The sequence below is a fragment of the Gossypium hirsutum genome, chromosome D05 (genome assembly GCF_007990345.1).
Source record: "Gossypium hirsutum isolate 1008001.06 chromosome D05, Gossypium_hirsutum_v2.1, whole genome shotgun sequence".
Lineage (NCBI taxonomy): Eukaryota > Viridiplantae > Streptophyta > Magnoliopsida > Malvales > Malvaceae > Gossypium > Gossypium hirsutum.
In genome coordinates this window covers 58048935-58193113 of record NC_053441.1, presented here as the reverse complement: position 1 = coordinate 58193113, position 144179 = coordinate 58048935, and the positions used below count along the sequence as shown (strand labels likewise).

Here is a 144179-nt window from a genome sequence, read left to right as displayed (position 1 = left end):
AGACATAAAAAAGAAAAAAAGATTATTCAATAGAATCCAATAACAAATTTAAAACAAAATAGGACAATAAAAAATCTTTTTTCAAACTCCATTAATAAAATTTAATTCATTTAAATGATTTTTTGTTGATCTAAAATAGTTGCTAAGTAACAAGCAATGTATGAGCAGTAGTGACTACAAAAGTGTGTACTTCTGCAAGCACCGTGACTATATTTGGTAGGCTTGATGTAAAAGAGGAGTGTTATGTTAAATAACACTCAACTTTTAAATGATGGATAAAAGATAGATGCTACTACATCAAATTGTATGGTTGTTGAAATTTGGATATATATCACTCTTCTTACCAAGCGTTTTTCGATACAATATTAGGGGTAGGAGATAGGATAACCCGGTTTACACTTGTGCCAAATAGTTAATCTTCTTATCATGTATTTTCTATGAGTTAAAACACAAGTGTTATTTACTAATTTATCATCTTACCCTTAACATCTTTTTTTATATAGTTGAAAATAAAATATAAAATATTAGTATTTAAAAAATATTTACACTAAAATATAATAAAATAACAAAATAAAATATTATAATATTTAATTTTTATGAAATATTAAAACAATAAATAAAATTATTATTTTTTAAAATAACATATTAATATTATTAATTTTTTAAAAATAATAAAATAATAAAATATTAATGTATGTAAATAAAAATATTAAAATATATGTTTTTGTATTAATATATTAATTTAAATATTAAAATGCATAATTTTAATATTAGTTTAATAAAGCTGAACATGAACCGATGGGGTTTCTAATTTTCTTTATAAAAGTTTTTATTAAATATATAAAATAATAAAACATTACTTTAAAAAAAAAGAACTAGATTTTTTAAAAGGAAAAATAACTAGTTTTAACCGACGGGGTTTCTAATTTTCTTCATAAAAGTTTAGTAAGTTAATTGTAAATTAAATTTTATTAATTATAAAAATTAAAATTTTCTCAGATAAGGTATAAATATAAGTTAATGCGTGAGTTAACTTGTAGATCAATCACTTTAAATAAATTATTTAAATATAAAAATTTAAATGTAAACTAATTTAGAAGAGTTTGTACTCCATTTTGATATTCGTTACTTACCGTTAACAAATCCATCCAAGTCTTATTCATTTCGTAGTTCTTGAAGTCTAAAGTTGAAAATAAATTACGGTTACTTAAGTGTTCTAAATAGATATAAGTCAAGTTTAAGGGTGTAAATAAATAGTTTATGAGTTGGATCTTTGTTTATTTATATTCGTTCGTTAGGTTAAATAAATCAACATTAATAAAAATGTAAAATTTATTTATTAAATTAACGTAATATAATTGAAACATATCCAAACTAATTATCTTCATGCTAGTTTAAAACTAGTTTAGTAAATCATTTAAAATCAACTATTGTTTAATTATATAATTAATACTATTATTGTTTATGTGTTTCTTTTATTTATTTATAATTTGTTTATTACTATTTATGTTTGTTCATTTATATCTTAAAAAAATAAGAAACGTGTTACTTAAGTGAATACATTTAACCTAAAATAGTAATATCACAATGAGATATGTTAGATATTATGCCTTAATTCAAATCACTAACATGGATTTTATCTCAAAAAAATGTTGTATTAAATTAAAACATGTAAGTAAGACGAGCTACTTACAAATGCAATTAAGGAGAACTTAAAATGGAGTTGTTTGAGTAACAATTCAAATGAGCCTACTGAATACTTCTTTTGTAGGGATCCAATTCACTGTTTCAATAAAAAACATAATAAATAAATGATAAGATAAATTATTGTATTTATCTATGTGTATTTCATGTTATTTTTTAATTTTTAAATTATTTATTGACGTGATATATAAGATAAATATTGTCATATAAACATGAAGTATACATGGAGCTTAAAAATAATTTAAGTTTTTTTTAAAAAAATTAATAACTAAATTTAGTTTTTAAAAAATAAAAGTCAAATTAATATATAAATACTAATAACTAAATCTAATATTATATTAAAAGTTGAGATGGTTATTTTGAGAAACACTTTGAATACAATGCCATTGTAATGTGATTATGTAATACTTAATTTGTATTCATTCTTAAATAAAATCAAATATATCTTTACCTAAATAAATTAAAGATATGCATTAAAAGTTCATACTTCAGGGATTTTAATTTTTATACTTAAAAAATATAAATGGTTATACTTATTATATTAACACTTTGTTACATCGTCATTTTAGCCTCCAAAGTTTGAAGATTATTGAAACAGAGAGTTACAATAATTTGAAATATATCTTCCTAATGTCTGTTGCTATAGCCTTGGGCAATTGCATACTTTGGAGATGAAGAATTACCGGAGCTTGGAAGGTATAATCGAAGACTCACAAGTGCCATATATAAGCCTCCAGAGTTTAAGGGAAATAGAAGTTGAAAATTGCGATAACTTAAAGTATCTCTTCCCACTGTCTGTTGCTACTACCCTTGGGCAATTGTATACTTTGACGATAAAGAGTTGCTCGCAGTTGAAACAAATAATCCAAGATCCACAAGTGCGAGTCTAAGGGAAGTGTGTGTATCTCATTGCAATAACTTGACATCTCTTTTCCTTATTGTCCTATGGTCAAAGATTGGGAAATTTTATTATGCTTTTCATTTTAGGTTTCGTTGATTGATTTGCCTCAATTGAAAGGAAAGGATATGGACGACATTTTGCACACACAATCGTATTTGCAGAAGTTAGAAGTGCACAATTGTCCTCAATTGACACATTTTAAAAGATATATTTTACTTTTTAATTTATTGAAATCTTCACCTTTTCATAATTTGTTGTCTAAAATAAGTAAATGTTTGTATAACACTTTAAAAGATAGTTTTCAATTTAGAATTTTAGTTTAAAAACTAACTTCAATAAACCTTTTAAGTAGTTTAGTTAATTACAATACCAATTAGTAACATACTTGTCGAAACCGTTTTTTTTTTTGAAAAACAGGAATTGACTTTGAAAATGAAAATGGAGTCGCCACCGATCCTTTATTAAGGTGTGATCGGATCACCTAAAAATAAATTTGGTCTACGAATTAAAACAATGGGTTCGGGAGTCGGTTACGTATGAGGAAGGGTTAGCACCCTCATAACGCCCAAAATTGGTACCTAATTAATTAACAGATGTCTTATAGTCGAATAATGAAAATCCAAGATTTTTAAAAAATGATTCCCCTTTGATTAATACCATAAATTTTAGAAAAACATTTGAATAAATTTGATCGAGGGTAAAAGTCTTTCCCACCTCAAGCCAACAAAATGTCGTACCCCGTAAGTTAGATACAACATTCAAATTCTCAAGAAAAAGCTTAACCTTTAAAAAATTTATTGAAATTTAACGACTTTGAAAGATAAAAAATATTTAGCCGTTTTAGCTCAGCGAGAAAATCGAAACCCCGTAAACGATTCTTCACAGTTCCAAAGATGATATGTAACTTGCTTTTAATTTTATCAAAAAGCATACATTTTTGAAAATAAAGGGACATTTCAAATTAACAAGAAAATCGAGACCCCGTAAGTTAGGGTACGATTTCTCGAAACTTTGAAACGCATTATAAAGCCGACTCAAAATATATTTAATTGATTAGCTTGACATAAAGAAAAGAAGAAAATCAGTAATGATCACATACATTAAAATTTGGCTCACAATGCAATAATGAGAAATAAGAGTGTAATTGTATGCATGGCATAATAATACATATCAAGAATATAAAATAATATAAAAATGCAAAAGAGCAAATTGATATATACATATATAACCATAGCCACACATCATATATTATGCTCATATTCAAAGACTGATGCATTAAAAGTCAATCCAAGCATTAAACAAATTAACACTCGTGGATTTATAAAAATTTAAAAGAATATTGACAAAAGGAGATTTAAAAACATCCATACAAAATAATATACATATTCATTGATCTTAACGAAATAATGCTTGAAAACTTTATAAAAATGATAATGCCTACATATAGCTATAAAAGTTTAAATCAACAAAACATATAATAAAATGGGGTCTTGAGAAATGGATTTTTATTAAAACCAAAGACATTTTTAAGTGGAAACTTATAGTTACTAAATATAAAAATATGAAATCAAGATGAAAAGGAAAAAAAATATAACCCTCGTGTGTATTAAAAATATTATACAAGAATATTATCATATAAAATCCTTTAAAGCATAAAAAAAGAGTGAATTTATGAAAAATAAAAATCATTAAAAGTATTATATAGATTTTTTTAAAAAAATAAAATAGTACATTATAAAATTTAATAGTAACACTTGATAAAAAACTAGAATAATAATACATAGTAGAATAAAAATAAATAAATAAATTGCCATGTGAAAAGGGGTACTTACACTAATAATAATAATAATAGACAATAATAATTATAATAATAATAAATAATAATAATTATAATTACAAAATTACAAAAAGGACTAAATAGTCAATAAAACTAAAACAACAGGAAATAAATGAAATTTCAGCAAAATGGAGGAGTAAATTGCAACACGTGAATTACGTGGGGGGCCAAATCAGAAATAATCCACCTCCCCAAAACGCTGCGCAGCGACCTGATTAAAATGTCATGAAGGTAAAATATTTGGGCCAAATTAAAAGAGGAACAACGGGTTTGATTAAAGCGCGCCGCAAAAAGAGAGGCCTAATTTCGAAAATTTCCCATTCAAGGCCTGAACGCGAGGACCCTGCTTGCGGGTCGGGTCGACGCGCGGATCTGCCTTAGTAAAACGACACCGTTTTGGTGTCTTTATTAATTTTTTTTTTGGCAGAAAAATCATTTGCAGCCAAAAAAAAAAACCCTAAACTCTTTTTTTTTGTTTTCTGTAGGGTTTTTATACCCTGTCTCTGCTAAGTACAACCCGATCCAAAAGTACTCACTTTTATAATTGAGATTAAAAACAGTGAGATTTATGGAGTTCAAATCTAAAGTTAAAACCCTTTGATTCAGAATTCAACAAATTGATTCTTCTTTAAAATTTTACTACAGAAACTTGAATACAATCACCAATCAGCTCCCTAAACTCATCACCACACACCAATTCAGCCAGCTCGGAGTTGAATTTGACTTCAAATCTCCTTCAGGTTGCAGTTCTTTACATTGCTATGGACTGTGAAAACTCCTTGGACCTGGTGATTTTCGAAACTTGTTTCCAACTATTAGGAATTTGGTCTATTTCTGATTGGAGAAAACCATTCAAATCCTTAGAAACAACTCTTATTGTTTTAGGACAATCAGAGACGGCTTCAGTAATGGAAACCAAAGCTCGTAAAAGCTTTAAAACTCTGTTTCGCATCAGTTTTCTCTGCAAAATACAGAAGTGATAGCCGATCATAAATCAAGTACAATGCCAGGAATTTTAAGGTCTGGAACTCATAATTCCACCTTCAAAGGACAAGTATAAGCAATAACATATTAATATAATTGTTGCTAACGTCATTGCTGCAAATTGAGGATGGGAAGTTATTTGCACTAGATAAATTTTTTTGAAAAAAAAAAACCATAGATTTTCACCAAGGAAAACAAAAAATAGATTGATCTCTTCACTCTTCATCCATGTTTGAACAGTCTTGGTTTCGAAGTAAATAATATCTTAACAATAACCGTCTATTGAATATAAAGTGGCTTTCCATTAAGCCTACATTTCCCTTAAATAAATGATAACAATCATAGAAGTAAATGAAATCTGTGTCCTTAATCTTTACACTTTAAACTAGTAGAGCAAATGTAATATTGGAGCAAATTACAACCACAAAATATTGTCATGCGCCTAGAACTTTATAGTCTTGCAAATCGCGTGGTATTAGGCGATTCTTTTGCTTCAAAGTCGCCTAAGTCAATCTTACTCTCGAAAGTGGGCACCGAAAAAATAAAGAAGAAACGAGAGAACAAAACAAGTTGCAAAAAAGCAATAGCATACTAAGTGTTTGAGTAAATACTTGTAAAAGTGTGATATTAATCAAGAATGAGCTACAATGGGATGCTTACAAATGGGAAGGTCTCTATTTATAGTTTAGCTCCTTCTGATTCAATAGTACAATTTAATTTATATCAGAAGTCAAGATCAAAATCAATCTATAATTTGATATTCTTAAAAAATTTATATGAGCCTCTAAGATTATAAATTTTCCAAGATTATTTTCTGTATTTACTATAGTAACGTGCCAAAATTTTTATGTTTCTAACACGTTACTCTACTGGCACAAATCAAATGTAAGTTATATTCATGTTTTCAGTCATTCAATCATATCTCTAATTTAGCACTTAATTTATTGTATAGAAGTTACGTGCATTTTAATTTTTTCCATGATATTTAAATACAAATATTTTAAATTATTTTATATTAACTTTTTTTTTATAATTACATGCAATAAATCTATACATTGCACAAAATTAAGGGTAAACTATAAAAATAGTCACTTTTGTTTGCCTCAGATTATATTTTAGTCACTTATGTTTGAAATGTTACGTTTTAGTCACTTACGTTATTATTTTGTTACAAAGTGGTCACTCTACCATTGAACTCCATTACCTCCCTAACGGTAATCCTACGTGGCAGTCCAAATGGGTTTTAAATGCCAACTTGGATGTCCAGTTGCTGGAATGAAAATAGGTTTTTAATTAAATAAATTCAATTTGGATTGCCACGTAGGACATCTAAGTTGGCATTTAAAACCCGTTTGGACTGCCACGTAGGACCGCCATTAGGGAGGTAACAGAGCTTAAAGATAGAGTGACCACTTTGTAACAAAACGATAACGTAAGTGACTAAAACTTAACATTTCAAACATAAATGATTAAAATGTAATCTAAGACAAACAAAAGTGACTAATTTTAAAGTTTACCCGAAAATTAATTAAAGAATATATAAGAAGGTCGGTTGCTCGCAAGATACTTTAATCAAATATTAAAATGTTTGACTTTAACTTAATCGATAATTTAAATTGTTTGAATTTGAGTTCGATTGATAATTATTAAATCGAATTTCTTTCAAACTTAAATAACTTACAAATTCAAGTATTACACTTTTAATTCACGACGAATATCTAAATATAAATGTAGATATACAACTCTCTAACACCCTTCATAATCTATAAGAATATTGAAAGAAAAGTGAACGATACTACATTTACAACCATACCATGTAACAAAGACATTCATTTATTCCTCTGCATGATATTTATAGTCAAATTTTTTTGGAGGTTCAAATATGGCAAAAGCTCTTTAATTTTTTTTTAAAATTTTAAATAGTAAAGGTAAAATTAAACTTTGGTCCCTCTTAAAAATGATAAAAAATTGATTTAATCTTTTAAAATTTATAAAGATATAAACTATTAAAATTACGGAATTACATTTTTACTATCATAAAAATTACAATTTAATTTTATCCCCTAAATTTTCTTTTTGCTTCTCCCCAACACTCACAGACTTCATCTACTAATAGTTCACCTTTCAATAATGTTGTTTACTTATAATTGTATTTAGTGTTGTAATTGAGGAGTGGAAAAATTAATATGGTGGCAATCGCAACAACTAGAGAAGTGATGTTTACGAAGTTGCTACATAGGGAGAGTTTTAGCTTCACAGGCATCAAGTTTTCTATTTATGCTATCTTCTGGCTCAACCAAATATTTACTTCTTTTTGTTTTGGATGGAATAGCTTTGTAATGTAATTATAGAATTGCATAGGTGAAAGAAAAATAATTAATTAAAAGTATAATAACAATTTTAGCCCTCAACGTTGATATATTTTTATTAAATTTGACTCTTGTTTTTTAATCTAAATTTGGTTATTAAACTTTAATTTTAAAACATTAATTTTAATGAATTATTTATTAGTTTATAATAATAAATTGTATATTATATGTTTACATTTTATTTTTAATATTTAGATGTAATGTTTAAAGATTATATTTTGTTAAGTCGAGCTTTAATTTGATAAGAGTTTTGATATAACAAATATAATGTTTTTGAGGAAAACTTGTTTTTGAAATAAAACTTGATAAATTTGAAAGTAAAAATTTGTTTCAAAATATTTTGAGAGAGAAATTTTAAATCTAATCTTTCAAATACTTGAAAATTATTTTGGAAGTTTTTTAAAACAATAAACAATTTTTCTAACATTTTTAAACAAGTTAAAATACTCACAGGGATCAAAGTATTGATACCCTAAACAAGGTATTGATACCTTAACCCCAAGTATTGATACCGAATTGAGCTTCGAAATTCAAAAAAGGAGCACGAATAAAAGAGAATCGATATCTTGACCAAAGTATTGATACTCTTTCATAGTATCGATACCAAATTGAGCTTCTGTTTCTAAAAAAATATTGAGGACAAATACAAAGTATCTATACCTTACCAAATATTTTGATACCTCCTCCTAGTAATGATACTGTTTTAAGGTTCAATGTTTTGAAAATTAAAACAATAAATTATCCGAGTATCGATACCTCATAGCAAGTATCAATACATACCCTATTGTATCGATACTACAGGCTTTAATGATCACTAAATTGAGGCATTAAATGCCCAAAGTATCGATAGCCCTCCAAAGGTATTGATACTTGTTGTTGTAGGTGACATTAATGCATTGGTTTTTACATCCCAATGATTCTATTCAATTCCACAACAATCACAATGGGTGGAAATCAATTTGGGACTATAAATACCAGCTTTCAAATGTTCAACAACAACAAAAAGATTACAAAAGATTAAGAGTTATCAAGAAAGATCAACAACTCTTTTTTTCAACCTCTGTGCTTCAATTCTTTATCTTTTTGTATACACTTGTGAGCATGTATTGTTTTCTATCAGTTCAAGTATTTTCTTTGTGTTAGTGCTTAATTGAAAAACATCCTTGTAATGATTCAAAAGTCAATGGTGTCGAAAAGTGAGGTTTTGGGACTCCGTTTCCATGAACCAGACTCATAAATATTTTTATTAAATATTTATAGAGTTTTATTAGAAGCGAGTTGAATTTTGGTTAAGAAATTTAATTGAATTAAGGCTTAATTTTAGTATAGGGACTAAATCGCGTAAGTGGTAAACATATGAGTTACTAAAGAATTCTAATTAGAATTTATTTAAGGGGACTTAAAAGGTAATTATACCTATGGTTTATAAGTGGATGGCATCATGGTTTTAAATGTTAAAAATGTTGTAAATTTTTACTTAAAATAAATAAATTAATGACATAAAACATAATATAATAAAATAACTTAAAACAAGTTAGTGGAACATAAAATAAAAACATTTTCATTCTTTCTTGATGCAAGCCGAAATTAAAGGGAGAAGAAGAAGTATTCGGCATTAGAGGTTTAAGCATTCAAGCTTCAATTTATTTTCTTGTAATTTTTATGTTTTCGAAATTCTGATGTCTTATTTTTTCATTCAACCCATGCCTTCTTTTTTAGTATTTTTTAAGATTTTAGATGTTACGATTATTGAGTAGTTAAAGCCATAGAGACTAATTTGATAGATTTTTAGGTTAGAAGTGAAAATGGGTTAAATGTGAAGTTAATGGTTGATTTTGAGTAATATGGACCAAATTGTAAAAAACTCAAAATTAGGGGATGACATTGAGAAATAGGGAATTAAATTAGGCTTGTAGTGAAATTAGTATAAAAATTTAGGGTTTAATGTGAAAGTTAGGCTAGTCCCAATTTTAGGGACTAAATTGAATAAAGTACAAAAGTTACGTAATTTGATAATTAAATGTGAAATTGTTTGTGTATTGATGAGATGTGTGGTTTGTTTTATTCCATAGCTAATATCGTTTCGGAATCCTCGAGTAAGAAAGGGAAAAATAAAGTCGATGTTGAATAGCTTGAAATCTATTGTTGGTGTTTTTATCATCTAAACTTTTGTATTTACTCCTATTACACATTGTATTATTAGGTAAGTATATAAGGTAAGTTAATTGCTAGAGTAATGTTGCAAAATGATAAATTCGAATTGAATTGTTATGATCAAATAATTATTGGTGATAAATGATTAAATTGTATAGCTATAATAATAGCATATATTGTATGTGAGATTACATTCCGAAATGAGATGCATGTGAGATTATATTCTATATGGAAATGAGATGTTTTGTTATGTTGGTAAATGAATGATTGAATTGATAATTGGTGATGTATGATTATGTAATTTGTTATAAATTAAATTGAGAAAATTTTTACCCTATTAACAGTTTGTGTAGGATAGGAAGAGTTTAAGGTTTTACAACTATGTGTCAGGGAGTGTTGGGCATCCCATTCGTCAGTTATACTGACCAGTGATGGGCACATATATTTTTTTATCTTACTGGCTAGCGCAAGGTGCAATCAATTTCTATGGTTTATCTATTAGGCACTTGGTGACAAACTTTGATGTGTTGGTTGGATCCGCATATCCGAGTTTGAGTCATGTTAATAGGGGAAGTAATTGATAAAACTGAAATCATGACTTGAGATGATAATAGTTTTGAAATGAAAATTTTATTAAATAGCAAATGCGATATAATGGAATGAATTATATAACGAAATGTGATTTGGAAATTAAAGTAGTGAATGGTTTTGTAATGAAGGAATAATATTAAATTACGTATGATATGAATCAAACTATGAATGTGATAATATCGCATAGTATTGGCATATAATTGTTGTAATTTTATTTTTATGTTCGATTTATAGAAATACCACATGGCTTTCGTCATCTGGCGTCGACTGGCCACTTTTTTAACTTTTGTCGAACCTCGTTTTCTCGTGTTTTTATTACACATCTAATTCGGATTTGATGTGAACGCTCCCATGAGATAACCAGAACCTACAATTAACCAATAAATCACTGAATTAGTCGATTAAATTGATACTAAAATTGAAACCAAAACGATCCATTCAACCCATTATTCAACTAAACCCTTACCTTTAATCGAATGATGGTAGTTACGTACAACTAAGTCACCGACGGACAATCCCGAACCCCTTGGTCTTCCCCTACATGGCATTAACAAAAACACTAGCAATAAAGAAACACCAACCAAAAGTAATAACTACACCTACCCAAACTTGCTAAATAGAATTACAATCAGAATTTGAGACAAAAGAGAGTGATAAACAAACTACAATACCGGTCAAATAACAATGGCACATGGTTTAGTTGGAACGAAAGACTGTAGAGTGGAAAGGGAGGAATTTTTTTTCAATGAAAGAGAAAAAAATAGAGAGAAGAAAGGAAAGGAAAAAAATGAGAGAAGGAGGAGGAGTTTTAGGAAAATCAAAAATAAAATTTAAAAATTAAAATTAAATAAAAACTAAATCAAAGGTAACATAAAATCTTAACTCCCCCACTAATTACCTTATCCCTTAGAATTCTACCAACTAACCACATCCAACTACCTTAAAGTTTCAATTTCATCGAATCTCTATCTGACAACCGAAGCAAAAATTATCACTCCAATTCTCACAAGAACTCAAACACAAGACCTCAAGGCAAGCTAACTCCTTACCACTCGAACCAACAAGCTCATTCTGATATGAGTTTACTGAAGATAAGACGTAAACCCAATCGCCAATGAATAGGCTAGGATAAAAAATAACTTATTTTCCCAAAAGTGGGGCTTAAACCCAAGACCTCAAACACACACCCAAAACACTTAGCCACTGAATTAGATACACATTTATGATAAAATTCACATAAATAAAGTAAAATTAGTCAGGGCATTAGAACTCTACCCCTTAAAAGAAATTTTAGCCTCGAAATTTACCTGATCCGAACAAATGAGGATATTACTGAAGCATCAAGTCCTCAAGTTCCCACGTGGCTTCCTTAATGCCATGATTCTGCCACAGAACCTTAACTAATGGAATAGACTTCCTTCTCAAAGCATTTACATGGCGATCTAAAATTTAAATCGGTTCATCCTTAAATGTCAAATTCGGTCTAACTTCGATCTCCTCAACAGAAACAACATGAGATGGGTCAAATCGATACCTCCTTAACATAGAGACGTGAAATACGTTATGAATACGGTCTAACTTTGGAGGTAACTCTAACTGATAAGCGACCGGTCTCACACGCTTTAGAATCTGATATGGCCCAATGAACTTAGTGCTCAACTTGCCCTTACGTCCAAACCCAGAACTTTCTTCCACAAAGATATCTTACGGAAAATGGAGTCACCCCCAGAGTAATCGATATCCCTCCTTTTCAAATCTGCATATGACTTCTGTCTATCAAAAGCTGCCTTAAGACGATCCTGAATTAATTTGACCTTGCCCTCAATCTTGGAAACCAACTCAGGACCCAAAACCCGTCGCTCCCCCAACTCAGTCCAACATAGTGGGGTACGACACTTACAACTATACAGAGCTTTGTAAGGTGCCATCTGGATGCTAGTGTAATGACCCAAAATTCACGGGCATCGAAAAAGTGTACTATTGGGCATCCATCTTAGTAAATCGAGTTCAAAAATAATTATTAAAAATATTTATGAGTCTAGTAGTGTGTCTAATTAAATTTTAATTAGGTGAATTTAGCTTAATTAAGAGTAATTGCAAAAAAGGATTAAATTGAATAAAGGGTAAAAGTTTAATTATAGATTAAAAAATAGAAAGAGGCCAAAATGGCAATTATGCCAATTAACATAAGTGAGGTGGGGGCATAAGCCGTTAAAATCTAAGATTTTTATATGATTTTTTTAAAAATCTTAATATTAACTATTATTAATGTTTTATATTAAATTATAAATTATATTAATTATTATATTATGAAATAAATAAATTAAGACATGACAAATGTAGGGTGATAAGTGGTACGTGTGTAATATGTGAATATATATACACTTGTATTAAATTATTTATTTACTTAAAATTTAAGTAAAAAGATAAATATATATTATATTATATTATATTTATCCCAAATGTATGATGATTAAATAGTACATGTATAAAAAGATAAATATATACTGTTGTAATATTTATATTTGTATATTAAGTAGATATTTATTATTTAAAAGATATTTATTAGATAAATAATTAAATTATAATATTTTTATGTGATTAATAAATTAATTTGTGACAAGTGTAGGGTATAGATCAAGTACAAGTGTAAAAGAATATATGTATACATTTGTAATATACGTATTAGTTAAAAATTAGATATTTATTATTATTAATTAGTATATATATATATAAAAGAAATGAAAGAAATGAAAAGGAAAAAAAGAATAGCAGAACCATTTCGAAACAGAGCAAGGGAAAGGAGAAAAAGAAAAGAAAAGGAAAAAATAGGGTTTAAGGTTTTAAAGCTTTAAAAGCTAGTAAAGAACACGGGGCATCAGTACCGAAAGGAAAGGAAAAAGTCATCGAGGAGTAACTACGAAATTCAGGTTTGTATTACTATAATTCAAATTATTTATTTATTCATTAAATGTTAAATTAATTTATGTATATGGTAAGTAAATTATAAGGTAAGTGTTTTTGTTGAATTAAATGAAAATTGAGTTGAACAATGAATATGAATTGAAATTGAATTGTATGTGGATTGAAATGGAAAAGTATATTGAATTGAGTTGTAATTAAATTGAGAATGAAATTGAAATTCAAAAGTAATACGGAATACCCTATGAACTAGTTGGGCTAAGTTGGATATAGTTGGCATGCCATAGGATTTGGAAGAGTACGGGATTTATTGACTTTGCCGATCAGACACTTTATATGTAGTATATCAGACACTTTATGTGTCGCATTTTAAGCACCTCGTGTGTCGTTTTATTTGCTTATGTGTTGTATACTGATCAGATACTATGTATCGTTTTAGGCCCAATGTGCCATACTGGTGTGTTTGGGTTGGAATCCTTGTATCCGTCAAAGTCCGGATTGTTAATAGGGTGAAAAATTAAAATGAGAAAATCAAATGAATTTGATCAATTGTAGTATTGAATATGAGAAAATTTAAAATTATGGATTGAAACTGAGATTGAAAATGAAAGGCATGAACTTAATGTTCATGTAGTGATTGAAAATATTATATGTGAAATGTGGTTGAAATTGAAGAATAGCTAAAAATTGTACTGTTATTGGTAATTAATGAAAGTTTAAGAATGAATTGATATTTGAAAAATTAGATAGTTAAATGCTTGATAATTATATTTTATTATTATTATTATTATTATAATAATAATACCACTGAGTATGGAATACTCAGCATACGGTTGTTTATGTCTGCAGGTTGATAGGAGCATAGTGCCCCAGTCCAGCATCCAAATGATCCCGACTCCAGCATAAAGATTTTAGTGATGTTTTCTTCCTTTAAATGAAAGTGACATGTACATAGGGATTATAATGGTTATTTTGGTATGTTATATGATTTTGTTGTAAAGAAAGATATTTGGTGTTTTGATGATTAAATTAGTGAGATGGTAGAAATTGTTTATGACATTAGTATTGAATTGAAATGGTTTGAATAGTTTTATGAGCTAATTAGAAACGATAATAGGGTTTTCATTAATTAAGTTGTTAAGTCAAATATCTCAAGTATTATTTAAGTATATTTGAGTATATAAATGCATTGGTTGAAATACTGGAATTGGTTTGGTTGGGATTTGAAATTAGCAAGGAAGGTTAAATATTTATAAATGGGTTATATTGAATTTTTTTTTAAAAATGAAAAATGAATGAAGTCAATTAGTAAAACTTTATATGAATTTATGATTATATTATAATATATTTTATATTTATTTAGGAATTATTTGTAGATCGTCTGATAGGTCCAGTAATGCCTCGTAATCTTGTTTCGACGACTGTTTAGGGTTAGAGGGTGTTACAACTAGACTAAAAACTATTGTTATAGGCGAACTCAGGCAAAGGTAGGAAATCCTCTCAACTACCTCGAAAATCAATTACACAACTTCAAAGCATACCCTCCAGTATCTGAATCACCCTCTCAGGTTGACCATCGGCCTAAGGATAGAATGCAGTACTGAAGTTCAATCTCGATCCCAAAGCCTCATAAAGTTTTTTTTCAAAATCGAGACGTGAATTGAGGATCTCTATCTGAAATTATCAAAATCAGAACTCCATGAAGTCTCACAATCTTAGAAATATAGAGCTTGGCTAACTTCTGCAAAGAATAATCTGTCCAAACTAGAATAAAATGGGCAGACTTGGTCAACCGATCCACGATGACCCATACAGAATCGTTTTTAGTAGGTGTTGAAGGCAACCCACTAACGAAGCCCATCAGTACAAAGGGAATCTTAACTTGCTGGCACGTCAGACAACAAGCAACAAAATTGGTTATAGTGGAAGAATCTGCTACAACTCAAGAAATTGCATGGTCAATTGGTAGTGATATAAAATGGTGGGTCAAAGAGGAATTTTAAAATGAATGGAACAGTAAATGAAGTTATTTCTATTTAAGGAGTTAATTTGGAAAACTACATGCCATTTATTCGTTATTATGTACCACTTACTTTTTTTGTTCTTATGAGCGAAGAAAGATTTATTAAGCTATAAGAAAAAAAACAAAGTATGTGAATTCAGCTCATTAATCAAAGATTAAAAAAGAAAACTAAGATTTTGACAAAACTTACAATTATTTGTCTTGGTCTAATGTTAGGCACATTAAAAGCATTCTTCATTGTTAAATTCAATTGAATCTCATTTCTTAAGCATTCTTCATTACCAACTTGCCCTTATGTCCAAACCGTAGAACTTTCTGCCACAGAGATACCATCCTCTCACTCTCTCCCTCCCTCTTCACTTTCTCGTTAGTTTCTTTCTTTATGGTTGGTTTTTCAGTTTTTCATGTTTTTTTTCTCTCTTCTTGTTTTTTATTCTTTTGTTAATTTGTGTATCATTTGTCCTTTGTGCTATCAGTTTTAGTCATTAATGGTAAGGTTGCTCCATCCTCCATTTTTTCAGCCATGTATTGAAATTACTTCATTGGGCGTTCAGGGTTTCAGAGCTTTAGTAGTGTGGTATTAATGTGTATTTTGTATGCTTAATGAGTTTGGTGCATTTTTAGGAGAAGAACGAGAAGTGTTGGGCGTTCCTTCGACAACTTAGATATTATTGTTGTTGTTTTCTTTGTGCTAGGTCTTTAATGTTATGTTAGTGAGTCAATCTTGATTTAGTGTTGCATTTTGTTACTAATTTGATACGTTTGGAATATTGATTTTAGGTTCTAGTGTGTTCTTTCGTGAATCTACATCAAAATCAGCAATCTGACGTGTGATCTAACTCGAAAAACTCATCAAAAATTTAGAAATTATGCAAAACAAAGTTGTCCAGTGACACATAACCGTGTGGTAGACCATGAGGGGAACACAACCGTGTGTGATTTTGTAGCCTGTGTGGGGCACACGACGATGTGTGTTTTTACAACCCATGTGGCTTGTCATGTAGGCTGTGTTCCCACACTGCTGTGTAAGATCATGCAAATCGTATGGATAGACTATGTGGACCACGCAGGCTAGCTTTTTGGGTTGAGTGGGTCTTTTGGGCCAATTAGGGGTCGACTAAAGGACTCAGAATTTGGGTTTGGGTGCATTATGTAGGCCTAGAAAGCATAAATTTAAGGAAAACAAACATGGGTAAGTGTAGGAAGCATGTTAAATAAATTTTGATAAATATAATAATGTGATATTATTTGCTATAAGTAGGTACGTGAGTTAAGCATAACTATTTTGTAAATCATGTGTGTTATACATATTTTGTTATCCGTTCTGATAAGTTATCTGATTCGACCATGAATATGATATGCTATGATCTATATAAATTATGTGTAAGTTACATGTAATACCTCGAAAATTACTACAGTAAAAAAAAGTAAGATAATATTCCTGATATAGTAAAATAAGGAAATAAAGTGATAAAAAGGATAATTTTGAGTTATGTCAACATTGAGAAGTATATTATGACATATTAGTTCAAGAAATGATTAAATCGCAAAAGTGAGAAAAGTTTTGTTGCCCAAGGGTAAATACTCAAAATTTGAGGGGTTAAAGTGTAAATAAAAAAGTTGAAGGACCAATAGTACAAATATTTTAAGGGTGGAATAATCTAAAAACTAAGGAAAATGGATGAATTAGGACCAAATCGAATAGGTGAAGAATTATGAGGGACTAAATCGTAATTTTCCCAAATTAAATAATGACTCAAGGATGGATTTTTAAAAGATCATAAAGGGCAAAATGGTCATTTAGAAGAGATAAAAATCTAGAAGATAATGATGATGTTGGAGATATTTTAGATTAAATAAATAAATAAATAATAGTTTATTAATATTTTAATTTGATTTTTTAAATGATATTTTATTATTTTATTATTTAGTAAATATATGTGGAAAGAAAGATGAAAAGCAACCCACCCACCATCTTTTCCATGCAATTCACGTTAGAAGAGAAGAGAAGAAAGAAATTTTTGCTTTCTTTACAATTTGGTCCTTCCACCAAAAAAATTCACCATTTTCACTTAGAAATCAAAAGAATTTCCATAGTCATCAAGAGAGAAAGATAGCAAGGAGACTATGGGGCAAGGTTAAAGGTTGAAATCAATAGGGCAAGGTAAGAACATTGAGATTTCAATATATTTTTAAGTTTGATATTATTGAAATAGCATGGAAAAGATGTTATAGTGGAGTTTTCTTATATAAATTCTTATGTTCTTGATATATTAGTGAAGAGAAATAAGTGAAAGTGATGAGAAATATTATAGAGAAAGGGAATAAGGAAGTTATAAACTTAGTAATCAACATCTTGAACTAAAACAGTTTTGGATAGCAGCAGTAGGTTAAATTTGAAAAATTATCATAAATTGTGAAAATGAAATAAAAGGATGAAAAAAATATGTAATTAAAGCTTAATGAGTCTAGTTTTTTATAGAAGAAATGGTGTAAGTAATGAAATTGTAAATCATGAGATATAATAGATTTTGTGAGACAATGTCAGAATGATTTCGGGTTCTCTTGTTCTGGATTTGGAAAATCATAAAAAAATGTACACAAATAATTATGGGTTAGAATTTATATGTTTAAAAGCCTTAAAGAATTTATTTTAAATAGAAACAAACAGAGATATCATCCAAATTCTGTACAAGGAGATAATTAAGTTTTAGTGAAGAAGGGTCGGAACTGTCAGACAGCAGAACAGAGGTGACTTTAAAGAATAAACTGTACTTATTGGCTAAACCAAAAATTCTGAAAATTTTATGGTAAGAAGATATGTGAATCTAGTTTCAGGGAAAATTAGCTGATCCTAATTTAGAGTTTTTTAGCTCAATATAAAATTAATTTAGTGGCTATGACTCAAATGGACAGTTTTGAATATATTTAAAGTAAATAGTGAATTCATAGATAATGTTACTTATAAGCATATTATATAAATTAAGGATGTGGAAAGGAGAGGAGGAGGAATATATATATATATATATATGAATATTCAGCTAGCATGGATAATTTGCACGTTTTAGGCTCATGGACTAAATTGAATAAAAGTAAAACTTTAAGGGTAAATTTGTAAAAATGTCAAAAAGTGACCAAATTGCATGAAATGAATTGTTTTATTATTTAAATTATTAAATTGAATGAAATATTAATTTAGATCAAGATTGGGTGGAAATTTGAGAAAAATAGAAAATTTTTAAAATGTCTCTGAATTTTGTTATTTCTGTAATTTAGCCTGGTAAGTTCGTATGAACTATATCTGTATAATTTTAATTGAAGTGAATTCTATTTGGTAATGAATATTATATATATGTGTGTTTCATTATTGGAATTGAATTATTATTGGTAATACGTATAATTATTTGATGCATTGAAATGATTATCGGAAGCTCGATTGAGTTGGAAGCTTGTTGGAGATATATCACATTATCCATTGGTTCTATCGATAATTTTTGGATGATTTGATTTTGGTTATAATGGCATGTACAAGTTAAATTGGTTAACGTTAGCTTATTAATGTTTTGATTTTAATTGGTTATAAATATGAATGCTTGATGAAATTAAAAGTTCGAAAATTAATTAGTAAACTCTGGTAGTGCTCTATAACCCTATTCTGGCGATGGATACGGGTTAGGGGTGTTACATTACATTCCGTATGATATCTGTTTATGTACGTGCATAAAAACTATGTGGTATGTATGTCAACGTGATTTAGCATATGCATTGGGGTGGTTCTGTTTTGTTGGAGGAAGTGTTTTTTAATAGCATTATTGCATTTTCGGCGGTTAAACCACTCTATATGTTTGGCAACTGAGTTGCTCTATTATGAGTGGCATACCACCACGATCCGGTGTGATTTGGATGGATGGACTCTTGAAGTCCTAATTGGTGTCATTCGTTGGACAGAGTTGGTGTGTAGCAGATGAAGGTAGGATTTGTGTATGCATTTGTTCTAGTCTGGTATGACATATGCACTTCTGAAAACATGACATTCTAGTATGATATATTTTTCTATGAAATTATGATATTCCAAACCAAAATATGTTCCGGTTATATGATATTATGATCTAAAATATATATGTTTCTGGTAATACAACATTCTGATATGTTATTGATACATTAAAGTAAAATTTTGTGATCACATTTACGTATGTGCTAGTTAAATAAAAATTATGCTTGTGGGTTGAGACACACACTAGGCTCCTAGCTTATTTGTTTGTTCAATATATTTCAGGTTAACTTCTGACTTAGGACCGGACAACTTACAGGAGCTCAGATTGGTTACCAGATAAAATATTTTTGGGTTTACAATTTAATTATTCTTGGACTGTAATGTGTTTTTGGTCCTAGTTTTGGTTTTTGTTTTATTCGTCGGCATTTAATATTTTTGAGCATTAAACTACAAATCACACGAGCTGACAAGTTAGATTTCAGTTTTCAAACTAAAACAAACTTTGAAAAATTTTTGCTACAAGGTTAAGTAATCATTTAAGTATTTTTTGAAAATAAAATATATGGTTTGTAACAAATGGTTGTTTTAATACTGGAAATGATTTGCTCACATTAGTAGTTTTAAAACGCGCAATTTTGAATGTGAATTATGGGTTTTAAATAAGTGTTTTCGAACTCGGCTTTTCTAACCATCTATGGGTGTTTTGCCAAAATTTTATGTTTTCAAAGCATGCATTGAGTTTGATTTGAACTGAAGCTTTGAACGAGTTGATTTAATCCTTGAATATTTAGTCATAACTTCTAGGCCAAGTTTTAGGGTGTTACAACCCAAGCGTGTTGTTCTTTTAGACTTCAGCTGAATCTTCATTAAGCCCACCAAAATTTCTTCTTAACCAACTCATATCTATCTAGGCTCCAAAAATGATTTTTAGAACCCTCCTTAAAAGTTCATTGCATACGTCTCCCTAATCGGCTGCTTGAACTGACCTAGTCACTTTCAGTCCATCCACCGATAACCTACGCTATAGTTGCACTTCCTCTAAAGTGATTGTACACATGCCTCACAGAAGATGAAATGTGTGCGTCTCAAGTCTCCATTTTTCCACTAACGCGTTTACGAGTGTCGAGTCCAACTTACACCCTTTACCTACAAGGGCCATATGCAAAAATTAACATCTCTCAAGTAGGGTTCGATCAAGGGTGATGGAGGAGCGAATAGATTATGAATATACATCTTCAAAATTTGAGATTCTTCTTATTTAGGTAAAAAATATACAAAATATTAAGTATAAAAATGAATAAAGAAAAACCATTTTCATTTCTAATAACAAATGGAAATTAAGAAAAAGAAACTGAAGAAAGGTAGATATTTTAAATGTATTGAAAATCATATAAATAATTAACACAAAGACTTTCACTTTCTTCCAAGTCGTCCTCTACCATTTCATGTCATGTGGGCGTCATTGGCAAACCAATCAGTACCAACTTGTTGCAAAGGAAGATTCCTCTTTCCTTTTCAATCCACTAAAATACAATTGAGAAAAACAAATCCTCATAATTTAGATCCAATCCTTTGGCTACTAAACCAACAAAACCCAGTTGTGTTAGAGTTTATGCTTTCCGAGTTGTTGACTTTTCGAGGCAGATCAACTTCAATTTCTTTCTGAAAGTTTCTCCTTTTTTCAGTTCAACCTTGATTTCTACTTTGTTGTTTTTTCTTTTTATTTCCCTTCCTTCAAGTTCCTTTCTTTTTGTATTCAGTTTTACTTACTTTTGCTAAAAAAAAAAAAACCCAACCTTCAAATCCCTTTTGATTGTATTGAAGTAGTAAGAATCTTCTCAACACTAAGTGTTATATATAAATTAAATTTGTTATATATTTTTTTGATCTCATCTGATCTTTTTATATTCTTTCCCCCCCCCTTTCTTCAAGTTCCTTTCTTTCTGTATTCAATTTTACTTACTTTTGCTAAAAAAAAAAAAAAACAACCTTCAAATCGCTCGCCCTTTTGATTGTTTTGAAGTAAGAACCTTCTGAGCACTAAGTGTAGTTTGATTTTAAAAGTTCCCAAGTGAGGTAAATCTATTTATATATGCTTCATTTCTGTTTTTTTTTATATAAATTGAAGTTGTTCTATATTTCTTTGATCTCATCTCATCTTTTTATGTTTTTCTTGAAGCAAGTAAGAGATAAAAGACTGTTTGGATTTTGAAATGGTAAGTGGATATGTTTATTATATTTTCCAGCATTATATCTATAATATTATAAAAGACTGTTTGGATTTTGAATTTTTATTTTTATGAGTAATTAACTGTCTTTTTTAGTTATAATTATATGACATTACACTCGTATATGATGTGATTTGTTTATTAAATTTCTCGTTGTATTTTCAGCTGGACTCAGTTGAAAGAACAGCACATTGATTCTCATAGGTTGAGTTGTCTTTCACCATCCTTGGTATGTATGAGAAGTAGTGTCTTAATCTTCAAAACACTTTTTGATTCTTTAAATTTTATTTTTTTAAGATAATTACTTATGATTCACTGCAGTGTTTGAACTTGGAACATCATATTCTTCAATTTGAGCTTGTCAAGCATGGGTTGCGGATTTTGTGAGGCTGCTCTTTCTAACACAGTTGGAACACTGGTTGTAGACTGTGTGGTGAAGCCGGTAGGACGTCAACTTGATTATGTCCGTCGCTTTCATGACAATGTTGAAAAGCTCCGAGAGAAAAAGCGTGAACTTGCAGATGCACGAAAGCGTCTACTACTTAAGATTGAGGAAGCTAAAAACCGGCTTCTACTAATTGAAGATGATGTACAGAACTTGCAATCAAGGGCAGACGAAACACTGTCTGATATGGGAACTCTGGAGGAGGAAATCCAACTGAATAAGAGGTGTCTCAATTGGTGTCCTAATTGGAGTTGGCGATATCAATTAAGCAAGAAAGCAATGAAGAAAATCCAGGATATCTCTGAGCTTTTGGACAAATTTGGTCAACTTGGACCAGTCGGTTACCCTGCTCCTACTGCCCTTCCCACTATAGATTTCCTATGTTCTAAAGAATTTGTGTTTTCGAAATCTTCAGAGACTGCATTCTATCAAATCATTGAAGCCTTAAAAGATGAGAATATCAACATGATTGGGTTGTGGGGGATGGGAGGGGTGGGCAAGACCACCCTGGCTCGTGAAGTTGGAAGTCAAGCTCAAAAACTGAACTTGTTTGACAAAGTTGTGATTACGACTGTGTCTCAAAAGCCAAATCTTGAGAGAATTCAAGATCAAATTGCACAATACATAGGCTTTGATATGAAGAATGAACAAGGAAGAAGATCCGAGCAAGAATTATGGTTAAGGCTGAAGAATGAACCGAGGATTCTTATCATCCTTGATGATATTTGGGAATCTATCAACTTAAAGGAGAAGATAGGAATTCCAATTGGGGATGATCATAAAGGCTGCAAAGTTCTTTTAACAACACGCCGTCAACAAGTATGTCGAGCTATGGATTGTCAAAACGTGGTACAACTTGACTGTTTGGATGATGATGAAGCTTGGACTCTGTTTGAAAAGAAAGCAGGTCTAGATGACTTTTCTGATGATTCTATTAAAATCCTAGCAAATCAAATTGTCAAAAAATGCAAGGGTTTGCCTATAGCTATAGTTCCTCTGGGAAGTGCCTTGAAAGGTAAAACCCATCACGAGTGGCAAGCTGCATACCGGAGACTCAAAGATCGTAGGTTGACTGAAATTGAGGATGTTAATGAAGAAAATGCCTATGTATGTCTTGAGGCGAGCTTCGACTACTTGAAGACTATGGAGACCAAGACATGTTTCTTGTTGTGCTCTTTATTTCCTGAAGATGATGAGATTTATGTGGAGAACTTGGTAGGATATGCATGGGGACTGGAGTTGTATAAAGGCATGGACTCAATTAAAGATGTTAGCAGTGAAGTGCTTGCATCAATTGAGACCCTCAAGAACTCCGGTTTGTTGCTAGATTGCGAAGAAAGGCATGTCAAAATGCATGACGTGGTTCGCCAATTTGCTTTGTGGATAGCATCTTCAAGAAAGGAGATTTCTTTTGGGACTGTTGAAACACTCCCGATGGATGAAAGTTCCAAGCATTACAGGGCAATCTCCTTTGAAACTGGTCAAACGGATGAACTTCCTAAAGGAGTGGTTTTTCCATACCTCAAACTTCTTTTACTTGGTGGCAATCGTTTAATGGAAACTTCAAGCGAATTCTTTGAGGGTATGAAGGCATTACAAGTTTGTGCTTTGAAAGATCAATTGATATCTCTAGCTGCATTTAAGTTTCATATGAACCTTCGAACTTTGTGTTTGATTGATTGTCAACTCTCTGACATCTCGATGCTTGGGAAGCTGAAGTCACTTCATATTCTCTCTTTAAGTGGATCTGATATCATTGAATTGCCGACTGAAGCTGGTGATCTAGAAAATCTAAGACTGTTGGTTTTATCGTATTGCTATAAACTACGAAGTATCCCTCCTAATTTAATACGAAGATTGTCCAATTTAGAAGAACTATACTTGCATGGTTGTAGTTCATTAAAATGGGCGACTGATAATTCAACTAAAAGGGAAAGCTATTCCAGCCTATCAGAGTTGAATTCATTGCCAAAGTTGGTTGTAATATCATTGGATATTTCTTCTGAACATCTTCCAGATGGCTTTGTGTTTCGAAGATTATGGAGCTTTGATTTTTGCATTGGCATAGAAAGAAAAATGTGGTACCAAAAGAGGGATATGTGGTTTCAAAAGAGGGAAACTTATCCAATCTCAAGATCTTTGAGAATCGATAACTCTGTAGATGCATGCAAGCAACTATTTGAAGATGTAGAATCTCTTCAATTGAATCATGTGGAGGGTCACCGAAACCTTGTTCCAAGCTTGGACTTGGGATTTAGTAAGTTGACTTCTCTAGATCTTCGTTGTTGCGACTCTATGCAATGCCTAATTGATGCATCAAAGCAGCAAGTGCCAATCACTACACTCTCTAATTTGAGAAAGTTATCATTAAATGATTTATCCTTTTTGGAAGAGTTGTGCAATGGTCCCCAACCGCAAGGGTTTTTACAAAAGCTTGAAGAGTTTAAAGTTGAAAGTTGCCATAGTATGAAAGTGTTATTCCCGATTGCTGAATTAAGGAGCATAGAACAAGAAGGGCCCGGTCGTCATTTAAGCCTCCAAAGTCTGAAGATTGTTGAAATAGAGGGATGCAATAATTTGAAATATATCTTCCCAATGTCAGTTGCTAATAGCCTTGGCCAATTGCATACTTTGAAGATAAAGAGTTGCTTGCAATTGGAAGACATAATCCAAGATCCACAAGTGGCATACGTATGTCTACTCCAAAGTCTAAGGGAAGTATGTGTATCTCATTGCAATAACTTGACATTTCTTTTCCTTATTGTCCTATGGTCAAAGATTGAGAAATTTGATTATGCTTTTCATTTTAGGTTTCGTTGATTGATTTGCCTCAATTGAAAGGAAGGGATGTGAACGACATTATGCTCACACAATCGTCTTTGCAAAAGTTAAAAGTGCACAACTGTCCTCAATTGACACATTTTATTATTTCGACTACGATACAAGTAAGATTTTTCTTTTTGTTTTATATTATTTATTTATTTGTTTCTTTTTTTTTCTTTATAGTTCGTTGTTTGAATTGTTGTTTATTTTATAATTTTGGTCTAAAACTAATCTAAATAACCTTTTAAACAAATTAGTTGATTATAATACCATATAATAAGATTAATAAAAGATTCAAAAAAAAAATCCAAACTTTATGTTTTAGATATGTTGCAAACTATTTATCTAATACTAAATTATATTATACCTATTATGTGGGTAAACAAAAATAAGCTATATAAAATTATATATAAGTTTTAGTTTGGTTGGTATCGATATTGTTGTCTAAATAAGAGAATGTTGGTTCAAGTGCCCTCAATCACTTTTATCTTTTTTTTTTAATGTGAGAAGGAATTATTGGATGATTTTAGAATTTGTATTAAAAATAAACTAGAAAAAAATATATTTAATTTTTTTAAAATGTAGCCTTTTACGCAGGTGGTTTTTTATTTTTGTGTTAATAAATGAAAATGAGTTTAAGTAATTCCCAATAATTTATATGTACAGATTATGTGATATTATTTATGACTGTTTTTGTACCACAGTTTTGGAGTATAATATTGATTTAAGGTAAAATAAATTTTTTGTAAGGAAATTAATTGATGAAATGTTAAGTTAATTGTTGACATCTTTGAACAGTTTGAAATTGAAAATTGATGATATGTTTATAGGAATTGGTGTTTGGGAAGATGACAAATGAACAATTGAGCAATTTGCATTTATGTAAATATGAGGAATTGGAGCAAGATCAAACGTCATCACAACAGCATACCTTACCTATTTGCTTTCCAAATCTGATTCTAATTGATATCTTGGAATGTGAAAGCTTGAAATCTCTCTTTCCAATTATTGTTGATAAAGGTAGCTCTAAAAAACTAAATGTGCCCAATTTGCAAACTCTGAAGATAGAGAGGTGCTTTGTAATGGAAGAAATAATCCAAGACTCACGAGTATCAACCATAAGCTTTCAATGCCTGAGGGAAATACAAGTCACAGAAAGTAATGATTTGAAATTTCTCTTCCCAATGTGTATTGCTAATAGTCTTGGGAAATTGCAAACCCTAAAGATAGAGAGATGCTTTGGAATGAAAGAAATAATTCAAGACTCACAAGTATCATCAACCATAAGCTTCCAATGCCTAAGGGAAGTACAAGTCACAGAATGTAATAAGTTGAAATTTCTCTTGCCAATGTGTGTTGCTAATAGTCTTGGGCAATTGCAAACTCTGAGGATAAAGAACTGTTTCCAATTGCAAGAAATAATTCAAGGACCAGAAGTGTTAATCTCAATGTCTCAAGGTCTTGCAAGATTGAATGAAGTTGAGTTGATTAATTTGCCTCAATTGAAAGGAAGGGATAGAAACAACATCGTGCTAACATCGCCATCTTTACGCGTGTTAAAAGTGAGAGATTGTCCTCAATTGACACCTTTTATCGTTCCAACTAATATACAAGTAAGACCTTCTTATATATATTATTTATTAAAATTTTCACCTTTTGATTTTTTTGTTTTTTGTGGTCTAAAATAAGTAAATGCATGTATAAATCTTTAAAAAATAGTTTTCATTTTAGTCTAAAAACTAATCTAAATAAACCTTTAAGTAGTTTAGTTAATTACAATACCAATTAGTAACATAAATAACATTTCAACTGAATACTTTTATAATTGTTAAGACATTTTAGTTTCTTATATATATATTGCAAACACTATCTAGTACTACGTAATATTATTTCTGTTGTGTCTTTGCACCATATTTTTGGAGATTTTTTTTTGGGTAATTTATGATTATATGAGTTGAGCAGTAAACTTTTTAAAAATTTGAATTCTTTGACTATAAAAGATTGAAAAGGAAATCTTGTGCTTATTCTTAAATTGATGATATGTTTATAGAAATTGGAGTTATCGGAGATGACAGAAAAGAAGCAAATAAGCAACGTGACAGTCCCTGAAAGAAGAGGAGGAACATCAACATGTACGGAATATTTAACAATTTCTAATTTTGAAGAGTTATTTGAATATTCTGGATATAATCTTTCAACTCTATACTTCCTACGGTTGTACAAACTGACTGAATTGCGGGTGATTTGGAGTGGTCCCATCCAAGTTGAACACTTTCAAAATCTCGCTCAATTGACAGTCCAAGATTGCAGAAGGTTAAGATACATCTTCTCACCTACCATCGCTCGAAATTTGCCACAATTGTGGACTTTGGTTATATCTAACTGTGAGGAATTGGAGCAAATGATTGAGAAGGATCAAACTTCATCACAACATCATCTCCAACCCATTTGCTTCCCTAATTTGAGTTATATTTCAATAAGGAATTGTGAAAACTTGAAATGTCTCTTCCCCATTACTCTTGCTCATGGCGGCCTTCCAAACCTATTGAGATTATGCCTTAAATGGGTCTCCAAATTAGAGCAGGTGTTTGAAGGAGATGAGTCAAATCTGAATAAGGAAGAAGAGAAAGTGATACGCCTACCTCAGCTTTGCTCCTTAGAGCTTATTGAGCTATCAAACCTCGTGAGCTTCAGCCCTGTGGGTTATCATTTTATTTTCCCATCTTTGACGGATTTACGAGTAAAAGGTTGTCCCAACATAACCACAAGATTTAGTGTTGATTCAGAGAAATCAGTGCATGCCAAAACACAGGTACACCACTCTTCCAAACTCAACAATAAGCTTTAAAACAGAAATTCATCCATTCAATTATTTTCTTTATGTATTCTCCCTATTTTTATTTTGGTTGTCTGAGAGAAATTCTTTTTTTTAATGCTTTAAATGACTAAATGAAATTGCATCAACTGCATATGGTTTCTGCCGCTGTCAATATTCTTTCTAAATATCCTTGTTGCATTATTATTTTCAATTCACAGTTCTTGTTCTTAATATGTCATCCTTTGTCCAATTTTGGAAAACAAGCTTTGCTTTCTTCATCATCAATCATCAAAAGCAAACAGTAACAAGTGAAGGTTTAATTTGCTTTGCAGGCAAGCCAATCAGTTGAAGAAATTATAGTGGAAGATTCTGTTACAGCTCAAGAAACTGCATGGCCAATTGGTAGTGATATATATATGCGGACAATTGAAGATAGTGATTTTTGAATTGAAGATAGTGATTTTCGATTGAAGATTAATCATTGTAAATGTTTAAATTGAATGCCATTTATTCGTTATTATGTACCTTTAATAGCTCAATATTTGCCTGGCCCCGTGTATAAATAAACAAAACCAATAAACAATAAAATGTCCAATTAAACAGTCCAGATTACAAAACCAAAAAAATAAAATCTAAAGGCCCAATCCAAAATACTAAACCCAATCCCTGAATCAGCCCAAAACAAAATTAAAAAATTAGAAAACCTTAGCCAGCTAATGACTCAGCCGCTGCATGCCCCAGCAAGCTGTTCGCGCGCTGCTCCTCCCTCGCACAGCAGCCACGTGCGCCACCACGTCAGCACAACAGCCTCCACTCTAGGCTAGAGGTGCTCATGAGCCGGGCCGATTTTGAGCCAGGCCCATAAAAATTTCAGCCCATTTCTTAGTCCCCCAGGCCCGGCCCGAAATACGGGCCTGGAATTTTGCCCAGGACCGGCCCGTGAAAAACATATGAAGCCTGGGCCAGGCCCGGCCCATTTTTTTTGACTTAAAAGGTTGTTATTGAATTTATATCAAATATCAAATTGCATTTTTTTTTGTATATAACATTTTAAAGTTTATCATTTCATTACATTTTTATGTTTTTAAAGGAGAACAATATCAAAATTGATCCATACTATTACTCTCATGGATCTTTGATCCATAGTTCCATACTCAATTTAATAAGACAAAAGTAGTCAAAAATTACTTATTACATAAATTTTAAAATATGGAGTCAGTCTCAGTTCTTATTCTGTAATCTGCACTCTATACTTAAAATGGTAAAGCTCAACTTTTTTTCTTTTTTAAAAGTTTTAATCCAAAGATCAAAGTTACTAGATGAAAATGAGATCAACTAGAATGTATCAAATGAATGTCCAAATCTAGCATAGCATATCAAGAAAGAATATGATAACCAATCAGAATAAATCTAAAAAAATTTGAATGCCAGTGTTTAAATGTTAGTACAAAGTTTTAGCCATATGTTTGTTGTTAATCATAATAATCACAACAAAATCAAGCATTGAAAAGTGCAGAATTAATTAATCAAGCATTGAAAAGTACAGAAACAAATTGATGATCAAGGCTCCAGTGAATGAATGCACGTATACTGTTGTTAAGGGGTAATATCACGATAAGGAGGCAAATCATTAGAGTTAAATGCTAGGGTGTGAACTGTGAAGGTGTTTCCGAGTATTCTTTCCCAGTAGTGAAAAAATAAAGTTGACATGGAATTGAAATCATTGCCCAAGTATTCTTTCCCAGTAGTGAAAAAAGTTCTGTGACAAAACAAACAAAAAAACAAAAAAATACTCAAAAACATGAGTTTTAGTTAGATCTTCAAATAGATTTCACATCCAAATAAAGCAAAACTTATGCGTCAAATGGAAGAGAAAAAAGGGTTTGCAAGGGAGATTTAAGTAACTCAATCTCTCAGCAGTATTCCAACTAAATAAAGATCTAAAATGAATCTTCAAGTAAAGGATCAAAGTCAAAATCAAGCACTATCCCGGTTCTTAAAAATATATGCTTTTTAGGAGCTAAAATCAATTCAGTGATTCAGAAAGTAAAATAATCCCAGAATTGAAAGTACCTATAAATCCAAAACCAAAAAATAACAATAATAAAAAAATCGAAATTGAAGTTTTAGCATCTGGGCTTTCAACAAATATCTGAAATTATACATCAAATGAAAAATAATCCAACCAAAAGAAATTATACATCAAATGAAATTATACATCTACTGTTTGTGTTAGTCTGTTAGACCTTCCTATTCCTCTGTAATTGAAAGAGAATGAGGGAACTGATTCGAATAAAAATAAAAATCAAAAAGCACAAAGCAAAAAACTAATTCAAAGGTTAACAACAAACTCACCTTTGAGAAGACGAAGAAGGCTAGAAGCACCGTTGAGTCGTGGAGTCGTGGAGTCGTGGTCGTGGAGTCGTGGATCGGTGGAGGTGGAGGTGGAGGTGGATTTCCAATTTGGGGGAAAAAAAAGGAAGGGAAGGGGTCAGGGATTTATCTGGGGTCGGGGAAATGGGGAAGGGAAGGGAAAGGAAATGGGAAATGTATTAATGAAAACTGACACTAATAAGTTATTACTAATAACTAATAATCAATTTTAAAAATAAAAAGATATATTAATTAAATTCGGGCGGCCAAAAAAATTTTATCCGAGGCCCGGCCCGTTTTTAAAATGGGCCTCATTTCTTGCCCAAACCCATATTTCGGGCCTATATTTTTACCCGAACCCTCCCATTTTTCGGGCGGGCCGTCGGGCCGGGTCGAACCGCCCGGCCCATGAGCACCTTTACTCCAGGCTGGTCGAACCTGCAACGAACGCAAATCACAACAAACAGTGACAGCAAATAGTAGAGAAAATATAAAAGAAAAAATAAATAATTTTTGTATTTTCATTCGGCTATATAAAGCCGATTTTTGCATCTGTAAAGGGATTCACGAAGGAAATAAAAAAAAAAGCAGAAGAATATTTATCACAAGTAGAAAATTTCAAATACGAAAATAGAGAGAAGGTAGTATTCTGTTTTTTTTCTTTTTGTTTTTTCCTTTTAGTTTCGATTTGCTTTTTTTTTTAAATACAAAAAAAAAAGAATAATAGAGAGGGGAAGAGAGGGGACTTACCAAGGGTCCGTGATCTCCTCGCCGGCATAGATCGCCGTCCTTGGCGGAGCCATGGCGAAGGAGCGGCGGATATGGTGGCACCATAGGGGCTGTGGGCGAAACCCTAGAGGAGGAAGAAAACAGTAGTTTTTAAAAAACAAATGGGCTACAAAATGTTTTTTAAATAATAATACAATACGGCGCCGTTTCATTAGGACCCCCAGATGCCCAAAACGACGTCGTTTTGGGGGCCAACCTGCGACCCGATCCGGACCTACGATCCGCGTGTATTCTAATGGAGGGGCTAGTTGCACCTTTAGCCCTTCCTCTTTTTTGTGTGTTTGCAATCAAGTCTTTCTTATCTTTAATTTGTACCCCATTATTTATTTTTATTTCAATTAGGTCCAAAATCGAACGACGTCGTTTTGGAAGGCAAGGATTAATTTCCCTTTTGGCCCTTCGCTTTTATTCGCGCGTTCATTGTGGTTCTTTCCTTTTTATTTATTTCAGATTTTCCCCTACATTTCTGTTTTAATTCCAAATTAGTCCTTTGTCTTGTTATTTTTGCTATTAAATTAATTAGTTTAATTTTAATTTATTATTAATTTTATTATTATTTATATTATTATTATATTTGGTTATATTTTCCTTTACTTATTATATATATATATTATCCTATTAAGTACTATTATTTTAAATTTTTTATATTATTATCATTCATTATTATTTAATTTTATAATGAATTATTTTATTTTCTTCCTATTAATCCAATATAATATATATTTTTAATAACTTTTATTTTATAATATACTTTTAAAATCCACTTTTATATATTTCATCTTTAAAGATTTATACAATAATATTCTTATACAATACTATTTTTTATATATGTACACAATTTATATTAAATTATTTTTATTATACATACATACATACACAATATATTGTGATTTCATATTACTATACATCTTTTTTTTTATCTGTCTCTATATCTATGATTTATTTTCATTTAAAAAATATTATTTTATTATATTTTGCCCATTCTAACCTTTTACATATACTACTATATACTATTATTTATATGAAGTTTTTCATTCTATATGTATTACTTATTTCATGTTATTTGTTTTTTTAGTTATTATAAAATTTTTATTTTAATATATAATTTCCCTACTTTCATGTTATTTGTTTTTTTTAGTTATTTTAATAACTTGTTACATTTTATTTGTGTTAATTTGCTTGGTACTTCTTTTAAGATTAGCTTTTAGTTCATTAGCTTTTAAATGTTGATATTTACATGTGATGTGAGATTATTGCTCTTATATGTATGGTGTTGTTTATTCGTATTTATTGATTCTTTGCCGCTCATTAGCGTACATTTTAGTTTACTATCATTTCGCGTTATACATTGTCATCCCATTGCGTTTCATTTGTCAAAAAGATTACGATTCATTAAAGCATTAAAATCGTTTTATTCAAAAGTTTTCAAAATAAAGCAATACTCGGTATCCAAGATTTTCGAGAAGATTGTGCCCTAACTTACTGGGCTTCAATTTTCCTCGTTGAATTTAAGTAACTGAGTATCCCTTTTTCAATTCAAATGTAAAAATTTCAAATCAAAACTTATCTCGGGAATTCGAAACGTTGTGTCCTAACTCATTGGATATGACATTTCAATATCTCGAGATGAGGTTTTTCTTAATAAAGGCAAACTTATATGTCGTCTTTGGAACTTCAAGGAACTGTGCCCTAACTTACAGGGTTTCGATTTCCTCATTGAACCAAGATGGTCAAATATTTTTAGTTTTCAAATACATAAAGTTTCAATAAAGGTTTTTAAAGGTTAGCTTATGCTTGAGTATTCAAATGTTGCATCCTAACTTACGAGATACGATATTTTATTGCCTCGAGATGAGAGGGTCTTTCTACATATGTTCAAATTTATACAAATATTGTTTAAAAAATATGTTATTAATAAGAGGGGGATCATTTTTAATCTTTTCAAATTTTTGACATTCGACTTTAAGATATTAATTAATCAATTCGGTACCAATTTTGGGTGTTACAAGAGTGCTAATCCTTCCTCGTGCGTAACTGGCTCCCGAACCCATTTTTATTCGTAGACCAAAATTATTTTAAGGTGATCTGATCACACCTCAAAAAAATATCGGTGGCGACTAGAGGTGCTCATGGGCCGGGCCGGGCCCATAAAAAATTTTAGCCCTTGTCCTAGGCCCGGGCTCGGCCCGGCCCGAAATATGGGTCTAAAATTTTGTCCAGGCCCGGCCCGGGAAAAATTCCTAAGCCTGGGCCCGGCCCGACCCATTTTTTAAATAAACACCAAAAAAAATTAAAAATTAAAAAAAGTATTTTAAAAATATTTTAAAAATAAAAAAAGTTTAAAAAAAGTATTTTAAAAATATTTTTAAAAATAAAAAATAAAAAATATATTTATTATATTCGGGCCAGGCCGGGCCTGGGCCAAAAAAGTGGTACTTGAGGCTCGGCCCGTTTTCTAAACTGGCCTAATTTTTTTGTCCAAGCCCATATTTCGGGCCATATTTTTACCCAAACCCTCCCATATTTTTTTTTTGTAATTTATGATTATTTGAGTTGAACAGTAAACTTTTTAAAAATTTGAATTCTTTGACTATAAAAGATTGAAAAAGAAATCTTGTGCTTATTCTTAAATTGATGATATGTTTATAGGAATTGGAGTTGTCAGAGATGACAGAAAAGAAGCAAATAAGCAACGTGACAGTCCCTGAAAGGAGAGGAGGAACATCAACATGTACGGAATATTTAACAATTTCCAATTTTGAAGAGTTATTTGAATATTCTGGATATAATCTTTCAACTCTAAAGATCCTAATGTTGTCCAAACTAACTGAATCGCGGGTGATATGGAGTGGTCCCATCCAAGTTGAACACTTTCAAAATCTCACTCATTGACAGTCCATGATTGCAGAAGGCTAAGATACATCTTCTCACCTACCACCGCTCGAAATTTTCCACAATTGTGGACTTTGGATATATCTGAGTGTGAGGAATTTGGAGCAAATAATTGAGAAGGATCAAACTTCATCACAACATCATCTCCATCCTATTTGCTTCCCTAATTTGAATTTGATTAGAATCATTAACTGTGAAAACTTGAAATGTCTCTTCCCCCTTACTCTTGCTCATGGTGGCCTTCCAAACCTAGGTCGATTATACCTTAGAAGGGTCTCCAAATTAAAGCAGGTGTTTGAAGGAGATGAGCCAAATGTGAGTAAGGACGAAGAGAAAGTGATGCACCTACCTCGATTAACTTACTTACGGCTTGATGAGCTACCAAACCTCGTGAGCTTCAGCCCTGTGGGTTATCATTTTGTTTTCCCATTTTTGATTGATTTACAAGTAGAAGGTTGTCCCAACATAACCACAAGATTTAGTGTTGATTCAGAGAAATCAGTGCATGCCAAAACAAAGGTACACTACTCTTCCAAACTCACAATAAGCTTTTTTCATCATCAATCATCAAAAGCAAACAGTAATAAGTGAAGGTTTAATTTGCTTTGCAGGCAAGCTAATCAGTTGATGAAATTTTAGTGGAAGATGAAACTGCATGGCCAATTGGTAGTGATATAGAATGGTGGAAGATGAAAGTCATTTTGAATTAAGATAATGATTTTTCAATTGAAGATTAATCATTGTGAATGTTTAAATTGAATGCTATTTATTCGTTATTATGTACCACTTACTTTTTGTTTTTCTTGTGAACTCTGCTTATTAATCAAAAAAAGAAAACTAAGAATTTTGACAAAACTTACAATTATTTGTATTGGTCTAATGTTGGGAACATTAAAAGCATTCTTCATTATTAACTTCAATTGAATCTCATATCTTACCTAGATGAATTTCTTTGGCTAATATATTAAAAATTCCGTTAAATTATTACATTTTGTTTAAACAAGTTTTTAAATTATTTTTGTAATTAAATAAGCACTTATCTTATAATTTTAACTCATCAAAATTCTTAGACTTAAAAATTAAAATAAAATTATTTTAAAATTTTAAATTAGTTTACATTTTATTTTATACTGACGTGAATTTAAGGGGAATAGTTTAACCATAAACTTTCCATCCCATCCATAGCCTGTGTCTGCAAAACAATTGGCTCCTTGTTGGACAGGACCGCAGCAATCACCGCAAACTGATTTGTCGATCTCTACACGCTTCCCAGATCATAGAATTATTGCATAAGTTGGACCCAGAATCTGAGATCCTATTCACAATTCTGTCATCTACCCATTTCTGATTTGCCTTCATCCTCTTGAGTTGCAGTCTTCTTACCTTCTCCTTTGCTCTCCCAACACTGCCGACAGCAACTTCTCATCTTCCATCCTATGCTGATGACTAAAATTTGATTCCTCTCCAGAATCTGACGACTCTTCAACTAACTCTAACATTACAGAAGGTAAATTTAGAAACATCAATAATGTTAATATGAAAAACATTACAGAACGTAAATATAAAAAATTGTTTCTTTACAAGTCCTTCCAAAAGATGACAAAGTCTTTGCCGATTTTCTCAACGAATATGGACTCTTCCTGGAGTTAGAAAAAGTAAAGGCTTGGTTAATGATGATTTCAACCTTTTGTCTAGCTTTCGTTTATTGCTTTTGGATTCTTCTAAGCTACCTTCATGTTTCTCCATTTTTTTTTTCTCTAGGTCATGCCGAAGCAACTCAAGGTTTTGTGATGTGTATTCAAACATAAATACATGTGATGATATTTCAACCATATAAAAAAAATCTGACACACGCGGGAAAGGACTCGTGATATGTGTTCGATCAAGTGGTAGAGCCAAGGGTGTTGATTAATGGAAAATTTTTCACTTATGTCCTTTATAATTTATAAAATTTTAAATTAATAATAGTAAAATTACACTTTAATCTCAAAAATGATAAAAAATTGATTTAACCCTTTAAAAATGATAAAGATATCATAAAATAGTGAAATTGCATTCTTGCTATCATAAAAATATACAATTTAATTTTAGCCCCAAAATATTTTCTAGCTCCACCGCTACTTAAATTCATATGTGAATTAATAACACATTCCAAATAAATGTGAATTAATCCATATGTTTAAAAAAGATAAGGTTAAATTACACTATTAATCCCTCAATTATGTGTCTTTTAATTAAAAGAGTTACAATTTGGCCACTAACGTTTTTGAAATTATTTTTTTACCCAACTATTAAATAGCTAACAACCACACTTTTTTAGTTAGTATAATGACAATTTTAACCCTTAACTTTTATACTTTCTCTCCATTTAACCCTAATTCTATATAAAATTAATTTTAAAAACTAAATATTATTTTTTAAAAATAGAAAATTCTATATAAAAATTATGATTTCTGCAACAAAATATTCAACATTGCAATAAATCATGAAAATGGATAAAAGAAATAGATCAATTTCAATATTTTAGTATAATATTCATTTTGCACAAAGCTTAAATGTGATTAGAAACTAATGTTCTTGTATTGTAATAAAGCTCAAGATTGTTCAATACTGAGACATAAGAAAGAAAAAGATTATTCAATAGAATCCAATAACAAATTTAAAACAAAATAGGACAAATTTAGTAATACCTTCCGGTCAAGTTCCATGCTATTGAAGAATTTCTTTCAAACTAATCTCACTAAGACTTGTGAAATTGAATCTGATCCCATTCTTTTAGTAAAAAAATACAAAATATACAAGAAAATATTATTTTTCAAACTCTATTAATAAAATTTAATTCATTTAAATGGTTTTTTGTTGATCTAAAATAGTTGCTAAGTAACAAGCAATGTATGAGCAGTAGTGACTACAAAAGTGTGCACTTCTGCAAGCACCATGATAAGCAAAAACAAAATAGGAAACATTAAAGTTTGTTTATGTAGTTCAGTTTCCATACATTTGTGAAGCCTTGGTCAATGAGAAGAATCACTATATTTAAACAATTACAACTAGTGAACCTAAATGTACCACACCTCAATGATGATTCCTCACTCTTATACCTTTGAAGACTAGATCACTCACCACTAAATAATACAATCACAAATAATGTTCCTCACAAATGCACAACACAATACAGAATTTTACAATCACAAATGCACTCTTGCAAAGTAATGTTCCTCACTTGAACATATAAATGCTCTTAATAATTTGTGCATCAACCTATACAAGTCTCTGAATTACATAGAGATTTCGAGACTTGCTAACATAATGAAGATCTATCACAATCCTTACTAAACAACAACTAAAATAGCTAAATACAATATAATATTAACAACCACAATAAACATTGACAATTGGCAGCTAACTCTTCACTTTTTCGATCCGATTCAACTTCCTTTATCCGTAGGATTTGATATAAGCAATCCAATCCAACCTGATCCAATCTTCTAAATAAGTTTCTCCAAGTGATATGATCTTTATTGATGAGCTTGATTCACTCTACAATATCAGCTCAACCCAAAGATACAGACCAATAAATTGCCAATCTTCCAAATATGGCAAGTTGTTTTGTCATAGTGGTTGGGGTAGTGGGCAATTCCCATAACACCCTACGACAACTTCAAAATTTTCAACATTATTCAAAATCCAAACTGAAAAAAACAAATCTAATCTTTTTTCTCATTCTTTTCTCATAATGAAAAATAAGTTTCCCTAATTTTCTCTCACTTATCTATATATTTTTTAAATTTTATCTATTTTATTTAATTTTCAAATTTATGTATTTTCAAGATTTTCTAATTTAAAAAAAACTCAATTTTTTTTATCGTTTTATATAGAATCATAGCCAAATTGATAGTCTGGTCACATTTGGTAGGCTTGATGTAAAAGAGGAGTGTTATGTTAAATAACACTCAACTTTCAAATGATGGATAAAAGATAGACGCTACTACATCAAATTGTTTGGTTGTTGAAAATTGGATATATATCACTCTTCTTACCAACCGTTTTTCGATACAATATTAGGGGCAGGGGATAGGGTAACACGGCTTACACATGTGCCAAACAGTTAATCTTCCTACCATGTATTTTCTATGAGTTAAAACATAAGTGTTATTTATTAATTTATCATCTTACCCTTAACATCTTTTTTTATATAGTTTAAAATAAAATATAAAATATTATTAATTACAAAATATTTACATTAAAATATAATAAAATAACAAAATAAAAATATTATAACATTTAATTTTTATAAAATATTAAAAATAAAATAAAATTATTTTTTTAAAAATATGTTAATATTATTAATTTTTTAAAAATAATAAAATATTTATATATTAATGTATATAAATAAAAAAATTAAAATATATGTTTTTATTTTAAATTAATATATTAATATAAATATTAAAATGCATATTTTTAATATTAGTTTAATAAACCCGAACATGAACATAAAACGGATGTAGAGAATAACGGAAAATAAAATAAAATATTTATATAATTTTATATTAAATATATAAAATAATAAAACATTACTTTTTTTAAAAAAAAACTAGATTTTTTAAAAGGAAAAATAGCTAGTTTTTAACCGATGGGGTTTCTAATTTTCTTTATAAAAGTTTAGTTAGTTACTGTAAAAATTAATTGTAAATTAAAATTTATTAATTATAAAAATTAAAATATTCTCAGATAAAGTATAAATATAAGTTAATGCGTGAGTTAACTTGTAGATCAATCACTTCAAATAAATTATTTAAATATAAGAATTTAAATGCAAACTAATTTAGAAAAGTTTGTACTCCATTTTAATATTCGTTGCTTACCGTTGACAAATCCATCCAACTCTTATCTATTTCGTAGTTCTTGAAGTCTAAAGTTGACAATAAATTACATTTACTTAAGTATTCTAAATAAATATAAGTCAAGTTTAAAGCTGTAACTAAATAGTTTATGAGTTGGATCTTTGTTTATTTATATTCGTTCGTTAAGTTAAAAAAATCAACATTAATAAAGATTTAAAATTTATTTATTAAATTAACTGAATATAAATGAAACATATCCAAACTAATTACCTTCATGCTAGTTTAAAACTGGTTTAGTAAATCAATTAAAATAAACTATTGTTTAATTATATAATTAATACTATTATTGTTTATGTGTTTCTTTTATTTATTTATAATCTGTTTATTACTATTTATATATGTTTATTTATATCTTAAAGAAATAAGAAACATGTTACTTATATAATTAAATGAATACATTTAACCTAAAATAGTAATATCACAATGAGATATGTCAGATATTATGCCTTAATTCAAATCACTAACATGAATTTTATCTCAAAAAAATGTTGTATTAAATTAAAACATGTAAGTAATACAAATGCAATTAAGGAGAGCTTAAAATGGAGTTGTTTGAGTAACAATTCAAATGAGCCTATCGAATACTTCTTTTGTAGGGATCCATTTCACTATTTCAATAAAAAAACATAATAAATAAATGATAAGATAAATTATTGTATTTATCTACGTGCATTTTATGTTATTTTTTAAAATTTTAAATTATTTATTGACATGATATATAAAACAAATATTGTCATATTAACATAAAGTATACATGGAGCTTAAAAATAATTTAAGTCTTTTTTTTAAATTAATAGCTAAATTTAGTTTTTAAAAAAGAAAGGTGAAATTGATAAGAGAATATAAATATAAATAATTAAATCTGATATTATATTAAAAGTTGAGATGGTTAGTTTGAGAAACACTTTGAATACAGTGCCATTGTGTGATTATGTAATAGTTAATTTGTATTCCTTGATTTCTTTTATTCATTCTTAAACAAAGGTTATACATTGTAATGAGACTATGTAATATTAATAAATAAAAAAATGCATTAAAAGGTTCATACTTTAGGGATTTTAATTTTTATACTTAAAAGATATAAATGGTTATACTTATTATATTAATACTTCATTCCATCGTTAATACTAATTAAAACTCAACCATCTCTATTTTAGAAGCAAATTATTATAAGTTTAATAAACATATGGTATATATTAAGCAATTTTTTCGGACAAACAAAATATTTAACAAATTTTGATAAAAATAATAATTTTAAAAAAAGTATTTAACCTTTATTTTTTTCCAATTACGGAAACAAATCTCAAAATTTGTGAAAATAGAAGAATGATTTCAGAAGCACTTTATATATGGAAGCATTAGTCTCCCAATAAAACGAGATTTACGTACTAATGGAACAATATTGATTTGTAACTTTAGAGAAGACCCCCTCGCCAAAGAAAAACAATACTTAATAAGGAAGGCCATCAGATCTTAAACAAATTTCCTAAGAAGACCAGCACAAGTGTTCATCATTTGCCAATACCAACTCCTCGACACAAAAACTATGCCTTGACTAGTTACATTAAATCAACTTAAACACCCATAAATTTAATCAACCATGATCCTATTTTAAATTTAACCTCAACACAAAACTATACCTTGTACAGGGTCTACAATGAGAATTAATCTGTATATGAAAATTTAATTAGTTAAAAATGCTTTGTAGGAGAATGAATACCAAAATGAAACTAAGCTACTTGTAGTCCTCCTCTAGGTGAGATATTTAGAATTAGAACCCCAACTCTTGCTCCAATCTATTAAATTTAAATATATTAATCAATAAATACGCAAAAAATGCATTTATAAAAAGATAGAATAAAAGAAAACAACAAAAACAAAGAGTACAGAGATAAGAGCATAAATATGAGGGTAAACTATTAAAATAGTCACTTTTGTTTACCTCAGGTTACATTTTAGTCACTGAGCCGTTAATTGTTGTTAACAGGATAACAGTAAGCTGACGTGGCATGTTAAATCATCATTTTAAATGAAAATTTTAGGTTAAATTATACAATTGATCCCTATATTTATTTCATTTTGAGCACTTTAATTTTTTCTTTTATGTTTTTAAACTTTTTTTTCTTCCTTATTTTCCATTCTCTTTTGTTTCTCCCTCTATTTTCCTCCCTTTTCCATTTTTTCAACATAACTTTTTTATGTTTTTCATTTGTTAAAACTAGTCCCTATACTTTTATTTTTTTTGAACAATTTAATTTTTTCCTTTTTATTTTTATTCACAATTGTCTATAATAAGCAAAAAATTAAAAAAAATCTTTATTCTGTGTTTTCATTGAAGATCAATACAAAATTTTTTAACTTTCCTTTTTTTTCTTTATTTTCCATTGTCTTCTGTTTCTCCCTATGTTTTCCTCCCTTCTCTGTTTGTTTTAACATAGTTTTTCTATATTTTTCGTTTGTTAAAACTAGTCTCTATACTTTTATTTTGGTATTGGGTATTTCTTGTACGTTCTGTTTAATCTTCCTTTTGATTAGTTTTTGATATTTTTTGAACTTAGGGTAACAATTTTGTATTGATCTTCAATGAAAACTCAGAATAAAGATTTTTTAAAATTTTTTTTGCTTATTGTAAACAACTGTGAATTGGGGTTTTTGATATTTTACACTTATTGTTGATGCTATACAAAGGATCCAAAAATGGATTGTTATGGTGATTTTATAGAATTGCTTGGACCTGAGTTTTCAATGAAGATTCTCATGATACTGGTTAACCCTTCTGATCCCATTAGAGTTAACTTGATTTCTAGTTTTTGGCACCAATTTGGTAAACAAATTAATTTCTTTGGTAGAATTTAGCTAGGTGTTCTATTATATATTGAAGAAGAATCGATGTTGATTAATTCAATAAAATCGATTTTATTCATCTTGCAATGATCAAAAATGGTCTTTGGGTTTACACACAGAGTATGTAATCAAAGATGAGTATGTAATCAAAGATAATTTTCTTTAACAAATAAAGATATAAAAAAAATTAAATTGTTCAAAAAAAATAAAAGTATAGGGACTAGTTTTAACAAATAGAAAATATAAAAAAAACTACATTAAAAGAAATGGAGAAGGGAGGAAAACAAAAGGAGAAGTAGAAAAGAATGGAAAAAAAAAGGAAAAAAAGTTAAAAGAATATAAAAGAAAAGAATTAAATTGCTCAAAATGAAAAAATATAGGGACCAATTTTATAATTTAACCTAAAATTTTTATTTGAAATGATGATTTAATGTGTCACATCAGCTTACTGTTACATTGTTAACGGAAATTAATGGCTTAGTGACTAAAATGTTACAAAACGATAACGTAAGTGACTAAAACGTAACATTTCAAACATAAGTAACTAAAATGTAACCTAAGACAAACAAAAGTGACTATTTTGATAGTTTACCCTAAATATAAACAGTATCTTTAAATTTCTCATCGAAATCAAGGAATTGAAGTATAAGGAGCACAAGTTCTCTGCTAAGTACAGCCCAATCCAAAAGTACTCACTTTTATAATTGAGATTAAAAACAGTGAGATTTATGGAGTTCAAATCCAAAGTTAAAACCCTTAGATTCAGAATTCAACATATTGATTCTTCTTTAAAATTTTACTACAGAAACTTGAATACAATCACCAATCAGCTCCCTAAACTCATCACCACACACCCAATTCAGCCAGCTCGGAGTCGAATTTGGCTTCAAAACTCCTTCAGGTTGCAGTTCTTTACATTGCTATGGACTGTGAAAACTCATTGGACCTGGTGATTTTCGAAACCTGTTTCAAACTATTAGGAATTTGGTCTAATTCTGATTGGAGAAAACCATTCAAATCACTAGAAACAACTCTTATTGCTTTAGGACGATCAGAGACGGCTTCAGTAATGGAAACCAAAGCTCGTAAAAGCTTTAAAACTCTGTTTCGCTTTTGAGCTATAATAGGAAAGTGATAAAATCTATAGAAACCATAACTGGTTTATAACTGCTTAAACCAAAAGCCGCCATTAAAGCAACCCATTTCTTCTTCTTCTGGGCAAATTCCAAACCCTTTAAAGCCAACTGCAGCTCCATTAGTTTCTAAGACAGAACGCTTCGAAAAAAGCCAAGAAAACTCACCCAATCTCAAATGGAGTCTCCCTCTTCCTTCAATTAATGAAGTCTTCTAGCCCACATATATAAAAGAAAATAAGCAAAGTTTTTTTTTTTTTTGAATCTAGGGTAAATGGTTATTACAAGTACAAAGAACATGAAAAGGAAGAGATAAAAATAGAAACAAGATCAAACTTAAACTATATTGTACAAGGCAAAGACGTCAAAGCAGTTGCAGCATAATAGAGCAGTCTGGCGCAGGGATAAATTTATGTATGCAAAAAAAAAAAAAAAGAAGGAAGAAGGAAGAAGAAGAAAGAGAGGAATGATGAGAAACTAAATGGCAGGTGGTTTTACTGGAGAAAGCGAAGCGAAGAGAAACAGAGCGAAAAACGATGCAGCAAAGTATTGTCGATGACTATGCAACACAAATTTCAACAATAAACAATTTGTTTAGCACAGTTTTTTTTCAAAAATACTTTTAGAATCAAAAATACTTTTTTTAAGTAATACTAAATAAGCCCTTAATTGAGTTGATCCCCAACAGAAAATGAATAGAGTAATAAATGAAGTCATTTCTATTTAAAGAGTTGATTTCAAAATTCATCGTTGCGAGTTTTTAAATTAAGTGTCTGTTTGTTTGCAGCAAAATGTTTTCCAGATTTTCCAAGACACGAGTAAAATAAATGGGTTTTAGGGGAAAATGTCTTATGGATTTCATTTCTGTAAGACATTTTCCGGTTCCTCCTTCATTCAGGTAAGGTTCTTTCTCGTTCTTCCGTTCTTCGTTCATTTTCCTTCTTCCGTTCTTCATCTTCTCTTCCAGGTAAAAGTTCGTCGTATATCTTCTCTTCTCAGCATATTCTGTTTCGTTTCCTCTCTTTCTCTCTTTCTCAGGCAAATCTGCCATGAATTCTATTGTTTCAATCCCTTCTCCTAGTGTTTGGCCTCTGCTTTTTTATTGGGTTTTAGGGGAATACACTAAAGAAGAAGAAGCAGAAAGATAAGATGACATGAGGGACGATGGAAGCAGTGCCAGGGGCGTTGGGAACAAGCGCCAGCTTGGCTCTTCGTTTGGGACAAACTGTTTTCTCCGCTGCTTCACTTCTCTTTATGTGTTTGGATGTTGAATTCTATAGCTATACTTCTTTCAGGTAACTGAAAACGTTTTAAGATTCTTCCATTTATTTGGTCATATTTTATCTTTCTTCCTCTCTTTGGCTTTTAATCTTCAATACCCATGCCTCTTTGTTTCTGATATTTGCTCGGAATTCAATTCGTTGTCAACTTTTAAAAGCTGGTTCTGATGTTTCTTTGGGAACCTCCAGGGAAAAACTATCACAATCGTGATCATTTTAGTGATTGGTTTTTAAGGAATTGGATGCTTCGTATGTCTTTTTGCCATGTAAAATAGCAGCTTTACCATGTTGGAGAGAGCAAAAGTAATTCTGGTTCCTACTGGTATCTTCATGGAAATTGTTTGAAGGGATGGGCTTTGGGCTTGGGCAGAAAGTGAATTAGGTGAATTTTTTTTATGAAAACAAAAGGATTTAAGGTTTTAAAAAAAAGCCATTTTTAGGAAATCTTGCTTCTTGCTTACGGATGACTGCAGGGAAAGCTGCCATTTAATGATTGAAAGGGTAAAGTTATCTGAGAGTCTATTTTGATTCAGGGATATGCAAAGATCAATTGCTTTTTTTTTTTTTATGGATGACTGAATTTGGACTTTCAACAATTAGAGTTATCAAAACCATTCTCAATGTACATGACCTGTTACTTGGCTAGTTGTTGAACTAGACCATAGAATATAACTTATTTGCTGATGATATTTGTTATCCAAGGCTGGATTTCCAGACTTCTTATTTTCGATTCTGTTCAGATTGAAATTATTTGTTATTTTTCTTCCTCTGTTAAAAGTTTTCACCAGGTGAATGGAAATGGAAAAAATGCGTCTTTTTTTGTGTATAAAATGCACAATGTTGGGAGCATTTGTACAAGTAAAAGGCCTTAATTTAAGCAATTAACAAAATGGCCAGAGTCAAGTAGCTCATCAAGTGCTAATATCAAGGATGATTAAGCTAGATGTCAAGGGAATCAAGATAGTTAACAAGGTGAATTGTAAAAGTAGATAGTGGTCTTGTATGGCTTTTGCATTTGAACTTTATTCCTTGACTTGGGTCCTCCTGTTTTGCATGTTTCTGGAAAGATGAAACTAGATAATGAGGCACTGTCTGTATCTGCTATCTAACTTCTATAGATTAGCACAAACCATCTGGATCAATCTTAAGACAATGAATATAACCACTTTATTCTGTACTTCAGAAAAATTGTTATTTGAAACTTCTTATCTCCAATTTTCTTCGATGGAGATGCTATGTGCTTAGGACATAAGACCGTAAGTACCAATCTGCTATGACTGGCATGGCCGTCTTACCTTATCTGTTCTTGCAATTTCAAAGCCCTTTCACTAGTAACAGAAGCTATTGAATGATAAAAAATTGCCATAGGATAAGGTCTTCTATTGTCTAAACTTGCCTTGTCTATGGTGTTGTTCGATCAATTGCAGGTACAAACTATAATTTTCAATTGCTCATTAGATATAATGATATAGAAGATAATGTTTGTGTTTTCATTGTTGCTCACCAATTGTTGGGTGATAAATCAATCTCCAATTTTCCTTTAAATTTTTTCGTAGCTACTTGGTGACAGTCATGGGTTTAGTGACTCCATGGAGTGTGTCATTAGCATTGGTTGATGCATATTTCGTGTTCGTTAAAGGCTTACCACGACAACCAAGGGTACTGTTAGTTGTCATTGTTGGAGACTGGGTATGTTACGAGGCTTATTATGCATATCATCACCATGGTGTTATCCCTTATCATAATTTGATGTAAAAACATGTGTTTTATCTGATTGCAGGCCTTGTCATTTCTCTCACTAGCCATGGCTTGCTCAACTGCTAGTGTGACAAGTCTCTTGGTCAATGTCAGCTCGACATATTGCTCATCAAAGATATGCAGTAGATATCAGTTGTCTGCAGCTATGGCTTTCATGTCGTGGTTTCTATCCTTTGCTTCAACTCTCTTCAATCTTTGGCTCCTTCCATCTTTGTAGCGACTCGCCACTTCCAAGTTCCAACCCTTTCTTCATACACAAAAAGTTCAGCAGGCAGATCCTGACAGTTCCATAGATGTTCAAATTAAGAAGTGTACATTGACAGTATTATATACAAACATCAAAATCTTGAACGATAAAATTGAATTTCAATGTTTTTGAATAAAGTTTGCTGTCAATTTACGATTCAATGGTTCATTTATCTAGTTCATACAGTTTATTAAAAATATAACATTCAGCAAATTCTTGCAGGTGGTGAAAGAAAAACTGCAGCTACAACTGCAAAGAGTCCCTTGCGGTTGTACCAAAATGACAAATTAGGGCCATTTCTTAATTACCCCTTAAAAATCCACCAATTTCAGCCAAACATTCCAAAGCCCTCAAATCACCCCTCCATTATTATCTCGACAATTGTTTCTCCTAGGGAATTTGCTTGTTTTGTTTCTCCTAGGAGGTATCTTTGCAAGGGTCACACTTGACTGGTTATGGCTCATAGGCAAGGGATGGTAAAGCTTAGGTTCAAAGCTGGTTTTAACAATGAAAAATCAGGTTTATTGAGTTGAAATTGGAAATAATGATCCCTTGCATTTTGATTTGAACAAAGTAACTGATGAAATTGTTCCATAGTCGTAGGCTACACGCACCAATGCTGAGATTTCATATTCATTAAAATTCCTTTGTATTCATCAACACCATGCTTTAAGATTACTGAATGTGTCATTGTCTTCTATTCTATCTGTCATATATCATATATCAAATTCCTAACCACCCTACTAATCAAATAGTTAAGTCTTTAATCCTTAAAAAATTGCAGCCAGAGGTAGATGGGTTTCAATTGCAACATGATAAATCTTTTTAATAAAGTAATTTAAATCTAAAATAATGAATTTTAAACTTAAAACATCGGAGTTTTGATTGTTAAACTTAGTTTAATTTGTGTAATTTTATATATATTTTCAGATATTTTTCACTCTTCCAAAATTATCTGTCTAAATATTTTAGCACAAATATTACAAATAATTTATTTGACTTTGGTTGTTTTCAATTTATGATGGTTAATATTCTAACTTAATAATTAAGTATTATTATATATTTAATTAGATTTATTTATAAATAAATCATTACTATATATGTAAAAACAATTTAATATATATAAATATATTAATATATGTAAAAACAATTTTTCTGGAAAATATTTTCAGCAAATCTGTCAAACAACAAAAATATTTTACAGATTCATCAAAACACTAGAATTTGGGAACCAGTTAGGGACTAATTTGTGTAATTTCTAAAATTTTTAGGTTAAAATTGTAAAGTTGTGTTACAGGGGACACACAATTGTGTGGGAGGGTCTAGGCCATGTGGGTCACATGGTCGTGTGGTCTGGGTTGGGTTCGATTTTGCCTCAATTTTCTAGCAAAAGAACACACATATAACTTATGGGGTCTCGTATGATGATCTTTATGTCCAAAATTGATCTGGGATACTTACAATAGGTCTTTTAATCGATGAAAATGTAATAATTACTATTGATGTTTAAGATTTATCGAGTTTTAACAAGATTTCAAGAAAACCCATTAAATATTTAGAATTAATTTTAGAAAATTTATCAAGAACGATATTATATTAGATTTTTAGAGTTCTACAAAATTAAAAAAAGGAATCCTTACCGATCTTGGCACATTAGAAACAGATTTTGACGACATTACGCTAAAACATTATGAAGAATAGATTGAACGAGGTTGATGTTGGGTACGAGATTTGAATATAACATTTTCAACAAAAGATGATGAACATTTTTATGAAAAAGAGAAGTAATAAAAATGTATTTAAAAAGGAGGGAGAAATAAATTCTAATTAGGTTTGAAAAAATAATCAAAATCCTAATATAATTAGGAAATGAGTTAAAAGGCCAAGTTGTGCAAATTTTGGGGTTGTTTTGGCAAATAAACCTTCTTGTTGAGATTTAAAACAAAAGGAAGGGAATTGGCATGGATAGAACTTAAGACTATAAGGAGAATGGGGTGATGCTTGGCTATTGGTCTATTACACATTTCTTAATTATTTCCTACCACATTTATTTATTATACTAACTTAGTTTTCATCCTTAATTGTTGAAAAATAAAAAGGAAAAATGCAAAAAGTAGGTTAGTGAAACCTAGAGAGGTCATATTGTGATTTTTTTAGTTAAGATTTTGAAATTATGTTAAGTAATTTGTTCTAGTTAAGTGGTTAAGGGTTGTGCTTGTGTGAGAAAGGTTTTAGGTTCGAATCCTTTCGCTTCTGTTTTTGCAAATTTTGTCTAAATCCCTAGTTTTTGGCATTTGGTTTAAGAAATATTTGAGTGCATTTATTGACAAGAATGAGCCTGTTGGTTTGATGGTAAGGTATCAACTTACCCTTTGGTCTTATGTTCAAATCCTTACATATGCAAAGTGGAAAAAAAATATTAACTTTGGGAAAAATCTTATGTGGATACGACTAGGAGTTAGTTGGGTAGTTTTAAAAGTAGTGAAGAGAGATTTTCTTCCAAATTTTCTTTTTATTATTACCATCCCCTTTCCCTCCCCCTTCATTTTCTCGTTAGTTTTTTTCTTTATGGTAGGTTTTCCAATTTTTCATGCTTTTTTCTCTCTTCTTCTTTTTTATTCTTTTGTTAATTTGTGTATCATCCGTCCTTTGTGCTATAAGTTTGTCATTAAGGGTAAGGTTGCTTCATCCTTTATTTTTTCAGCCATGTATTAAAATTACTTTATTGGGCGTTTAGGGTTTCAGAGCTTTAGTAGTATTGTATTAATATGTATTTTTTGTACTTAACGAGTTCGAAGCGTTTTTAAGAAAAGAACAATAGGTGTTGGGCATTCCTTCGACGACTTAGATATTGTTGTTGTTTTCTTTGTGGTAGGTTCTTTAATGTTATGTTAGTGAGTCAATCTTGATTTAGTGTTGCATTTTGTTACTAATACGTTTGGAATATTGATTTTAGGTTCTTGTGTGTTCTTTCGCGAATCTACATCAAAATCAACAATCAAGCGTGTGATTTAACTCAAAAAACTCATCGAAAATTCAAAAAATATGTAAAACAAAGTTGTTTTCTAAAACTGCCCAGTGACACATAATCGTGTGATAGGCCGTGAGGGACACAGGACCGTGTGTGATTTTGTAGCCCATGTAGGGCACACGACCATGTGTGTTTTTACAACCCATGTGGCTTGTCATGCAGGCTATGTTCCCACACACTACTGTGTGAGACCATGTTGATCGTGTGGATAGACCATATGGACCACACGACTAGCTTTTTGGGCTGAGTAGGTCTTTTGGGCCAATAAAGGGTCGATTAAAGGACTCGAAATTTAGGTCCGATGGCATTAGGTAGGCCTAGAAAGCATAAATTTTAGTAAAACAAACATGGGTAAGTGTAGGAAGTATGTTAAATAAATTATGATAAATATAATAATGCAATATTATTTGCTATAAGTAGGTACGTGAGTTAAGCATGACTATTTTGTAAACCATGTGTTATACATATTTTGTTATCTGTTCTGATAAGCTATCCGATTCGACCATGAATATGATATGCTATGATATATATAAATTATGTGTAAGTTACGGTCCGTATAATATCTGTTTATGTATGCATGCATACAACTTATGTGATAAATATGTATGTCAATGTGATTTAGCATATGCATTGGGGTGGTTCTGATTTGCTGGAGGAAGTGTTTTCTAGTAGCTGTGTAAGCCCAATTTTACCCGGGCCTGGCAACCAACCTAAACAGTCCATTTTACAAAAAAATAAATAAACCCAAAACCCATTTACAAAAATAGGCCCAAACATGGCCCAAACCCAATGAAAACTAGGGTTTCAGAACCCTAGTCTCTGCCACCGCCCTTGCGCCGCACGCCTCACACGCTTCCATCACATCACTCCTCTGGCAGCCACCAACTTTGCTACTTGCTTCAATCACCGCAACTTACACCTGCAAACAAGTCAAGATCAGTACCAACAGCAAGAACAAGGGCTACAAAAGCTGAAATACATTGTAAAAATAGGGGGGATTTTTCTTTTAGGTTTTTTCTTCTTTTCTTTCGGCAAAAGCCAAATACACTGTAAAAGGGGGGCCCTTTTCTTTTCACGAGATTGAGTAATAAAAAACAAAAAGGTGATTTTTTTATCTCAGATTCGCGTTTCTTTTTCGTTTTATTTTTTTATATTAAATAGAAAATAACAAAGGCAAAGGGGACTCACCGGTGAACTTTCGTGATCACATCATCGAAGAGAGGGGAGTCTCCATCGCAGTTAGGATCGGGTTTGAAAGGAGGCCGGGGTTCTCCTCTGTTTTGGCCGTCTAGAGGGTTTGACCCTCAAACGGCACTGCGAGATAAGGGCCAAAAGCCCATTTCTTTTCCTCGTCGGCCGCAACCATGGCAGTTGCACAGTGGACGGAGGGCGGAACCCTAGGTCGAATTCGAATGGCTGAGGGGAAAGGCAGAGAGTGTTTGTCTGTTTTTATTTATTTATTTTTGAAGCTGATTAGAATGAAATTTAAGTTTTTTTTTAGTTTTTATAGCATTTAAAACGGCACCGTTTCACCTAGGGGTCTCAGCGCCAAAATGGCACCGTTTTGCGTGACCCAACCCATTACCAGGAGGATCCGCGTGTTTTGTGACTAGGGTATAATTACTACCCTAGTCCTTCCGCTTTGTTAACATTTTTTAATCAAGTTTTATATTTCTTTAAATTTACCCCATAATTTTCTGCGATTTCAGTTCAGTCGCTATTCGAACGACGTCGTTTTGGAGGAGAAGGGAAAATTTCCCTTTCAGTCCCTCCATGTTATTCGCGCGTTCAGGGTAGTCCTTCCTTTTATTTATTATTACTAATTTGCCCCAAAATTTCATCCTTAAGTTCAATTTAATCCTTCTTTTTGTTATTTTAGTTATTTTATTGTTAAATTAATTGATTTCATATTATTCTTGCTATCTTTATTATTTTACCCTTTTATTATTGTTTTCACATTGCTAATTAATCAATTTTACATCACTTCTATTGCATCTTTTACTCATACATTTAAATACTTTAATATATTTTATTTTATTATCTATTTCATTTATAATTATAAAACCTTAGCTTATTAACTGTCATTATTCTTTTATTCATTGTTACATTAATTACGTTTGCATTGGTATTTGTTTACTTATGTGGATTTTTAATATTATTATCTTATAATATCATTTCATTATTTATTTATACCCATTTATATTTTCAAAATATTATTATTATTACTATCATTATTATTATTATTCTGTTTTAAAATCATAAGGTTTTATTATCAGCGTTATAAATTTATTATGCATTATTATATTAAGTTTCTTCATATATTAATATTTAATTTCATCATAAATCTTCTTATGTGTTTTCTATGTAAATCTAATATAATACACATATATATATATTATAATTCATACACACCTACATTTTTCTTACATATATTTTGTAACTTAAAACTACGTATACATACATATATTCTTCCATATATTTTATAGTCTTAAAATATATGCATACATCTATACATTTTTATAATACTTATATGTACATATATTTTATAATTTACATATATACACATATATTTTTGTTATATTGTATAATTTTAAAACGTATATATATATCCACATACATATTTTGTACTTCATAATTTTGATACCTATATATATACTTTATATTTCTATAAATTTTATTCATATCTTTTATTTATTTATTTTTATTTTAAAAGAACATTTTAATTTTATTTGCTTATGCTTGCTATTTTACATGTTATTAAATTGTCCCTTTTATTCGTTCATTTTTATTACTTGTATTACTTTTATGCTATCGTATTCAGTATTGCTTTGTACGCATATTAACCTTGTGTTTCATTTCTACTATTTCAAGTTAGATTAATTTATCTCGACGCATAAATTTCGACTTTCAAACAAGTAAAATTTTATGTTTAGATTCGAGAAAATTGATCCTTAACGCATTTGGTTCCAATTTCTTTGGATCTAAATAATCGAAAACGCTTTTTGTTACGGGCCCATTACAAATAAAAGGCCCAAGAAGCCCAATTCCCCAGACCCAACAAGGAGTCAGACTAGGGTTTCAGTCTCTGAAACCCTAGTGCCCCACTTGACTGCAGCCTCCACTTGACTGCTGCCACCAACCCACCGCCTCTGTCACGTCCTCTGCCACCACCGCCTCTCCACTGGCGCCATCGAGTGCCTGCAAACAATTAAGAAGAAACGACAGTACTAGCAAATAAATGTATAAAAGCCGAATTTGGATATCGGTTTTAGGGGTTCTGCTTCCCCGATTTTCCTTTGTAAAACGTCACTTAGAAATACAAAGAAAAAGAGATAGATTCAAGCAGAAAAAGCGAAAGCAGAAGCAGATCCAAGGTTTCCTTCTTTTATATTTCGAAAACACTAACCTATTTACAAGTTTTTTATACACGGCATATACATATATATATAAATAGAGTAAAAAAGAAAGGAAAAAAATACCTGCTTTTAGATCGGCCGAAGAAGGGAATTTTTTTAACTCTCCGGCCGCCGCATATGGCGGCGATGGCGCCGGCTACCGGCGGAGGTGCGATGGAGACACGGCGGCCCTTTGGCCGGTATCTGGATTTGCCCAGAGAATATAAGGCCCCCTCCTTTTTTTTTCTTTACAAAATGTTTGAAATGAATTTTTTTTCCTGAAAATGCTGCTTTTATAGTTCAGAAAAACGACGCCGTTTTGGTCGGCGTCCTTAAGCCCCAAAACGACGTCGTTTTGGCCCTGACCCGCGCGGTGACCCGACCCGAGGGGAGGATCCGCGTGTTTTCACCAAATGGGTTATTTATGCACGTAGTCCCTCCTATTTTACAGAACATTACAATCTGGTCCTATTTCGTTGTTTTCACTCTTTTTGATTTAGCCCTAAAATTTTATTTTTGATTTATTTTAGTCCCATCGAAGCGCAGCGTTTTGGGAATTTGGAGTATTTACCATTTTGGTCCTCCCTCTTTCGGCGCCCGTCACAATTTAATCCTTTTTTCGTTTTTTATTTCGATTTCGCCCAATACTTTAGTTTTTATTTCGATTCAGTCCATATTTGAGCAATTTTATTATTCAGTTATTATTATTATTATCTTTACTATTATTATTATTATATTCATTAACATTATTATTAGTATTATGTTTTCTTATATTCACTTATGAAATTCTTAGATATATTTGTTTTAATATATTACTATTATACAATCGTTTTCGTATACATATACGTGTGTATATATATATGTATTTATTTATTTTTCTTTTCTAATGTATTTATTTATTTTTCTTTTCTAACCTATTTAATATACTTACTCAATTTTATATGCATATGTATATATATGTTTTTTTATATATATTAAAATATGTATATTGTTTATATATATTATGTCATTTTATTTTATTTTATTTTCCACATATGCATATATTTTCATCTATATACATATATTCTTATGTTTTGTAATATTTATGTATACCTTTCTTATAATATATATATGTATGCATTTTAACCTTTGTAAATACATGTACATATACACACATATTTTAACTTATGCTTATATATATCTCTTTACATTTAATTGTATTTACTATTTATTGATTTCTTTTTATTATATGTTTGCCATCTTATTTATTTATCTTTTCTTATTTCATTTGTATTATTTTTTTATGTTGCATTATTATTGTTATTTTACACCTACTTCTACTTGGATTTATCAAAAAACGGAAAATTCAAAAATAAAAGTAACAATCGGTATTTGAGATCCTCGAAAGAATCGAGCCCTAACGTATTGGGTTCTAATTTTCTTCGTTGAATCTAAATAATCGAAGTTACTTTTTTTTAAAAAAGGACATAAATAAAACTCATTATTGAGAATTCAGTACGTCGTGTCCTAATGCATTGGACATGATACGTTGATTCCTCGAGACGAGAATTTTTCGAAATAAATGTAATATTTAATGTTTAACATTTGAAGAAATTGTATCTTAACATGATTGGGTTGCAATTTTTTTATGACTTAAACAATCAAACATCCTTTTAAATTTTCCTATGCGAGTTTAGACTGGCTCATTTCTGAAGAGGTAAGATATCGCACCCTAACGTATTGGGTGTGACATTTTCTCTTTCTGAAATGCTAAAGTCTTAATGAGCAAATCCTTTTTTATAACTTTTCTTTCAAAATAAGGATCGTATTTTTGAAATTCTTCAATGTTTTAAATTTTCGACACTAAAGATATTAAGTAATCAACTAGGTACCAATTTTGGGCGTATCGAGGGTGCTAATCCTTCCTTGTGCGTAACCGACTCCCGAACCTATTTTTCTAAATTTCGTGGACCAAAACCGTTGTTTTAATAAAATCAAATGGTTTATTAAAAACAACCACTTTTCGAGGTGATCCAATCACACCTCATAAAAAAGGATTGGTGGCGACTCCCGTTTTCATTTTTCAAAACCCAAGTCGACCCCGTTTTTATCAAAAAATGGCGTCAACACTTTTAATAAAAATAAATAAATAAAAAGCTCATCATCGGGAATTCAACACATTGTGTCCTAACGTATTGGATATGACACGTTGTTTTCTCGAGATGAGGATTTTCCTAAATAATAAATAAAGGCAATATTCAATGTTTTGTATTTTGAGAAATTGTGCCCTAACGTATTGGGTTGCAATTTTTATACGACTTAAACAATTGAATATCCTTTTAACTTTTATTGTGCGAGCTCTTAGATAAGCTCATTTTCGAAGAGACGAAATATCGTGTCCTAACTCATTGGGTGTGACATTTTCCTTTCCGAAATGAGAAGATCTTAACGAGTATCTCGTTCCATATAAGTTTTAAAATATAGAGTCGTATTTTAAATCTCTTTAAAGTTTTTAATTTTCGACATTAAGACATTAACTAATCAACTAGGTACCAATTTTTGGGCATTACGAGGGTGCTAATCCTTCCTCGTACGTAACTGACTCCCGAACCTTTTTTTTTGAATTTCGTGGACCAAAATCGTTGTTTTAATAAAATTAAATTGTTTATTAAAAACAACCACTTTTTAAGGTGATCCGATCACACCTTATCAAAAAGGATTGGTGGAGACTCCAGTTATCATTTTTGTTTTTCAAAACCCAAGTCGACCTCGTTTTATCCGTAAAATGGTGTCAACAGTAGCATTACTGCATTTTCGGCGGTTAAACTATGATATATGTTTGGCAACTGAGGTGCACTATTATGAGTGGCATGCCACCACGACCCGGTGTGATTTGGATGGATGGACTCTTGAAGTCCTAATTGGTGTGATTCGTTGGACGGAGGTGGTGTGTAGCAGATGAATGTAGGATTTGTATCTTCATTTGTTCTGGTCTGGTATGGCATATGTACTTCTAAAAACATGACATTCTGGTATGATATATTTGTATATGAAATTATGATATTCCACAATCGAAATATGTTTCGGCTATATGATATTATGATCTGAAATACATATGTTTCTAGTAATATAACATTCTGATATGTTATTGATACATTAAAGTAAAATTTTGTGATCACATTTACACATGTGCTTGTTAAATAAAAATTATGCTTGTTGGTTGAGATACACACTGGGCTCCTAGCTCATTTGTTTGTTTAATATGTTTTAGGTTAACTTCTAACTTAGGACCGGACGACATGCGGGAGCTTAGATTGGTTACCAGATAAAATATTTATGGGTTTACAATTTAATTATTTTTGGACTGTAATATGTTTTTGGTCCTAGTTTTGGTTTTTGTTATATTTGTTAACATTTAATATTTTTGAGCATTAAACTGCAAATCACACGAGCTAATAAGTTAGATTTCGCTTTTCAGACTAAAACAAACTTTGAAAATTTTTCGCTACAAGATTAAATAATCATTTAAGTATTTTTTGAAAATAAAATATATGGTTTGTAACGAATGATTGTTTTAATACTAGAAATGATCTGCTCACATTAGTACTTTCAAAACGCGCGATTTTGAATGTGAATTATGGATTTTAAGTAAGTGTTTTCGAACTCGGCTTTTCTAACCATCAATGGGTGTTTTGCCAAAATTTTATGTTTTCGAAGCATGCATTGAGTTTGATTTGAACCGAAGCTTTGAATGAGTTGATTTAATCACTTAGTATCTAGTCATAACTTCTAGGCCGAGTTTTGGGGTGTTACAACCCAAGCGTGTTGTTCTTTTTAGACTTCAGTTGAATCCTTCTCAAGCCCACCAAAATTTCTTCTTAACAAACTCATATCTATCTGGGCTCCAAAAATCATCTCTGGAACCTTCTTTAAAAGTTTTCCAATCGGCTGCTTGAACTGACCCAGTCACTTCCAGTCCATCCACCGGTAACCTAAGCTATAGTTGCATGTCCTCCAAAGTGATAGTACACACGCCGCATGGAAGATGAAATGTGTGTGTCTTGAGTCTCCACTTTTTCACTAACGCGCTTACGAGTGTCGGGTCCAACTTACACCCCTTACCTACAAGGGCCACATGGAAAAATCGACATCTCTCATGTAGGGTTCGATCAAGGGTGATGGAGAAGTGGATAGATTATGAATATACGTCTCAAAAATTTGAAATTCTTCCTATTTAGGTAAAAATATACAAAAGATTAAATTCAAATATAACAAGGAAATAGTAAAATTAAACAACATTGAAATATAATTAAAAATATTCCTACCATTTGCAATTGGTCAACGGAAATGTGGTTGTCATCAAAATGAGTTAGAGATTTTGTCATTGCTAATTTTGAAAAACACCGAATAATTTGTAATAGAAAAAATAATTTATGAAAATGTTGAGATAATTTTAATAAAAAAATAAAGTTGAGAGAGAAATAAATTTTGAGTGGGATTTAAAAGGGAATTTAGAGAAATTTGAGAGAGATTTGAGATTGAATTGGAAGAAAAATGAAATGGGGAAGGGTTATATAATAAAATGGGACCGTAGAGAGTGGGTGGAGGGTCCAATGGCTAATTAAATAATCGTTGGAGAAAGTAGTCATTGGAGTTATCGTTGGAGGAAAATGCTTTTGGCTGATTTGGTAGAAAGCGCTTTCAGCTAGAAGCATTTTTTTTGGCAACATATTGAAAATGCTTCAAACTGGAAGTGTTTTTCTGCAAATTAGCTAAAAAAGTTTATAACTAGAAGTGTTTTTGTAAAATTGACCTACTTCTATAATTTTTACAAAAGATTGCCTATTCTGGTAATTTTGTTTTTCGACATTTTTAAATAATTTAATCCAAATTCATAATTTTAACATTGGAATTTTTGAAAGTCTCTCGTATGAGTTTGAAATTTCAAAAACTCTATATTGTTATTTATAGTTAATTTTGAGGAAAAGAGTTTTCTATATAATAAAAATAAATAAATGTTAACAAGTATACTTACGTTTGTCTCTAAAATTTGCAAACAAAAAAATAATAGAAAATACACATTAAATGTATACAAATGAATAAAGAAAAATCATTTTCATTTCTAATAACAAATGAAAATTAAGAAAAAGAAACTGAAGAAAAGTAGATATTTTAAATGTATTGAAAATCATATAAATAATTAACACAAAGACTTCACTTTTTTCTAAGTCATCCTCTACCATTTCATGTCATGTGGCAAACCAATCAGTACCAATCAAAAAAAAAAATCCTCATAATTTAAATCCAATACTGCACTAATCTCATAACACAGATCCTTTGGCTACTAAACCAAGAAAACCCAGTTGTGTTAGAGTTTATGCTTTCCGAGTGGTTGACTTTTCCAGGCAGATCAATTTCAATTTCTTTCTGAAAGTTTCTCCTTTTTTTTTTAGTTCAACCTTGATTTCTACTTTGTTTCCCTTCTTTCAAGTTCCTTTCTTTTTGTATTCAGTTTTACTTACTTTTGCTAAAAAAAAAAACCCAACCTTCAAATCCCTTTTGATTGTATTGAAGTAGTAAGAATCTTCTCAATACTAAGTGCAGTATTAGCAACCATCTTGACTTTTCAAAGATGAATGGTGTCAGAAATTTGACACCGAAAATCTAAGCATTTAAGGCATAGATTTTTGGGTTGAAATTTGGCTTGGGATAATTACAATTTTGGTCCCTAATTTTATAGGGACTTTACAAGTTGATCCTTGAGCTTCAACTATAAATAGGCCTAGCTATTTCTCATTTTCTACATCCCACAAATGCCATTCTCTACTTAAGGCATTGTTCTCTCTCCTTATTTGTAAATTTTCACTTGTATTTTGGAGTGAAATATATTTGGTAATGCCCGAGGACGTAGGCAAAATTTGCTGAACCTCGTTAAAATTCTAGTGTTCTTTATGGTTTATTTTGCATATTTTGTGAGTGTGATTGTAGTGATTTATTGTGCTATTAAATTACGACAGAGGGATATTCTGGCTAGGAAAGACCTGGTACTTAAGCGATCCTCGTGATCCACCTCTCTTTCCTGGGAATTGAACTTAGTGTGATTTTTTAGTACAATAATTTTACTCTTTTACACACTTCCGTGTAACAATTGGTATCAGAGCTAGATTCGTACTTGGGGAATACTACTGTTTACGATACTATTTATGTATACAGTATTGTTCATCCACGGTACTATTCATATAGATGGTACTATTCACATATACAGTAGTTGGGATTGAGGAGAAAAATGGCAGAGACATCGTCATCAACAAAGACTACCGTGACCAATGCAAAATTTGAAGTAGAGAAATTTGATGATACCAATAATTTTGGTATGTGGCAATGTGAAATCTTGGATGTCTTATGTCAGCAAGAGTTGGATATAGCCCTTGAAGAAAAACCTAACAAGATGGATGACAAGGAGTGGACCAAGATCAATAGATAGGCGTATGATACAGTCCGCCTATGTTTGGCCAAAGAGCAGAAGTACTCTGTCATGAGGGAGACATCAGCGAAGAAGTTGTGGGATACACTGGAAGAAAAGTTTCTAACAAAAAGTCTTGAAAATAGGCTTTATATGAAAAAGAAACTTTTTCGATTCACTTATGCACCCGGTATGTCGATGAATGACCATGTGAACTCATTCAATAAAATTTTAGCAGACTTACTAAATTTGGATGAGAAATTTGAAGATGAAGACAAGGCATTATTGTTTTTGAATTCTCTTCCTGATGAATATGATCATCTTACCACTACATTGCTTCATGGAAAGGATGCGATCACATTTGATGCAGTCTGCAGTGCGTTGTACAGATCTGAGACTCAAAAGAAAGATAAAAGAGATCACAGAGATACAATTGCAGAAGTCTTAACAGTAAGAGGTCGTTCACACAGCAACAAACCTGGTAGAAGGGGCAAGTCTAAAGGGAGACCCGCCAAAGATGAATGTGCTTTTTGTCGTGAGAAAGGGCATTGGAAAAAGAATTGTCCTAAGTTACAAAAGGGCAAGGCTATTTCTGATGCATATGTAATGGAGTATGATGAGGAGTCAGACTTTAGCTTGGTTGGCATGGTAATGACATGTCATACGGATGAGTGGATCTTGGATTCGGGATGTACTTACCATATGTGTCTAATAAGGACTGGTTTTCTAGTCTTGAAGAACTAGAAGGTGGAGTTGTTTTTATGGGCAATGACAGTGCTTATAAGACAATGGGAGTAGGTACAATCAAATTAAAGAATCACGAGGGCTCAATCCAAGTCTTGACGGATGTTCGTTATATACCTAGCTTGAAGAAAAATCTCATCTCATTAGGGGCCCTAGAATCTAAAGGGCTCACAATCACTTTGAGAGATGGATTACTAAAGGTAGTAGCTGGGGTATTGACAGTGATAAAAGGCACTAGAAGAAATAACTTGTACTATTTAAATGGAAGTACAGTTATTAGATCAACATCAACAGTTTCTGCGAAAGATGCAGATTCAGAGGCTACCAGGTTACGGCATATGCGATTGGGACATGCTGGTGAAAAAACTTTGCAGACTTTGGCGAAGCAAGACTTGTTGAAAGATGTAAATTCTTACAAATTGGAGTTCTGTGAACATTGTGTTCTGGGCAAGCAGACGAGGGTAAAATTTGGTTCATCAATTCACAATACGGAATGAATTTTGGACTATGTTCACAGTGACGTGTGAGGACCTACAAAAGTGGCTTCTTTGGGAGGTATGCACTATTTTGTTACTTTTGTTGATGATTATTCAAGAAAAGTATGAGTGTATCTAATGAAAAGAAAAAGTGAAGTTTTGGATGCATTTCTGAAATGGAAGAAGATGGTGGAGACTCAGACTGGTCGAAAGGTCAAACGACTTCGATTAGATAATGGTACTGAGTACAAAAATGATCCATTTCTACAAGTATGTCATGATAAGGGCATTGTGCGACACTTCACTGTTCGGGATACACCACAACAGAATGAGGTGACAGAACGTATGAATCAGACTATACTAGAGAAAGTTCGATGTATGATATCCAATGCTGGATTGGGCAAGGAATTTTGGGCTGAGGCAGTTACATATGCGTGCCATCTGATTAACCGGTTGCCATCAGCTGCAATAAATGGAAAAACTCCTATGGAGATGTGGACTGGTAAACCTGCTACTGATTATGATTCTTTACATGTTTTTGGTTCCACTGCATATTATCATGTAAAAGAATCTAAGTTAGACCCAAGAGCAAAGAAAGCATTATTCATGGGTATAACTGGTGGAGTAAAAGGATACCATCTCTGGTGTCTTGATACAAGGAAGATTGTTTTCATTAGAGATGTGACTTTTGATGAATCAACCATGATAAAGAATAAAGATTCACAAAAGGATGATAAAACCAGTGGCACTTTGTAGCAGGTGGAGCTTCAAAAGGTTAATAATGATCCAGCTAATATTGAAGGAACAAATGATGAAGAAGTTTTGACCCAAGAACTTCTACAGCAACAAGATTCAATTGCATATAGGAGGCCAAGAAGAGAGATTCGTAAGCCTGCTCGCTTTGATGATATAGTGGCCTATGCACTTCCAATTGCAGATGATGATGTTCTTTCTTCTTACACAGAAGCAATATGTAACCCTGATGGTGTAAAGTGGAAGCAAGCTATGAATGAAGAAATGCAGTCTCTTCATAAAAATAGGACTTGGGAGTTGGTGACACTGCCCAAGGGAAAGAAGGCAATTTAATGCAAATGGGTATATGCAAAGAAGGAAGGATTTCTTGGTAAAAATGAAATTCGATACAATGCTAGATTGGTAGCAAAGGGTTACGCTCAAAAAGAAGGAATAAACTACAATGAAGTGTTTTCTCCAGTTGTGAAGCATTTGTCTATTCAGATTTTGCTAGCCTTGTTGCGCAATATGACCTTGAACTAGTTCAGCTTGATGTGAAGATGACTTTTTTACACGGAGATTTGGAAGAAGAAATCTATATGACTCAGCCTGATGGATTCAAGGTTGTTGATAAAGAAAATTGGGTTTGCAAACTGACGAAGTCACTTTATGGATTGAAACAATCTTCGAGGCAGTGATACAAGCGATTTGATCAGTTCATGAAAGGGCAAAGGTACACAAGAAGTAAATTTGATCATTGCGTGTATTTTCAAAAGCTACAAGTAGGAACTTTCATATACTTGCTCTTATATGTTGATGATATGCTAATAGTATCTGAGAGCAAAGTTAAGATTGAGAAATTGAAGACTCAACTCAATCTTGAATTTGAGATGAAAGATCTAGGTGAAGCTAAGAAGATTCTTGGCATGGAAATATGTAGAGATAGAGCTCATGGAAGAGTTAGTTTGTCTCAGAAGCAGTTTTTGAAGAAATTACTACAGTTGGTTTGTCTCAGAAGCAGTTTTTGAAGAAAGTACTACAGCAGTTTGGCATGAATGAACAGACAAAACCTGTAAGTACCCCGTTGGCTTCTCATTTCAAGCTTTCTGCACAACTATCTCCTTCGACGAATACGGAACGAGAATACATGTTACAAGTTCCGTATTCTAATACAGTGGGTAGCTTGATGTATGCAATGGTGTGTACAAGACCCGACATTTCACAGGCAGTTAGTATAGTGAGCAGGTATATGCATAATCCTGGAAAAGGACATTGGCAAGCTGTGAAATGGATTCTACGGTATATTCTGAAGACCGTGGATGTTGGATTACTATTCAAGCAGGATACTACACTTGGTAAAGGTGTTATCGAGTACGTTGATTCTGACTATGCCGATGATTTGGGCAAACGAAGATCAACCACTGGTTATGTGTTTACACTTACTGGAGGACCAATAAGTTAGAAGTCTACACTGCAGTCTACAGTTGCATTGTCAACCACAGAAGCCGAATACATGGTCGTAACAGAGGCTGTAAAGGAAGCTATTTGGTTACAAGGTATGGCTAAAACCTTGGGATTGGTTCAGGAGCATATTAACGTGTTTTGTGATAGTCAAAGTGCTATTCATCTAGCAAAGAATCAAGTTTATCATGCACATACAAAGCATATCGATGTACGATTCCATTTTGTGCGGGAAATTTTGATGAGGGGAAAATTTCTCTTCAGAAGATTAAGACTGTAGACAATCCCACAGATATGATGACCAAGGTGGTAACAACAATCAAGTTCGAACATTGTTTGAACTTGATCAATATCCTGCAAGTTTAACAGATGAAGAAGGCACTATCAAGTATTGTTGTCAAAGGCAGAAAGAAATGTGTGAAGATAAGATTATCCTAATCAAATCTTCAAGGTAGAGATTATTAGCAACCATCTTGACTTTTCAAAGATGAATGGTGTTAGAAATTTGGCACCGAAAAATCTAAGCATTTAAGGCATAGATTTTTGGGTTGAAATTTGGCTTGTGATAATTGCAATTTTGGTCTCTAATTGTATAGGGACTTTGCAAGTTGATCCTTGAGCTTCAACTATAAATAGGCCTAGCTATTTCTCATTTTCTACATCCCACAAATGCCATTCTCTACTTAAGGCATTGTTCTCGCTCCTTATTTATAAATTTTTACTTGTATTTTGGAGTGAAATATATTTGGTAATGCCCGAGGACGTAGGCAAAATTTGCTGAACCTCGTTAAAATTCTAGTGTTCTTTATTGTTTATTTTGCATATTTTGCGAGTGTGATTGTAGTGATTTATTGTGCTATTAAATTACGATAGAGGGATATTCTTGCTAGGAAAGACCTGGTACTTAAGCGATCCTCGTGATCCACCTCTCTTTCCTAGGAATTGAACTTAGTGTGATTTTTTAGTACAATAATTTTACTCTTTTACACGCTTCCGCGCAACATGTAGTTTGATTTTGAAGTTCCCAAGTGAGAAAAATCTATTTATATTTGTGTTATATATTTTTGATCTCATCTGATCTTTTTATGTTCTTCTTTTTTCCCTCCCTTTCTTCAAGTTCCTTTCTTTTTGTATTCAGTTTTACTTACTTTTGCTAAAGAAAAAAAAAACCAACCTTCAAATCCCTCCCTTTTGATTGTTTTGAAGTAACAATCTTCTGAGCACTAAGCGTAGTTTGATTTTAGAAGTTCCCAAGTGAGGTAAACCTATTTATATATGCTTCATTTCTGTTTTTTTATATATAAATTGAAGCTTTTCTATATTTTTTTGATCTCATCTCATCTTTTTATGTTTTTCTTGAAGCAAGTAAGAGCTAAAAGACTGTTTGGATTTTGAAATGGTAAGTGGATATGTTTATTATATTTTCCAGCATTATATCTATAATATTATTAGTGTGAGGGTAACAGTATTTTGAATTATTATTTTTATCAGTAATTAACTGTCTTTTTTAGTTATAATTATATGACATTACACTCGTATATGATTTTATTTGTTTTTTAAATTTCTCTTAATATTCGCGTTTTGTGTTGTGTTTTCAGCTGGACCGAGTTGAAAGAACAGCCCACTGATTCTCATAGTTTGAGTTGTCTTTCACCTTCCTTGGTATGTATAAGAAGTAGTATCTTAACCTTCAAAACACTTTTTGATTCTTTAAAAATTTTTTTTAATGGTAATTACTTATGATTCACTGCAGTGTTTGAACTTGGAACATCATATTCTTCAATTTGAGCTTGTCAAGCATGGGTTGCGGATTTTGTGAGGCTGCTCTTTCTAATACAGTTGAAACACTGGTTGTAGACTGTGTGGTGAAGTCGGTACGTAGGACGTCAACTTGATTATGTCCGTCGCTTTCATGACAATGTTGAAAAGCTCCGAGAGAAAAAGCGTGAACTTGCAGATGAACGAGATCGTCTACTACATAAGATTGAGGATGCTAAAAATCGGCTTCTACTAATTGACAATGATGTACAGAACTTGCAATCAAGGGCAGCCGAAACACTGTCGGATATGGGAACTCTGGAGGAGGAAATCCAACTGAATAAGAGGCGTCTCAATTGGTGTCCTAATTGGAGTTGGAGGTAGCAATTAAGCAAGAAAGCAACGAAGAAAATCCAGGATATCTCTGAGCTTTTGGACAAATTTGGCCAACTTGGACCAGTCGGTTACCCTGCTCCTACTGCCCTTCCCACTATAGATTTCCTATGTTCTAAGGAATTTGTGTTTTCGAAATCCATAATTTAATCCAAATCCATAATTTTAACGTTGGAATTTTTGAAAGTCTATCATATGAGTTTGAAATTTCAAAAGTTCTATTCTTATTTATAGTTAATTTTGAGGAAAAGAGCTTTCTATATAATAAAAATAAATAAAATTTAACAAGTAAATAATAGAAAATACACCTTAAATGTATACAAATGAATAAAGAAAAACCATTTTCATTTCTAATAACAAATGAAAATTAAGAAAAAGAAACTGAAGATTCCCCTTTCCTTTTCAATCCACTAAAATACAATTGAGAAAAACAAATCCTCATAATTTAGATCCAATACTGCACTAATCTCATAACACAAATCCTTTGGCTACTAAACCAAGAAAACCTAGTTGTGTTAGAGTTTATGCTTTCCGAGTGGTTGACTTTTCGAGGCAGATCAACTTCAATTTCTTTCTGAAAGTTTCTCCTTTTTTTTAGTTCAACCTTGATTTCTACTTTGTTGTTTTTTCTTTTTATTTCCCTTTCTTCAAGTTCCTTTCTTTTTGTATTCAGTTTTACTTACTTTTGCTCAAAAAAAAAACCAACTTTCAAATCCTTTTTGATTGATTTAAAGTAGCAAGGATCTTCTCAACAGTATCTAATTTCACCGCCATTGTTATTTTTACACTAACCGCAGGTAAACGCACCGCTCATCTAAACCCACCTAAGTGTAGTTTGATTTTGAAGTTCCCAAGTGAGGAAAATCAATTTATATTTGTGTTATATAGAAATTAAATTTGTTATATATATTTTTTTGATCTCATCTTCAAGTTCCTTTTGTTGTTTTGAAGTAAGAATCTTCGTATAAATTAAATCTATTTATATATGCTTCATTTCTGTTTTTTTTTTATATATAAATTGATCTGATCTCATCTTTTAATGTTTTTCTTGAAGCAAGTAAGCGCTAAAAGACTGTTTGGATTTTGAAATGGTAAGTGGATATGTTTATTATATTTTCCAGCATTATATCTATAATATTATTAGTGTGAGGGTTAAAATATTTTCAATTATTATTTTTATAAGTAATTAACTCTCTTTTTTAGTTATAATTATATGACATTACACTCGTATATGATTTTATTTGTTTATTAAATTTCTCGTTGTGTTTTCAACTGGACTGAGTTGAAAGAACAGCCCATTGATTCTCATAGGTTGAGTTGTCTTTCACCATCCTTGGTATGTATAAGAAGTAGTGTCTTAATCTTCAAAGCACTTTTTGATTCTTTAATTTTTTTTAATGGTAATTACTTATGATTCACTACAGTGTTTGAACTTGGAACATCATATTCTTCAATTTGAGCTTGTCAAGCATGGGTTGCGGATTTTGTGCGGCTGCTCTTTCTAACATAGTTGGAACACTGGTTGTGGACTCCGTGGTGAAGCCGGTAGGACGTCAACTTGATTATGTCCGTCGCTTTCATGACAATGTTGAAAAGCTCCGAGAGAAAAAGTGTGAACTTGCAGATGCACGAGATCGTCTACTACATAAGATTGAGGATGCTAAAAATCGGCTTCTACTAATTGAAAATGATGTACAGAACTTGCAATCAAGGGCAGACGAAACACTGTCAGATATGAGAACTCTGGAGGAGGAAATCCAACTGAATAAGAGGTGTCTCAATTGGTGTCCTAATTGGAGTTGGAGATATCAATTAAGCAAGAAAGCAGTGAAGAAAATCCAGGATATCTCTGAGCTTTTGGACAAATTTGGTCAACTTGGACCAGTCGGTTACCCTGCTCCTACTGCCCTTCCCACTATAGACTTCCTATGTTCTAAGGAATTTGTGGTTTCGGAATCTTCGAAGGCTGCTTTCAATCAAATCATTGAAGCCTTAAAAGATGAGAATATCAACATGATTGGGTTGTGGGGGATGGGAGGGGTGGGCAAGACCACCCTGGCTCGTGAAGTTGGAAGTCAAGCTCAAAAGCTGAATTTAGTTGATAAAAAACTGAATTCGTTTGATAAAGTTATGATTACGACTGTGTCTCAAAAGCCTAATTTTGAGAGAATTCAAGATCAAATTGCACAATACATAGGCTTTGATATGAAGAATGAACAAGGAAGAAGATCCGAGAAAGAATTATGGTTAAGGCTGAAGAAAGAACAGAGGATTCTTATCATCCTTGATGATATTTGGGAACCTATCAACTTAAAGGAGAAGATAGGAATTCCAATTAGGGATGATCATAAAGGCTGCAAAGTTCTTTTAACAACACGCCGTCAACCATTGTGTCAAGCTATGGATTGTCAAAACGTGGTACAACTTGGCTGTTTGAATGATGATGAAGCTTGGACTCTGTTTGAAAAGAAAGCAGGTCTAGATGACTTTTCTGATGATTCTATTACAATCCTAGCAAATCAAATTGTCAAAAAATGCGGGGGTTTGCCTATAGCTATAGTTCCGCTGGGAAGTGCCTTGAAAGGTAAAACCCATCATGAGTGGCAAGCTGCATACCGGAGACTCAAAGATCGTAGATTGACTGAAATTGAGGATGTTAATGAAGAAAATGCCTATGTATGTCTTGAGGCGAGCTTCGACTACTTGAAGAATATGGAGACCAAGACATGTTTCTTGTTGTGCTCCTTATTTCCTGAAGATGATGAGATTTATGTGGAGAACTTGGCAGGATATGCATGGGGACTGGAGTTGTATAAAGGCATGGACTCAATTAAAGATGTTAGAAGTGAAGTGCTTGCATCAATTGAGACCCTCAAGAACTCCGGTTTGTTGCTAGATTGCGGAGAAACGCATGTCAAAATGCATGACGTGGTTCGCCAATTTGCTTTGTGGATAGCATCTTCAAGAAAGGAGATTTCTTTTGGGACTGTTGAAACACTCCAGATGGATGAAAGTTTCAAGCATTACACAGCAATCTCCTTCGAAACTGATCAAACGGATGAACTTCCTAAAGGAGTGGGTTTTCCATACCTCAAACTTCTTTTACATGGTGGCAATCGTTTCATGGAAACTTCAAGCGAATTCTTTGAGGGTATGAAGGCATTACAAGTTTGTGCTTTGAAAGATCAATTGATATCTCTAGCTGCATTTAAGTTTAATATGAACCTTCGAACTTTGTGTTTGATTGATTGTAAACTCTCTGACATCTCAATGCTTGGGAAGCTGAAGACACTTCATATTCTCTCTTTAAGTCGATCTGATATCACTGAATTGCCGACTGAAGCTGGTGATTTGGAAAATCTAAGACTGTTGGATTTATCGTATTGCTATGAACTACGAAGAATCACTCCTAATTTAATGCGAAGATTGTCCAATTTAGAAGAACTATATTTGCATGGTTGTAGTTCATTAAAATGGGCGACTGAGAATTCAACTAAAAGGGAAAGCTATTCCAGCCTATCAGAGTTGAATTTATTGCCAAAGTTGGTTATAATATCATTGGACATTTCTTCTGAACATCTTCCAGATGGCTTTGTGTTTCATAGATTATGGAGCTTTGATTTTTGCATTGGCATGAAAAGAGAACTGTGGTACCGAAAGAGGGACCTTGAAACTTGTCCAATCTCAAGATCTTTGAGAATCAATAAGTCTGTAGATGCATGCAAGCAACTACTTGAAGATGTAGAATCTCTTGAATTGGGTGATGTGGAGGGTCACCCAAACCTTATTCCGAGCTTGGACTTGGGATTTAGAAAGTTGACTTCTCTAGATCTTCGACAGTGCCACTCTATGCAATGCCTAATTGATGCACCAAAGCAGCAAGTGCCAATCACTGCACTCTCTAATTTGAGAAAGTTATCATTAAGTCGTATGTTTCATTTGGAAGAGATGTGCAATGCTCCCCAGCCGCAAGGTTTTTTACAAAAGCTTGAAGAGGTTATAGTTTCAGATTGTGGTGAGATGCAAGTGTTATTCCCAATTGCTGAATTGAGGAGCATAGAACAAGAAGGGCCCAGTCGTCATTTAAGCCTCCAAAGTCTGAAGATTGTTGAAATAGAGGGATGCAATAATTTGAAATATATCTTCCCAATGTCAATAGCTAATAACCTTGGGCAATTGCATACTTTGAAGATAAAGAGTTGCTCGCAATTGGAAGATATAATCGAAGACCGACAAGTGGAATACAAATGTCTACTCCAAAGTCTAAGGAAAGTATGTGTATCTCACTGCAATAACTTGACATTTCTTTTCCTTATTGTCCTATGGTCAAAGATTGGGAAATTTGATTATGCTTTTCATTTCAGGTTTCGTTGATTGACTTGCGTCAATTGAAAAAAACGGATGTGAACGGCATTTTGCTCACACAATCGTCTTTGCAGAAGTTAAAAGTACACAATTGTCCTCAATTGACACATTTTATTATTTCGACTACGATACAAGTAAGATTTTTCTTTTTGTTTTATATTATTTCTTTATTTGTTTCTGTTTTTTCTTTAATAATTCATTGTTTGTATAGTTGTTTAAAAGATATATTTTATTTTATGATTTTGGTCTAAAACTAATCTAAATAACCTTTTAAACAAATTAGTTGATTATAATACCATATAATAAGATTAATAAAATTTTCAAAAATAAAAATTATCCAAACTTTATGTTTTAGATGTTGCAAATTCTAATACTAAATAATATTATACCTATTATATGGGTAAACAAAAATAAGCTGTATAAAATTATATATAAGTTTTAGTTTGGTTGGTATCGATGTTGTTGTCTGAATAGGAAGATGTGGGTTCGAGTGCACTCACGTGTATCTTTCTATTTAAATATTGGAAGGAATTATGAATGATTTTAGAATTTGTATTAAAAAATAAACTAAAAAAAATAAATTTAATTTTTTTTTAAAATATAGCCTTTTACACAGTTGGTTTTTTATTTTGTATTAATATATGAAAATGAGTTTAAGTAATTTCCAATTGCGTTGTACAGATTATGTGATATTATTTATGACTGTTTTTGTACCACATTTTTGGAGTATAATATTGATTTAAGGTAAAATAAATTTTTTGTAAGAAAATTAATTGATGAAATGTTAAATTAGTTGTTGGCATCTTTGAACATTTTGAAATTGAAAATTGATGATATGTTATAGGAATTGGTGTTTGGGAAGATGACAAATGAACAATTGAGCAATTTGCTGTCATGTAAATATGAGGAATTGGAGCAATATCAAACGTCATCACAACATCATCCGCTACCTGTTTGCTTTCCAAATCAGATTCGAATTGATAGCTTGGAATGTGAAAGCTTGAAATCTCTCTTCCAATTATTGTTGCTCAAGGTAGCTCTAAACAACTAAATGCGCCCAATTTGCAAACTCTGAAGATAGAGAGGTGCTTTGGAATGGAAGAAATAATCCAAGACTCACAGGTATCAACCATAAGCTTCCAATGCCTAAGGGAAGTACAAGTCACAGAATGCAATAAATTGAAATTTCTCTTCCCAACGTGTGTTGCTAATAGTCTTGGGCAATTGCAAACTCTGAAGATAGAGAGTTGCTTTGGAATGGAAGAAATAATTCAAGACTCACAAGTATCAACCATAAGCTTGCGATGCCTAAGGGAATTACAAGTCACAAAATGCAATAAATTGAAATTTCTCTTCCCAATGTGTGTTGCTAATAGTCTTGGAAAATTGCAAACTCTGAAGATAGAGAGCTGCTTTGGAATGGAAGAAATAATCCAAGACTCACAAGTATCAACCATAAGCTTCCAATGCCTAAGGGAAGTACTAGTCAGAGAATGCAATCAGTTGAAATTTCTCTTCCCAATGTGTGTTGCTAATAGTCTTGGGCAATTGCAAACTCTGAGGATACTGAGCTGTTCCCAATTGCAAGAAATAATCCAAGGACCAGAAGTGTTAATCTCAATGTCCCAAGGTCTTGCACGATTGAATGAAGTTGTGTTGATTAATTTGCCTCAATTGAAAGGAAGGGATAGAAACGACATCGTGCTGACATCGCCATTTTACATGTGTTATACGTGAGAGATTGTCCTCAATTGACACCTTTTATCGTTCCAACTAATATACAAGTAAGACCTTCTTATATATATTATTTATTAAAATTTTCACCTTTTGATTTTTTTTTGTATAAAAGAAATAAATGCTTGTATAACTCTTTAAAAAATAGTTTGCATTGTAGAATTTTGGTCTAAAAACTAATCTAAATAAACCTTTAAGTAGTTTAGTTAATTAAAATACCAATTAGTAACATAAATAACATTTCAACTGAATACTTTTATAATCTATATAATTTACAAAGAATATATTGTTAAGACATTTTAGTTTCTTATATATATATATATATGGCAAACACTATCTAGTACCACGTAATATTATTTATGTTGTGTTTTTGCACCATATTTTTGCACCATATTTTTGTTGATTTTTTTTTGTAATTTATGATTATTTGAGTTCTTTGACTTCTTTGACTATAAAAGATTGAAAAAGAAATCTTGTGCTTATTCTTAAATTGATGATATGTTTATAGGAATTGTCCTTCTCGGAGATGACGGAAAAGAAGCAAATAAGCAACGTGACAGTCCCTGAAAGGACAGGAGGATCATCAACATGTACGGAATATTTAACAATTTCCAATTTTGAAGAGTTATTTGAATATCCTAAATATAATCTTTCAAGTCTGGAGAGGCTAACGTTGTCCAAACTACTGAAATGCGGGAGGTATGGAATGGTCCCATCCAAGTTGAACACTTTCAAAATCTCACTGAATTGATAGTCTTCAAGTGCAGAAGGTTAAGATACATCTTCTCACCTACCATCGCTCGAAATTTGCCACAATTGTGTAACTTGGATATAAATAACTGTGAGGAATTGGAGCAAATAATTGAGAAGGATCAAACTCCATCACAACATCATCTCCAACCTATTTGCTTCCCTAATTTGAGGTGGATTAGAATCATTAACTGTGAAAACTTGAAATGTCTCTTCCCCATTACTCTTGCTCATGGCGGCCTTCAAAACCTAGAACTACTAAATCTTAGTAGAGTCTCCAAATTAGAGCAGGTGTTTGAAGGAGATGAGGGAAATGTGAGTAAGGACAAAGAGAAACTGATACACATACTTCAGCTCTGCTCCTTAAGGCTTTATGAGCTACCAAACCTCGTGAGCTTCAGTCCTGTGGGTTATCATTTTGTTTTCCCATTTCTGACGGGTTTACATGTAGAAGGTTGTCCCAACATAACCACAAGATTTAGTGTTGATTTAGAGAAATCAGTGCATGCCAAAACACAGGTACACTACTCTTCCAAACTCAACAATAAGCTTTAAAGCAGAAATTCATCCATTCAATTATTTTCTCTATGTATTCTCCCAATACTAAGCTTTAATTTCTATGCATTCATGCAATATTTTTATTTTGGCTGCCTGAGAGAAATTCATTTTTTTAATGCTTTAAATGATTAAATGAAATTGCATCAACTGTATATGGTTTCTGCTGGCTGTCAATATTTCTTTCTAGATATTCTTGCTGCATTATTATTTTCAATTCACAGTTCTTGTTCTTAATATGTCGTCCTTTGTCCAATTTTGGAAAACTGGCTATGCTTTCTTCATCATCAATCATCAAAAGCAAACAGTAATAAGTGAAGGTTTAATTTGCTTTACAGGCAAGCCAATCAGTTGATGAAATTATAGTGGAAGAATCTGCTACAGCTCAAGAAACTGCATGGCCAATTGGTAGTGATGTAGAATGGCCAATTGAAGATAAACTTCCATTTCTTTCTGAAATTTTCTCCTTATTTCAACCTTGATTTCTATTTTGTTCTTTTTTTTTTAGTTCCCTTTCTTTTTAAAATTAGATATTTTAAATGTAGTGAAAATCATATAAATAATTAAAACAAATCAATCATTGAAACTTGAAGGAAAATATATGACCCAAAGACTTTCACTTTTTTCTAGGTCGTCCTCTATCATTTCATGTCATGTGGCTGTTAATTCCCAAACAAATATTGTATGGGTCATTGGCAAACCAATTAGCACCAACTTGTTGCAAAGGAAGATTCCCCTTTCCTTTTCAATCCACTAAAATACAACTGAGAAAAACAAATCCTCATAATTTAGATCCAATATACTGCACTAATCTCATAACACAAATCCTTTGGCTACTAAACCAAGAAAGCCCAGTTGTGTTAGAGTTTATGATTTCCGTGTGGTTGAATCTTCCAGGCAGATAAACTTCCATTTCTTTTTGAAAGTTTATCCTTATTTTAGTTCAACCTTGATTTCAGTTTTGTTCTTTTTTTTTATTTCCCTTTCTTCAAGTTCCTTTCTTTTTGTATTAAGTTTTACTTACTTTTGCTCAAAAAAAGGAAAAAAAAAAACCAACCTTCAAATCCCTTTTGAGTGATTGAAGTAGTAATTAATAATCTTCTCAACACTAAGTGTAGTTTGATTTTGAACCTCCCAAGTGAGGAAAATCTATTTATATTTGTGTTATATATAAATTAAATTTGTTATATATATTTTTGATCTCATCTGATCTTTTTATGTTCTTCCTTTTTTCCCCCTTTCTTCAAGTTCCATTCTTTTTGTATTCAGTTTTACTTACTTTTGCTAAAATAAAAAAAATAAAAAATAAAAAAACAACCTTCAAATCCCTCCCTTTTGATTGTTTTAAAGTAAAAACCTTCTAAGTACTAAGTGTAGTTTGATTTTACTTAATTTTTGTTTTTAATTTTAAAAGTTATGTAACATGATTCTATTTATTTAAATTTTTCATTTTAAATTTAGCAACATAAGATTTGATGTGTCCTTTAACGATTATAATAACAAAAGGACTTGATTGATATAGCATCGATAATTTAGAGATGTAATTAGAATAATTTGTAGTTTGGGGACCAATTTAAATTGGTAGTCATAATTTAGAGATGGTTGATGCAATTAACTCTTTTCTAATAGAGCAAACCAGGGTAAAAATATGACCCAAAGACTTTAAGTTATCTCCTATCCTGTCATGTCTTTGTTGGTCTTAATTGCAATGCAAACCAATCAGTACCAACTTCATTGATAAACACAAATCCTTTGTCTACAAGAAAACTCAGTTTCTAGTGGAGGAGCATCGTAGAAATTCAGGGGTCATATTGAAATAGTAAAATTTTCCGAGTGCTTGAATTTTCCAGGCAGATAAACTTCAATTTATACTTTGTTTTTTCCCCCTTTCTTGAAGTTCCTTTCTTTTTGTATTCAGTTTCTACTTTGTATGTCAACGTGATTTAGCATATGCATTGGGGAGGTTCTGATTTGTTGGAGGAAGTGTTTTCTAGTAGCATTACTGCATTTTTGGCGGTTAAACCACGATATATGTTTGGCAACTGAGCTGTACTATTATGAGTGGCATACCACCACGATCCGGTGTGATTTGGATGGATGGACTCTTGAAAATCGAATTGGTGTGCTTTGTTGGATGGAGTTGGTGTGTAGCAGATAAAGGTAGGATTTGTGTCTGCATTTGTTCTAGTCTGGTATGACATATGTACTTCTGAAAACATAACATTATGGTGTGATATATTTGTATACGAAATTATGATATTCCAAACCGAAATAAGTTCCGGTTATATGATATTATGATCTGAAATATATATGTTTCTGGTAATACAACATTCTGATATGTTATTGATACATTAGAGTAAAATTTTGTGATCACATTTACATATGTGCTTGTTAAATAAAAATTATGCTTGTGGGTTGAGACACACACTGGGCTTCTAGCTCATTTGTTTGTTTAATACGTTTCAAGTTAACTTCTGACTTAGGACTGGAGGACGTGCGGGAACTCGGATCGGTTACCAGATAAAATATTTGTGGGTTTATGATTTAATTATTTTTGGACCGTAATATGTTTTTGGTCCTAGTTTTGGTTTTTGTTTTATTCGTCGGCATTTAATATTTTTGAGCATTAAACTGCAAATCAGATGAGCTAATAAGTTAGATTTCGGTTCTCAAACTAAAACAATCTTTGAAAATTTTCCGCTACAAGGTAAAGTAATCATTTAAGTATTTTTTGAAAATAAAATATATGGTTTGTAACGAATGATTGTTTCAATATTGGAAATGATATGCTCACGTTAGTACTTTCAAAACGAGCGATTTTGAATGTGAATTAGGGGTTTAAATAAGTGTTTTCAACTTGGCTTTTCTAACCATCAATGGGTGTTTTGCCAAAATTTTATGTTTTCGAAGCATGCATTGAGTTTGATTTGAACTGAAGCTTTGAACGAGTTGATTTAATCCCTCAGTATCTAGTCATAACTTCTAGGCTGGGTTTTCAGGTGTTACAACCCAAGGTGTTGTTCTTTTTAAACTTCAGTTGAATCCTCATCAAGCCCACCAAAATTTCTTCTTGACCAACTCATATCTATTTGGGCTCTAAAAATCGTCTCTGGAACCCTCTTTAAAAGTTCCTCGCATACGTCTCTCCAATTGGCTGCTTGAACTGACCCAGTCACTTTTAGTCCATCCACCGGTAACCTAAGCTATAGTTGCATGTCCTCCAAAGTGATAGTACACATGCCGCATGGAAGATGAAATGTGTGTGTCTCGGGTCTCCACTTTTCCACTAACACGTTTACGAGTGTCGGGTCCAACTTACACCCCTTACCTAAAAGGGCCACATGCGAAAATCGGCATCTCTCAAGTAGGGTTCGATCAAGGGTGATGGAGGAGCGGATAAGTTACGAATATACGTCTCCAAAATTTGATATTCTTCCTATTTAGATAAAAAAATATATACAAAAGATTAAATTCAAATATATAATTTTATATAATTAATATTTTAATTATTAAATCAAGGTAAAAAAAATGCTAAACACAAGACAGCGTGTCCATGTACTTACTATAAGCTGTCAAGAACCTTTTTTTTTTAAAAAAAAAGAAGAAGAAGAAGTTGTCTTTTGGATGCTTTGATATCAAGGAAATTCCAATCCAATTCTTTAAGCAAACTCATATCTTCTATGCTCATTGATTCATTGCTTACCAGGTTGATTCTTTAACAAATTTATACTATTTTCTTCTTTTAATCTATTTTATCTTCTATTTACCATGTTTTTTCATATCAAGTTATTTACCAAATTGCATTTCGTATTCGCAATAAATAATTTTATATTTGTATGTACTCGGGTTGAATCTTCAGGCAGATAAACTTCCATTTCTTTCTGAAAGTTTTTCCTTATTTTAGTTCAACCTTGATTTCTATTTTGTTCTTTTTTTTTTCCCTTTCTTCATGTTCCTTTCTTTTTTGTATTAAGTTTTACTTACTTTTGCTCAAAAAAAAAAACCCAACCTTCAAATCCCTTTTGATTGATTTGAAGTAGTAATTAAGAATTTTATATTTGCATGTACTCGGAAATCATATAATTTTCAAGCGATTGAATCTTCCAGGCAGATAAACTTCCATTTCTTTCTGAAAATTTCTCCTTATTTTAGTTCAACCTTGATTTCTATTTTGTTCTTTTATTATTATTATTATTATTATTATTATTATTATTATTATTATTATTATTTCCCTTTCTTCAAGTTCCTTTCTTTTTGTATTAAGTTTTACTTACTTTTGCTATTATTACTATTTTTATTATTACTTTTTGTCCTCTTTTTTTATTAGTTCTTCAAGTTCCCTTTCTTATTATTATTATTATTACAAATATACGTCTTCAAAATTTGATATTCTTCTTATTTAGGTAAAAATATACAAAAGATTAAATTCAAATATATAATTTTATATATTTAATATTTTAATTATTAAATCATTAATTTTATTAATATAATTATACTTAATTTTTGAGTCGATCAAATATCTCTATTATATCAATACAAAATGTTGCTTATATTAATATATATTTAACTATTGAAATTTGTCAACTAAAATAAATAATTTTCTTTAAACATGAAATGCATAATTTATATAAATGGAACATGAATATGTTTTTTTAAAGTATTTAATATTTTAAAAATAAATTTGGCTTTCTTAATGTTGGTTAATTTCTAAATAATTTCTTAAAAATAAATAATTTTATATTTGCACGTACTCGAAAATCATATGATTTCCGAGTAGTTGAATCTTCCAAGCAGATAAACTTCCATTTCTTTCTGAAAGTTTCTCCTTATTTTAGTTCAACCTTGATTTCATTACATTTAAATTATTTATTAAAACTCAAATTGTAAAATAAATTATATTTAGAATTTTATCTTTTCTTATAATGTAAAAGTTATGTTAAGGAACATAAGAGGTAAAAAATAGAAAACATTTCTATATTTCTTTTGAAGAATGGATACTAGATATTTTTATATAGATAATAAAGAGAAATTTTAGAGGGTTTAAAAATAATTATCCCTCATTTTCTCTCATTTTATTTATTTTTGAAATGTTTATCTACTGTTATTTAATTTTTAATTTTATAAGATTCTAAAATTTTAAAACAATTTCAAATTTGGGTACAACGATAATTTGTTTTCTAAAAACACCCAATCAATAAACCACAATTTGGATTTAAAAGTGCAACTTATGAAGGAATTTATATGTAACTAAATATTTATTTTAACTTGAATAGACTTATTCTGTTGGGGTTTTAAGCAACAAGTAAGCTAGTTCAGCTATCACTTGAGCAACAAGACTTGTGACTTGAAGAAGAAACAAAGCAGAAATTCGCTTAAGAACAAAATCAAATTTGGAAGTAGAAATTGGAGTATATGGATGAAATCCAATTGGTTTTTCATTAACAGCAAAACAAAGGCACTAAGCCATTACATATACCACACAAGTTGGTGAATACAAACAAGTTTTCACCTAAACAACTACCTAAAACCACTAAGTTACATTGAAACTTGCTAAATTAACTTGCACATGTTACTTTGCTGAATTTTCAGTCAATCAACACCTAATTACATCAAAAAAGAATTACCAACTAAGTTCAAATCTAACTTGATTGCAAAATGATCATTAGAGTAACAAAATGAAAACGAAACTCAACAACAGCATCGTTCTTCAGCTCCTGCTTGTTTGGCTCGACTACATGTGCTGCTTCTTGCTGCATGGGGGCCAACTTCAACACTCCTCCTTGGACTCCATGCTGCAAATTCCCATTTGCTTTCTTAATTTGTTGAACCTTGACACACTAAGGGGCTTTGTCAATATGTCTGCCAATTGCTCTTCAAAATTGCAATGAATCAGCTCTACTTCTCGAGCTTGTTCCATCTCCCTAACAAAAAGGAACTTAATTTTAAAATTTTTTGTCCTCCCACGAAAAACAGGATTCTTTGCAATTGCAACGGCAGATTGGTTGTCACATTAATAAATCTCAGTTGCTTCCCTTTGGTGCAGATTCAAGTCAGCTATGATCTTCCTTAGCCATATAGCTTGGTTTATAGCTCATGTAGCTGCAACATATTTTGCTTCTACTGTGGACTGATCAACAATTGATTGCTTCTTCAAACTCCAGTAAAAAATGGCTGAGCCAAAAGTAAAAACATACCCTGAGGTACTCTTCATATCATCTATCGAGCTAGCCCAATCACTATTGGCATAGCCAATTAGCTTAAAATTTTCAACCTTCTTGAACAACATTGAATGAGTCAGGCTACCTTTGATGTATCTGAGCATCCTTTTTAATGCCTTGAAGTGTTTTTCATTGCAACAATGCACAAATCTTGAGAGTAAACTCATAGCAAACATGATATCTGGTCTGGTGGTAGTTAAATATAGCAAGCAACCAACTAGGCTTCTATAAAAAAATTCACTATCATGTTCAAAAACACCTTTGCTAGATAGCTTTTCTCCAATGGCAATTGGTGTGTTTGTCCCATTGCAATTCAGCACAGAAAACTTCATCAGAATCTTCATTGCAAATGCTCTCTGACTCAAAAAGATTCCACTTTGAGTTTGGGACATTTCCATACCAAAGAAGTAGAACATTTGTCCCAATTCAGACATCTTGCATTTTGGCTTTGAAATCGACTAACATTGCTTGGTCTCCACCTGTCACTAGCAGGTCATCAACATATAGAGACACTATCAACTGTGTTTCAGCACCTTTCTTCTTAATATACAAAGTAGGTTTACTGCTGCTTCTTTCAAATCCAAGCCTAGCAAGGTAAGCATAGATCCTGCTATACTAGGCCCTTGGTGCCTGTTTCAAGCCATACAATGCTTTCTTTAATCTGTAAACCATATCTTCATTACCAGGCACTTTGAAACCTTGTGGTTGTTCAATATAGATCTCCTATTCAAGAAATCCATTCAGGAAGGCTGGTTTTACATCAAGCTAGTGAATTTTCCACTGTATTTGTGCTGCTAAGGCAACTAGCAGCCTAATGGTGTCTAGCCTGGCCATTGGTGCAAATGTTTCCACGTAATCCAAACAATAATTCTTGCTAAACCCCTTGACAACTAGCCTTATTTTCAGCTTGTTTAAGCTCTCATCAGCATTGTGCATGGTTCAATAGACCCATTTCACCCCAATGATCTTTTTGTTTGCTAGACTTTCAACCAGTTCCCAAGTTTGATTTTTCTCAATCATGCTGATTTCATCAGTCATTGCTTGTTTCCACCCTTGCTGAGCTTCAACCTATTCAAAACAGCTTGGTTCAACCTCAGTCACTTGAGCTCTTTCATAAATTTCTGCCAATGGTCTTGTGTCTCTAACTGGTTCATCATCTGTATCCATCTCAGAAGCATTTTGATCTGGCTCAGTCTAATCTGTTATCAATTTTTCAGGAGCTGTCTCCACTTTATTCTTCTCTCAATTCCAACATGCTTTCTCATCGAACACCATATCTCTGCTCACAAGCACCTTATTCATTAAAGGATTTAGGATCTTATAGCCTTTCTTAACTATGATATAGCCTACCAGAATGCCAGGTTGAGCCTTTTTGGCCAACTTGCCCCTCTTTACTGTTGGAACATGAGCATAGCATATGCTGCCAAAGATCCTCAGGTGAGCCAGCGAAGGCTTGAACCCGAACCAGGCTTCAAATGGAGTTTTATGAGCCAAAGCCTTGGTTGGAAGCCTCTTTTGAATGTACACAACAGTGCTAACTGCCTCAGACCACATGATTTTGGGCAGATTTTGGGAAAATCTATTTATATTTGTGTTATATATAAATTAAATTTGTTATATATATTTTTGATCTCATTTGATCTTTTTATGATCAACCTACTTACAGCTTGATGATCTACAAAACCTCGTGAGCTTCAGCCCTGTGAGTTATCATTTTGTTTTCCCATCTTTGACGAATTTACGAGTAAAAGGTTGTCCTAACATAACCACAAAGATTTAGTGTTGATTCAGAGAAATCAGTGCATGCCAAAAGACAGGTACACTACTCTTCCAAACTCAATAAGCTTTAAAACAGAAATTCATCCATTGAATTATTTTCTCTATGTATTCTCCCAATACTAAGCTTTAATTTCTATGCATTATTAATGCAATATTTTTATTTTGGCTGCCTGAGAGAAATTCTTTTTTTAATGCTTTAAATGACTAAATGAAATTGCATCAACTGTATATGGTTTCTGCTGGCTGTCAATATTTCTTTCTAGATATCATTGTCGCATTATTATTTTCAATTCACAGTTATTGTTCTTAATATGTCATCCTTTGTCCAATTTTGGAAAACTGGCTATGCTTTCTTCATCATCAATCATCAAAAGCAAACAGTAATGAGTGAAGGTTTAATTTGCTTTGCAGGCAAGCCAATCAGTTGATGAAATTATAGTAGAAGAATCTGCTACAGCTCAAGAAACTGCATGGCCAATTGGTAGTGATATAGAATGGACCCAAAGAGGAAGATGAAAGAAATGTTGAATTGAAGACAGTGATTTTTCAATTGAAGATTAATCATTGTGAATGTTTAAATTGAATGCCATTTATTTGTTATTATGTACCACTTATTTTTTGTTTTTCTTGTGAGCGAAGAAAGATTTATTGAGCTATAAGAAACAACAAAGTATGTGAATTCTGCTCATTAATCAAAGATTAAAACAGAAAACTAAGATTTTTGACAAAACTTACAATTATTTGTCTTGGTCTAATGTTGGGCACATTAAAAGCATTCCTCATTCTTAACTTCAACTGAATCTTATTTCTTAAGCATTCTTCATTGTTAACTTCAATTGAATCTCATTTCTTACTTAGATGAATTTCTTTGGCTAATACATTAAAAATTCTGTTAAATTATTACACTTTGTTTAAACAAAATTTTAAATTATTTTTGTAATTAAATAGGCCCTTATCTTGTAATTTTAACTTATCAAAATTCTTGCAATTGGCTCCTTGTTGTAATTCTAGCTTTCGTTTATTGCTTTTGGATTCTTCTAAGCTACCTTCATGTTTCTCCTTTTTTTTCTCTAGGTCATGCCGAAACAACTCAAGGTTTTGTGATGTGTATTCAAACATAAATACATGTGATGATATTTCAACCATATAAAAAAATCCGACACACGCGGGAAAGGACTCGTGATATGTGTTCGATCAAGTGGTAGAGCCAAGGGTGTTGATCAATGGGAAAATTTTCACTTAGGTCCTTTATAATTTATAAAATTTTAAATTAATAATAGTAAAATTACACTTTAATCTCAAAAATGATAAAAATTGATTTAATCCTTTAAAAATTATAAAGATACAGACTAATAAAATTGTGAAATTGCATTCTTGCTATCATAAAAATATACAATTTAATTTTGACTCCCAAAATATTTTTAGCTCCACCACTAGTTAAATCCATATGTGAATTAATAACAAATTCCAAATAAATGTGAATTAATCCATATGTTTAAAAAAGATAATGGTAAATTACACTATTAATCCCTCAATTATGTGTCACTTAATTGAAAGAGCTACAATTTGGCCATTAACATTTTCGAATTTATTTTTTTACCCAACTATTAAATAGCTAACAACCACACTTTTTTAGTTAGTATAATGACAATTTTAACCCTTAACTTTTATACTTTCTCTCCATTTAACCCTAATTCTATATAAAATTAATTTTAAAAACTCAATATTATTTTTAAAAAATAAAAAATTCTATATAAAAATTTTGATTTATGCAACAACAAAATATTCAGCATTGCCATAAATCATGAAAATGGATAAAAAAATAGATCAATTTCAATATCTTAATATAATATTCATTTTGCACAAAGCTTAAATGTGATTAGAAACATACAAGAAAACTTAATATTATATTGCAGTAAAGCTTAAGATTGTTCAATATTGAGACATAAAAAAAAGATTATTTAATAGAATCCAATAACAAATTTAAAACAAAATAGGACAAAATTAGTAATGCCTTCAAGTCAAGTTCCATGCTGTTGAAGAACTTCTTTCAAACTAATCTCACTAAGACTTGTGAAATTGACTTTGATCCCATTCTTTTAGTAAAAAAAAATACAAAATATATACCAGAAAATATTCTTTTTCAAACTCCATTAATAAAATTTAATTCATTTAAACGATTTGTTGTTGATCTAAAACTGTTGCTAAGTAACAAGCAAAGTATGAGCAGTAGTGACTACAAAAGTGTGTACTTCTGCAAGCACTGTGATTAGCAAAAACAAAATAGGAAACGTTAAAGTTTATTTATGCAGTTCAGTTTCCATACATTTGTGAAGTCTTGCTCAGTAGAATCACTATATTTAAACAATTACAACCGGTGAACCTAAATGTATCACACCCCAATGATAATTCCTCACTCTTATACTTTCAAATACTAGATCACTCGCCACTAAATTCTCCCTCAGAGAACTTAGTTTGCAAAACCACAATACAGAGTTTTACAATCACAAATGCACTCTTACAAAATAATGTTCCTCACTTGAACATATAAATGATATTAATAATTTGTGCATCAACGTATACAAGTCTCTTAATTACATACAGAGATTTCGAGACCTACTAACATAATGAAGATCTATCACAATCCTTACCAAACAACAACTAAAATAGCTAAATACAATATAATATTATTAACAACCACAATAAACATTGACGGTTGACAGCTAACTTTTCACTTTTTCGATCCGATCCAACTTCCTTTATTCATAGGATTTGATATAAGCCAATCCAATCCTATCCACTCTTCTAAATAAGTTTCTCCAAGTGATATGATCTTTATTAATGAGCTTGATTCATCCTACGATATCAGCTCAACCCAAAGATACAAATCAATAAATTGCCAATCTTCCAAATATGGCATGTTGTTTGTCATAGTGGTTGGGGTAGTGGGCAATTCCCATAGCACACTGCAGCAACTTCAAATTTTTCAACATTATTCAAAATCCAAACTGAAAAAACAAATCCAATCTTTTTTTTCTCATTATTTTCTTATAATGAAAAATAATTTTCCTTAATTTTCTCTCACTTATCTATATATTTTTAAAATTTTATCTATTTTTATTTAATTTTCAAATTTTGTATATTTTTAAGATTTTATAATTTAAAAAAAACTCAATTTTTTTATCGTTTTATATAGAATTATAGTCAAATTGATAGTCTGGTCACATTTGGTAGGCTTGATGTAAAAAAGGAGTTTTAGGTTAAATAACACTCAACTCTCAAATGATGGATAAAAGATAGATGCTACTACATCAAATTGTTTGGTTGTTGAAAATTGGATATATATCACTCTTCTTACCATGTGTTTTTCGATACAATATTAGGGGTACGAGATAGGGTAACACGGTTTACACTTGTGTCAAACAGTTAATCTTCTTACCATGTATTTTCTATGAGTTAAAACATAAGTCTTATTTATTAATTTATCATCTTACCCTTAATATCTTTTTTTATATAGTTTAAAATAAAATATAAAATATTAGTATTTACAAAATATTTACATTAAAATATAATAAAATAACAAAATAAAAATATTATAACATTTAATTTTTATAAAATATTAAAAACTAAAATAAAATTATTATTTTTTAAAAATAATATATTAATATTATTAATTTTTTAAAACAATAAAATAATAAAAATATTTATATATTAATGTATATAAATAAAAAATTAAAATACATGTTTTTATATTAAATTAATATATTAATATAAATATTAAAATGCATAATTTTAATATTAGTTTAATAAACCCGAACATGAACATAAAACAGATGTAGAGAATAACGGAAAATAAAATAAAATATTTATATAATTTTATATTAAATATATAAAATAATAAAATATTACTTTTTTTAAAAAATAACTAGATTTTTTAAAAGGAAAAATAACTAGTTTTAACCGATGGGGTTTCTAATTTTCTTTATAAAAGTTTACTTAGTTAATGTAAAAATTAATTGTAAATTAAATTTATTAATTACAAAAAATAAAATTTTCTCTGAGAAAGTATAAATATAAGGTAATGTGTGAGAGTTAACTTGTAGATCAATCACTTTAAATAAATTATTTAAATATAAAAATTTAAATGCAAACTAATTTAGAAAATTTTATACTCCATTTTGATATTCGTTTACAAATCTATCCAACTCGTATTCATTTTGTAGTTCTTGAAGTCTAAAGTTGACAATAAATTACCGTTACTTAAGTGTTCTAAATGGATATAAGTCAAGTTTAAGGCCGTAAATAAATAGTTTATGAGTTGGATCTTTGTTTATTTATATTCGTTCTTTAAGTTAAATAAATCAACGTTAATAAAAATTTAAAATTTATTTATTAAATTAACCTAATATAAATGAAACATATCCAAACTAATTATCTTCATGCTATAGCTAGTTTAAAATTGGTTTAGTAAATCATTTAAAATCAACTATTGTTTAATTATATAATTAATACTATTATTGTTTATGTGTTTCTTTTATTTATTTATAACTATTTATGTTTTTTATTTATATCTTAAAAAAAAGAAACGTGTTACTTATATAATTAAATGAATACATTTAATCTAAAATAATAATATCACAATGAGATAGGTACGATATTATACAAAGACCATGCCAAGCGACCCTCGCCAAAGAAAAACAATACTTAATAAGGAAGGCGAACATATCTTAAACAAATTTGCTAAGAAGACCAGCACTAGTGTTCATCATTTCTCAATACCAACTCCTCAACACAAAAACTATGCCTTGACTAGTTACATTAAATCAACTCAGACACCCATAAATCTAATCAACCATGACCCTAGTTTAAATTTAACCTCAACACAAAACTATGCCTTGTACAGGGTCTACAATGAGAATTAATCTGTATATGAAAATTTGAATAGTTAAAGATGCTTTGTGGGAGAATGAATACCAGAATGAAATTGAGCTGCTTGTAGTCCTCCTCGAGGTGAGATATTTAGAACCTGACTCTTACTCCAATCTATTAAATTTAAATATATTAATCAATAAATACACAAAAAAAATGCATGAACAGATTAAAAGATTTAAATTATAAAAAGATAGAATAAAAGAAAAGAACAAAAACAAAGAGTGCGGAGATAATTATGAACGGTGTCTTTAAATTTCTCCTGATCAAGGAATTGAAGTATAAGGAACACAAGTTCTCTGCTAATTACAACCCAATCCAAAAGTACTCACTTTTATAATTGAGATTAACAACAGTGAGACTTATGGAGTTTAATAAGATTTTTTAGTTCAAATCCAAAGTTAAAACCCTTAGATTCAGAATTCAACAAATTGATTCTTCTTTAAAAATTTTACTAGAGAAACTTGAATACAATCACCAATCAGCTCCCTAAACTCATCACCACACACCAAATTCAGCCAGCTCGGAGTCGAATTTGACTTCAAATCTCCCTCAGGTTGCAGTTCTTTACATTGCTATGGACTGTGAAAACTCATTGGACCTGGTGATTTTCGAAACTTGTTTCAAACTATTAGGAATTTGGTCTAATTCTGATTGGAGAAAACCATTCAGATCATTAGAAACAACTCTTAGAGCACGTTTGGTTCGCAGTATTAGAATAGAGCCGTAATGGAATAGAGGCGTAATATGTAATTCTTTTGTTTGGTTGAATGGAATGGAATAGAGGCGTAATGGTATTCTTGTGTTTGGTTGAATGGAATAGAGGTGTAATAGCATAAGGAAAAAAACTAAAATGACTATAATACCCTTAGCAGAATTTTTTTTAGGTAGATGATTATTGTTATTGTTATTAAATTTTAATAAGCTTATTAATATAAATAATAAATAATTTAATCATATTTTAACATAATTATTAAATATAATTTAATAAAAATATATAATTTAATAAAATATATGAATTTACTAAAATCATAATATATAATACTATAAAATATAATTTAAAATAATTATTATTAAATATAATTTAATAAAAATATTATTAAATATAATTTAATAAAAATATATAATTTGATAAAGTTCTTAGTATTAAATATTATTATATGAATTTACTAAAATCATAATATATAATACTATAAAATATAATTTAAAATAATTATTATTAAATATAATTTATAATCTACTTTATTATTTTTAAATTGCAATACATATTTTAATGTGCTAAAATATCATTAGTGGAACAAATAATTTAATTATTCTACAATAAAAAAATATTACCAGTAATAAATAACTAAAGAATTATATTTTGCATAAACATAATTTTCATATATTAACAAAATGTTAAATGAAATTCATGAAATTCTATGTCATAATCCATATGTTATACAGTTTTAGAACATCAAAAAGTTAGAAGATTGTAATGACATACCATCCCAAATATTACAAACAAAAAAAGTTACAAAAATATCATCAGCAGAAATAATAAGTTTAATGGTCAACAAGAAATCTTCTGACCCATTCCAACCGCACATCAGAAGGTAAACTAAAGAAAACAAGCATTTGAGTTGGATGATCTGGAATTTTACTCAATGCTCGATACCGCTCATCCAATGTTAAACATTCTATTTCACATAAGGTTGAATATAAATTTGTAGCTTTTTCTTGAATGATCTTGAATTCTTCTGACTTCTGTTGAACTACCACATCGGAGGCAATACTCCTACTGATTTGTTCGCCAATGGCCCACATGTTTTAAGCCAATAAATTGGTAGCCTTATTAAATGAAGAAGAAATATTATCACCTGCATTAGAATTCTTCTTTCTCTTCTTTGAAGATGAGGAACCCCTTGGTTTGTATCTCGTCGCGGCTGCGTAGCAGAAACATCCATGTCATCCAAAGAGACGTCAGCTTCGCAGTCATAGAATTCGTTTCTTTCTTCATTCATATCTATAGTAGGTTCACCCTGAGCATTTATTTCTTCAAGAACATCAGCAGCTGTTTGAGCATCTTTCCCAGTCGCTCGATCTCTTGCGTAAATGGCAGTAAGTTGGTCGTAGTAAGGGAAAGTACGATGTCTGAATTGAGCGGCTTCTTTGTGACTCTAAAAAAATGAGTAAATCATATTAGTTATAAGTTTGGTAAAAATAAGATAATAAAGACTTGAAATAATTCTTACCTTTAAATAAAAGTCCTAAACCGCATCTTCAGCAACAACGAGCTTCCTATGCTCGTCCCAACCAAAACCGCTATTGTTTTGGCCATTAAGCATGTCATACATGATTGACCACTCCCTTTTTAGTAACCTAATCTTCGATTCAATATTAGGTCTAGCCTTCAACATTGCATTGGGTAAAGCCTTTTCTAGCATTTTTTCCAACTCGTTTAAATAACCGGCTTTGAACCCAGTATCAGAATTAAATGTTCCAACATTGTGCAAGTCCACCATGCAGGAAACCAATGCCGCATCTTCTTCTGGAACCCATTTCCTTTTGGTTCCTCGAGAAGCTTGAGAAGAAACATTTGATTCTAAAACACCTGACATAATTATCTTAAGAAAAAAAATTATATTAATTACTATTCATATCATGAATCAAAAGGTGAACACTTTATAAAATTATAATTAAGTTCAATATCATGAATCAAAAGCTAACACTGTATAAAATTATAACACATGCTGAATGAAAAGAAATTAAATTATAATTCAACAAGTTTAGTACAATACAAAAAACAATTCAAACGCCACCAAAATTTCACAAACTAGATACATAAAATAACATAAAGAAATCTACTCAAACTCATTTTCTCCTTAAACCTAACTAATTTCTAGATGCTTGCCATTCATCGAACATTTGGTTGGCTAGTTCCATCCTCCAAGTAGCCCAAGCATCCGATGGATGAATATTTACGATATTCGGTTCATTGTCATCTACCATATTACTAGATAATCCTTCTCCCACCTCCGCTTCAATAGGATCAATACTCATATGGGTCCGAATAAAATTATGGAGCAAACAACATGCAATAATGATCCTATTGTGCACCCTTACAGGATAGAATGATGGACTCCTAAGTATTCCCCATCTAAGTTTTAATAGCCCAAAGCATCTTTCAATAACATTATGTGTTGAGGCATGTTTCATATTAAAAAATTCTTGCGGAGTACTACGCTGATAACCCTGACGCCACTCATTCAAATGATATCGTTGTCCTCTAAAAGGTGCAAGAAATCCCTCACAATTTGTGTATCCAGCATCAACTAGATAATAACAACCTATAAAAAAAGATTTTAAATGATTAATTCCCCCCAAAAATTTTGATCTTAATGAATAATTCAAAGTCCTCTAACTATCCACTTTACCATGGGGAACTTTTAGTCCATGTCTCCTACTAATGGCATCTCGAAGAACTCATCCATCAGCAACAGAACCTTCCCAACTAGGAATAACATAAACAAGTTGCATTTCAGGTGTACAAACACCTAGCATATTTGTTGATATGTCACATTTTCGCGTTCGATATCTAGGTTTATCAACTGTTGGAACCCTAATCTTGATGTGGGTTCCATCAAGAGCACCTAAGCAATTCTATATCACATGTTATAAAACCTCAAGTTAGGATACTAAATTTAAATCTAAATCAACTAAATTATGTACAAGTTATATATAAAACTCAGTCCAATACCTTAAACCATTTCCACCTTGTGTCTGAAGAATTAGCTGTAATTGGCTCTGCCTTTTTAAATAACACATCTTGTAAGCGTATGACAGCATTTAAAACACTATGAAATGATCTGCAAACAGTTTCCCCGAACCTACTAAAGTGATGCTTGATAACTCAATTTTTCAGGTGATGGGAGATGATATGTAAAAACATTGCCACTTGCTCATCAATAAGCATGTTTCTTGACGACTTCAATCCCCCTAACTATTCTAACATCTCACATAGTTTAAAAAAGGAAGTTCTATTCATCCTAACTTGTTCAATACATGTCTTGTCACTAGCATATACAAGCCTTTTCACATAATCCCATTTTGCATAAAAATCTAAGGTATAGGACCTAATCCTTGGTCTATAAGTATGTAGGCTAAGGCTGACACCCATTGTAAATAAGAACCAAATCGCAATTCTATAGATTTCCAACCATATTGTCAATGCAATACAATTTCTTTTACGCCTCACACTTTGTGCAATTAAAGGCAGACGAGCCATTACTGCAAGATATTAATGTGTTCCATATTGTCAAATCGTAGTAAAAGGGTCACATTTCTCCAATCATAATTTCAATAACAGTAAAATAAAATTAAATAATTTAATTGCCAAAGAACTTACAGTGATTGTGTGAAAAGAAGACGGTCAACTGTGGGTGGAGGAAGCAATCAAACAAGCCGCTTCAATAGGAAGCAATATCACACTATCAAAGAAAAATCAACAATACAAATTTAGAATCTTAACGAAGCAAAAAATAGAAATTAAAATTATCTTTGCAATTTATATTTCGTGTATCATTGTATTAAATTATTTAAATCTCATGTAACCTAACTATCTTTTACTTCCCACTATCATCTCTAAGAAGAACATTTTAACATTTAACCATATTTTTTGACAACAATGTTACAAATTTAACATTAACAAACCACATTTTTCTTTAAACAATTTTTAAAAGCATTTTCAATCATAATAACAATGAATATTTGTTTTTTAATCAAGTTGTTTACTTGATTATATCAAATGATCCAATTTTTATTTTATTTACTCATGATTGGATTGGGTTTAATTTATAATAGTTCAAAAGTCGATATATATGTAATATTATTAAAATAATATTTTAAATTTTAATTATTTAAAAATATTTTTAATTAATGCGTTGTATATGAATATACACATTTAATTAGTTTTATTTTTAATAAAATATTTTTAATTTATTCTTTCAATTTTAATCACCTTACAATTTATTCATTGTATTATATCTAATGCCCCATCTAAGTAATCACTAGTGCAAGAAATCCTATAATTTCTTATGAATGTCAAGTTTACAATCTTATCTTCTTTAGTGATACATTGTGCTTTTGATTTTACAATATGTGACCCATATAAGCTTGTTGTTTTAGGAGGCTCTCATCTAGTTAAATAGATGATTTTCAAGCTCTTTTATCAATAGACTTGATGAATGTTCACATCTCAATCTTCCAATAGGCATAGTTTATTCTGTCCAAAAGAAGTAATTTTGAAGTTGAGCTACCTTCCTTCATAAAATTCATTTTAACTCACCAAATAGAAAATCACACCAAATAGAAAATTTTAACTAGAGCTTCAGCTTGCCAACGATTTATGTCTGGAGCAAATTGGTAGCTAACAGTCCAATACCTACAAAATTTCACATAAAACATCAATTTACTGGAACAATAGTGGTCAGATACACCAGGAGCAAGAAATTTAACAAGGGTGCTAATATACAAAATAATTTACACTTCTAAGCATTCGACTAGTATTAAAATCAATCACACATGATTTAGATAGGCCTGAAATCTCAAATTTTGCAAGGCCTGAAGCCACAATTGTTATGCCCACAACGCTGAAACCAGACAAAAACAAAAAGGCATTGGACTACCAGGTCATAGATGACATTTCATTAGAATATCATCAATGACTGTCTATGCCTTGGATTCTCAGTTGTTGCATTCAGTTCATTTTAACGTTTTGGGCCATCCTATCCATCAGAATATTATGTTTGCCACCTTGGATTCTCAGGGACAATATGAAACTGGAAAAAGATCATCAATACAAACTACTACAGCAGCAATAAAATTTTTATTGCAATTCCACCCAAAGTATAATGCTAGTTGAAGCAGCTATCGAAGAACCATTCGATTGTTTAAGTTGCAAAAATGATTAGGACATGGTCAAGCAACATGGCCTAGTGCCTCCATAATAACATAAAAGCAGCAGCTCGGCTGGTGCAATTACAATATCCTATCTTATCAGTAATTTCTATTGCTATTAAAGTTTCAACCACAAACAAGATCATATATGTGATGTGTAACATTTCATAATATCTGTGACTAATACCTGAACTAAAATTCCTCAAGCAACAAGCTAGGAGTGAAAACTCAGTACGTGGAATATAAGCTCCATGATAAAGTTTTGTAATTTTCAATCAAACCTATATTTCCTGGTAAAGTATATGAGATCACATATGCTAATTTTCAATCAAACCCCAGTACTAGGGGACTGCTTCAATGAGACAAGGAATAGGTGAGCAAATAATAGAACTAAAAAGTTAATTCAAACCATGGTATCTTTGAAAATGCATTAGCACTAAGTTGGACTGAGAAACAAACTACATACTTTATTTTCAAAGGTTAGAGATTTGTGCTTCGACAATGGTAGAAACAGAATGTATCATGCAATCGAAGCTTATGGAGTAACTTCTTCATGTATACAAAGGAAAATGGAAACGATCCACCCTTATCCTATGGAACATGTATACTATATAGACTTCATTCTCTGCCCTTATCCTTAAATTCCACATACTAATCAAGGATTCGTAATTTAACTATACAAAATATACCTAATTGATGCAAAACAGAATCCATTCCAATTATCACTAGTAGTATGAAATTCATCTTCTTGCATTGTTTTAGGTAAAAGCTTGGATAACTTTAAAGAGACCATAACAAACAACATGATGCCTCACTTTAATTGTCAACCCTGTGTCTATTAATCAGAAGATGAAATTCAACCTTTTAATCTTCTGCTAAACCACATTACAGCCAAACAATCAAATCGACAATTTAGCAAATTACAGAAATCAAAAAGAAAATAGAAAAAGAAAACATCAAATTTAACATGATGTGATAAAAATCGAAATACCCAAATCTAGTTTCTCATTTTAATTTCAAACAGAAACCCCTTCTAAAACAAAATGTGGTCATTGCAAGGTTAGAAAACAATCCAAAGTTATTACTCCATTAAAATTCCATAACTTCAAACAAAAACAAATTATAAGTCAAAGTTAATAACTTGCAGAACCCAATCCACAATATTAGAAAGTTTTCTGTGTAGACAAATCCCAATTTCTATATTTAGTTAACTTGTTGAAAAAATATTAGAGAGAGAAAGCAAATCTGCAGAAACCGTATTTTTTTGTCAATTTCTTAGCAAACAAAAATGTTTTCTTTTTGCATGGAAATTCAGACATCGAATCAACAAACATAATATGCCACTGCAAAATTTGTCATTGCAAGGCAGCTTAAACACAAAAGAATCCTGAGATATGTATGTTCAATAATAATAAAGTTGTATCTTCTTTACCGGTTCCCATGGACACAACATAGTTTCACCGATGGAGAGGAACGGAAAATGTGAGATGGAGGGTGTTTTCTGATCGGTGTTCTAAGTCCAGTTGTGATGCCAAAGAGAGGTAAAAAAAGAAGGAGAAGACGGTGAGGAGAGTGGAGAAGAAAGCTAGAAGAAAGAAACAGAAGACGGAAAGGGGAAGCGTGGATCAGGAGGGTAAAACAGGGCATAAAACTAAAGCAGGACCTAAACTGACCAAAAGGAAGGGAATAGAAATCGATGGATTTTGGGGATTACGTCCATAATGTAATAGACCCGTATTAGGCCAATACACCGAACCAAACAAAGGATTAAGTGGGGCCCACAGAATAGGGGTGTAATGGCACAACCAAACATGGTGTTATTGTTTTAGGACAATCAGAGACGGCTTCAGTAATGGAAAACAAAGCTCGTAAAAGCTTTAAAACTCTGTTTTGGATCAGTTTTCTTTGCAAAATACAGCAGTGATAGCCGATCATAAATCAAGTACAATGCCAGGAATTTCAAGGTTTGGAACATAGAATTCCACCTTCAAAGAACAAAAATTAGCAATAACATATTAATATAATTGTTACTAATGACATAGCTGCAAATTGAGGATGGAAAGTTATTTTTACTAAATAAATTTTTTGAAAAAAAAAACCATAATTTTTCATCAAGGAAAACAAAAATAGATTGATCTCTTCACTCTTCATCCATGTTTGAACAGTCTTGGTTTCGAAGTAAATAATACCTTAACAATAACCATTTATTGAATATAAAGTGGATTTCTATTTGAAGAAATAGGTAAAGAAAAAACTAATTTATTTATATTTTCAGATCCATTTTACAATATAGAGATGACTGTATTTATAGAGTCCTATAATAACCGCTCCTTAACAAACTAGCAACAGCACAATACCCGCTCACTAACTAACAATTTATCTACAGCTCTTGACTATTCTAATATTGACTACTGTTTAATACTTCTAACATGCATCCATCTTCTCCACTGACAAGACCCGTAGACAACTCTAAAAACGAGTAAAACTTGAAACTTATAGTGGCTTAGTGAGGACATCAGCGACTTGATCACACGCGGGCACCTCTCCAACCACAACTGATCGCTCAGCAACCTTCTCATGAACAAAAAATAAATCTAATTCAACATGCTTGAATTTCAAATGTAATACAGGATTAGTGGCAATCGTAACAGCTCCAGAGCTATCACACTAAATGCTAGGTGTATCTACAGAACAAACCTGTAACTCTCGAACTAATGATGACAACCAGGTAACTTCACTTGTTACTGCGGTAAGACTCCTATATTCTGCCTCAGCAGTGGATTGAGCCACTACTTGTTGTTTCTTCGTGCACCAAGACACAGGAGTGTGTCCAAAATAGACATAAAAGCCGGAGGTCGACCTTCGATCATCAAAATCTAACCCCCAATTGGTGTCAGCATATCCTACTAAAGATAGATTAGCTGTCGGTCGAAAAATAATTCCAAAATCAATTGTGCCAGCTAAATAATGCAAAATACATTTTAAAGCAGTCATATGAACGGTGGTAGGACTATGCATGAACTGACATATTCTATTAACAACATATGTCACATCAGGCCTCGTGAGAGTAACATACTGCAACATACCAGCAAGACTCCAATACAAAGTTGGATCCTCTAAACGATTACCATCATCTTTAGACATGACAGAAGAATTGATCATTGGCGTGTGAACACTCTTAGCATTTTCAAGCAAACACCGAATAAGTATATCTTGGATGTACTTCCTCTGACACAGATGAAGACATCCAGATAAAGAACGAGTAACCTCTAACCCAAGAAAGTAATGACGATCACCCATGTCCTTAAGCGAGAACTCATCATTCAGTAATCGAACAAACCATTCAATTATAGGAGATGGACTCCTAGTAACAATAATATCATCAACATAGACCATAACATATAATGTGGAGTCTGATGTAATCCTAACGAATAAGGATGTATCAGACTTTGAGGCAATAAACCCTTTAGATATAAGAAAGCTCTTAGGCTTGTCAAACCAGGCACGAGGAGCCTGACGAAGACCATATAATGCTTTCTTCAAGTGACACACGAGAGGTTTTCCGTCTGAATCATACTGAACATAACCAAGAGGTTGATGCATGAAAACCTTAGTATCAAGATTCCCATTGAGAAAAGCATTATTAACATCTACTTGTCGAAGAGACCAACCCCTAGAAACAACAATGGACAAAATAACTCTGATTGTAGCTGGTTTCACAACAAGACTAAAGGTTTCATTAAAATGACACCCCGAAACTTGAGAACAACCTTTAGCAACTAACCTAGCCTTTTCGTTGGACGATTGAACCATCAGGATTTCTTTTGATCTTAAACAACCATTTGCAGCCGATAACTTTATGATATGTCAGAGTAGGAACTAGCTTCTACGTAGAATTCTGAATACGGGCATTGTATTCTTCTTGGGCAGCATTGCTCCATTCAGCAGTAGCTAGTGCTTCTTCAATGGTAGAAGGTTCTATATTTTCAACATTTAACACAATTGGTTTGAAAACTCCTGCCTTAGCCCTCGTAACCATCAGATGAGTATTAACCACATGTAACCTACTATGTTGACCATCAGACGTACTTGCAACAATCTGATCTGAGTATTTCTATTATGAAGTTCCAAAGTAGGTGAAGAACCGACGACACCATCCGAAGAAAATTGACGTGCAGTAGTTTGAAACTGCATCACTCCACCATCTGATGAAGAACTTTGTTGAACCGGTCATAATGAAGAACTTTGTTGTACCGGTGATAATGAAGAAGAATGATGAGACATAGGCCATACAATAGGACACACCGTCATACTAGTCAAACTCAGTTGCGGCACTCGTCTTCCACAACAAGTTCAGAGAGCACCTGTGTTCATCAAACGTCACATGACGTGATACAATAACCTTACCATCTGGTAACAGGTACTGATACCCTTTGTGATTGGAACTATATCACAAAAATGTAGACGGTTGGGACAGAAATTCCAACTTATGATCTAGAAACAGTCGTAAGTATGGGTAACAACAACAACCAAACACACGAAGATGATCATACATAGGATCAGTAACATACAAAGCTTTGAATGGAGAACATCCCTGGAGAACAGTAGTAGGAAGTCGATTTATAAGATGCATTGCAGAACAAAACGCATATCCCCAGTATTCCATAGGCATACTTGCTTGAGCCAACAGCGTAAGTCCCGTTTCAACAATGTGACGATGTTTACGCTCAGCTACACCATTTTGTTCAGAGGTATAAGGGCAAGTCAGCCAATGAACAATTCTTTAAGATGCTAAGAGAGACGTAAAACTACGATATTCACCACCCCAATCACTCTAAAATTATTTAATAGTCTTGTCAAACTATGTCTTGACTAGTTGTTGAAACTGAACAAAACATTCTATAGCCTGAGACTTCTGTCGTAAAAGATAAATCCAAGTAAACCTCGTACCCATATCAATAAATGAAATGTAATACCACTTATTATCACACGCAACAGATCCAGGTCCCCACAGATCAGAAACAATCAACTCAAAAGGAAGATAGCTAGTTGTTGAATGTGAGAATGGTAATTTATGGGACTTTCTTTTTTGACACGCAGTACACACACTGTCAAAACAATATTTATTTAACACAACATTACATTTATCAAGAACAACCTTAACCACAACAGCAGACGGGTGACCTAAATGATTATGCCACAACTCAAATACAGAACACTCAGAGACTTTATTTGAACCTTATAAATGAGCAGCAAATGGAGCACTAGACTGAGCAGATTCAGCAGACACCACTGGCACAGAAAACTGATATAATCCATCATGAATGCGGCCCTTCAACAGCGTTTCTCGGGTCACGGCATCCTTTAACACAAAATGTGTAGAATGAAACTCAAAAAATACTCCATTATCAAGAGCAAATTGTGAAACCGACAAGAGATTTTTCTTTATACTTGGCACACATAGAACATTAGACAAGCGTAATGACTTAGCTTGAGTAGAAATACTAGCATACCAATCGAGGAAATCATTGCAAGAGTACCATTACTCGTGGACAATGAAGACGTACCTGAATAAGGCGTGACATCATGTAGTGCAGACACATCACGACAAACATGATGACTTGCACCAGAATCCGGATACCAGGAGGTATTGCCAGCATGTAAAAGAAAATACGAGCCAACATCACCAGAATTAACTAGAGAGCCAGGAGAATCTAAATAATCAGAAGCATGTAAGTCCCTTAATCGAGGGAGTCTGACGCAAACCTGAGCACGCGGTTTAGTAGACCGCAAAGTTGAGCCTCCTTCAATCGGCCCATTAGTTCCATTAAATGGCCCATTTAAACTGGCCTGAACAAAATTAGAAATTGGCCCAACATTTGGCCCAAGAGAATATTTTGTTCCTTTTCAACAAAACGATCAGTCGGCCCATTTTGGTTAACAAAAGGCCACTGCATAGACCCACCAATATTGCGCCCATCAAATCACAATTCAGACCGAGGCGCGTTTACATAAGCCCGTCCAGCATAATCATAAATGCGATATGGCCCACGTGCTACATACCCACTATAACAAAATGGACTTTGACCACCACGTGCAACATACCCACTGTCACAAAATGGACTTTGACCACCGACACCTTGACCCACATTGGCGCATACTCAGCAAGTGGAAGATACTGATGCTTATTCAGAAAACCTTCACCATTTTGAGAAATCATTCCAGAACCATCAAAGAAAGCAGAGTGCCTTTGATATACGAATGGAAGCACCGCAGAAGCCTCAACAGCATCCCTATGGTAACGATAATAGCACTTTTATGCTACATGCCCGAAACGACTACAGATCTGGCATTGAATGCGTGATCGGAAGCTTCGACCACGGCCACCACGAGGGGGCGCACGACCACCACGACCAGCCCCTTCAACCGATGGAGCACCTTCAACAAGATTGGCCTGCACAACTACCTCCTGAAACACTCGAGCGTGACGAGCCTCACACTCAACCAAAGCATCAACCAGTCGCTGGAATGACAAGAAACCAATCGACAATCGCGCAGACGAGATGACCGCCTCAAACTCCGACAGTAAGCCCGCAAGCATGACCTCAATCTTTTCTTCTTTCGAAACTCGAGCTCCAGAAGCCTCAAGAATATCACATAAGTCTTTTATACGAGCAACGTAAGACTTAATAGAGAGATTACCTTTTTTTAAGGAATGGAGCTCATGCCGAATCCGAGACTGTTTTGCTCCAGTATCGGCCGCAAACAAATGCATAGCCATAGTCCAGACATCACAAGCATTAGACGCATCATTAAAAGAAGATTGAAGAGGCACACTTAAAGTGGACAAAAGCCAGAAGGTTAGAAGTGTTAGAGTAGTAACTAAAGCAGTTGTTATAACGGTTACTGTTTAAGCAGTTAGTATTCAGTTAGTCCGTTAAACAACAGTTACGTACATTTGACTATAAATGCATGGGTTTCTGCATGCATCAATAACAAGAAGAAACTAAGTTCTCCCATGTCCTTAAGAGCAAACTTGCCATGAAGATGACGAACAACATCTTCTATATCTTGTTCATGACTGCCAGTAATCACTATGTCATCGACGTAAACCATAAGTAAGAGATGCTTTCCCTCAGAAGAAGGCGATCTTGTTGCGTGAACACCCGAGCCGCCGGATTCGGAGCTCGAGTTCCATCAGCAAGTTGCACAAATTTGGACGACGAAGGTAATGTGCCGTCTAAAAACCCAGAGAGGCCATATCCTTCAACAATCAACTTCACCTGTTTATGCCATTGAAGATAAGTGTCATCAGCAAGTTTGATCACCTCATGTTGAGGAAATGCAGTCGTCACACGATCGCCTGTGATTGCAACTGGAATTGTTTCACCAGAGGCAGATTCAACAGAAGCCATGATAATAAACAACACAGAAAATCACCAAGATCGTCCGGTGAAAGATACCATGAAGAAATAGGTAAAGAAAAAACTGAATTTATTTATATTTTCAGATCTATTTTACAATATAGAGATGACTGTATTTATAGAGTCCTATAATAACCGCTCCTTAACAAACTAGCAACAGCACAATACCCGCTCACTAACTAACAATTTATCTACAGCTCTTGACTATTCTAATATTGACTACTGTTTAGTACTTCTAACACCATTAAGCCTACATTTCCCTGAAATAAACGATGACAATCATAGAAGTAAATCAAATCTGTGTACTTAATGTTTACACTTTAAACTAGTAAAGCAAATGTAATATTGGAGCAAATTACAACCACAAAATATGGTCGTGCCCCTAAAACTTTATAGTCTTGCAAATCGCGTGGTATTAGAGGTGATTATTTTGCTTCAAATTCGCTTAAGTCAATCTTACTCTCGAAAGTGGGCACCGAAAAAATAAAGAAGCAACGAGAGAACAAAAAAAGCTACAAAAAAGCAATAGCATGCCAAATATTTTAGTAAATACTCGTAAAAGTATGATCTTAATCAAGAATGAGCTATAATGGAATGATTACAAATGGGAAGGTCTCTATTTATAGCTGAACTCCTTCAGATTCAATAGTACAATTTAATTTATATCAACAGTTAATATCAAAATCAATCTATAATTTGATATTCTTAAAAAATTTATATGAGCCTCTAAGATTATAAATTTTCTAAGATTATTTTCCGTATTTATTATAGTAACCTTAGTAACGTGCCAAAATTTTTATGTTTCTAACACGTTACTCTACTGGCACAAATCAAATGTAAGTTATATTCATGTTTTCAGTCATTCAATCATATCTCTAATTTAGCACTTAGTTTATTGTATAGAAGTTATGTGCATTTTAATTTTTTTCATGATATTTAAATACAAATATTTTAAATTATTTGAATTTGAGCTCAATTGATAATTATCAAATTGATTTTTTTTTCAAACTTGAATAATTTATAAATTAAAGTATTACACCCTTGATTCACGATGAATATCCAAATATAAATGTAGAAATACAACTCTCTAACACCCTTCAAAATATGTAAGAATATTGAAAAAGGTGAACGATACTACATTTACATCCATACCATGTAACATAGACATTCATTTAATCCTTGCATAATATTTATAACAAAATTTATTTGGAGGTTCAAATATAGCAAAAACTTTTTTTTATTGCATCCACCAAAGTAGTAGCATAATTAGGGGCTTGTAGGTCCGACCCCAAAAATGATTTTTTTTTATTTAAGCTCTTTAAGTTTTTTTAAAATTTTAAAATAGTTAAGGTAAAATTACACTTTAATCCCTCTAAAAAATGATAAAAAAATTAATTTAATCTTTTAAAATTTATAAAGATATAAACTATTAAAATTATAGAATTGTATTTTTACTATCGTAAAATATTAATTTAATTTTATCCCCTAATTTTTTTTTATTTTTTGCTTCTCCCCAACACTCAAGGACTTCATCTACTAATAGTTCACTTTTCAATAATGTTGTTTACTTATAATTGTATTTAGTGTCGTAATTGAGGAGTGAAAAAAATTAATATGATGGCAATCGCAACAACTAGAGAAGTGATGTGTACGAAGTTGCTTATCTATACATAGGGAGAGCTTTAGCTTCACAGGCATCAAGTTTTCTATTTATGCTATCTTCCGGCTCAACCACAAATTTACTTCTTTTTGTTTTGGATGGAATAGCTTTGTAATGTAATTATAGAATTGCATAGGTGAAAGAAAAAGAATTAATTAAAAGTATAATGATAATTTTAGCCCTCAACGTTTATATATTTTTATTAAATTTGATTCTTATTTTTTAATCTAAATTTAGTAATTGAACTTTTAAAAAGAATTAAATTGTCATTTTCCTAATAGAGATGTTTATTAAAACATTAATTTTAGTGAATTATTTATTAGTTTATAATAATAAATTGTATATTATATGTTTATATTTTATTTTTAATATTTTATATTTAGATGTAACGTTTAAAGATTATATTTTCTTAAGTCAAGCTTTAATTTGATAAGAGTTTTGATATAAAAAAATAATGTTTTTGAGTAAAACTTGTTTTTGAAATAAAACATGATAAATTTGAAAGTAAAAATTTGTTTCAAAATATTTTGAGAGAGAAATTTTAAATCTAATCTTTCAAATACTTGAAAATTATTTTGGAAGTTCTTCAAAACAATAAACGATTTTTCTAACATTTTTAAACAAGTTAAAATGCTCACAGGGATCAAAGTATTGATACCCTAAATAAGGTATTGATACCTTAACCCCAAGTATCGATACCCTTTTCTAGTATGGATACCGAATTGAGCTTCAAAATAAAAAAAGGAGCCCGAATAAAAGAGTATCGATACCTTGACCAAAGAATCGATACTCTTTCATAGTATCGATACCAAATTGAGCTTCTGTATCTAAAAAAATATTGAGGACAAATACAAAGTATCGATACCTTCTCTTGGTAATGATATTATTTTAAGGTTCAATGTTTTGAAAATTAAACAATAAATTGCCCGAGTATCGATACCTCATAGCAAGTATCAATACATACCCTATTGTACCGATACTGTAGGCTTTAATGATCACTAAATTGAGATATTAAATGCCCAAAGGTATCGATACTTGCTGTTGTAGGTGACATTAATGCATTGGTTTTTACATCCCAATGATTCTATTCAATTCCACAACAACCACAATGGGTGGAAATCAATTTGGGACTATAAATACCAGCTTTCAAATGTTCAACAACCACAAAAAGATTACAAAAGTTTAAGAGCTATAAAGAAAGATCAACAACACTTTTTTTCAACCTTTGTGCTTCAATTCTTTATATTTTTCTTGTATACACTTGTGAGCATGTATTGTTTTCTATCAGTTCAAGTATTTTCTTTGTGTTAGTGCTTAATTGACAAACATCCTTGTAATGATCCAAAAGTCAGTGGTATCAGAAAGTGAGGTTTTGGGACTCCGTTTCCATGAACCGGACTCGTAAATATTTTTATTAAATATTTATAGAGTTTTATTAGAAGCGAATTGAATTTTGGTTAAGAAATTTAATTGAATTAAGGCTTAAATTTAGTATAGAGACTAAATCATGTAAATGATAAACGTATGAATTACTAAAGAATTTTAATTAGAATTTATTTAAGGGGACTTAAAAGGTAATTATACTTGTGGTTTATAAGTGGATGGCAACATGGTTTTAAATGTTAAAAATGTTGTAAATTTTTACTTCAAATAAATAAATTAATAACATAAAACATAATATAATAAAATAACATAAAACAAGTTAGTGGAACATAAAATAAAAACATTTTCATTCTTTCTTCATGCAAGCCGAAATTAAAGGGAGAAGAAGAAGTATTCGGCATTAGAGTTTTAAGCATTCAAGCTTCGATTTATTTTCTTGTAATTTTTATGTTTTCGGAATTCTGATGTCTTATTTTTTCATTCAATCCATGTCTTATTTTTCAGTACTAAAGATTTTAGATGTTACCATTGTTGAGTAGTTAAAGCATTATGGACTAATTTGATAGATTTTTAGGTTAGATGTGAAAAGGGGTTAAATTGTGAAGTTAATGGTTGATTTTGAGTAATAGGGACCAAATTGTGAAAAACTAAAAATTGGGGGATGAAATTGAGAAATAGGGAATTAATTAAGGTTGTAGTGAAATTAGTATAAAAATTTAGGTTTAATGTGAAAGTTAGGCTAATCTTGATTTTAGGGACTAAATTGAATAAAGTATAAAAGTTACGTAATTTGATAATTAAATGTGAAATTGTTTGTGAATTGATGAAATGTGTGGTTTGTTTTATTCCATAGCTAACGTCGTTTCAAAATCCTCGAGTAAAAAAAGGAATGATAAAGTCGATGTCGAATAGCTTGAAATCTATTGTTGGTGTTTTTATAATCTAAACTATTGTATTTGTTACTATTACACGTTGTATTATTAGGTAAGTATATAAGGTAAGTTAATTACCAGAGTAATGTTGCAAAATGATAAATTCGAATTGAATTGTTATGATCAAATAATTATTTGTGATAAATGATTAAATTATATAACTATAAAATAACATATATTGTATGTGAGATTATATTTGGAAATGAGATGCATGTGAGATTATATACTATATGGAAATGAGATGTTTTGTTATGTTGGTAAATGAATGATTGAATTGATAATTGGTGATGTACGATTGTGTAATTTGTTATAAATTGAATTGAGAAATGGTGATGTATGATTGTGTAATTTGTTATAAATTGAATTGAGAAAATTATTACCCTATTAACTGTTCGGGTAGGGTTAGGTATAATTGACATGCCTCAAGATAGGAAGAGTTTAAGGTTTTACGACTATGTGTCAGGGAGTGTTGGGCACCCCATTCGTCAGATATACTGACCAGTGCTGGGCACATATATTTTTCGATTTTACCGGCTAAAGCAGGGTGCAATTAATTTCTATGGTTAATCTGTTAGGCACTTGGTGACCAACTTTGATGTGTTGGTTGGATCTGTGTATCTGAGTCCGAGTCATGTTAATAGGGGAAGTAATTGATAAAATTGAAATCATGACTTGAGATGATAATGGTTTGGAAATGAAAATGTTATTAAATAACAAATGTGATATAATGGAATAAATTATATAACGAAATGTGATTTGGAAATTAAAGTAGTGAATGGTTATGTAATGAAGGAGTAATATTAAATTAAGTATGATATGAATCAAATTATGAATGTGATAATATCGATTAGCATTAGCATATAATTGTGTAACTTTTAAAATTAGGTAAGGGTAATTTGGTAATTAGGTAAATTAAAGATAAAATAAATAAAACAAAAGACAATGCTATCATCTTTTTCATTTTTCCTTCACCAACCAATTTTTTCAAGAAGAGAAGCCATTGGAGAAGCTTCAAACTTTCGGCTAGTGTATGGTAGGCTTTCCTCGTCCCGTTTTTAATGATTTTTTATATTTTTGGGATCGTTGTAGTTTAACCTAGCTAACGAAAAGACTAATTTGCAAAATGGTGGAAAGTATAGGGTTTGACCATGAGATCAATTTAGTTTTTTGTGAAGTTTAATGGAAGAAAATGAATCTTTGTTGTGAGTTAAACAACTTTTGTTAAGTGATTTTTGATGAAATTGTCAATTAGGGGTTAAATTGAGAATGTGATAATTGTATGGTAAATTTGTGAAATTGTGAAAAGTATGGGCTACTATAAACATGTATAAAATTTGGCTAGGCTTGTGTATGGAGGAAATTGCATGGATTTCATTTTACGAGCCTAGGGACTAAATTGTAAAGAAGTCAAAAGTATAAGGGCAAAATGTTAATTTTGACAAAACATGATTTTTGGATTGAATTGAATAGAATGAGGTTTAAATTAGTTAAATTTGATTATATATGTAAAGAAAAGCAACGTACGAAATTAGATCGGGGAAAAGATAAAGTGTTAGAGTAATCGATAGATTTTCTCCATACGAATTCGAGGTAAGTTCGTATTTTTAATAAGCATTATATTATATATGATTTAAATGATTTATTATTATATTCTTGATGATACAACTCCACGAAAATATCCAACGAAGTTTCGGTGACTTTCAGATCCCGTTTGAACTTTAGGAATATATAGGATACAAATGACATGTCATTTGGGGTTACCGTGTTTTGGGTGCTGGTCTCGTAAGTCCTACTGGTGGCTAAGTTTTCGGCATGTGTTGTGGTTACTTTACAGCTTGTGTGAGTAGCACTGTGTAACTACATCTTGACTGACAGCTTGTGAGAGCAAACCCAGTTATGGCTTAAGAAAGAGCATTGATTCGAGATATGAGACAGTAGTGGTTTTGACCACATGTTGGAACATAATGTGCGAGATTCCCGTGTATCCGATATTATTCTAGTGGTTCAACGGGTATGAGAATAAGGAAATATCGACAAATGCTTCAATTAAAATGGCTATGAAAGCATGGAAAGGTATGAGTTATTGGATGATCGAAATATGCTTAGCCGCATGCTTGAAAATGTGAATGTATTTATGTAGTGTGTATTTCAATGTGAGTGTGTGCTAGTTGTGAATTGGTATTTTGGTATCAAATAGTTGATCTTGATAAGTGGCATATATGTTAAGTTTTAGGCACAATGGTGCATATATGTGTTTAACCATTGAGGTAGATTTTGGAGGCATTATTGGCATGTTTTTAAATGGTCAATTGAGGTGCTTATGAGCATCATAGTTGTTGGTGATGAAATTGCATGTTTTAGGCTTGATTTGGCTGGTTTGAATGCCTAATTATGATTTGGTCATATGCTAATTGATGTGTATAAGTTGGTACCAAATTTGGGTGAGAAATATGGCTTGGAACATGACCTATTTTTGTCCACACGGGCAGAGACACGGTCGTGTGTCTCATCTATGTGTGACACACGACCAGGTGACACGGCCATGTCCCCTATAACTTTTAAAGAAAGCAAGTCAGTAGCCTCATACGGCCTAGCACATGGGTGTGTGGCTTGGCCTTGTGGCATAAGTTAGTATACCTTCCAGTTTTCACACGGCCTAGCACACGGGCGTGTGGCTTGGCTATGTGTCACAAGTTAGTGAGTTACACGGGTTGGGACACGGTTGTGTGTCCCCATTTCGAAGACACACCGCCTGGCCATACGGGCAAGTGTCCCCTGCACCTTTGAAAAATTTCCATGTTTTTTGGAAAATTCTTTGAGTTCTCGGTTTAGTTCGACGTGTTTTTAATGTCTATTTTGGGCCTTGAGGACTTGTTTTAGGGACTACTTGATTGATTATGAATGGTTTTTGATTTGAATGTGAGATGAACATGAAATTGTCTATGTGTTTGATCTGTAAGTCCGGTAATGCTCTATAACCCTATTTTGACGTCGGATACAGGTTAGGGGTGTTACAATTAATTTCTAATTTTTTTATAATTTTAATGATTTTAATAACTTTTTACGTGTTTTATAATTCTAAAATGTATTTGGACAAATGGTTGTCCGTCAAATGAACCTAAATAACCATTTGTCTAGATTTATTGTGTACTTCTTTTAAAAATAATTTTATGATATTTTTGAAATTTCTTATTTTTGCTGATCTATTAACAGCCATTTTGTTGTTGTCATTAAATACTAATGGTCAACATTAACCAAATGGCCTATATGGCCAGTTTTGTTAGTTCAATGACTTAATTGGGGGTACAAAATTTGAAGGACGTAATTGATTGTTTTGAAAATATAACATCCTATACCCAACTTGATCGTCGAGTTAAAGTTACGAAAAGCCACATTCATTGCCAGAGTAACTATGATCAATAAAAATTGTCATAGTCAACACCAACCTGGTAAGATATTGTCCGCTTTGGGCACACATAACCCTCACAACTTTGTTCTTGGGAGCTCCCATACACCCCCAAAAAACCATTTACCACTTAAGTGTTGCTACCCCTTTATATAGTCCAGGTCTTTCCTATGCTTTGTTGATGTGGGATTCGCCTAGGGTGTTACAATCACCCCTTTAGGGACTCAGCATCCTTGCTAAGGTTTATCTCACCATCGCTCAAGAGGCACGATGAATGGTTCTGATACCAATAAATGTAACACCCCAAACCTGACCTAAACGTTATGGTCAAATCTGGTAATGTTACTGCAAGTTCGTTTAAAAACCCAGAATTTGTTGATTTGAAAAGGCGTCATTAGCTTTTGTTACATGGAAATCCAACTTGTTTAAAAACACATCTTATTGTTTACACTTTCTAAAACGTATAAGTTTACTGTAGAATTCTTAATGCGTTAGATTTTGAAAAACACCATTTATTGTTTTGAAAATCCACTGCTTCGAAAGGAAACCAAGTGTCATCAGTAAAAATGGTTTAAACAATTTTAAACAGAAAAACAATAATAAAATCCAAAACAGTCCTAAGTGTCCAAACAATCCAAAATTTACAAAACACCTTAAGTCCAAATTTAAGTAAATAAAATATACCAAATTATGAAAATCGAGCTCCCGTCACACCAATCCGCTCTAAGTTTAAAGATTACCTGAAAGTGTCAGACAATCAGAAAGTGAGTTTTTTGAAACTCAGTGTGTAACATACAATTTTTTAACAATAGAAATTTGCCAAACAAAAATATCAGAAACAGAACATATCAGAGCAGTACAGAGGCATAAATATTATCTTATCCCCATTCGCTACACACCTACCCCGACAATCCCAACACACTAGATGGAGTATGAAACACCTATCCAACCTTACACGCCACTTAGTGTCGATATGACACTTTTCAAAATAAATGTAGCTTAATTGCCAAATCAATAGGAGAATTACCACCATTCTTCAAATATCACCATTCTTAACCTATTTTTGGAAAATAATATATCATATTAAAGCAATTGAGAGAGAATTAGGAGACATACATTAACCAACAAAGCTATTGTTAATGCATCAGTTTTCTCTGCAAAATACAGAAGTGATAGCGATCGTAAATCAAGTACATGTAATAGGCTCAATTTGCCCGGGCTCGTATGCAAAAACCAAATAAAAGAATAAATAAAGTCAAAACAATTACAGAGTCCATTTACATTTATCCAAACAGCCCAAATTACATCAGCCCAGTAATACCAAACCTAAGCTAATGACCCGAAACCCAACTAACCCTAACCCAACACCAAACTGTCGAAACCCTAGCAGCATGCAACCTCTAGCGTCGCAGCAGCTAGAGTCTTCTTTGCGCGGATTGCGCCTCCACGTGCGTGCGCACTCTTCCGTGGCTTCCATACCTGCAAAAAATTAGATCTAAATGGCAGTAAACACAGCAAATCACAGAATAGATAGTTTTCATTCTTTTATTTTATTTTTATTTTTGCACCTCTTGGCTATAAAGGGCCGATTTTCAATCTGTAAAAGGGGGTATAGAAAGAAAGATAGAAAATAGATTGAAAATAGAGATAAAAAAGAAAAGTTTGAATAAAAGGTGATTTTTTGTGTTCATCATTTTTTATGTTTTTATTTTTATGCATAAAATAAAAGGAAGAGAAGAAAGAAAGCTTACCTTGGCACCCGGATCTACTCCAACGGGGTTCAAAAACCCAACTCGGTGAGTATCCGGCCACCGATTACGGTGGAGCTATGGTGGAAGGACAGTGACGCGGCAGTGGCTCAAGGAAAAGTTAAAAACCCTAGCAGAGAAAGCTAGGGTTGTTCTGTTTTTATTGAAAAATGGCAGAAAATGGAATGTTTTTAGAAAAATTTTGATTTTATAGCAGGCATGAAACGACGTCGTTTAGGGCCTATTTCAGTGGCCCCAAAACGGTGCCGTATAGGCCTATACCCGCGTGTGTGACCCGATCCACCTAGGTGACCTGCATGTTTTCGCTGGTGGGGATATTTGTGCATTTGGTCCCCCGCTTTTGTGTCATTTTCAATGAAGTTTTTTCACATATTTACAGTTTTGGCCACAAAATTTCTCTCCTGTTTCAATTTGATCCATAGACCATACGCATAAGTCTCACTGGAACGACACCTGGGATTAGTGTGGGGATATTTCTCTTTGGGTCCTCTTTCTGTTGCCCGCATTATGATTGGGTCCTTTTTGTGTTTTCCGTTTTTAATTCGGCCCCCAAACTCTGTTTATTTTCAATTTAATCCTTAATTTGTTCTTTTTTGTTTTTTAAATATTTTAATATATTATTAATACTGTTATATTGCATCATTATTATTGTATTATTATTTATTAATATTATTATAACCATGTATTTGTGCATACTTCTTATAATATATGCATATACATTTTATATTTCATATACGTACATACATTTGTTTTTGTTTGTTTTGTGTTCTATAATTTTAAAATATATATGTATATTTTATAATACATATACATATTTTATTTTATTTTTATTTTATTTTCATAGCTTTTATATACATGTATATATATACATTTATATTTTATAATATATATACATCTTTCATATTTCATGATCCATGCATATACATGCATTTTCAATAATATACATCTACGTATTTTTTTTTTTTAGAAATTAGTATAGGTTTTTTTCTTTTTGTATATTTCATTCATTCATTTATATATATATATACTTATATGTATATATATTTAATATATGCATATACATATTTTCAAAATTTACTTATATATCATACTTATATATATACATATTCTGTAAATACACATACACATATAATTTAAATTAAAGTATTTGTTTATGTTATACATTAACATTTTATCATTTAATATATATATTTGGTTTCATCAAAGCATTAAAATCATTTTTGTGCAAAGGCTTTCAAGATAATGTAATATTCGATATTTGGGATTTGCAGGAAGATTGAGCCCTAATGTATTGGGTTCTAATTTTCCTTAATAATCCTAAATAATCGAGAATATTTTTTTCAAAACGCATGAATAAAAAAATTTATTTTCGAGAATTCAATATGTTGTGTCCTAATGTATTGGGTATGACATATTGTTTTCTTGAGATGAAAATCTTCCTATAAAAAAGGTAATATTCAAAGTTTGGGAATTTTGAGAGATTGTACTCTAACGTATTGAGTTTCGATTTCTTCACCTAACTTAAACAATCGAATATTCCCTAAATAAGAGGATTTCAATATGTAATTTGGTTTATACAATTTTTTAAATACAAGGATCATATTTTAAAAATCTTCTCGAACTTTTGACACCAAGACATTAAATAATCAATTTGGTACCGATTTTGGGCGTTACGAGGGTGCTAGCCCTTCCTCGTGCGTAACTGACTCCCGAACCTGTTTTCTCAAATTTTGTAGACCAAAATCGCTTTCAAGGTGAGCCGATCACACCTCAATAAAGGATCGGTGGCGACTCCAATTTTTGTCTTAAAGTCGACAACTTAATTTTTTGTTTTATCAAAAAATGGTTTCGACAAAATACAATGCCAAGAATTTCAAGGTCTGGAACACATAATTCCACCTTCAAAGAACAAGTATAAGCAATAACATACTAATATAATTGTTGCTAACGACATAGCTGTAAATTGAGGATGGGAAGTTATTTGCACTAGATAAAATTTTTTGAAAAAAAAAACCATAGATTTTCATCGAGGAAAACAAAAAATAGATTGATCTCTTCACTCTTCATCCATGTTCTTGGTTTCGAAGTAAATAATACCTTAACAATAACCATCTCTATTGAATATAAAGTGGCTTTCCATTAAGCCAACATTTCCCTGAAATAAATGATAACAATCCTAGAAGTAAATCAAATCTGTGTCCTTAATCCTTACACTTTAAACTATAGTAAAGCAAATGTAATATTGGAGCAAATTACAACCACAAAATATTGTCACGCGCTTGCAAATCGCGTGGTATTAAGTGATTCTTTTGCTTCAAATTCGCCTAGATCAATCTTACTCTCGAAAGTGGGCACCAAAAAAATTAAGAAGCAACGAGAGAACAAGAAAAGCCACAAAAAAGTAATACCATACCAAGTGTTCGAGTAAATACTCGTAAAAGTATGATCTTACTCAAGAATGAGCTACAATGGGATGATTACAAATGGGAAGGTATCTATTTATAGTTGAAGTCCTAAAGATTGAATAGTACAATTTAATTTATATCAACAGTCAAGATCAAAATCAATATAATCTTAAAAAATTTATATGAGCCTCTAATATTATAAATATTCCAAGATTAATTTCTGTATTTACTATAGTAACCTTAGTAACGTGCCAAAATTTTTATGTTTCTAACACGTTACTCTACTGGCACAAATCAAATGTAAGTTATATTCATGTTTTCAGTCATTCAATCATATCTCTAATTTAGCACTTAATTTATTGTATAGAAGTTACGTGCATTTTAATTTTTTCCATGATATTTAAATACAAATATTTTAAATTATTTCATATTAACCTTTTTTTTATAAATACATGCAATAAATCTATACACCGCACAGTATGAAAATTAATTAAAGAATATTGCTCGCAAGATACTTTAATCAAATATTAAAATGTTTGACTTTAACTTAATCGATAATTCGAATTGTTTGAATTTGAGCTCGATTGATAACTATCAAATCAAATTTTTTTTTTTAAACTTGAAAAACTTTCAAATTCAAGTATTACACTCTTAATTCATGACAAATGTCCAAATATAAATGTAGAAATATGACTCTCTAATAGAAGTGCTCATGGGCGGGCCGGGTTCGGGCCGAGCCTAGGAAAAACTTTTGGCCCGCAACCTAGGCCCGGGCCTAGCCTAAAATATGAGCCTGAAATTTTGTCCAGGCTCGGCCCGGGAAAAAATTCCTAAGCCCGAGCCCAGCCGGACCAAGCCCTTTCTTTTAATAAAACACTAAAAATTTATTTTAAAAATAAAATAATAAAAAAATTATTTTAAAATTTAAAAAATAAAAAACATATATTTATTATATTTGGGCCGGGCCGACCGAGTCCGGGCCAAAAAAGTTGTGCCCGAAGCCCGACCCGTTTTCTAAACGGGCCTCTTTTTTTGCCCAAGCCCATATTTCGGGCCTATATTTTTACCCAAACCCTCTCATATTTTGGGCGGGTCGTCGGGCCTGGCCGGGCCACCCTGCCCATGGACACCTCTACTCTCTAACACCCTTCAAAACATATAAGAATATTGAAAAAAAGTGAACGATACTACATTTACAACCATACCATGTAACATAGACATTCTTTTAATCCTTTGCATAATATTTATAGCAAAATTTATTTTGGAGGTTTAAATATGGCAAAAACTTTCTGTATTGCATCCACCAAGTAGTAGCATAATTAGGGGCTTGTAGGTCCGACCCCAAAAATGATTTTTTTATTTAAGCTTTTTAAACTTTTTAAAATTTTAAATAGTAAAGGTAAAATTAAAATTATACTTTGGTCCCTCTTAAAAATGATAAAAAATTGATTTAATCCTTTAAATTTTATAAAAATATAAACTATTAAAATTGCAAAATTGCATTTTTACCATCAAGAAAAAGAATTAATTAAAAGTATAATGATAATTTTAGCCCTCAACATTTATATATTTTTATTAAATTTGATTCTTATTTTTTAATCTAAATTTAGTAATTAAACTTTTAAAAAGAATTAAATTGTCATTTTCCTAATAGAGATGTTGATTAAAACATTAATTTTAGTGAATTATTTATTAGTTTATAATAATAAATTGTATATTATATGTTTATATTTTATTTTTAATATTTAATATTTAGATGCAATGTTTAAAGATTATATTTTGTTAAGTCAAGCTTTAATTTGATAAGAGTTTTGATATAAAAAAATAATGTTTTTGAGTAAAACTTGTTTTTGAAATAAAACTTTATAAATTTGAAAGTAAAAATTTGTTTCAAAATATTTTGAGAGAGAAATTTTAAATCTAATCTTTCAAATACTTGAAAATTATTTTGGAAGTTTTTTAAAACAATAAACAATTTTTCTAACATTTTTAAACAAGTTAAAATACTCACAGGGATCAAAGTATTGATACCCTAAACAATGTATTGATACCTTAACCCCAAGTATTGATACCAAATTGAGCTTCGAAATTCAAAAAAGCAGCACGAATAAAAGAGAATCGATATATTGACCAAAGTATCGATACTCTTTCATAGTATCGATACTGAATTGAGCTTCTATCTCTAAAAAAAATATTGAGGACAAATACAAAGTATCAATACCTTACCAAATATATTGATACCTCCTCCTAGTAATGATATTGTTTTAAGGTTCAATGTTTTGAAAATTAAACAATAAATTATCCGAGTATCGATACCTCATAGCAAGTATCAATACATACCCTATTGTATCGATACTACAGGCTTTAATGATCACTAAATTGAGGCATTAAATGCCCAAAGTATCGATAGCCCTCCAAAGGTATCGATACTTGTTGTTGTAGGTGACATTAATGCATTGGTTTTTACATCCCAATGATTCTATTCAATTCCATAACAACCACAATGGGTGGAAATCAATTTGGGACTATAAATACCAGCTTTCAAATGTTCAACAACAATAAAAAGATTACAAAAGATTAAGAGCCATCAAGAAAGATCAACAACTCCTTTTTCAACCTTTGTGCTTCAATTCTTTATCTTTTTCTTGTATACACTTGTGAGCATGTATTGTTTTTTATCAGTTCAAGTATTTTCTTTGTGTTAGTGCTTAATTGACAAACATCCTTGTAATGAATCAAAAGTCAATGGTGTTAAAAAGTGAGGTTTTGGGACTCCGTTTCCATGAACCAGACTCGTAAATATTTTTATTAAATATTTATAGAGTTTTATTAGAAGCGAGTTGAATTTCGGTTAAGAAATTTAATTGAATTAAGGCTTAATTTTAGTATAGAGACTAAATCGCGTAAGTGATAAACGTATGAATTACTAAAGAATTCTAATTAGAATTTATTTAAGGGGACTTAAAAGGTAATTATACCTATGGCTTATAAGTAGACGGCAACATGGTTTTAAATGTTAAATATGCTGTAAATTTTTACTTCAAATAAATAAATTAATAACATAAAACATAATATAATAAAATAACTTAAAACAAGTTAGTGGAACATAAAATAAAAACATTTTCATTCTTTCTTCATGCAAGCCGAAATTAAAGGGAGAAGAAGAAGTATTCGACATTAGAGGTTTAAGCATTCAAGCTTCAATTTATTTTCTTGTAATTTTTATGTTTTCGGAATTCTGATGTCTTATTTTTTCATTCAACCCATGTCTTCTTTTTCAATATTGTTTAAGATTTTGGATGTTACCATTATTGAGTAGTTAAAGTCTTAGGGACTAATTTGATAGATTTCTAGGTTAGAAGTGAAAAGGGGTTAAATTGTGAAGTTAATGGTTGATTTTGAGTAATAGGGACCAAATTATGAAAAACTAAAAATTAGGGGATGACATTGAGAAATAGGGAATTAATTAGGCTTGTAGTGAAATTAGTATAAAATTTTAGGGTTTCATGTGAAAGTTAGGCTAGTCCCAATTTTAGGGGCTAAATTGAATAAAGTACAAAAGTTACGTAATTTGATAATTAAATGTGAAATTGTTTGTGTATTGATGAAATGTGTGGTTTGTTTTATTCCATAGCTAATGTCGTTTCAGAATCCTCGAGTAAGAAAGGGAAAGATAAAGTCGATGTTGAATAGCTTAAAATCTATTGTTGGTGTTTTTATAATCTAAACTTTTGTATTTGTTACTATTACACATTGTATTATTAGGAAAGTATATAAGGTAAGTTAATTGCTAGATTAATGTTGCAAAATGATAAATTTGAATTGAATTGTTATGATCAAATAATTATTGGTGATAAATGATTAAATTGTATAGATGTAATAATATCATATATCGTATGTGAGATTATATTTCGAAATGAGATGCATGTGAGATTATATTCTATATGGAAATGAGATGTTTTGTTATGTTGGTAAATGAATGATTGAATTGATAATTGGTGATGTATGATTATGTAATTTGTTATAAATTGAATTGAGAAAATTATTACCCTATTAACTGTTCAGGTAGGATAGGAAGAGTTTAAGGTTTTACGACTATGTGTCAGGGAGTGTTGGGAACCCCATTCGTCAGTTATACTGACCAGTGCTGGGCACATATATTTTTTGATTTTACTGGCTAGCGCAAGGTGCAATTAATTTCTATGGTTTATCTGCTAGGCACTTGGTGACAAACTTTGATGTGTTGGTTGGATCCGCATATCCGAGTCTGAGTCATGTTAATAGGGGAAGTAATTGATAAAACTGAAATCATGACTTGAGATGATAATGGTTTGGAAATGAAAATGTTATTAAATAGCAAATGTGATATAATGGAATGAATTATATAACGAAATGTGATTTGGAAATTAAAGTAGTGTATGGTTATGTAATGAAGGAATAATATTAAATTAAGTATGATATGAATCAAACTATGAATGTGATAATATCGCATAGTATTAGCATATAATTGTATTTTAATTTTATTTTTATGTTCGATTTATAGAAATACCACATGCCTTTCGTCATCTGGCATCGATTGGCCGCTTTTTTACTTTCACCGAACCTCGTTTTCTCGTGTTTTCATTACACATCTGATTCGGATTTGATGTGAACGCTCCCACGAGATAACCAGAACCTACAATTAACCAATAAATCACCGAATTAGTGATTAAATCGATACTAAAATTGAAACCAGAATGATCCATTCAACCCATTATTCAACTAAACCCTTACCTTCAATCGAAAGATGGTAGTTACGTACAACTAAGTCACCAACAGACAATCCCGAGCCCCTTGGTCTTCCCCTAAATGGCATTAACAAAAACACTGTCAATAAAGAAACACCAACCAAAAGCAATAACTACACCTACACAAACTTGCTAAATTGAATTACAATAAGAATTTGAGACAAAAGAGAGTGATGAGCGAACTACAATACTGATCAAATAATAATGGCACATAGTTTAGTTGGAACGAAAGACTGTAGAGTGGAAAGGGAGGAATTTTTTTCAAAGAAAGAGAAAAAAATAGAGAGAAGAAAGGAAAGGAAAAAAAAGTGAGAGAAGGGGGAAGAGTTTTGGGAAAAATCAAAAATAAAATTAAAAATAAAAATTAAATAAAAACTAAATCAAATGTAACAGAAATCCTTTACTCTCCCACTACCTACCTTATCCCTTAGAGTCCTACCAACTAACCACATCCAACTACCTTAAAGTTTCAATTTCGCCAAACCTCTATCTGACAACCGAAGCAAAAATTATCACTCTAATTCACACAGAAACTCAAACACAAAATCTTAAGGCAAGCTAACTCCTTACCACTCGAACCAGCAAGCTCATTCTGATATAATTTACTAAAGATAATATATAAACCCAATCACCAATGAATAGGCTACAATAAAAAATAACCTATTTTCCCAAAAGTGGGGGTTAAACCCAAGACCTCAAACACACAACCAAAACCTTAGCCACTGAAGCAGATACACATTTATGACAAAATTCCCAGAAATAAAGTAAAATTAGTCAGGGCATTAGAACTCTACCCCTTAAAAGAAATTTTAGCCTCAAAATTTACCTGATCCGAACAGATGAGGATACTACTGAAGCATCGAGTCCTCAAGTTCCCGCGTGGCTTCCTCAATGCCATGATTCTTCCATAGAACCTTAACTAATGGAATAGACTTCCTCCTCAAAACCTTTACATGGCGATCTAAAATTTAAATCGGCTCATCCTTAAATGTCAAATTTGGTCTAACCTCAATCTCCTCAACAGAAACAACATGAATGGGTCAAACCGATACCTCTTCAACATAGAGATGTGAAATACGTTATGAATACGGTCTAACTCTGAAGGTAACTCTAACTGATAAGCGATCAGTCCCACACACTTCAAAATTCGATAAGGCCTAATGAACTTAGGGCTCAACTTGCCCTTACGTCCAAACCTAGAACTTTCTTCCACAAAGATACCTTACGAAAAATGGAGTCACCCCCAGAGTAATCGATATCCCTCTTTTTCAAATCTGCATATGACTTTTGTCTATCAAAAGCTGTCTTAAGACGATCCTGAATTAATCTGACCTTGCCCTCAGTCTTGGAAACCAACTCAGGACCCAACACCCGTCGCTCCCCCAGCTTAGTCCAACATAGTGAAGTACGACACTTACAACCATACAGAGCTTTGTAAGGTGTCATCTGGATGCTAGTGTAATGACCCAAAATTCACAGACATCGAAAAAGTATGCTATTGGGCTTCCATCTTTGTAAATCGAGTTCGAAAATAATTATTAGAAATATTTATGAGTCTAGTAGTGCGTCTAATTAAATTTTAATTAGGTGAATTTAGCTTAATTAAGAGTAATTGCGAAAAAGGATTAAATTGAATAAAGGGTAAAGGTTTAATTATAGATTAAAAGAAAATGGAAAGAGGTTAAAATGGCAATTATGCCAATTAACATAAGTGAGGCGGCATAAGCCGTTAAAATCTAAGATTTTTATATGATTTTTTAAAAATCTTAGTATTAATTATTATTAAGGTTTTATATTAAATTATAAATTATATTAATTATTATATTATGAAATAAATAAATTAAGACATGACAAATATAGGGTGATAAGTGGTACATGTGTAATATATATACACTTGTATTAAAATTATTTATTTACTTAAAATTTAAGTAAAAAGATATTTATAACATTAATTAATATTATTTATTAATATTATCATTATCATGACATTATATTTATGCCAAATGTATGATGATTAAATAATACATGTATAAAAAGATAAATATATACAACTGTAATATTTATATTTGTATATTAAGTAGATATTTATTATTTAAAAGATATTTATTAGATAAATAATTAAATTATAATATTTTTATGTGATTAATAAATTAATTTGTGACAAGTGTAGGGTATAGATTAAGTACAAGTGTAAAATAATATATGTATACATTTGTAATATATGGATTAGTTAAAAATTAGATATTTATTATTATTAATTAGTACATATATAAGAAATGAAAGAAATGAAAAGAAAAAAAAGAATAGCAGAACCATTTCGAAACAGAGCAGGGGAAAGGAGAAAAAGAAAAGAAAAGGAAAAACTAAGGTTTAAGGTTTTAAAACTTTAAAAGCTAACAAAGAACTCGGGGCATCAGTATAAAAAGGAAAGGAAAAAAGTCATCAAGGAGTAACTGCGAAATTCGAGTTTGTATTACTATAATTCAAATTATTTATTTTTTCATTAAATGTTAAATTAATTTATGTATATGGTAAGTAAATTATAAGGTAAGTGTTTTTGTTGAATTGAATGAAAACTGATGTAACACCCCTTAACCCTAAACCGTCACCTGAACAGGGTTATGAGGCATTACCGGACATATCAAACAATTTACAAATAATTTTTAAATAAATAACCAACATATTAAAATAAATCATAAATTGTTTAAATTTTAACAATTGATTACATTCATTGATCATTTTTTTATAAAAATTTCGGCAACATTTCTACTTATTTTTACATATAACCCCCTGTAAAATTTCAAACATAACCAACCCAATTCCAGTATTTCAACCAAAGCATTTATATACTTAAATCTTACTTGACATATTGACATAACAACTTAATTAATAAAAATCCTATTATCATTTCTAATTAACACATAAAACTAATCAAGCCATTTCAATTTGATACTAATGCCATAAAGGACTTCTACCATTTTACTAACATAATCATCAAAACACATAATATCTTACTTTACAACAAAACTATATAACATACCAAAATAACTATTATAATTCTTATGTACATGCCACTTTCAATTTAGGAAAAAGACATCACCAAAATCTCTATGTCGGAGTCGGGATTGTCCTGGATGCTGAACCGAGACTCTGACCCCTTTTTAACCTGTGCACGGAAACAACCGTACGCTGAGTATTTTATACTCAGTGGTATTACCATAATTCAAATTATAATAGCAATAAAGAATTATAATTGTCAAGCATGTAACTATTCAATTTCTTAAATATCAATTAATTCATAAACTTTCATTATTTAACAATAACAATACAATTTTTAGCAAATTTTTTATCTCAATCACATGTAACAATTTCAATCACAACATAAGCATTAATTTCATGCCTTTCATTTTCAATATCAATTTCAATCCGCAATTTTAAATTTTCTCATATTCAATTATTCACCCTATTAACAATCTGGACTTTGACGGATACACGGATTTCAACCCAACACACCAGTACGGCACATTGTGCCTAAAACGGTACATAGTACCTGATCAGTATACGACACATAAGTGCCTGAAACGACACACGAGGTGCCTGATATACGACACACGAGGTGCCTGATATACGACACATAAAGTGCCTGAGATGCGACACATAAAGTGCCTGATCGGCAAGGCCGATAAATCCCGTACTCATCCAAATCCTATGGCATGCCAACTATATCCGGCTTAGCCCGACTAGTTAATAGGGTATATAAATTTCACAATCTAATTTTCACTTTTATTTCAAGAATTCATTTTCAATATCAATTATATTTTTTTTTCCATTCACTAATTAAAACACAGTTCAATACTAACACATACTTTTCTGATTCAATTTAATTTTTTTTCCAAATTCAATTCAATAAAGTCACTTACCTTATTATATGCTTACCATACACATAATTTAAATTTAACATCAAATAATAAATAATTTGAAGTATAGTAATACAAACCCGAATTTTGCTCGATTATTCTTCAATAACCTTCTCATTTCCTTTGTGTGTCGATGCCTCGAGTTCCTTGTTAGCTATGAAAATAATAATAATTTACACCATCAATTACAACATTAATTTATAATAATAGAATTTATATCTAATTTATACTTTAATTCCAATTTAATCCTAACTAAATTTATTTACTTTTCTAATTTAATTCACACTCTATTTCTATTCAAATTTCTTCTAAACTCAAATTTAACTACCAAATTTTCAACATATTTCATTAATTTCAAATTTTCCTCAATTTAATCCTTACAAACATAAAACTTATAGCTTACTTCACACTTTAATCCTTTTATCAACTCTAACTAGAAATTCTATCAAATAAAACCTCAATTCCAACATTTATTCAACATAAACCCTACTCAAAAAAATCTATTAACTTTCAAATTTTCAACTTAAATCCAAGAGTATTTCACTCTAGGATTCCAAAAATATCAAATTTATGAGAAAAGGACTTGATTTTACTTACCTATTAAACTTCAAGCTTCAAATCCCTAGTTTTCCCTTTTATTTTTCTTTCCCCTTTCCTTCCTTTCTTTTTCGTCTGTTCTCTATTTCTATTCTGTTCTTCTTTTGTTTCTTTGTCTTTTTATTTTACTTACTTTACTTTATTTCTTTTATTTTAACTAGTAATATTAATAATATATGTTATATAAAAATCTTTTACTTATTATTTAATCATATATTTATTTTTATTACAAGTGTACCTATGTAATTATTACTATTACACTTGTCTTAATCTTTACCACATTTGTCATCTATTTAATTTATATAATATAATACAATATAATATAATATAATATAATATAATATATAAAACATAAAAATCTAAGATTTTTATCACTTATACCGTCCCATTTCTTGTTAATGGCTTAATTGCCATTTTAACCCTTTTTATTTTTTATTAATCTATAATTCAACTTTTACCCCTAGTTCAATTTAGTCCTTTTTCCTAATTTCTCTTAATTAAACTAAATTTACCTAATTAATACCTAATTAAGCACTAAACTAAACTCTTAATTACTTCTAATAATTATTTTCGAACTCAATTTATTAAGACGGAGGCCCAATATTATACTTTTTCGATACCCGTGAATTTTTGGGTTATTACAACTGAGTTGAACGATGAATATGAATTGAAATTGAATTGTATGTGGATTGAAATGGAAAAAGTATATTGAATTGAGTTGTAATTAAATTGAGAATGAAATTGAAATTGAAAAGTAATACGGAATATCCTATTAACTAGTCGGGCTAAGTTGGATATAGTTGGCATGCCATAGGATTTGGAAAAGTACGGGATTTATCGACTTTTTCGATCAAACACTTTATATGTCGCATATCAGACACTTTATGTGTCGTATTTCAGGCACCTTGTGTGTCGTATCAGGCACCTCGTGTGTCGTTTTATTCACTTATGTGTCGTATACTGATCAGGTACTGTGTATCGTTTTAGGCACAATGTGCCGTACTGGTGTGTTTGGGTTGGAATCCGTGTATCCATCAAATTCCAGATTGTTAATAGGGTGAATAATTGAAATGAGAAAATCAAATGAATTTGATCGATTGTAGTATTGAATATGAGAAAATTTAAAATTGTGGATTGAAATTGAGATTGAAAATGAATGGCAGGAACTTATTAATGTTCATGTAATGATTGAAAATATTATATGTGATATGTGATTGAAATTGAAGAATAGCTAAAAATTGTACTGTTATTGTTAATTAATGAAAGTTTAAGAATGAATTGATATTTGAAAATATGCTTGATAATTATATTCTATTATTATTATTATTATTATTATTTGAATTATGGTAATACCACTGAGTATGGAATACTCAGCGTACGGTTGTTTCTGTGCGCAGGTTGATAGGAGTCAAGTGTCCCGGTCCAGCATCCAAACGATCCCGACTCCAGCATAAAGATTTTGGTGATGTTTTCTTCCTTTAAATGAATGTGGCATGTATATAAGGATTATAATGGTTATTTTGGTATGTTATACGATTTTGTTGTAAAGAAAGATATTTGGTGTTTTGATGATTAAATTAGTGAAATGGTAGAAATAATTTATGACATTAGTATTGAATTGAAACGGTTTGAATAATTTTATGAGCTAATTAGAAATGAGTTTCATCAATTAAGTTGTTAAGTCAATATCTCAAATATGATTTAAGTATATTTGAGAATATAAATGCATTGGTTGAAATACTGGAATTGGTTTGGTTGCGATTTGAAATTAGAAGGGAAGGTTAAATATTTATAAAGGGGTTATATTGAATTTTTTAAAAAAAAAAGAAAAAAATGAATGAAGTCAATTAGTAAAACTTTATATGAATTTATGATTATATTATAATATATTTATTATTTATTTAGGAATTATTTGTAGATTATCTGATAGGTCTGGTAATGCCTCATAACCTTGTTTCGACAACGATTTAGGGTTAGAGGGTGTTATAGCTAGACTGAAAACTGTTGTTATAGACGAACTCAGCCAAAGGTAGGAAATCATCTCAACTACCTCGAAAATCAATTACATAACTTCAAAGCATACCCTCCAGTATCTGAATCACCCACTCAGATTGACCATCGACCTAAGGATGGAATGCAGTACTGAAGTTCAATCTCGAACCCAAAGCCTCATAAAGTTTTTTTCAAAATCGAGACATGAATTTAGGATCTCTATCTAAAATTATCAAAATCGAAACCCTATGAAGTCTCACAATCTCAAAAATATAGCTTGGCCAATTTCTGCAAAGAATAATCTGTCCAAACTAGAATAAAATGGGCAAACTTGGTCAACCAGTCCACGATGACCATACAAAATCCTTTTTAGTAGGTGTTGAAGGCAACCCACTAACGAAGTCCATCATTATACACTCAAATTTCCATAAGGGAATCTTAACTTGCTGGCACGTTAGACAACGAGCAACGAAATCGGTTATAGTGGAAGAATCTGCTACAGCTTAAGAAATTGCATGGCCAATTGGTACTGACATAGAAAGGTGGGCCAAAGAGGAATTTTAAAATGAATGGAGCAGTAAATGAAGTTATTTCTATTTAAGGAGTTAATTTGGAAAACTACATGCCATTTATTCGATATTATGTACCACTTACTTTTTTTTTCTTATGAGCGAAGAAAGATTTATTGAGCTATAAGAAAAAAACAAAGTATGTGAATTCTGCTAATTAATCAAAGATTAAAAAAGAAAACTAAGATTTTTGACAAAACTTACAATTATTTGTCTTGGTCTAATGTTGGCACATTAAAAGCATTCTTCACTGTTAACTTCAATTGAATCTCTTTTCTTAAGCATTCTTCATTGCCAACTTGCCCTCATGTCCAAACCGCAAAACTTTCTTCCATAAAGATACCATCCTCTCACTCTCTCCCTCCCTCTTCACTTACTCGTTAGTTTCTTTCTTTATGGTTGGTTTTTTTTATCTTTTATGCTTTTTTTCTCTCTCTTTTTTTATTCTTTTGTTAATTTGTGTATCATTTGTCCTTTGTGCTATCAGTTTTAGTCATTAAGGGTAAGGTTGCTTCATCCTCCATTTTTTTAGCCATGTATTAAAATTACTTCATTAGGCGTTTAGGGTTTCAGAGCTTTAGTAGTGTGGTATTAATTTGTATTTTGTATACTTAATGAGTTCGATGCATTTTTAGGAGAAGAATGAGAGCTGTTGGGTGTTCCTTCGATGACTTAGATATTGTTGTTGTTGTTTTCTTTGTGCTAGGTGCTTTAATGTTATGTTAGTGAGTCATTCTTGATTTAGTGTTGCATTTTGATACTAATTTGATACGTTTGGAATATTGATTTTAGGTTCTAGTGTGTTCTTTCATGAATCTACATCAAAATCAGCAATCAGACGTGTGATCTAACTCGAAAAACTCATCGAAAATTTAGAAAATATGCAAAACAAGGTTGTTTTCTAAAACTGTCCAGTGACACATAACCGTGTGGTAGGTCATGAGAGGTACATGACCGTGTGTGATTTTGTAGCCCGTGTGGAGCTCACGACGATGTGTGTTTTTACAACCCATGTGGCTTGTTATGTAGGCCGTGTTCCCACACTGTTGTGTGAGATCATGCAAATCGTGTGGATAGACTATGTAGACCACACGGGCTAGCTTTTTGGGTTGAGTGGGTCTTTTGGGCCAATTAGGGGTCGACTAAAGAACTCAGAATTTGGGTCTAGGTGCATTATATAGGCCTAGAAAGCATAAATTTCAGTACAACAAGCATGGGTAAGTGTAGGAAGTATGTTAAATAAATTTTGATAAATATAATAATGCGATATTATCTGCTGTAAGTAGGTATGTGAGTTAAGCATGACTATTTTGTAAACCATGTGTGTTATACATATTTTGTTATCTGTTTTGATAAGTTATCCGATTCGACCATGAATATGATATGCTATGATATATATAAATTATGTGTAAGTTACGTTCCGTATAATATCTGTTTATGTTTGCGTGCATAAAAACCATGTGGTATGCATGTCAACGTGATTTAACATATGCATTTGGGTGGTTCTATTTTGTTGGAGGAAGTGTTTTCTAGTAGCATTAGTGCATTTTCGGCAGTTAAACCACTATATATGTTTGGCAACTGAGCTGTACTATTATGAGTGGCATACCACCATGATCCGGTGTGATTTGAATGGATGGACTCTTAAAGTCCTAATTGGTGTGATTTGTTGGATGGAGTTGGTGTGTAGCAGATGAAGGTAGGATTTGTGTATGCATTTGTTCTGGTCTGGTATGACATATGCACTTATGAAAACATGACATTCTAGTATGATATATTTGTCTATGAAATTATGATATTCCAAACCAAAATATGTTCCAGTTATATGATATTATGATCTGGAATATATATGTTTCTAGTAATACAACATTTTGATATGTTATTGATACATTAAAGTAAAATTTTGTAATCACATTTACGTATGTGCTTGTTAAATAAAAATTATGCTTGTGGGTGGAGACACACACTAGGCTTTTAGCTTATTTGTTTGTTTAATACATTTCAGGTTAACTTCGGAGTTAGGACCGGACAACTTGCGGGAGCTCAGATTGGTTACCAGATAAAATATTTGTGGGTTTACGATTTAATTATTTTTGGACTGTAATATGTTTTTGGTCTTAGTTTTGGTTTTTGTTTTATTCGTCGGCTTTTAATATTTCTGAGCATTAAACTACAAATCACATTAGCTGACAAGTTAAATTTCGATTTTCAAACTAAAACAAACTTTGAAATTTTTTTACTACAAGGTTAAGTAATCATTTAAGTATTTTTTGAAAATAAAATATATGGTTTGTAACAAGTGATTTTTTAATACTGGAAATGATCTGCTCACATTAGTACTTTTAAAACTCGCGATTTTGAATGTGAATTATGGGTTTTAAATAAGTGTTTTCGAACTCGGCTTTTCTAACCATCTATGGGTGTTTTGCCAAAATTTTATCTTTTTGAAGCATGCATAGAGTTTGATTTGAACCGAAGCTTTGAACGAGTTGATTTAATTCCTCAATATCTAGTCATTACTTCTAGGCTGGGTTTTGGGGTGTTACAACCCAAGCGTGTTGTTCTTTTTAGACTTCAGTTGAATCCTCATCAAGCCCACCAAAATTTCTTCTTAATCAACTCATATCTATATGGGCTTCAAAAATCATCTCTGGAACCTTCCTTAAAAGTTTCTCGCATACGTCTCCCCAATCGGCTGCTTGAACTGACCCAGTCACTTTCAATCCATCCACCGATAACCTAAGCTATAGTTGCATGTCCTCCAAAGTGATAGTACACACGCCGCATGGAAGATGAAATGTGTGCATCTTGGGTCTCCACTTTTCCACAAACGCGTTTACAAGGGTCACATGCGAAAATCGACATTTCTCAAGTAGGGTTCGATCAAGGGTGATGGATGAGCGGATAGATTGCGAATATACGTCTTTAAAATTTGATATTCTTCCTATTTAGGTAAAAAAATATACAAAAGATTAAATTCAAATATAACAAGAAATAGTAAAATTAAGCAACATTGAAATATAATAAAAAATATTCTTACAATTTGCAATTGGTCAACGGAAATGTGATTGTCATCGAAACGAATAGAGATTTTGTCATTGCTAATTTTGAAAAACGCCGAATAATTTATAATAGAAAAATTAATTTATGAAAATGTTGAAATAATTTTAATAAAAAAATAAAGTTGTGGGAGAAATAAATTTTGAGTGGGAATTTAAGAGGGAATTTATAGAAATTTAAGAGAGATTTGAGATTGAATTGGAAGAAAAATGAAATGGGAAAGGGTTATATAGGAAATAAAATGGGACCATAGAGGGTGGGTGGGGGCTCCAATGGCTAATTAAATAGCCGTTGGAGAAAGTAGTCATTAGAGTTATCGTTGAGGGAAAATGCTTCTAGGTAGAAGCATTTTCAGTTGATTTAATAGAAAACGCTTTCAGCTAGAAGTGTTTTTCTAGCAATACATTAAAAATGCTTCCAACTAGAAGTATTTTTCTGCAAATTAGCTAAAAACGCTTATAACTAGGAGTGTTTTGTAAAATTGGCCTACTCCCATAATTTTTACATTGGAATTTTTGAAAGTCTCTCATATGATATCGAAATTTCAAAAATTCTATTGTTATTTATAGTTAATTTTGAGGAAAAGAGATTTCTATATAATAAAAATAAATAAAATTTAACAAGTATAGTTACGTTTGTCTCTAAAATTTGGAAACAAATAAATAATAGAAAATACACCTTAAATGTATAAAAATGAATAAAGAAAAACCATTTTCATTTCTAATAACAAATGAAAATTAAGAAAAAGAAACTGAAGAAAAGTAGATATTTTAAATGTACTGAAAATCATACAAATAATTAACACAAAGACTTTCACTTTTTTCTAAGTCGTCCTCTACCATTTCATGTCATGTGGCAAACCAATCAGAAAAACAAATCCTCATAATTTAGATCCAATACTGCACTAATCTCATAACACAGATCCTTTGGCTACTAAACCAAGAAAACCCAGTTGTGTTAGAGTTTATGCTTTCCGAGTGGTTGACTTTTCTAGGCAGATCAATTTCAATTCCTTTCTAAAAGTTTCTCTTTTTTTTTAGTTCAACCTTGATTTCTACTTTGTTGTTCCTTCTTTCAAGTTTCTTTCTTTTTGTATTCAGTTTTACTTACTTTTGTTCAAAAAAAACCCAACCTTCGAATCCCTTTTGATTGTATTGAAGTAGTAAGAATCTTCTCAACACTAAGTGTAGTTTGATTTTGAAATTTCCAAGTGAGAAAAATCTATTTATATTTGTGTTATATATTTTTGATCTCATCTGATCTTTTTATGTTCTTCTTTTTTCCCTCCCCTTCTTCAAGTTCCTTTCTTTTTGTATTCAGTTTTACTTACTTTTGCTAAAGAAAAAAAAAACCAACCTTCAAATCCCTCCCTTTTGATTGTTTTGAAGTAACAATCTTCTGAGCACTAAGCGTAGTTTGATTTTAGAAGTTCCCAAGTGAGGTAAACCTATTTATATATGCTTCATTTCTGTTTTTTATATATAAATTGAAGTTTTTCTATATTTTTTTTTATCTCATCTCATCTTTTTATGTTTTTCTTGAAGCAAGTAAGAGCTAAAAGACTGTTTGGATTTTGAAATGGTAAGTGGATATGTTTATTATATTTTTCAGCATTATATCTATAATATTATTAGTGTGAGGGTTAAAATATTTTGAATTATTATTTTTATCAGTAATTAGCTGTCTTTTTTAGTTATAATTATATGACATTACACTCGTATATGATTTTATTTGTTTATTAAAGTTCTCATTGTGTTTTCAGCTGGACTGAGTTGAAAGAACAGCACATTGATTCTCATAGGTTGAGTTGTCTTTCTCCATCCTTGGTATGTATAAGAAGTAGTGTCTTAATCTTCAAAACACTTTTTGATTCTTTAATTTTTTTATGGTAATTACTTATGATTCACTACAGTGTTTGAACTTGGAACATCATATTTTTCAATTTGAGGTTGTCAAGCATGGGTTGCGGATTTTGTGAGGCTGCTCTTTCTAACACAGTTGGAACACTGGTTGTGGACTGTGTGGTGAAGCCGGTAGGACGTCAACTTGATTATGTCCGTTGCTTTCATGACAATGTTGAAAAGCTCCGAGAGAAAAAGCGTGAACTTGCAGATGCACGAGTTCGTCTACTACATAAGATTGAGGATGCTAAAAATCGGCTTCTACTAATTGAAAATGATGTACAGAACTTGCAATCAAGGGCAGACGAAACACTGTCGGATATGGGAACTCTGGAGGAGGAAATCCAACTGAATAAGAGGTGTCTCAATTGGTGTCCTAATTGGAGTTGGAGATATCAATTAAGCAAGAAAGCAATGAAGAAAATCCAGGATATCTCTGAGCTTTTGGACAAATTTGGTCAACTTGGACCAGTCGGTTACCCTGCACCTAGTGCCCTTCCCACCATAGATTTCCTATGTTCTAAGGAATTTGTGTTTTCGAAATCTTCAGAGACTGCATTTTATCAAATCATTGAAGCCTTAAAAGATGACAATATCAACATGATTGGGTTGTGGGGGATGGGAGGGGTGGGCAAGACCACCCTGGCTCGTGAAGTTGGAAGTCAAGCTCAAAAACTGAAATTGTTTGACAAAGTTGTGATAACGGTTGTGTCTCAAAAGCCAAATTTTGAGAAAATTGAAGATGAAATTGCACAATACATAGGCTTTGATATGAAGAATGAACAAGGAAGAAGATCCGAGCAAGAATTATGGTTAAGGCTGAAGAATGAACCGAGGATTCTTATCATCCTTGATGATATTTGGGAATCCATCAACTTAAAGGAGAAGATTGGAATTCCAATTGGGGATGATCATAAAGGCTGCAAAGTTCTTTTAACAGCACGCCGTCAACAAGTATGTCAAGCTATGGATTGTCAAAACCTGGTACAACTTGGCTGTTTGAATGATGATGAAGCTAGGACTCTGTTTGAAAAGAAAGCAGGTCTAGATGACTTTTCTGATGATTATATTAAAATTCGAGCAAATCAAATTGGCAAAAAATGCGGGGGTTTGCCTATAGCTATAGTTCCACTGGGAAGTGCCTTGAAAGGTAAAACCCATTATGAGTGGCAAGCTGCATACCGGAGACTCAAAGATCGTAGATTGACTGAAATTGAGGATGTTAATGAAGAAAATGCCTATGTATGTCTTGAGGCGAGCTTCGACTACTTGAAGAATATGGAGACAAAGACATGTTTCTTGTTGTGCTCTTTATTTCCTGAAGATGATAAGATTTATGTTGAGAATCGATGAGTCTGTAGATGCATGCAAGCAACTACTTGAAGATGTAGAATCTCTTGAATTGGGTTATGTGGAGGGTCACCCAAACCTTATTCCGAGCTTGGACTTGGGATTTAGAAAGTTGACTTCTCTAGATCTTCGAGGGTGACAGTCTATGCAATGCTTAATTGATGCATCAAAGCAGCAAGTGCCAATCACTGCACTCTCTAATTTGAGAAAGTTATCATTAAGTCGTATGTTTCATTTGGAAGAGATGTGCAATGCTCCCCAGCCGCAAGGTTTTTTACAAAAGCTTGAAGAGGTTATAGTTTCAGGTTGTAGTGAGATGCAAGTGTTATTCCCAATTGCTGAATTGAGGAGCATAGAACAAGAAGGGCCCAGTCGTTATTTAAGCCTCCAAAGTCTGAAGATTGTTAAAATATGGAGAAGCAATAATTTGAAATATATCTTCCCAATGTCTGCATACTTTGAAGATAGAGCGTTGCTCGCAATTGGAAGATATAATCCAAGACCGACAAGTGGCATACAAATGTCTACTCCAAAGTCTAAGGGAAGTATGTGTGTCTCACTGCAATAACTTTTCTTTTCCTTATCGTCCTATGGTCAAAGATTGGGAAATTTGATTATGCTTTTCATTTTAGGTTTCGTTGATTGATTTGCCTCAATTGAAAGGAAGGGACGTGAACGACATTATGCTCACGCAATCGTCTTTGCAGAAGTTAAAAGTGCACAATTGTCCTCAATTGACACATTTTATTATTTTGACTACGACACAAGTAAGATTTTTTTTTGTTTATTATTTATTTGTTTATTTTTCTTTAATAATTTGTTGTTTGAATAGTTGTTTAAAAGATAGATTTTATTTTATAATTTTGGTCTAAAACTAATCTAAATAACCTTTTAAACAAATTAGTTTATTATAATACCATATAATAAGATTAATAAAATTTTCAAAAAAAAAATATTATCCAAACTTTATGTTTTAGATATGTTGCAAACTATTTATCTAATACTAAATTATATTATACCTATTATGTGGGTCAACAAAAGTAAGCTATATAAAATTATATATAAGTTTTAGTTTGGTTGGTATCAATATTGTTGTCTGAATAGGAGGATGTAGGTTCGAGTGCACTCAAGCACGTGTATCTTTCTATTTAAATGTGGGAAGGAATTATGGATGATTTTAAAATTTGTATTAAAAAATAAACTAGAAAAAAATATATTTAATTTTTTTTTAATATAGCCTTTTACACAGGTGGTTTTTAATTTTTGTATTAATAAATGAAAATGAGTTGAAGTAATTCCCAATTGCGTTGTTACACCTGTCAAATAATTTATATGTACAGATTATGTGATATTATTTATGACTGTTTTTGTACCATATTTTTGGAGTATAATATTGATTTAAGGTAAAATAATTTTTTTTTGTAAGGAAATTAATTGATGAAATGTTAAGTTAGCTGTTGACATCTTTGAACATTTTGAAATTGAAAATTGATGAAATGTTTATAGGAATTGGTGATTGGGAAGATGACAAATGCACAATTGAGCAATTTGCATTCATGTAAATATGAGGAATTGGAGCAATATCAAACGTCATCACAACATCATCCCCTACCTCTTTGCTTTCCAAATCTGATTCTACTTGATATCTTGCAATGTAAAAGCTTGAAATCTCTCTTTCCAATTATTGTTGCCCAAGTTAGCTCTAAACAACTAAACGCGCCCAATTTGCAAACTCTGAGGATAGAGAGGTGCTTTAGAATGGAAGAAATAATCCAAGATTCACAAGTATCAACCATAAGCTTCCAATGTCTAAGGGAAGTACAAGTCACAAAATGCAATAAGTTGAAATTTCTCTTCCCAATGTGTGTTGCTAATAGTCTTGGGCAATTGCAAACTCTGATGATAGAGAGGTGCTTTGGAATGGAAGAAATAATCCAAGACTCACAAGTATCAACCATAAGCTTCCAATGCCTAAGGGAAGTACGAGTCACAGAATGCAATAAGTTGAAATTTCTCTTCCCAATGTGTGTTGCTAATAGTCTTGGGCAATTGCAAACTCTGACGATAGAGAGTTGTTCCCAATTACAAGAAATAATCCAAGGACCAGATGAAGTGTTAATCTCAATGTCTCAAGGTCTTGCATGATTGAAAAACGTTGAGTTGATTAATTTGCCTCAATTGAAAGGAAAGGAGAGAAACTACATTGTGCTGACATCGGCATCTTTACACTTGTTAAAAGTGAGAGATTGTCCTCAATTGACACCTATTATCGTTTCAACTAATATACAGGTAAGACCACCTTATATATATTATTTATTCAAATTTTCACCTTTTGATTTTTTCTGTATAAAATAAATAAATGCTTGTATAACTCTTTAAAAAATAGTTTTCATTGTAGAATTTTGGTCTAAAAACTAATCTAAATAAACCGTTAAGTAGTTTAGTTAATTACAATACCAATTAGTAACATAAATAACATTTCAACTGAATACTTTTATAATCTATACGAGACATTTAAGACATTTTAGTTTCTTATATATATATATATATATATATATATTGCAACCACTATCTAGTACTACGTAATATTATTTATGTTGTGTTTTTGCACCATATTTTTGGAGATTTTATTTTTTGTGAATTTTTTTTTGGTAATGTATGATCTTAATTATATGTATTTGAGTTGAACAGTAAACTTTTTAAAAATTTGAATTCTTTGACTAGAAAAGATTGAAAAAGAAATCTTGTGCTTATTCTTAAATTGATGATATGTTTATAGGTATTGTACTTTTCGAAGATGATAGAAAAGAAGCAAATAAGCAACGTGACAGTCCCTGAAAGGAGAGGAGGAACATCAATTTTCAATTTTGAAGAGTTATTTGAATATCCTAGATATAATCTTTCAAGTCTGGAGAAGCTAACGTTGTCCAAACTAACTAAATTGCGGGTGATATGGAGTGGTCCCATTCAAGTTGAACACTTTCAAAATCTCACTCGATTGCAAGTCCGCAATTGCAGAAGGTTAAGATACATCTTCTCACCTACCATCGCTCGAAATTTGCCACAATTGTCGTGGTTGCATATAGCTGACTGTGAGGAATTGGAGCAAATAATTGAGAAGGATCAAACTCCGTCACAACATCATCTCCAACCTATTTGCTTCCCTAATTTTTGGTGGATTACAATCATTAACTGTGAAAACTTGAAATGTCTCTTCCCGATTCCTCTTGTTCATGGCGGCCTTCCAAAACTAAGTGGATTATGCCTTAGGCAGGTCTCCAAATTAGAGCAGGTGTTTGAAGGAGATGAGACAAATCTGAATGAGGAAGAAGAGAAAGTGATACGCCTACCTCTGCTCCGCTTCTTAAAGCTTGTTGAGCTACCAAACCTCGTGAGCTTTAGTCCTGTGGGTTACCAATTTGTTTTCCCATTTTTGACGTATTTACAAGTAAAAGGTTGTCCCAACATGACCACAAGATTTAGTGTTGGTTCAGAGAAATCAGTGCATGCGAAAACGCAGGTACACTACTCTTCAAAACTCAAGTACACTACTCTTCAAAACTCAACAATAAGCTTTAAAACAGAAATTCATCCATTCAATTATTTTCTCTATGTATTCTCCCAATATTAAGCTTTAATTTCTATGCATTGATGCAATATTTTTATTTTGGCTGCCTGAGAGAAATTCTTTTTTTTTTAATGCTTTAAATGACTAAATGAAATTGCATTAACTGTAATCAGTTTGCATCAAGTGGCTGTCAATATTTCTTTCTAGATATCCTTGTTGCATTATTATTATCAATTCACAGTTCTTGTTCTTAATATGTCATCCTTTGTCCAATTTTGGAAAATTGGCTTTGCTTTCTTCATCATCAATCATCAAAAGCAAACAGTAATAAGTGAAGGTTTAATTTGCTTTGCAGGCAAGCCAATCAGATGATGAAATTATAGTGGAAGAATCTGCTACAGCTCAAGAAACTGCATGGCCAATTGGTAGTGATATAGAATGGTGGCCTAATGGAAAATTAAGCATTGCGAATGTTTAAATTGAATGCCATTTATTTGTTATTATGTACCATTTATTCGTTAAATTGAAGAAAAATTTATTGAGGTATAAGCAAAAACAAAGTATGTGAATTCTGCTCATTAATCAAAGGTTAAAAAAGATTAAAAAATAAAACTAAAATTTTATTAAATATCAACTTTATTAAAAGAAATCTTCATTTGTTTAGAAATAAATATCAACTTTATTAAAAGCACTCTTCATTTGTTGACACAAGTTTTTAAATTATTTTTGTGGTTAATAAATTCCTAAATTATTTTATAGTTAATTTTAACATATCAAAGTGCTTGATTTAAAAATTATAATAAAATTATTTTAAAATTTTAAATTAATTTACATTTTATTTTATATTAATGTTAATTTAAAGAGAATAGTTTAACCATAAACTTTCCATCCATCCATAGCCATTGTGTTTGCAAAACAATTGGCTCCCAGTTTCGAACTCTGATTAGTGTAGATTATTTTATTGTTATTTGAGTTACGAATTTAGCCTATAAATAAGTTCTTTTACAACCTTAGAAAATACACTCAAAAAGATTAGATCTCATAACAGTTTTGGAGAATTTTGTATTTACGTTTTGAAGGTTTTTTGTTTTCGAGTTTCGGGGTTTAGTTTTTATCTTCATCTTTTGTATTCTTCGTTTTTTTGTCATTATAGTAAAATTATATTTGTCCGTGATTTTTTTATCCTCTTTGGAAGAGTTTTTCCACTTTAAATTTATGTGTCCAATTTCTCAATTTCTTTCACTGTTTTTATTTGTTCATTACTTAATCAGGTCAGTACCCAACAGAAAATTAATGGAGCAATAAATGAATTCATTTCTATTTAAGGAATTCATTTGAAAATTCATCATTGTGAGTGTTTAAATTGAATGCCATTTATTCGTTAGTATATACCACCTACTTTTTCTTTTCCTTGAGAGAGAAGACAAATTTTAGTGAGTTATAAGGAAAAAAGCAAAGTGAAGCATATGTTGAACTTACATGAATTCTGTTGATTAATTTGAGTTTAGAAAAAGAATAGTTTTTAGTTTAATAACTTATCCTCTGGACATGTATAAGATATGCTTGTCTAGAAATAACTATAAACTTTATGAAAAGTAGTAGAAAAGAAAAGTGGTAGCCATATAGACTGACATAATCATTCTTCATTGTGAACTTCAACTGAATGCCATTTCTTTCTTATTAGATGAATTCTAATGGTTAATATTAAAAAAAGTTATTAAAGTATTACACTCTGTATACATAACCCTTAAGTTTCTATCTTATCATTTTAGCGCAACTCTAAAACATAAAAAATAAAGACACCAACTGTATATTACAATCACCTCCCTCAACCCAATGTTGGAAGTACCATTAATTAACAAGCTTAATACTCCACTAAACTCTTTGCCGATTGTGATGCGTATGTAACATAAATACATGTGATGATCTTTCCAACATATAAAAAAAATTCCGACACAACTTGGGTAAGGACACGTGAATGATATGTGTCCGATTCTTCCGGCATTGCTATTGGCTTTTGAAGAAGTACTGATCAAATGAAAAGCACTGGAAAAGCAAAGAAGAAAAAAACCAAAGATGCGTGAGGATAAAAGCTGAACCAGTCGCGGGAATGAAAAGAAGAAAAACGATATTTGGATTTTAATCTTATAATAACACATTAACCCAAATAAATGTGAATTAATCCATATCTTTAAAAACAAAGGATGTCTCAATTAATTAAAAAAAGTTACAATTTGGCCACTAACATTTTCAAATTATTTTTTTCTTCACCCAACCATTCAATGGCTAAAAGTGACACTTTTGTAGTTAGTATAATAACAATTTCAGTCCTCAACTTTTAAATTTTTTGTCAATTTAAACCTAATTCTTTATAAAAAATATTTCTAAAAATACAAAATTCTGTATTAAATAAGTTGAAAATATTTATGCATTTTTATTTAATATTAATATAGTTATTTTTATTTAATATCAATATTATTATACAAATTTAAATTTATTATTATATTTTTTGATAATATTTATGTATTTCTATATATTCCTTTGATGTTAAAAAAAATTAGAATCAAATTAAGACTATTTGTAAATTTTGAAGGTTTTTTTTAAAAAAAAAATTGTGACTAAATCGATATAATATGTAAAAGTTGAGGGCTAAATTTATTATTATATTTCTTTTTCACACCCTCTTGTTAGTGCAATTAATGAAAATGGACAAAAAAAATCTCAATTAATTGAGTGAACAAATTAAAAAAAAGTTATAATTAGATGATAAAAAATTAAACAAATTCATAATTGGGTGATAAAAAATAATCACCCATAATTAGTTGAGTTGAGTGTAGTTTACTCTATATTGTTTTATGAAAATTTTATGTATTTTTTAATTTTCAAATGTTGATCTGTAATGGAAATAAAATATAACTACTTAATTGAAAAAAATGGAATACTAAATTATAAATTAAAATCAAAATATTTTGTAGACTTCATTACTTGTTCTTCAAATTGAGTCAATTCTTATGGGTCAAATAAGCCTCCTTTAATATGAAGACTTTCTTGGGATATCTTTTGTGCAATGGCCATGGGATATTATGTAATAAATAAACTATAGTTTCAAGCAAATCAATTGTGCTTAGAAAGTATAAAAGTATAGGGTTAAATTCAGTTTAAAATTATTATTATACCAATTTAAAAAGTATCACCACTACACTAAAATCGGCTTTTAGCAGCGTTTTTAGCGGCGCTTGGACAAAAAACGCCACTAAAAATCGAGCATTAGCGGCGCTTTTATAAAAACGCCGCTAAAGGTAGAGCATTAGCGGCGCTTCTCCGAAAACGCCACTAAAAATAAGCATTAGCGGCATTTTCTGAAAAGCGTCGCAAAAAGCCTAAGCCAAACGACACCGTTTTGTGAGTTTTTGGGGCCTTTAGCGGCGTTTTTGAAGAAGCGCCGCTAATGCTCTGGCCTTTAGCGGCGTTTTTGAAGAAGCGCCGCTAATGCTCAGATCTTTAGCGGCATTTTTAAAAAAGCGCCGCTAATGCTCTAGCCTTTAGCGGCGTTTTTGAAAAGCGCCGCTAATAATAATAAAATCTAAAACCATTTCGATTATCTCATTCTTTGATATATTCTCAAGTAATGTTTCAATTATATTTTTTTATTATAAGTTGAAAAAATTGATATTTCGTTGTATTTATTATATATTGGTCAAATTTACATTTAAATGATAACAAATAATATTGTTTAATACAAAATGTTTTTATTAAAGAGAAGTCCTAACTCCTAACTATTTATTATTATTTTTCAATCACAGTTTATTTAAACTACTTTACTAGAAAAATATATTAAATTATGAATAAAATAAAATATCATAAAACTTAAATTGATAGTTCGATTAAATAAATCAAATAAAGTAAATATAAAACACCAAATATAGTGATAAATAATATTATATATTGATAATTTTATTACCAAAAATAATTTTATATTTAGTTAATCAAACATGAACACAACAATGACCTAATAGTACCTACTCAAGAGTAAGAACTAAAAATGAATGAAAAGGGACAAATGAAATTAGAGTATTAATTTTAAGTATTAATTTCAAATATAATTGTAAAAGATACGATAGTATTACTTTTAAAATATTTAATTTAATTATCATTATAGTTTAGGGTTTAATATATATGGTTTAGAGTATATATATGGTTAATTTAGGATTTAGGGTCAGTTTAAAAATTACAATTTTAAGGTTTATAGGTTATGAAATTAGGGATTATGGATTAGGGATTCTAATTTAAGGGTTGTGATTTAAGGTTTATGGGTTAGGGGCTAGGGGTTAGGGGTTAGGGGTTAAGATCAGTTATGGATTTAGGGTTTATGGATTTAAAAGTTAGATGTTAGGGGTTAGGTTTAGATTAATTAGTGTATTTTAATTTATATATTAAATAATGTTTAGGGGTTAGGGATTCTAGGTTGGGTTGGGGTTTAGGGATTTAAGGTCGGGTTAGGATTTAAGGTTTAGGGGTTAGGAGTTATAGATTTAGGGTTTTAGGGGTTAAGAGTTAAGGATTTAGAGTTTAAGGTTTCATGGGTTGAGTTAGGGTTTCGGGTTTAGATTAATTTTTTTATTTATATTTTAAATATGTTTTTAAATTTATATATTAAATAATTTCATATATAATTGAAAAAGATAATATAGTATTAATTTTAAAATATTTAATTAATTATCATTATAGTTTATGGTTTATATGGCTTACGGTATATGGTTAATTTAAGATTTAAGGCCAGTTTAGGAGTTACTATTTTAAGGTTTGGGGATTATATATGGATTTAGGGATTATGGTTTAAGGGTTGGGATTTAAGGTTTAGGGGTTATGAGTTAGGGGGTTAGGGGTTAAGAGCTAAGGATTTAGGGTTTTAAGGGTCGGGTTAAGGTTTAGGGTTTAGATAATTAGTTTTTTATTTATATATTAAATATTTTCTTATATAATTGTAAAAGATATAATAATAAATTTAATATATTGAAATTATGAGTATAGTTTATATTATTTAAGAGATATATAATAGATAGACTTTATGTATATTGAATGGTTAATTTAAGATTTAAGGTTTATTTGAGATTTGTTAAATGATACAATTTTATACAATTAATTAATGCTTTTATATTTAAAAATATTTAATCTAAACCATTTGATATATTTAATATGGATAGATAGGTAATTATTTAATTTGGATAGGACCAAATTATAAGAAAAAATAAAATACAAAAATAAGAATGAAATAAAAAAAAATTTATAATTTTTCTAATTCTTTTAAATATTACTTAAAATTTTAATAATTCTTTATGTAAAATTTATATGAAAGATACAATAATTGAATATAAAAAAATATGCGAGTTTTAGCGGCGTTTTCAGCAAAAAACGCCATTACTATGTATTAAAATTTTCCAAAACGGCACCGTTTGGGTAGAAAAATTTTATTTTTTAGTGGCGTTTTTAAAAAAAATGCCGCAAAAAGTAAACATTACCGGCGTTTTTATGTATTACAATTTTTCAATAGGGTTAGTTTAGGTAGTGGCGTTTTTTCTTTAAAACGACACAAATATAGAAGAAAATAAAAGATAATCAAAATCCCGCTCACTTCTAAAAAAAAATTTTGGTCATTACTCCCATTTCTTCTCATCTCCGTCGTGCGCCCTAAATCCCCCAAATAAAAGTTTGTTTTTCTTCAGCTGAAATCCCCCAAATTTCCCATTTCCAACAACAGACTTGAAGGAAGAAAACCAGAAGATGGGATGGAATCACCCAGACATATCGCTGGAAGAACTGATGAAACTGATAGAAGGGTTTGTTGATATCCTGGTTTTTTGTTTTGTTTTACTTTTTTAATTTTATTTACTTTTGGGACTTTTTAAGGAATGACAAGAAAAAAAGAATCTGGCGATTTCGACAAACCCATATCAGAGACTAGGGTTTCAAGGGAAGAATGTGGTTCAAATGGGAGAAATCTAAATAAGAAGAGAAGTTATGCACAGTTTCATTTAGAGTTAGGTCAATCTGATTTTCTTCTCCATGCCTGTCAGTCGACTAAGCGGAGCGGCACATTCCAGCCCGTAAGTCTAAGGATTCCTTATCATGTTATCTGACGTGCTGGCTAACTTATCCTTCCTCCCATCCAGGGTGTCTTACTTTATCGCGTCTTTACAGTCTTTTAAGATTACCTGCTCGTTAAGAACTTTTACCTGCTTTGAAAGATCGAGGTTTTTGTGGTGGCATCCGTTGGTTTGTAATACTGCTCGACTCCTCTGTTTTTCCATGTTCGGCACCAGAAAATCTCCCCTGGCATAAACGATCAGTCAAATGGAAGCAGATTCCTAAAGATTTCAAAATCTTATACACAGTGAATAGTAAGTTCCCTGAACATATATAGTTTTAATTTTCTTTTACACAACAAGTTCATCAGCCACAGCCAATTTTGTGTGTGGTGTTGCTTAGGAAAGTGATTTTCTATTCTGTTTAGTATATATATAACTTTAGTAATATCTTTACCTTTTTATATAAATTGACTTTATATATTTTTTCAATTAAGTTGGTATGAGATTAACTCGTAATATTAACTCAATTAAACAATCAAACATTTTAGTTATAATGTAGATGATTCTTATCATGTCATTGCAGCACTCTTCTTGCTTTTTTTTTTTTGGAGTAGATGGCACAGTTCGTTGATCAGATGGGATTTTAATGACTGACATTGTTGTTACATTGAGGATAAAGAATGGCTGCTATGTTATTGGAAACAAAGGAATTTCTCTCCATTTTAGTATGATTTCAATTTATCAAAGCTGTGGCCTTTTGTATCAAAGTAGATAACTCAATTCTTCTATTTTCGGTTGAAATGAATTTTGTTGAAGAGAGTTGAGATGCTGAGAGCTGTGAAGAGGTAGTTATGATGGTCGATTTTTTAATCTTGAACTGTTGGTCGATTTTTGGATGCATATTATGTGTTGGGCAATTCTTATCATCCTTTGCCTTAGTAATCTTCATTGATAATTGATTATTCATTGTTACAAAATGAGATCCGAACTTGGCTTAGGACCAGGAGATGATCCAAATTCAATGTTTCATGTGGGACAAGTTGTTAAATGCAGAGTAACTGGTTCTTCACCTGCTTCAAGGCATGTCAATCTTAGCTTGCAGATGAGGCCCGTGAGGTTTGTTTCAATGAGCATCTGGTATATATGGTTATTATGAATATATATCTTTTCAGTTAGTGGACTTATTGGTGAACTAATACTTCTTCCCTGTCACCTTTTCCTTGCTGAAAACTTGATTGGTAAATAGCTGGGAACATCTTAATGCTGGTATCCAGTGACATTCAACCCAAAAAGTTTTTGCTGATATATAACTATGTGCTAGTGATTTCTTTCCTCTGTGAAGTTGTATGGTGACACTGCTCTAGTTCTGCTTGAAAATTTGAATGGCAGGATTTCTGAAGACGATATGGTCAAGTTGGGCAGCATAGTTTCTGGGGTTGTTGAGGGTTTAACTTCCTCTGCAGTAGTTATAAATGTTAACTCAAAAGCTCACTTGAAGGGTATGATATTTAATGAACATTTGGCAGATCATCATGGTATGCTTTTCTTTGCCTCTATAGAATTTTCCTTTTGTACTTTCTTGTGTTGGCTTTTTCTCAGGTTCTGTCTGGTTTTGCAGAACGTGCTGCCTTGTTGAAGTCAATCCTGAAGCCTGGATATAAGTTTGATCAACTGCTGGTTCTAGGTAATCTTGTTTGTAGCTGCATCTTGTCAGTGTTTGTTATTATTTCCCCTTTCCAAATTTTTAATCATCTCATTTTCTATCTGAAATGACAGAAATTTATATTTAAGGCAGTTCCTGTTAACTCACAAATAACGAATCTTCAGTGTAGGAAAGTATATAGAAAATGGGTCAAACATAAGAAAAACAGATGTACTTGAGATGGGGGGAAATTGTTTTGCAAAAAGAAAAAAAATGGATTGTCTAAGAAGGGTGACTGCAACTGTATTTGATTCCTTGGGTAGAATATGTTTTCTCTGAGAAACTATTATGACTTAACCTCTTTGAAAATGTTCCAATCATAAGTTACAAAAAGAAAGAATTAGAATAAGAAAGGCAATTATCTTGAATTTACTGGCGTAGAATTGTATATCTGGATCATCCTTGTCAGTTTTTCTCTTTAAAGAGACTCATTATGTGAGACATTGTTTTATTCTATTAATTAGATGCAGAGGATTTATTTGAATAACAATTAAATCAAAAGTAATTTACAGCAATACAAGAAATTTGACCTTTTAAAATGCTTCCTACTTTGTTGCCCAGTGGATTATTGAGTTAATATCTATGCTAATCTCTTTAAAAATGCACTTCATTAGAGGCTTCTTATTTTTGGTTAATTCCATTTTTATCATGGGAATCAAATCAATTTAAACATGATTGAACTTGTATTTTTCTCATCCAATCAGATAAGGCACTAGTCCTGTCACAAAACCTTCTTTGCAAATGAAAAGCCATTTTCTGTGTAGCATACTTCTGTGTCTGACTTCCATTTATGTGTGTCTTTCCCCTTTGTACATGTTTGATGCTTCATGGTGCCTCTTAACTTATGTACTTTCTGTTTCAACCTGCATCTTCAAGAAAGAAAGATTTTAAGTTTTTTAATAAATTTCTCCTTTCTTCTAGGAATGCTGATTTGTCCTTATGGTGCTTTCTTTTGCTTCAGTATTTATTTTTCTAGTTTTTTAATCTTGAACTGTTGGTCGATTTTTGGATGCATATTATGTGTGTCTAATTGCTTTAGAGATTATTTTAGAGCTTATATTGAAGACATATGGCATTTCATTTGGTAAGTTTGAGGGCTAAAAAAATAAAAAAAATTAAATGGAGAGCTAAAATAACTTTGTTATAAAGTTGGAGGGCAAAAAAAGCCATTAGACCAAATAGAAATAAACATTTAAATACTAAATATATAAATATATATTAGTAATTTGATTCAGTAATGTGTCACCTAAGGACAAGGCATAGTTGAAGCTGTCAATAGAAATCTATAAATTAAAAAAGGAAAAAAGTCATAAAAACTCCCTTGGAATCAGCTTTTGTCAACTAAACACATAAACAAAATAAATAAAAAAATAAGTTCTGAAACATAAGATTGGTTGGAGAAATGAGAGATCTTTCTTCTCTAATTAATAAATTGAGAGGTTCAAAAGATTCTATTCAAGTGTGAGAGAGAAGAAGCAAATTTATGAAGGCAAGCTATTAGCCTGTGTAAGGAAAGAGTTACCCCATGAAATGAATGTTTGTGTGCGAGCCATTATAGTGGGAAGTGGTGCATTTAAATGAGTGAGTTATACACTGCTTGATGAGAGTGCAACTACCTCTCATCTCTCACTATTTATTTAATAATTTTTAAATATTCTTATTTTTATATCATATTCATGTTATCTTTTAATGATATTTTGTGTCTGTCTTTTTTATTGCCTTCACGCTTTTTATTGCTTTTATTTTATTTTTTAAATTGAAAGTGTTCATGAATTAGGTTCAACCCATTAAAAGTTATTCCTATATGAAAATGTATATACTTTATCATTAAATATAAATAAAATAAAATAGAGATGGAATCAAATTAAACCGATTTACTTTGCATTGGTATGACCATTTTTAATTTGGGCAAATAAAAGAAGGCCCCATAAGGGTTTCATACTTAGCTGGAAAGCTAAATATATGATAATATATCATATTAAAATAATTTTTATGGCTGAGCAAAATGTGTGTGTGTGGATTATATCTTGCTGAAAATGTTTGCTCCATGTTATTATCGTATTTTACATTTTCAACATTTTCTTGTGATGGCAACTCTCTTGTCTTGTGTTAGAACTTTAATTATTAAATCAATCTGTCTCTGACATATACTCCCAGATATGCTAGATGTTGGTACTAACAATCTAAAGCTAATTGAAGACCCACTTTATGAGTAAAATATGTGCTTATTTACTTTGTTATTCATAGAATGGAACATATGAAATGCTTGGTGGTACTTTGTTTTATTTACCGATTGTGGAGATTTCTTTTGACATGAACGGCTCCTTGCATCCATTCCCTCACAGCTTTATTTCTCATAAAAACTTTTCTTTCTGGCTTCCAGTGCAGGGCTTGGTGTTCTTAGCATGGCTGTTCAAGCTGTTGTAAGGATGACAGGAAATGCAGATACAGCTGCACAGAACTTCTTCCTACTTGATAAAGATGTACAATTTTGTACCTCCTTTCTAGCTTTTTTCATCCTATTTGTGCAAAGCATTTTATGTTCTTTTAGATATGTAATGTCCTTTCTCTTGTGTAATGAAGATGTGGATTTTATGAACTAATCATGTAAAAATGTTTTGCTAGAAAATCATCTGCGGATTTCTTTTTATGATATCTACTTCATTCATAGTTTTCTTTTTCTTTTTAGTTTCTTACTACTACGAGAAAATCATTATGGTTTGACTCTAGGAATCTAAATTTTCTAATTTTCTAATTTTTTATTTGTGTTATTAATTTATTATTTTAAATTCTAAAGCTAAATTCATTAATTTTTTATATTTAGTTTTAAAGTTAAGTTTTTCATAGAAAATTTAATTTAAAAAATATTTTTTTATTTATCCTTAACAAGTATATTTAAAGTTCAAATTAAAAAAACAAAACATAATATAATATTTATTTTGATAAATATTATTTGATTAAAATAATATTTTAAAGGTTATGTTTTTAGCGGCGTTTTTGCTAGAAGCGTCGCTAAAGGTTTATTCTTTAGTGGTGTTTGTGGAAAAGTGCCGCTGAAGATCATATTCTTTAGCGGCATTTGTGGCTAAAGCGCCGCTAAAGCTCACGATCTTTAGCGGCATTTGTATCTAAAGTGCCGCTAAAGGTCATGATCTTTAGCGGCGTTTTTCACATAAATGCCGCTAAAGTTAGCGACGTTGTCAATAGCGACGCTTGTAAAAGCGTCGCTAATACTTTTAGTGGCGCTTAAAAGCACCGCTAAAGGCATAAAAAAGCGCCGCTAAAAGCCTGTTTTGGTGTAGTGCACCATTAATCTTTCAGCTCAAGAAAAGTAGAGGAAAGCAAAAAAGAAAAAGAAAATGTCTATAATTAAATTGTAATATTTTTTAGTTAAGCGATCAAAACAAAAGCTTACTCATAGTTGAGAGACTAATGATGTAATTTATCTACACTATTTATTAAACTTTTTTATTGACAGGTTCTAACTCACTTAGGGAATCGCCAAAAATCCATTTTATTTTCAAAACAAGTTATATGATTATTAGAGTATGTTTTTGTCTTTTATATTTTTATAAATCAATAGAAAATTATTCATACTAAGATTTGAACCACATACAACATGCATATAAAACATTTTTATTTACCATTTGAACTTTGATTTTATATGAAAGTTTAATAAATATATATGTTATATAATTTTTTTATATATTTGTGCATATTAATAATGTTGTTGACTAAGTTAGTGCCACAAATTAACTCGGCATCAACTCAAGGTTTATGACAAAACAATAATAAACAATTTTATTCATTTTATATTCTTAATTTGCTTTTGTGTTTAAATTTTTTTATTCACAATTTAATCTAATTTATTTATTTTAATACCATATATTCGTCATGTATTACTATTAATTAGTTCCAAATCACATTTTCTTATTATTTTTAAACAGGCCTATAGGTTTTAAATATGTGATTTTCACACGTATATATGTGTGTGATAAGATTTCTAGTATATATATATATGCACTTTTTATATATGTATATTATATTTCTAAAATTGAAAAAAAGTGAAAGTTTTCCTTTACATCTGGATTCATGTATTGGTTTCCAATCAAATTAATTTTCAGTTTAAAAATATTCTGTACTGATATTAAGTTATAGTTATTCAATTTACTTATTTTTTATAAAATAGATACAATTGCAATAAGAGCCAGCTACTCAATTTCAAGAATAAAACTATTGAGATCGTGAATGATAATTTTGTAAATTTTATTTTAAATATTTATTAATTTAAGTTTAAATAAAATAATTAAACTAACTATTTAAATAAGATACTTTTTATTTTTAAAAAATTTAAAATTATTTAGGTTGTTTACTTTTCTTTTAATCTTTTGGGAAGAGTCCTTTATTTTTAATACTTCTGTAGTTTGCATATTACCATGTAAAAGTAAAAAAGTTTAGAATTATATTTATCTGTGTAATTAAATATATCTTTCTAATTTATAATTACGTGGCATTACACTTGTATATATGATTTTATCAACTAATATGAAGCGATATATATCTATAAAAACAAACAAATATGAATTGATAAACAGTAAATAAAATGAAATAAAAGCTTCTCAACTAAGTCTTTCTACTTCTCTCACCAATTTATAAGTCCAATTCTATACAATACTTATAAATTTGTACTTCAATTTCTATGGTATGGTATTGTTTTTTAGTTTGGTATCATATCATTACAAATATTCTTATTCCCTAGTTTTTCAAGTAATATTTTTTTATTAAGTTTTTCGTAATATTTACGTTTTATGTTGTGTTTTCAACTAGATTGAGTTGGAAGAAAAGCCCATTGATTCTCAGTCTTTCACCACCCTATGTATAAGATGTAACGCTCCAAAAATTTAAGTATTTAGGTGTTGGGTTTTGGTGTAATTAAGTTCTTGTATTTGTGATTTTGTG

At 31.2% G+C, this 144179-nt stretch overlaps 9 protein-coding genes and 5 long non-coding RNA genes across 37 annotated transcripts; 10 read left to right on the top strand and 4 right to left on the bottom strand.

Moving 5' to 3' along the window:
• The first annotated feature begins 20904 nt into the window (after positions 1 to 20904).
• On the top strand, positions 20905 to 28317 carry LOC107903646 (probable disease resistance protein At4g27220). Of its 3 annotated transcripts, none has more exons than XM_041092258.1 (8): positions 20905 to 21555; positions 21659 to 21695; positions 21873 to 21936; positions 22029 to 24870; positions 24963 to 25097; positions 25806 to 26588; positions 27026 to 27787; positions 28126 to 28317. In XM_041092258.1, the coding sequence occupies exons 4-8, from the start codon at positions 22075 to 22077 to the stop codon at positions 28237 to 28239; spliced, it is 4590 nt and encodes a 1529-aa protein (XP_040948192.1). In that variant the 5' UTR covers positions 20905 to 21555; positions 21659 to 21695; positions 21873 to 21936; positions 22029 to 22074; the 3' UTR covers positions 28240 to 28317. The 3 variants fall into 3 exon arrangements, with proteins under 3 accessions (XP_040948192.1, XP_040948193.1, XP_040948191.1); XM_041092257.1 differs by having other exon boundaries at positions 20928 to 21555; positions 21663 to 21695; XM_041092259.1 differs by lacking the exon at positions 25806 to 26588 and having other exon boundaries at positions 20926 to 21555.
• An 878-nt stretch (positions 28318 to 29195) lies between these two features.
• LOC107903649 (uncharacterized) lies at positions 29196 to 30360 on the bottom strand. Its single transcript, XR_001685873.2, has 2 exons — positions 30149 to 30360; positions 29196 to 29552 (listed from the first exon to the last, which is right to left on the bottom strand). It is a non-coding gene; the product is annotated as an uncharacterized lncRNA (long non-coding RNA).
• A 3262-nt stretch (positions 30361 to 33622) lies between these two features.
• LOC121217245 (uncharacterized) lies at positions 33623 to 34533 on the top strand. Its single transcript, XM_041092768.1, has 3 exons — positions 33623 to 33793; positions 33953 to 34366; positions 34459 to 34533. The coding sequence occupies exons 1-3, from the start codon at positions 33623 to 33625 to the stop codon at positions 34465 to 34467; spliced, it is 594 nt and encodes a 197-aa protein (XP_040948702.1). The 3' UTR covers positions 34468 to 34533.
• Positions 34534 to 42507: 7974 nt separating this feature from the next.
• On the bottom strand, positions 42508 to 43779 carry LOC107902273 (protein PHLOEM PROTEIN 2-LIKE A10-like). Its single transcript, XM_016828488.1, has 2 exons — positions 43602 to 43779; positions 42508 to 42713 (listed from the first exon to the last, which is right to left on the bottom strand). The coding sequence occupies exons 1-2, from the start codon at positions 43777 to 43779 to the stop codon at positions 42508 to 42510; spliced, it is 384 nt and encodes a 127-aa protein (XP_016683977.1).
• Positions 43471 to 46148, top strand: LOC107903648 (CASP-like protein ARALYDRAFT_485429). Its single transcript, XM_016829758.2, has 4 exons — positions 43471 to 43626; positions 43767 to 44023; positions 45565 to 45697; positions 45789 to 46148. The coding sequence occupies exons 2-4, from the start codon at positions 43893 to 43895 to the stop codon at positions 45981 to 45983; spliced, it is 459 nt and encodes a 152-aa protein (XP_016685247.1). The 5' UTR covers positions 43471 to 43626; positions 43767 to 43892; the 3' UTR covers positions 45984 to 46148.
• A 2447-nt stretch (positions 46149 to 48595) lies between these two features.
• Positions 48596 to 49783, top strand: LOC121216839 (uncharacterized). Its single transcript, XR_005913050.1, has 2 exons — positions 48596 to 48884; positions 48970 to 49783. It is a non-coding gene; the product is annotated as an uncharacterized lncRNA (long non-coding RNA).
• Positions 49784 to 51949: 2166 nt separating this feature from the next.
• Positions 51950 to 52706, bottom strand: LOC107903650 (uncharacterized). The gene is made up of 2 exons (XR_001685874.2): positions 52524 to 52706; positions 51950 to 52242 (listed from the first exon to the last, which is right to left on the bottom strand). It is a non-coding gene; the product is annotated as an uncharacterized lncRNA (long non-coding RNA).
• Positions 52707 to 63303: 10597 nt separating this feature from the next.
• LOC107903651 (uncharacterized) lies at positions 63304 to 64165 on the top strand. The gene is made up of 4 exons (XR_005913049.1): positions 63304 to 63553; positions 63657 to 63693; positions 63893 to 63956; positions 64048 to 64165. It is a non-coding gene; the product is annotated as an uncharacterized lncRNA (long non-coding RNA).
• Positions 64166 to 65354: 1189 nt separating this feature from the next.
• LOC121217243 (disease resistance protein At4g27190) lies at positions 65355 to 68050 on the top strand. Its single transcript, XM_041092767.1, has 4 exons — positions 65355 to 65536; positions 65718 to 65781; positions 65870 to 67987; positions 68032 to 68050. Exons 3-4 carry the CDS (start codon positions 65916 to 65918, stop codon positions 68048 to 68050), a joined length of 2091 nt encoding a protein of 696 aa, XP_040948701.1. The 5' UTR covers positions 65355 to 65536; positions 65718 to 65781; positions 65870 to 65915.
• LOC107902275 (uncharacterized) lies at positions 68042 to 71192 on the top strand. 2 transcript variants are annotated; one of them, XM_041092273.1, is made up of 2 exons: positions 68042 to 68944; positions 71053 to 71192. In XM_041092273.1, exon 1 carries the CDS (start codon positions 68079 to 68081, stop codon positions 68817 to 68819), a length of 741 nt encoding a protein of 246 aa, XP_040948207.1. In that variant the 5' UTR covers positions 68042 to 68078; the 3' UTR covers positions 68820 to 68944; positions 71053 to 71192. The 2 variants fall into 2 exon arrangements, with proteins under 2 accessions (XP_040948207.1, XP_040948208.1); XM_041092274.1 differs by lacking the exon at positions 71053 to 71192 and adding an exon at positions 69655 to 69754.
• Positions 71193 to 77940: 6748 nt separating this feature from the next.
• LOC107902276 (secreted RxLR effector protein 161-like) lies at positions 77941 to 78501 on the bottom strand. The gene has a single exon (XM_016828490.1). It carries the CDS (start codon positions 78499 to 78501, stop codon positions 77941 to 77943), a length of 561 nt encoding a protein of 186 aa, XP_016683979.1.
• Positions 78502 to 80044: 1543 nt separating this feature from the next.
• On the top strand, positions 80045 to 121586 carry LOC107903652 (uncharacterized). The gene is made up of 3 exons (XR_001685876.2): positions 80045 to 80369; positions 116946 to 116948; positions 121540 to 121586. It is a non-coding gene; the product is annotated as an uncharacterized lncRNA (long non-coding RNA).
• Positions 121587 to 125418: 3832 nt separating this feature from the next.
• LOC107903647 (disease resistance protein At4g27190) lies at positions 125419 to 132052 on the top strand. Of its 6 annotated transcripts, none has more exons than XM_041092271.1 (8): positions 125419 to 126054; positions 126158 to 126194; positions 126376 to 126439; positions 126562 to 128409; positions 128497 to 128631; positions 129371 to 130153; positions 130644 to 131384; positions 131788 to 132052. In XM_041092271.1, exon 4 carries the CDS (start codon positions 126572 to 126574, stop codon positions 127865 to 127867), a length of 1296 nt encoding a protein of 431 aa, XP_040948205.1. In that variant the 5' UTR covers positions 125419 to 126054; positions 126158 to 126194; positions 126376 to 126439; positions 126562 to 126571; the 3' UTR covers positions 127868 to 128409; positions 128497 to 128631; positions 129371 to 130153; positions 130644 to 131384; positions 131788 to 132052. The 6 variants fall into 6 exon arrangements, with proteins under 6 accessions (XP_040948205.1, XP_016685242.2, XP_040948206.1 ...); XM_016829753.2 differs by having other exon boundaries at positions 126526 to 128409; XM_041092272.1 differs by having other exon boundaries at positions 126162 to 126194; positions 126562 to 128631.
• A 4961-nt stretch (positions 132053 to 137013) lies between these two features.
• LOC107903653 (rRNA biogenesis protein RRP5) lies at positions 137014 to 141868 on the top strand. 16 transcript variants are annotated; one of them, XM_041092287.1, is made up of 7 exons: positions 137022 to 137269; positions 137340 to 137536; positions 137631 to 137830; positions 138517 to 138634; positions 138908 to 139053; positions 139137 to 139202; positions 141604 to 141868. In XM_041092287.1, the coding sequence occupies exons 4-7, from the start codon at positions 138540 to 138542 to the stop codon at positions 141645 to 141647; spliced, it is 351 nt and encodes a 116-aa protein (XP_040948221.1). In that variant the 5' UTR covers positions 137022 to 137269; positions 137340 to 137536; positions 137631 to 137830; positions 138517 to 138539; the 3' UTR covers positions 141648 to 141868. The 16 variants fall into 16 exon arrangements, with proteins under 16 accessions (XP_040948217.1, XP_040948220.1, XP_040948221.1 ...); XM_041092280.1 differs by having other exon boundaries at positions 137045 to 137269; positions 138102 to 138634; XM_041092281.1 differs by having other exon boundaries at positions 137045 to 137269; positions 137603 to 137830; positions 138102 to 138634.
• Positions 141869 to 144179: the final 2311 nt, after the last annotated feature.

Excerpts from the sequence above, each read along its gene's own strand:
- LOC121217245 (XM_041092768.1), top strand. The coding sequence starts at position 33,623 with ATGACAGAAAAGAAGCAAATAAGCAACGTGACAGTCCCTGAAAGGAGA. Across the intron at positions 33,794-33,952 it reads CCAAACTAACTGAATCGCGG|CAAATAATTGAGAAGGATCA; the intron begins GTGATATGGAGT and ends AGGAATTTGGAG.
- LOC107903648 (XM_016829758.2), top strand. The coding sequence starts at position 43,893 with ATGGAAGCAGTGCCAGGGGCGTTGGGAACAAGCGCCAGCTTGGCTCTT. Across the intron at positions 44,024-45,564 it reads TATAGCTATACTTCTTTCAG|CTACTTGGTGACAGTCATGG; the intron begins GTAACTGAAAAC and ends ATTTTTTCGTAG. Across the intron at positions 45,698-45,788 it reads TTGTCATTGTTGGAGACTGG|GCCTTGTCATTTCTCTCACT; the intron begins GTATGTTACGAG and ends ATCTGATTGCAG.
- LOC107903647 (XM_041092272.1), top strand. The coding sequence starts at position 126,572 with ATGGGTTGCGGATTTTGTGAGGCTGCTCTTTCTAACACAGTTGGAACA.
- LOC107903653 (XM_041092283.1), top strand. The coding sequence starts at position 138,495 with ATGAGATCCGAACTTGGCTTAGGACCAGGAGATGATCCAAATTCAATG. Across the intron at positions 139,054-139,136 it reads ACATTTGGCAGATCATCATG|AACGTGCTGCCTTGTTGAAG; the intron begins GTATGCTTTTCT and ends CTGGTTTTGCAG. Across the intron at positions 139,203-141,603 it reads TGATCAACTGCTGGTTCTAG|TGCAGGGCTTGGTGTTCTTA; the intron begins GTAATCTTGTTT and ends TCTGGCTTCCAG.
- LOC121217243 (XM_041092767.1), top strand. The coding sequence starts at position 65,916 with ATGGGTTGCGGATTTTGTGCGGCTGCTCTTTCTAACATAGTTGGAACA.
- LOC107902273 (XM_016828488.1), bottom strand. The coding sequence starts at position 43,779 with ATGGCAGATTTGCCTGAGAAAGAGAGAAAGAGAGGAAACGAAACAGAA. Across the intron at positions 42,714-43,601 it reads TGAAGGAGGAACCGGAAAAT|CTCAAAAGCGAAACAGAGTT; the intron begins GTCTTACAGAAA and ends TTCCTATTATAG.
- LOC107902276 (XM_016828490.1), bottom strand. The coding sequence starts at position 78,501 with ATGTCTGAATTGGGACAAATGTTCTACTTCTTTGGTATGGAAATGTCC.
- LOC107902275 (XM_041092273.1), top strand. The coding sequence starts at position 68,079 with ATGAAAAGAGAACTGTGGTACCGAAAGAGGGACCTTGAAACTTGTCCA.
- LOC107903646 (XM_041092258.1), top strand. The coding sequence starts at position 22,075 with ATGGGTTGCGGATTTTGTGAGGCTGCTCTTTCTAACACAGTTGGAACA. Across the intron at positions 24,871-24,962 it reads TACTCCAAAGTCTAAGGGAA|GTTTCGTTGATTGATTTGCC; the intron begins GTATGTGTATCT and ends TTTTCATTTTAG. Across the intron at positions 27,788-28,125 it reads CAGTGCATGCCAAAACACAG|GCAAGCCAATCAGTTGAAGA; the intron begins GTACACCACTCT and ends TTTGCTTTGCAG.